Source organism: Nipponia nippon, unplaced genomic scaffold (genome assembly GCF_047370975.1).
Source record: "Nipponia nippon isolate SJK-2023a ecotype South Korea unplaced genomic scaffold, ASM4737097v1 scaffold_2, whole genome shotgun sequence".
NCBI lineage: Eukaryota > Metazoa > Chordata > Aves > Pelecaniformes > Threskiornithidae > Nipponia > Nipponia nippon.
Window position 1 is genome coordinate 99,047,492 of NW_028262336.1, and position 144,179 is coordinate 99,191,670.

Sequence of the window (144,179 nt, forward strand, 5' to 3'; positions counted from 1 at the left end):
GGGTGACTTCTCCCCACGGCTCAGCCCTTTTCTCAAAGTCTAACCTGAACCCTGCTCCTCTTTCGGCTTCAGGCCATTGCTCCTCGAAGTAACTCCCTGCTTTCGCTTCTGTTGGTACCTGTCACTAAATCTGTTCCCATCCTCTCCCCACTCACTTCTTCCCAGGGAGGACCCCTAGCAACCCCAGGCGTTACCTGCACAGGTCCATGTCTGTCTTCTATGTATTTGAGCTAGTTTTTTACACCTTTCCTAAACACCGAAGGTCAAAACCACAAACTGCATCTCAGGCTGGCTTCTACAGCTTCAGTAACCTCATAGCTTTTACCCGTAAACCCTCTTTCTTATGGGACCAACTATCATTTCACTTCCCAATGTTTTTCTCCGCAACACCATGGCATTTAATCTAACATTTGCCTTGTTGGTAACTGCTCCCCACCCCATCCCCTGGGGCTTGGCAAGGGTTTGGGTTCACAGCTCTAGGGTCCCAGCCGGGACAGGTGACTGCAGGATGCAACGGCATTGCCTTCCCACCACGTGTGACTGGTAACCTTCCCAAATGGAGACTCCTGACATGCTATGTCACATTGGAAAGCACATCTTCTCGATAGCCACTTCATCTACTAGACCGAGCAAGGCCTGATATCTCTTGGACATGAGGATGCAGTGTCATTCTTCCCCTCCTTCTTCATTAATTTGCTTCTACAGGCAGTAGAAGCCACCGGCACCCAGGGCAGGCACTGCTTGGCTGGGGCTACCTGGTGGCTGGAGCTGCAGAAGGGAAGGGAGACCGAAGGGCACCTCGCGGTGATGGCGTGAGTGGACTGGAGTCGTTCCTCCTCCAAGGCATCCCGACGTGCAGCATCCTTGCCTGAGCGCCAGCCCAGGTGCTGTTGCAGGTCAGCGTGAGGGCAATGTGTCCCATCCAGAGGCCACATAATCCAGGTCTGGAGGGACGTGTCTCCTCCTTCCCACTGGCTATCGAGGAAGTGGCGTGACCTGTTCAGCTCTAACTAATTATTAAATATCTACAACTAGAAACTGTATAGCACACTGAGGGTTAAATTAAGGTTTGCAAAGTGCCTGGGAGTGAAAGGCATCCTGTGGATGCGCAGTGTCACTGCTGCTGAAAGTGTCCTCATCTGCCTGCACAGTGGCGGGAGACTGAAGCGCATTTCCATGAACTGGAGCTGGTTGAGGAACCCAGTGACTTCTCTCTTTCTGTATTTTTTTTTTTTGCTAATTCATCTGTTGCATGAAGGGAGAGATTGACAGCTCTTGCAGCATGTTCCGACTCATGGGTTGAGAGCATCCTTCCCCCAGGTGCTTGCAGAAGGTGCAGCACATTTGGGTGCTGCAGGAGGCAGACCAAGCAGCCAGTGCCCACTCTTCTCACAGCTTCTCCCCGCTTCACCCTTAGCGGGTCTGGGGCAGAGCTGATGCAATTGCTTTTGCTGGTCCTCAGGGGACATTTCCCCATCCAACCCCATCCACGTCCCCGCCATGTGTCTCTGAGGGCACCCAAAACCCAGTGCTAGCCACAGGCCCACGTGTGGAGGTGAGCTCAGCCCTCCAGCCTTGCTGGAGGCTGAAAGCATCCCTCCGTGAGCCCTCCTTGCCTTGGCCCGGCTCACTCCCTTTCTCCACTTTGTTTCCTGTGACAAATTTGCCATGCCAGGTCTGTGGAAAGCAGCTGGAAGGGTTTCATGCCTGCAGTGTTTTTCTCCTTCTTTATCCCCCTCAGCAGGCTTGGATCTGCTCAAATCTCTCTTTCTTTTTCTTTTTTTCTTCTTTTCATTGCAGCTTCCTACAATTTCAGCTTTTTGGCTGACTCAGGGCTTGAAATCTGTCTTTCCTCTTCCCTGGTGCTTCCTCTTGCAGTAACCCTTCATGCGCCACGGGCTTGCTTTCTGCGAGCACATGCAGGTGTGTTATGAAGAGCACAGTGGAAAGCTGCTGCCTTTTCAGTAGGAGGGCTCCCACTACTCCCAAATTACCCCCTTAACCTCCCAAAGGCGGTGGGGGCATCAGCTGCTTCACCCCGCAGATGCAGACACACAAGGGAAGAACACCGGGGTGCCGTGCCTACAGCATCTATGCAGGTCCTCACCCTCCCATGGGCTTTTCCAGGAAAAAGTGATTGCAATTCCTGTGTCAGAGCCACTGGGACATGGGGTCTGCCTCCCTCCCCACCGTCCTTGTGTTTTTAGGATTTGTCATGAAGCTACCAGCACCTGCTCTGAGTGACGGTAAATCTCTGAAGCCACTGGTGAAGAAAAAAGCCTGATGCCCCAGCTGAACATCGTTCCCTTTCAATGCCCTGCTCTCCCCCTCCTTTCTCTCTTCGGCTTTTTCCTAATAATACAGGCAACACCCAACAAAGCCACATAAAAGGAATGCCATGGTGAAAAGTTTTCAGGGCACACTGCGAGCTGTGCTGGTTCCATCCTGCAGACGGGTACGGCGGGTAGACGCCCAGGATCCTGGCACGCAGGAGGACTGCAGGGTCAGGCCCTTCGGGGTGCGCAGCCACTCCGCGTTGCAGCTGCCTCTCCTGATAGAGCAGCTGTGCCTCAGGCTTGGACACCCCCAGTTTTGATGGCATAAATGCAAACACATTTCTGGCCATCTCATGTCGTTTGGGGACTCGCCACAGTCTGATCCGGGAAGGCCAGCAGTCAGCTGCTCTTCCATTTGGCAGATGCCTTTGCAGCTGGGAGCCTGTACTGGGACACCAGTATGATGCCCCACCACCAGCCAGCCACGCCACCGGCAGCTGCCCGCACACGTCCAGCGCTTGTGGGCCACAGGTACACATCTCAGCTGTTGCTGTATTAGCAGTGATGGTTTCACATTATTAGACAACAGTTAAAATAGGGCAGGATGAGTTATCGAAGGGGAATGGGAACCCTCGCTCGGCTTGTACCAACCTACCTAACGGCAAGGAGCTGCAATAGAAAAGGACATTTTTGCTTTTATACTGATTCTAACCATATTGGTAAGCTGGCCCAGAGCTGGTCTGCTGCTTTCCCTCCTCTCTCGCCAGGATGTATTTGTGTGATGGCTATGTGTGTGTTTGTTTCTGGACACCATACGCTGTGTATATACTATCATACAATTCTGTATGACTTTTAAAAATATTATTATTATTACAAACAAATGCTTACACACTACGGTGTGATGTTGGCACCCGCTTCCCAAATAGCCAGTGCCTGATGGTTTGAGTCAGACGCAGCTCTCAGCACACTGATTCCTGGAAGAGATCCCCAGGTACCACAGCTAACCATCTCAGGTTTATGCTCCAGACCCGGCAGCTCTTTTGGGTTTCGTTTTTGTGTAAAAGAAATGTATTCACCAAAAATATGCTCTTGCTCATCTGGAATTTTGTTTTGGATGTTAAATGAGCCAACAGCAACAATGCAAGAGTCACCCTTGTTGGAGAGGTCGTCCTCATCTCTCTTTTTAAACAAGCTAGGCGTTCCCAGCTCACAGCCCTGCCGATTCCGCACCTCCATCCCGGTGGCACCAGGTGGGAGAGGCTCAGCGCCTGGCAAACCCAGCCTGGTCAAAAGCAAACACCAAAGGAAAGACACCCACCAAAAAAAAGTCTTTCTCTAGGACTGCTCTTTCCTACTTTTACTTTTTCTCCATGTTGTTTGTTTTTTTTTTTTCATATCTTTTCATGGCATTTCATTAGTGCTGCATATTATATAAGAATATCTTACTATTTTTTTGTTCTGTTTCATTTTAAAACTATTAAAACCATCTGCCACTTAGTAAACACTAACATATTTTCTTTTCTAGATCAAAGTGTCTCCTGTCTGTGTTGTAATGGAAGTTTGACATTATTTTCTTTACAAGACAGGCAGGAGACACTTTGATCAGGTGCCAAACTGTTTCACTACAACAAACAGGCAACACTCTGAGCTAGAAATGATAAGATGTTATTATGTGCCGCGATGATTTCACGACATGTCAGCCATAATGTTAAAAAACCCACCCTACGTAACATATAACATTCAAAATGCCAGTGTGAAATTCCAGATTTTTTAAAAAATGAACAATTTATTAATTGAAAGCATTCATTTTGTATTTTTCTCTACAAAACAGTGACCTTTTTGTACCCTTTTTTGAATATTTTTTGTAATGCTTTTCATTTCAACAAATAGGTATCTTCTGTCACAAACGTTCCATTGAAAAAATTCTGATGGAGTCAACTTAAAAAGCTTTTCTTGAAAGCCTTTTCTACATACAAAAGATTATTGTCCCTGTCAGAGAACAAAAGAATCACCTGCTGGCTTTTTGTCATTCCTAAATAAATTAATTGCTTGAGGAATATTTCATCCATGTTTCTCAAACATGCCGCTCCCCACCGCTCCCAGCAGCCCCCTGTACACGTTTGCCTTTTATCCCGGGATGCGGGATGCCTCCATGGAGAGCCCCCAGCTTTCCAAAAACACAAATACTGCAGCTACACGCTGGGGGAAAAAAAATGCACGTTGTCATTTCTGTCTTAATTTGCATGATGAAGAGGAGAAGGGCTCTTCCATAGTCATCTCTGCCAAGTGCCCAGGCACTGAAGAGGGCCTGGGCATGAGTGTGCAGCCCCTGAACACGGGAGCTGCAGGTGGAGCAGGTGAAGGCAATCAGCCCCTCTTCCTCCCCCTAAAAGCAGGTCTACTCCTGCTTTGTTGAGAAAAGCTATTCTAGCTTTCCAGGTGGACGACCACAGCCAAGAAAAGGTTAATTGTCTCCAATGGGCATGGCAGCTGGAGGGGACGTCCACAGCCCAGAATAACTAGTAACAGAAGAGCAGAAGCATACATAGGGGAGCCTGTCGCACCAGCAGGGAACGACGGGCACTCCTCATTCGAAACTTGCAATTCATCTCACCCTAAAAGAGGTGAGAAACTTCAGGGGCCCAAAATTTGGTTCTCTACAATGACTATAGAGGAATCAAAGATGTCTCTGTTGTAGAAACCAGACAAAAGTTGCACCAAAGAAAAGTCTGACTGGGTATTAGGGAAAAAAATATTGCAAAAAATGGAAGAGCTAGACCAGAGGGTCTGTGGGATCTTTGTCCTTGAAGGTTTCCAAAACTCAGCTGGACAAGGCCCTGTGTAACCTGCTCTAAAGCCAAAGTTAGCCCTGCTTTGAGTGGCCAGTTGGATCAGATGACTTCCACAGGTCCCTGAAAGGTTCAGCCATTCTACATCCATGTTATGACATCTCTGCAATCATATGGGATGAATCCCAGCTTAGGAGATAACAAGTCTCAGGTTTGCCTGAACCTGTTCTTGCGTCCTTACCCACTGCCTGCTGCAGCAATGACATTTGCTGCGTCGGCGGTGGTGCACATCGTCACCTCCCATGCCTGGGATGTGCCACTGGAGGCACAGCACTCAACCCTTCCAAGAGAAAGTCCTTGGCTTCCCAGATAACTTCGTTTCAAAATATGTGTTTGAACCAGTCCGGGGTTGAAGGACTTGTATCACATGGTCCAAGGTCAGGAGGAGACCCCAGGCAGCGCCGGTCTGCAGGTGTTTCGGCACGGGGAGTTGTTTGTAGCAATAGAGCCGCATGCTGGTGCAGCGTCAACACACGGAGCACGTCTGAGCGCGGCTCAGGCCACCGCACACCAGGGTTTTGTGTCAGTATGCACAGTAAAAAGAGACGCCAAGAGTGGGCCACTTCACGTTTAGGTCTGCTTTCCTCTCCTGGTGCTTTGGGTCAGTGGGTGTCACTGTCCCAAGAATGACTTTCCAGCATCGGCGGAGCAAAGGCTGCTCAAGAAATGACTGAGCCTTAGCTCATCTGCTCCCTTGTTAAATGCAGGCTGTTTAGAAACAAAAGCCGTAGGATTGTGTACATTTGTCGTTTCAAGCCAGCGGTAAGTATTTTAATGTGCAATAAATCATTATTGAGAGAAAAGGTCGGAAATCCAGAGCCTGGGAGGCTAGAGGTGTGTGTTGGGCATTGCAAACCAACAGACAGGAATAAAAGTCAGGTGTTTCATTCCCTAGGGTTCCCCCAAAATTCACAGCTTTCATGATTTTCTCCCTGAAAGACTGCATTCAGGGCACGTCAGCACAAGGCAAAGTCAGTTTATCCTAGAAAGCTGAAAATTTGGTATTTTCTCTCTTATGAGAAGAGGACCTGCTTTCCACAGGTTGTTTATTGTTTATTATTACTGGTTGTCTGTTAGCACCTCCTCCCCTTTCTCCCCCTCTCCAGGCAAAAATCAAAGCCTTTCGTACCTCCTGTGATGCTTTGTTACCCCACGGGGTTAGCAGTTAGCCTGTGCCGTTCTTCCCTGCTGGACAACCCAGCTGACCACAGGGCCCAGCATGCCCAAGGGCTTCCCTCCTCACCAAGAGAGGGAAGCCACCAGGAAGTGACAACCACAACTCCCAAAGAGCCCATCTCTTCCCAAATGAAAATATTATGGAGCCAGGGCCTAAATACAACTGTTGTTTACCAACAAGTCAGAAACGTCTACAAAAATCTCCCCTCTGGTCCAACGTGAGGACAACCCGGTGCCCAGGAGCAGGTGAACGCCACGCAGCACCGTGAACCTGTCCTGCCGCAGGAGGCTCCATCAGCCATGCCTGTTCATCTCAGTGAAGAAGGACTTTGATTTGGGCTAGCAAAGGGAGTAGGGGTGATGCACACCAGGAAAAACACAGTTCATGGGCCACAGCAGAGACCCTTGGAGAAGTGGAGCACAGCCATCAATCGCAGCGTTTGACAGCTCACTTGGCTGTGCTTGGCAGCTACTGCCATGTCAGTACTGCCTGTGGCGCAGGCCGTAAATACTCACCCTTCACTGGCAGGAAGAATTTGAAGATCACTGAGGTACCATGCTGAGACGCACTACACACTACTAGTCCAGGTCTCAAATGTGTCATTTGCCCCATCAGTTCCTTAAATACGTTTTCGTAAGATGTTTGTGCCTCTCCCGGCACCAAAGACACCTCCAGAAGGACTGATCTATTATCCTGCTGCCGCTCTTTGAAGTGCCTTGCCCCATTAAGTAAACAGTGCAGGAAACCCTTCGTATTTACCCGCTCCAGAGAAGCCCTTTGGTTTAACCTTGTCAGGATGCATCTGCCGGAGCGGCAACGTACTGTATGTTCTCTCTCTTTATTTGCATGGGTTGAGGAAACAGGCTGCCTACACAACCATCTTCCAGATGGAGCGGTCCCATACGCATCCAGACCTTTGTTAGCAGTTGCCAGACTTACGCAGTAGGTGAGAAACGCCTTACGTGTAATTATAGGGTTGCAGTGTTTTGCTTAATCGTTTGGCTGACAGTAGAATACAGCTGTCGAAGGAATTGTCCCCTTGGAAACCTCCCTGTCCACACATTTTAGGACAGACAAGATAAACTAAATCTCCTAGCAGGCTCATGATAGACAGATACAGTTTCATGGAGGCTGGGGGAGAAAAGGGTCGAACTTCTAATTTTTCAGAGCAGCTCTCTTCTTGTTTGCTACGCTCCTGATGTAGTTCTGCAAAGATGACAGCACACATCGGGGACTGGAGATAGGGTCATTACCACATGTGCTGGTTTTGGCTGGGATAGAGTTAATTTTCTTCATAGTAGCTAGTATGGGGCTGTGTTTTGGATTTGTGCTGGAAACAGTGTTGATGATACAGGGAAGTTTTCATTACTGCTGAGCAGTGCCTACACAGAGTCAAGGCCTTTTCTGCTTCTCACCCCACCCCACCAGCGAGGAGGCTGGGGGTGCACAAGAAGCTGGGAGGGGACACAGCTGGGTCACATGACCCCAACTGGCCAAAGGGCTATCCCACACCATATGGGATCATGCTCAGCAGATAAAGCTGGGGGACGAAGGAAGGGGCAGATGTTCGGAGTGATGGCATTTGTCTTCCCAAGTAACCATTAGACATGATGAAGTCCTGCTTTCCTGAGGATGGCTGAACACCTGCCTGCTGATGGGAAGCAGTGAATTAATTCCTTGTCTTGCTTTGCTTGCGTGCACGGCTTTTGCTTTACCTATGAAACTGTCTTTATCTCAACCCACGAGTTTTCTCACTTTGACTCTTCCAATTCTTTCCCCCATCCCACCAGGAGGGAGTGAGTGAGCGGCTGTGTGGTACTTTGCTGCCGGCTGGGGTTAAACCACGACACCGCTGCTGGTTATTTTTGTTGGAAATGGCCCTTGCTGTTTTTCAGTCTAGTTGATTCAGCCAGTGGTTTCCAGAGAACAAAAACAGTCAGTGCTTTCTCTTGACCCTTCATTGCAACACGCAACCTGAGCTTTTGGAAACTTGTTGTCGGCGGGTTCCCATTCCTTGACCTGCCCTTGGGGCCACCGTGAGAAAACGCCAAGGGCTGTAGGGTGGCTGTCCCACCAGGCACAGAAGGGCACTAGCCCTGGCTGCCTGGGCACGGTCTGCGAGAGTCTCTTCTCCACGGAAGCTATCTACCACAGAGCAGTTGGTGCTGCACAGTGCCCAGGTCGTAGATGCTATAATAAAAACACTCCAGAGAGTTTTTTTGGGGTGAACGAATGAATGCCATTGCTTCTGAAGCAAAAGCAAAGTCTAATTTTGAGAGGCTCAGTACAGCTGCAGCATTGGTGTGACCCCAGTTTGAACACTGCTTCTCCTCACCTGTTTGCACAACTAAAAGCAAGCAGCCATTTGCCTTTTCCACCTTTGTAAAAAAGGTTTCAACAAACCTTAAGGAACAGATTGAATTGCTTTTGATGATCCAGAGCAATGTCATCATTTATTCCCTCTCCAAAAGCAATTAATATTTTGGCTTGATTATTTGCATATAATATGAGTCACCAGAAAAAATACTGTGGGTACAAAAATGCCCCCTAATAAAGATATTGATAAAAGGCGTTTAAAATTAAAGATCCAACATATGCTTAAATATTATAAAACCGCCACACATCAAGAAAAAAATTTCAGCCCCCACTTTGTGAATCGGAAAGATTGATCCTGTGTTTCTGTTTAACCCCAAACCCTTAATTAATTTCTTGCAGGGTCAGGGCATCGTAACACCAACGGCAGCTGGCGCTACTGTCAGAGCACACAAAGAAGGCACAGCAGCTTTGCTCCAACACAACTGCAGAGCTGCCAAAGCATCCAAAAACCTCCTAAGTCAGGCCCGAACATGTCATTTAATCTTAAGAAATAATTTTGGACTTTTTTTTCTCTTATTTCTTTTCTGATTTCTGGCTCGATGTATTGCAGCTCATTGGTATTTTCAGCTCTTTTCCTCAGAAACCGAAGGCTAGAAGCTGACTCATTCTTAATAGAAGGTACAAGTGTCATAGGAGCAGCACCATTTCAGGAGCTCAGACTTTAATGGGAACATCAAATCTATCTGGCATTACGATAAGGTCACCAGAAATTAGCAATATTAAAAGTATATCCTGGGTGTGCTTCTAACGTAGATCATAGCTTACATATATATATATATCTATACTGACTTTGCCAAGTAGCCTCATTGGCAAACTCTGGAGTTGTTAAATACAGCTATAAATGGAGTTTTGTGAAAATTTAGACCAAAAGTGAAGGTTGTTTTTCTTTTCCCTCCTTTTAAAAAGAAAAAGGAAATTGATGTCTGTGAGTTTTCATATGCAACACCTCAAAAGGGTGGAAGTGCTTTCATTTAAAACTTCCCCTAGTTGGGTTCGCCTCAGCCCTGCCAGGATGACATCCTCGTCAGAGAAAGGGAAGGTAAAACTTTGCACAGGAATGAAAGTGAACCATGTAACGATGTTTTGCGTAATGATTCACCCACAAAAGCAAATAAAATCAATGCTAATAAGGGATGCCAATACCCAAAGTTCTCTCCTTTTCCAAAAGCAGAGGATTACTTCTTTTAAGTAATTGAGCAAACAGGTGAGGGTGGTGAAGGTGAGGAGACGGGGTCTGTGGAGAACACCACGTTAGCCATGTGAACCTACCCGAAACGTCAAGTGAAAGGACTTAGAAAGGAGCTCACAACACCAAGTGCCAGGTAACACATGCAGAGCAGAAAACTCCACATCTGAAGTGATGCCTGTGGGCTAACAGCACGGATCAGAGCCAGCGCTGGGCTCCGAGGGTGCTGCTATGCTGGGGAGCAAGCACGAGCACTGGGGAGCCTGGGGAGACAGACTGGAAAGGGACAACTGGGGAGCAACTGCTCTTGCAGAGCGAACGCAAGAACAGAAGTTAATTTAAGCACGTGCCTGGAGGACACGTCCAATGGCAACTCTAAAATGTGGGTGCCCAGCTGCAGCCTCCGGTTTGGGAAGTCCCTAAATTGTTGGCTGCCTGAAGGTGAGATGATGCTCAGGGACAAGGATGGCTCCAGGCCTTCCCTCATGTGTCTGCTGCCGGCCATGGCCAGTCAGAGGTATGGAGCTAGCCAGGCTGGGTCAGTCCTCGCTGACAGCCCAGGCAAGGACGTTATGGATGGGATAACACTCCAAGCTGCTCAATTTATACTGAGCAGAAAGCATCAGTATCGCAGTACTTACCCCACCTGAAGAACTGCATCCAGCTCTGGGGTCCTCAGTACAAGAAAGACACAGACCTGTTGGAGCAGGTCCAGGAGGGCCACAAAAATGGTCAGAGGGCTGGGACACCTCTCCTATGAGAAAAGGCTGAGAGAGTTGGGGTTGTTCAGCCTGAAGAAGAGAAGGCTCCAAGGAGACCTTATTGCAGCCTTTCAATACCAAAAGGGGGCTTATAAGAAAGATGGGGACAAACTTTTAGCAGGGCCAATAGCAATAGGACAAGGGGTAATGGTTTTAAACTAAAAGAGGGTAGATTCAGACTAGATATAAGGAAGAAATTTTTTACAAGGAGGGTGGTGAAACACTGGCACAGGTTGCCCAGAGAGGTGGAGGATGCCCCATCCCTGGAAACATTCAAGGTCAGGTTGGACAGGGCTCTGAGCCCTTGCTCACTGCAGGGGGTGGGACTAGATGACCTTCAAAGGTCCTTTCCAAATCCAAACGATTCTATAATTCTACTTCCACTGGATCGATTAATAGTAATAGCCACTGCTAAAATACGACCGCGTTCACACCAGGAGGTCCTGTGATGCCAGCAAGGGGCTTGCTGTCTAACAGAAACCCCCACCTTTAAAAACATAACCGTATTTTTTTGGGCAGTACTTTGGCAATAGCTTTTAAGGGGCGAATCGATGGGCAGTGTTCCAGTATCGGGGTGCAGTATTTTTATGCCAGGCACTTCATTAAGCGGTATGTTTTCTGCTTGTGCCCTGGGTGCTGTAGCACGCGCCTGGTCGGGTGGGAGCTGGAACGGTGATGGCTGCCAGGCTGTGCTGGAAAGACTCTTCTTCCCCCTGGGATGAACTGGGGTAAGATTTTTATGACCAAAACCAGCAAAACTCACTATGTGCAGAATTGTCCTCGCTTTCTGCAGGGTGTTTTTTGTTTATTTTTGTTTGGGTTGCGTTTTTTTTGCATTGTTCATTCTTCTTGATTAATTCAAATGCCTACCTTAAATTTATCTTGAGAGAGGCAAAGGATCTAACCCTCCTGTAAACAACAGACTGTAGACACGAGAGCTTTCTCCTTTCTAAATTACTAATAACCGACACCTGTATTTTCACAGCCCCAAAAGGAAACTTTTTTAAAGAAAGAGGTGTTCGCCACTGAAGGAACTAACTCACAGTGAAATGCAAACAGAGTTGTGGTGCCGGTTGATTTTACCTCCAGGCTGACTGCGAGCAGCCACGCTGAGATGAAATAAGGGTGCCATGGGAAACCAGATCTGGTGTTTTCCCCTGGGCTACAGGGTGCAGAGGTGCAGTCCCCTCCTCGTCCCAGCACTCGCTGAGGGCATTAACCCTCACGAGGAGCAGCACTGAAGCACGCAGGGGTTGGGGCGGCCAAGCCAGGCACTGGCAGCTCCTCGAGGGAATGGTGGGTGGGCAATGGCTGGCTGAACACCCCCATCCAGCGTCGCCTAGCCTTAACGGGCCCTTCACCTCCTGAACCAACAGGCTTAGCATAGATGGCCTGAGAGGTCCAGGCACGTATATCTGCTCTGTCAAAAGCCAGAGGGTCCAGGAGCAAGTTTAAGCACTACAGGTGTTGAGGATGCTTCAGTAGAAAAATATCCCCAAACCGCCTCTGCCGGCAACCCTTTAAAACAGGTAGGGGCCCATGCTAGACTTCCCTTCCCCTGTAAGATTTCACTTCATTTTTCAAAAATACATTAAGAAAATCACTATTGTGAGAGAGGAAATAAAAAGGGCTCTCTCTCCAAGTCTTTTCAAATTTCCCCTGCTCTGCATGGGGGTCATCACGGCAGCTTGGCCCTGGTATCTCCTCCCAGACCTCGCTGACTACAAAGGCCACCAAAGCAGCCCAGGGCTGGAGTAAAATCCCTGCCCAGCTCTGACGTTTCCAATACCGATATTGGCATCCAGCAAGTCACATGAGAATACGGCCTCTCCTGTCATCTCCCGCTATCCTAGATCTACCTGAGCACCCCCAGCCCTCACTTATTTGTGTCCTATTGTTGGTTGGAGCTGCTTCAATTTTCTCCACATGCCCTGGCAATACAGCTACTGCTGTTCCTTAGAAAGCCCAATTGCATTTATGGCACTTAAGTGGTAAATAGGAGTAATTGCTTTCTGAGCAAACAGGCTGTCCTGGCTCAGATCCTCTACACGAACCCATTAAGTGGGGAGCTGCTGTTCATTAAGAGCATGACTGAACTTGATCCACCACCATTGCTCACTGGATTTAAAGTTAAAGCTGATGGAGATAGTGAGCAGTGCTAGGGGATTTTCTTCCTGCACCACCTATGAGTACTTACACTTCCACCCTATTCTCCCCTCACCCTGACAGACATGAAGTGCTTTTATTGTCACCACTGGGGTGGATCCCTTGCGAACGACAGATGGAGAAAGCCCCCGGCTGCAGGGTGCTTACCAAGGCTTTGCTAAATCCTACGCTCAGGGGGTAGGGACAGGTACAGCACCCCAACCCATCGGGGCTATACTCGGCTGCATTGTCCTGATCCCCATTTGCTTCTCTCCCATCCCAGGTAAGCATTAAACCTGCTTCTCTATCAACCGGAGGCGGGTGGTCCTTGAAGGCAGGAAAGCTTGCAGTGAGCTGCAAGCCACATCCACTCCCCACGCTCACCTTCGCTTCTCTTTGGGTCTGGGGCGTTTGTCAAATGCATCTTTTCTGCAAAGAAGCCCACACAAACCTCCCTTCTGACTGCTTTCACTTGTGATTTCGTGAGCCTTCCTAATCAGTTCTTAGGAATGCTTTAAGCAAGACCACTCAAGCACTTCATAACATCCTTCTGGAGCATTTTTAAAGAAGGTTGTGGTACATGTCAGGGACCAGCCTGACATTACTTGGAGGTCACCTTTACCTCTAGGGTCATGGAAACATTTCTGAAGAGCTGTTCCTCACAGAGGCTCGGTGGCCTGGCCTGCCCAGGAAGTGTTTGGACCTCACCTCAGTCACTTCATAGGGTCACTGCGAGCAAGAATGATGGCCCTGGACCAGCTGGCACCAGGGGATATGCACTTACAGCACTGGAAACTGAAGTAAGTCAGTGAAAATAACAAAGTCCAACTTCTTTTGGTGTGGACGTTCCTATCAATTCATCGTGCTTTCATGCTCGTGCAAAAGGTGCAATAATTTACCCCTGGAGCTTCTTCATCCCACCTCCTGAACCAGAAAGACGCTACTCTGCAGCAACCACTTCCAATATGTTATAAAGCAGATTTTGTGGCTCCTGAGTGTTGCCAAGTTTCTAGCTTCTCTCCTGCTTTGCAAGGAAGAATAAACTCCTACCAGCCTCCTATGAGGAACAGGTCCTCATTTGAAGCATCTGTAAGCAGGGCCAGCGGGGCAGGAGGGAGGATGAGCCGGTGGCAGGAGAGAGAAGTGCTGGAGCAGAGCCCTGCAGGCTGCAGCCCCGGTGAGCCCACGGCATGGAGGGCACTCTGTTCTGGCAGTGGCCGGTTTCACAGAGATCGTGAGTTTAAGCACATATCTAATTGAATTGCAGATGTCTTTTCTGATGGCTATCTGGTAGCAAAGCTTTGATTAAAGCAGCAGTAGAGAGGCAGAACAGGCTGGTTCTCAGTAATAAAACTAATGGAAGGAGGAATGACCATTTACTGCAGCCTCCACCGGGAGCATAATGCAGGCAGATACTTTAAATAAGATTTTTGGGGGAGAGCTGAGAGCTCAGCACAGATACTCAGCTTCCAACTCCTAGATATCCTGAATGTATGTTGGACTGGAAAGCAGCTGACAGTAATTTAAGTAATCCACAAATAAGCTCATGTCCCTCCCTTCCCATACTCCCTGATGAACAACAGATCTGCTTTCCTTTCTGAAGGCCACTGAGGTTTGCTCTTCTTGACTTTGTTTTTTAAAGGCTGACAAATTTTATTCGCTGCCCTTTTGTTACTTCCAAGATCCAGGTGAATTTGCCCTGAGCTTGCACTTGCCGGATCTCAACCTCCCACCGTTTTACAGCGCCTTTAGAGCTCCAAAGAGGGAGAACTTTAACAGAGCTCTCAGTCCACCCAAACTAGAAGACTTAACTCGGAGTGTTATGACCTTTTCTTCTTTTTTTTTTTTTGCCTGTAGCCACTTTCTCATGACGACTTGAACCGCATCCAACATGTATTACCACATACACATCACTGAAAAACCACCCCCACCCAACGCAGCTGAAGAATCAAAGTTAAGCTTCAAGATGACCGAAGAACCTGGCTTAGCTCAGGAATGAGGTTTTTGAGAACCGTTTTCCCTTTCCTCAGCTGGCCGTTACACGGTACCCAAATTCCCGTCGTGCTACACTTCAGGGGCCTCTTGGCCATGTCCGACCCAAACTTTCTTGCCTCTTGGCCCAGTACAACTCTCCTGGGGGCATCTCAACGAACAACCACCACCTGGGACTTAGTTTCAAAGAAAGTCATCGCAGTTTTGCTCATTTTCCCTTTTGAACTGCTGCCCTTTTCCGATGTATTTACAATGTAAGGAAGTTAGTTTGTTCATGGTTTGGCTTTTAACTTCATTGTTGAGCTTGGCTTTGCTCCTGTTGGAAATTGGACCCCGATTCAGGAGGGCAGTTGCCAGTGTCTGCTGGGAACTCCTTGCCACGGGATTTTCAAGCACGCCGTTTGTTGGCCTAGCTCAGCACATACTAAATGCCATCGGAAGAGTCTGCTTACTCATTGCAGGAAAAGGATCGGGCCAGTGGCAGGTGTTTTTCAGAGTATCCTCAAACGAGCATTTCAGACACCAAAGCTCGTTCCAGACTTCCCAGGAGCTCCCTCCAGCAACCATTCTGCGTTTAGTTTCATACATCTGAAGTTACGCTGACCAGCAACGGTTGGAATTGGGCTAATTTCCAGCTTAGGCAAAGCCTTGGATTTACAACTTGTTTCAGGCTCACCCCAGCAGAAAACTCTCCAGAAAGTTAAAATGCATAATCCCAAAGAGAGAGGAGAAAAGCAAGAAATAATGCACCGTCTGTAAGATGTGAACTGCTACTAAAGTACTCAAGACGCTTAACGAGAGGCGTTGCAAATGGCATATATTAAGCTAAACAAGAATGCCTTCCGTCAGCAAGCTCGAGTACTGCTATTTCACCCTACAAGGAATAAATAATAATTAAAATTCTTTGCATTGAGGTTAATACATTCACTGGAGCTACAGAAATCAAGGGTGGTAATTCCCAAATAGCCTCGCTGGGTTCTTTCTCCAGTTGAAAGATGGGAAGCTGCCTCCGAGGCATTGATTTATTCCATAAGAATTAGGGAGAGGCATCTCTAAGGCACTGCATTTACTCCACTGCTGCTGGGAGGTTTTGTCTGGGTGCTCTCCGGACAGTTTTCAGGCATGTTATTGAAGTATATTTCTTCCCCAAGTATTTACAGAGCCCTCAGAATTTGGACAATCTGGACTTGCCTTAGAATTATTTGCCAAAAATTATTGGTTTAAAAAAAGAAAGCCACAAGAGAAAAAAAATAGCAACTCTGTCTCCATGATAATTTGCTTAGATCAGTTTATCATATTGCTGTTAAAAATAAAGCAAGTGTGCAGCTAAATGTCAACAAGAAGTTACATGACAAACAGCTTGAATACAGCCTGAAGAATTACTGAATTGGAGATATGCAGAAAATAAAAAGCCTGACATATAAAAGAGAGATTACATGTAATTTGATTCTCACTGTGGATAAAAACCTGAGCATCTCAGAGTTTACAGAAAGAAAAATTCTGGTGGAAAAAGACGATACTCTTCACTATTGACAACATTTGATTTAAAGTGCTCTGAAAAATGGCTTGTTCTAGAACAAAAGCAAAAATCAAAACAATTCATTCCAGAAGTATTACAACTCAACCGACTGAAACGTCTACTCCTTGTTTGGGTCTCAAGTGCAATTTTAGTCAATTTGAATCTATTTCATGGTGAGAGGCTGCAGTTTTGACAGCTATTGCTAAAATCATCTCAGCAACAAAACGTTGCTCTGCCTAACTTCAGCAGTTGATAAACAGCTCCAAAAACCGGCTCCATAGTTTCAAAACTATTCAGTACCTAAGACTAAATGATCAGATTTGCCAACATTGAAGCACGGTGTACTAAAATTACCAATGTATTACCTAACTGAAAACCTTCAGACTTCCAGATACTGTATTAAAGAGTTTAAAAAAAAAAAAAAATCTTGGATTTAGAATACGCTCAGGCTGTTCTTCAAACAAAGTAAAAGAAATAAACCCAGAGGTCAATTTCTTTTTTAAACAAAAAAATAATTCCTTGCAAATTTTGGCCAGTGAAGTGGGTGAAAAAGCCCATCTGCATGTTAAGATTGACTTTTTTATATACTCAGTGTTATGGCCTGGAAGTGCTGAAGAGACAGTCAGAATATAAAGGCAACTGGAGACAATTAAGCCATTTAAAAAGCACCAAAATTAGCATTCCTTTTGTCGGATCCAGATAACTCAAGTGCTGTTCTGCCACAAAGGCTATCATCAATTTCTAATTTTAGCTTAATCCATCAAAAAAAGCATCTTGCGTTTCTCTCTAGCGTTTCCTCATTAAGAACACTCTTAAATTATATACTGAAATCTCAAGAACACAAACTACACATTGAAGTTCACACTCCCACAGAGACACACTCATGCACGCACTTTGATGTACTAATCCCAATAAAGGTAATGGAACTGCTTGCGCTGTGCTACAGCTAAGCGGTGCCTGAACTGCTGCGTGATGAGCACCCAAAAGCAAGAATTTAGCTATAAATCACAGAAGAAGGTGATCTGTCCCACCTTTGAACCCTCAGCCTTCTCATTGCCTCTGCTACAGCTGACTCTTCTCAGTAACATGAAGTTCCACAAGAACAGTACAGTCATATAAGACCATACAAAAAGCTTTGTCATTAACTCTTAAGTCAGATTAATTCCTTGTATTCAAATTTTAGGACACTGCTTTCACAGTCAAAATACTGTCCTACTACTCCTCAAAAGGACTGACCATTTTATCCCCTTGATTGTGAATACTGTTAAGTATACACCAGTAAACCGAATCCACCGTAAAACTGCAAATTCCTTCGCTCCCCCAGTTGCAGACTATCACACCATAGCTATAGTCTTTCATCGAGAAACTTGTAGGTTTAGATTCCGTTATATTTTAATTATCATGACTAAAGAGGAAAGAAGTATTTTTTCAAACTGAAGGGAAACAGTTTTATCTTCAGAGGACTGGAAATTCTCCTCAACACTTTCACAAGGCAGAATTAATACAAGTTTACAGGATTTCAACTCACAAAAAAACCCATTAAATAATCAAGGTAAAAGCGAGAAATTCTTAGATATTGAGATTTCAGCCTGCTCCCATCACTGGAAGTTTTCGAGAGAAGGTGGCGCTACAGCTGACGTGCTGGGGAAACTGTAGCGCCCGCCGCCTTTGCCACCCCAAATTAAGGGCGTTGGAGCTGCTGCCAGCATGGGATGACCCGTGCCCAGGCAAGGGCGCAGTCTGCCACTAGGGAACAACTGTTGCACGAGATTTATACGTTTACGGCTGATCACGCAGCACAAGTCTGTGCTCCTGCTTATCTACTGCGCGGTGTATAGAAGGCACCCAACCGTCCTGACTGTATAGGGTTGGACCAAAACAAGGAGCTTTGCTCTTAGTCAGGCCCCCTACTCCTCCCTCCTTCATTTGACTTCATACCCGCTGCGTTTTTAATAAACTGCGGAAAGCAGGAGCTGCATTTATCAGCTGAAACTTTGAGAAAGCTCTGAAGCCGCCAGGATCTCGCACCCAGACCTGTGCTTCCTGACCTCACTGCTCCCGTAAAACTGCATTGCAACATGTTGAAAGTGACTGCAGTTAACATTAGTACAGTATACAAACAGTGATTTATCAACATTGTATGCTTTATTGAAAGTTGACAAGTGCAACAGTTAAATACATTGACGTGTTACAACTGTTTAGAGAACATGCACAAAAACATATGCATACTACTATACAGATCATATGCAAAAAATCCATACTGGGAAATCCAATTTTTTTTTTTTTTTTAAATTCTTTGCTAGCAGGGTTTGATAATTTTTGGAGTGTTTTTTCCTGTCTTGAACCAAACTACAATGAACAAAGATTTACTTCAAGATAATCAGCAGCCAGGGAACTTCAGAAGTTACACAAACAGCATAAATCTGCCAAATTCTGAACAGTTGCGTAGGTGCATTCTTATTTACGTAGCATTAAAAAAAAAAAAAAAAGACTTTCCAAACTTCTTCAGATCAGCCAATGAAACAACTAAACTTCAATCTGTACAACCTAAATAGTTACAGTTTTCTATTTTACAAAGTAATTACACTAAATACACAAATATACAGTAGGCAAATAACCTTCATTGTAATTATCCTATGACCCAACTGTACGTCACCTACCTGCTTTCTATATATAATACAGCTTTATGCACCTGTCCACTGCTTCAGAAAACGGTGCAAATATTTGCACTTAAGGTTTCAGGTGACAATTAAGTGTTAAACACTGAATTTACCTTTCTCCCTCTTCCTCTTAAGATCCTATGCACCAGTCCTCACTTTGGAACCCCAGTGCACTATGGGGGATTGAGCCATCACTTTTTACTCCAGTCTATTTCTTCATATTTCCAAGCTCGAAAAGCACTTGTCTCAGTTGTATCACTGGATGAGTGGAAGATTTAAAAACAAACCAAAAAAATGCAGGCATGCAGCTTCTTTTCTCAGCCGTTTGCAGAAGCTGCTCAGGTCCCCAGTGTACTTGTGCTAATTCTCTGGAAGAAGTTTATTTTATTCAATCAACCTAAGAACAAAGACTCCTTCAAGCCAAAGGGGGAAGGGAGGGAAGAGAGAGACAGATGAGTGCGAAATGCGGGGCGGGGGAGAAGCCTCTCCTGATGTGTGCAGGGCATGGAGTCCTCAGTCTGGGTTGCAGTGTGCACTGAAATGGATGAAGGGTGGCTGTGGCGGATTCCCACCAGTCCTTCTTGCTCTGGGCAGTCCAGAGGCCAGCGATCACGATGGCAATGACATTCTGAACTACGCTGAAGGCCCTGAGCCCTGTGATGCCGGCTGAGCAGGCTGCTGTGTCGTCCCTTGTGACTGGGAAGAGGAAGGCGGGGAACCAGTCTGCAGCTGTGCTTGGAACTGGGCAAGCTGCTCCGGGCTGGCGAGTGTTTTTAGCAGAGTGTTTTCTTGCTCCAGCTGGGAGTTCTTCTCTATCAGCTCTTTGATTTGCTCTTTGAGGACCTCCACTTCCTCCCTTACCGCATACATCAAGTGACTCTTTACCAGATCCTGAAACGCAGGAGAGAGGACATGCGTTAGGAAAGCAGCCCAGCGCCAGGCCCAGGCTGCCACCCAGCTCAGCCGGGGATGCAGCTACGCCGAGAGCCGGTGCGAGCCCAGCTCTGCTCGGGCGCCGGGGAGCCGTCCCGGCGAAGGCCGCCAGCTCCCTGCTCGTGCCCGCGGGGCCGGGGCCGGGAGCGGAGCGGGGCCGGGCAGCGGCAGGGCCCGGCCAGCCCGGGGCCGAGGCCGAGACCGGCGGGGGTCGGGGCCCGCGCACACGTGCGGCCGCGGGGCGGGCAGCGGGCCCCGCCCCGCCAGCGCCAGGCCCCGCCCCCCGCGCACCGGCTGCAGCCAGTTCTCAGCGCAGGTTGCCGCATTTCCCTCCCTCCCGCCGGCCCTGCGCGGCCGCCGGTGACGTCAGAGCGCGCCCCGGCCAATGAGCGGACGAGTTATTTATAGCCGGGAGTTAAAGGCCGGGAGTTTGCCTAGCAACAGCCGGCAGAGCCTCCCGTGAGAGCGGCTCCCGGCACCGCTCCAGTAACAAAGGGCGGCCGGGCCCCAGGCGCAGCGCGGCGGGAGCGCGCCGGGGGCAGGGCGGAGGCCGGCACGGCGGACACCCCCCCCCCGCCCCCGCCCCGGGGGGAGCCGGAGGCCCCGGGCACCGCGGCGCCCGGGCCGGCCGCCGTGAGAAGGGCACGGCGGCGGAGGATGCGCCCCTCCGGCAGGGGTGGCCCGCAGCGGGATGCGCTAGGAAGAGTTAAAAAAATAAAATGGCAAGCGTCCCGAAACACCCCCCTTCGGGAAGGGGGGGGGGGGTAAAACTCCGAAACGACCGCCGCTTTCTGCCCCGGCAGCGCCCCTCCCCCGCCGCATGGAGCCGGGATCGATCGCTCGGGGCGGCAGGAGCCGAAAGCGATGCCGTCATTCCCTCCCCGGCATCGATGAGAAACGTGTGCATTCCTCTCCGCAGGAAGCCTTTGATCAATAAAACAACAACCACCGCCAAAAAAAAAAAAAAAAAAAAAAAAGAGCCCCCAAGCCCAGAGCCGTGCCTCTCCCTCCCTCCCCGGCCCCGCTATGGAAATGCGTCCGCGCAGGGGTTAACCATCGCCCGCCGCATCCCGATATTGTTTACCGCTTTAAACGCGAACAAGGTTTTATGCCCCAATTGGTACCTACCATCGCTTGCTCGATTTTGTTGTCGATAGCTACCACGCTTGCACCAGAGGAGCTGCAAGAGAGAAAGAAAGAGAGAAAAAAAAAAAAACATATACAACATTAGCAGCGGCTGAATTATTTAAGAGACAAGAGACGCGGGCGCTGGTAGCCAGTTGGCTGAGAAAGTCATCCTCACGCTGCCCTGCCGCCGCCGCCTCACCGGGATGCTCCAATGCAGCAAAGCAACCTGTGAAGCCGCCCCGAGCCCCCCGCCCGCAGCCGGATCAGATATCCCGGCATTTCCCCCACCCTCCCAGCAGACCACAAAGATGGAGCTTAATCGCAGGCTGCGGCAGCGGCGCTCGGCGCCGGGGCCGGCATCCCCCCCCGGGGCGGAGAGAGGCGAGGGGAGGCGGGCGCCCGGTGCCGCCGCCGCGGCTCCCCCGGACAAAGAAGCCAGCCCGGCGTTCACCTGCCCCGCCACCGCCGCAGCCCCTGGGACACAACACTTATTTACCTACTGTCGAGCCTCAGGGATGAGTTGTCGGTGCCCAGCAAGGACGATAAGAAAGAAATTGAGAAGTGTCTTAGTTGATAAACTCCTAGATCCATTGCCACTGGTCTACAACATTGGGCATTCATGCGATCGCGGCCAGAAACGCTCCCCGCAGAAACCGGCTCTCCCTCTCTCCGGACCCGTGCGTCCGTGTGTGCGAGCGCCGGGCGGCGGGGCAGCTCCGCCGGGCGGCGGCGGCAGCAGCGGCGGCGGGGCCGGGCGGCGGGACCCTGCGGGGCGCGGGGCTGCGCTCGGCCAGCTCCGAGGTCAGCGCTCCGCCGCGCCGCACAAAACCTGGCCATCCCGGCCCCCCCCATAATTTATGCGCCGCCGCCGCCGCCCATTGGCTGCGCCGCCGCCCGGGCCACGCCCCCCGCCGCTCCGTCGCATCCCATTAGGGGCGCTCCCCCCGCCACCCCCGGGCCCGCAGCGCCCGGGCGGGACGGCCCCGCACCCGGGGGGGCGGGGGACACAGGCTCTGCCCCCCTTCGCCCCCGACGCGCGGGGTGCTCCAGCGCGGCTCGCCCTGCCCGTTTCCACCCGCAAGAATGGAGGGGGAAATTAAAAAAAAAAAAAACCAAAAAAACAAAAACACCACACACAAAAATAACAACCAACAATTAAAGGCGCTCGGGAGCGGCGGGGAAGCCCCGCGCGGCCCGGCGGGATGCCCGCCCCGGCGCCGCGGGGCCGCCCGTTGCCGCGCCGACACCGCCACCTATTGGCAGGCGGCGGGGCCGGGCCGGGCCCCGCCGCTCCCGGCGGCAGTCCCGGGGGGCGGCCCGTTACGAGCCCCGGCTCCCGCCGCCGCCCGCCCGGGGCGAGATCCTGCCGCCGCCGCCGCCCCTACCGGAGAGCCCCGCGCTGCCCCCGGCGCGGCGAATTTTAGCCCGGGAGAACGAAACCGGCAGCCGCCAGCTCTGCCCGCTTCGCCTGCGGAAGGCGCAGAGGCAAGAGGCACACACGCACCCGATGGGCGCTGCAGGCAACGCCGTTTGAGACCCCTGCGGGTCTCCTGCACCTGCAACGCCGCCTCTTCATCCCCCACACAGCCCTCCTTACCCCGTAAAACCACTTGTGAAGAAAGTATCCAGCCATCAGACCAACCACGAAAAGCGCACACAGCGCAAACCTACAGATTTCTAGCAAGCCAGCTGATACCCTTCTATAGCAACGGGGAAAATGCCGAGTTACTCATTTTTAGATCGCACCACACAGCGCTTACGATCTTAAAAGCTGCAGCACATGCCTTAACTCAGGAAAAAATTACCGTCCCGCTTAAGTGCGGTGTATTTCTCAACAAATGTTACGCTCTCGTGTGTCACGGAACACAGCCACTGGAGTCACGGCCAGTGCGAGTGGCCCTCTCTAACAGCTTAGACGGAGACCCACGGCTGAATTAGACTACCGCAAAATACGGCCACAAGAAACAGCTGACCTAAAAACACTGCTTTCTAGACCTGCGCTTTCATCAGGCATTACATGACTTAAAGGCACAAAAATAAAGTCAAAAACCTCTGCAATTCTCTATAGCAAACTTCTGCAAGAACTAGAAGTCACGCATATGTCACAGGTGTTGCTGCCAGAGAAGCAGGAAAGCCAGGAGGCACGGAATAATCATCTTAAAGCTAAATTTAGCATTTGCGTACCTGCATCATCCTTCTTAGTTTATTTATGTTGTCCTAGTCTACTATTCTTTCATTCAATAATGCCAGCAGAGTAGTACAAACTAATCCTATTCACGAGAGAGGTCACATTTAAGAGTAAGTTCCTCATAGCCGCTTTCCCAGCACCACGTACGACGCACATCCAGCAAGGGCACGGCTCTCGGCTCGCCCTTCGGGTATCTGGAGAAGTCGCACAGGATAGCACCTAACAGGCTGAAAATTACAGGAAGTTTTTAGGGGGAAAAACAAACAAACAAACAAACAAACCAACCAACCCAAAACAACCCTTTCCTATATTCACTTGCAAATTTAACAGCAAAGTAAATTAGAAGCAACACGTTAAAACGTGTGTCAGGCTCCAGGTTCCCACCTCCTGAGGGACAAACACCAGTGACTGGACATTGTATGTCCACTTCAACTAACCACTTTCTTTGCAGAGGTTACTCACTACACATGATGGTACTCATCGTATTCAGTGACCAAGTGAGCCATTTAATAAACAGGTCCAGAAGCACATTATCTGTACCAGAATCTGTATCAACTTCTGTCCTAGACTTGATCTAAATTAATGTTTTATGAAGGGCTGGGCTTGAAAATCAGTAATGTCTCAAATGACTCCTCCTCACAGCAGTTACTCAGGACATTTAGAATTAACGACTGGACACAAGCTCAGGGGCAATCTTGGTCCCCTGAAGCTCTTAATCAGAAAAGGGCAGATTAGGTGTAAAAAGCAAGAAGTCCTCTCTCTGCTAATTAGGTCCTTATAAAATAACTCGCTTAAGATAGCAAACTCGCATGCCTGAACAGGCATACCCTTGAAACGCCTGCTTTGCTGTTGCAGGACAGACAGTAAATGTTTCTATGTGTTTTCATTTGTACATGTAAAAATAAAGCCATGGATGCATTCCAGGATGATTGTTGGTGCTGCCATAATGATAATTATTAAATGCCATCATTCCACTCATGACAGAGAAATGATACGATTCTTAGACTGAATTAACAATAGATAACATTGCCCTCTTCTAATCTGTATTAATACATCTTCATGAAGAAGAAATACAGATATGATCCTAAATCCAATTCCCGCTGAACTCATTAACCATCTTCCATTAACTTTAGTGGGCTTTTGGCAAATTCCTTCATTTATTTTTAGATGCCTACAAGCCGAGTTGTGATTCAACAGAAAGCTGTCAGCTGCATAAGTAGGACTGCATATTAATATGCATGTTCTGCTTTGCCCACCCTATAAAAAAAGCAAGCCATAAGTCTCCATTTATGGCTGGGAAAGCTCTGAGCTCGCAGTTCGTCTAGGAAATAAAAAACATGATATATACTACTTTCATCCCCAAAACTGGGGAAGGGGGGAGCACCACTAATCTCCGAGGTTCTTGCCTCAAGACCCCGTTGTCTGCCTGACACATACAGAACCCGAACACCATATTTCAAGGTTGAGGTTTTGCTGTTGCTTTTTTCCCCAATATATATTATTTATTAAATAAAACAATCTAGAGATCTAAGGCAAATAACCCTCCAAACTCCCCTTGCTGGCTCATCGATTTGTCTCCCTTCGTGCCTCCTCCACCATGATATTCAACATGCACTTCCCTCAGATTATGTTGTTTTGACTCACTCACCTTCCCTTACAGCACTACATGGGAGTCAAGATGACTAACATGTTACTCAAAACCTTCTAACCATCTCTTTAACACCTCATTAACAGGTATTACACGATATTCGACTTGAACTCCTCCTGGAAAAGCTTACGTTCCTGGGAGCAGAGGTGAGAAAGGCTGCAGCATTCCCCATCCGTGCAAAGCCACCCTGGGTCTGCACCGGGCTGGACCGATGCAGGCCCCTGCCAGAAAGGCGACAAGGGACATTTTTTGGGAGCCCCCTCACAGGACGATCACACGCCTTGGAAGCCTGCACGTCTATGGAGCACCCCAGGTGTTCACAAGCCGCATAAAGTAACAGAAAAAGACTCGGAGAAGGGTTACTGAGAAACGAGCAGGGCAGAATACAATATAATGCTAAACAACTAGCTCACCAGCATCTTTGACCCTCAAATAAATTAACTGCTGAAGCTGAAACATATATAGTAGTCAAAGACTTTTTAGCATGCTTCACCTTTTGTAGTGTTTCAGTTCTTAAACACTGTTTCTCCCACTAAATAATTCCCTCTTGTCTCAATTTAATCATGCTAATCACTTGAAAAAAGTGCTTTTCATCTTAAGCACATAATGAGGTAAGCCGTAGCACAGAATCATTTTGTCTCTGTGCAAGTCTGGTTTGGCATATTTCTGTGTGCATGTTAAAAAATTCTTCCGCTTAAAAAAAAATTTATCTTTCAAGTACCTTGTCAATGTATGCTACCTTGAGAAGCCAACATTAAAAGCCCTAGACAAGCATCTCCTGAACATAAAATAAATTTTGTCTTTTGACTATGTTGCGCAGAGACCACACCAGAAACTGTATTAGAAAACAGCAATTTCTGTCACAGCACACTTTCATCTTACACTATAGACAGGCTCCGATCCTGTGGACTTGAACTACAGTTTTCAACTACAAAATAGAAGTACTTGACAACGTTAAAAAAAAAATCTGTTAATGACTCAAGAAGAGACTACAATAATTAGATTCTACATGATTTCTGACTTTACATCTAAAAATGGTCAATAAATGGCAAAGTACTATTCTGCCCTAGAATTCATGAATTCAAAACTAATTGTATATTGACAGAAACCGCCCCAGTATCAAACTTACACAAAATTGCTTCAAGCTAATAACCTAAAGAGGAAATTCTGGCTGCAGCTGACATCAAGGACTAAAGGATTATTTATTTCAATAGGCCATGTTTTTTTTCTTCATCTCAGTAAAGGTACAAGATAGGCTGCAGAAGCTGCCCAATGATTCCCCCCCCCCCCCCAGTGAGTCATAATTATTTTTTAACAAACTAAGGACAAAAAAAATTGCGTTCAGATTGCCTAAAGAAAGATCACAGAATCTCAGCCAACTTCCTTTTCCAGCCCCAAACTTGTAGCTAGGATCTTGATTTAAAGAAACCAAGCCATTGAGAACTTACTGCTTAGCTCCAAAGGCTAACATGTATTTTATTCCTAGTTTGAATTCTGCAGATTTCAATTTCCATACTTCTGCTAAATTGAACAACCTCTTGCTACCAGATATTACTCGATCAGTTTTCCTAAATGCGTGCTTTTCCTCCCCCATAGTGAAGTTATTTGCATCTATAATTTGGTTTGCTAGGAACTGGGTTTTATTTCCATGAAAAACAGATAAAAGGGAAAGCTATGCAAAATGCTAGTGAAATGAAGTACTATATTTGTAAATATTTTTTTTTTGCCAGATGTGCAAGCATAACTAAATAAATATTTAGCAGAAAATACATACACCTTACCAAGGTTCTGGAAATAACCTGACAGTATCTCTAATCGCAATGCATACACAGAAGTATCACGCTGTGCGCTCTGCACAGGAGACAGAAGGCTGCATTTAAGAGGAAGAAGATAACTGTGTAAGATCAAAAGACAAACAAGGAGCAGTTTTCACTGGCACCTTTGAGTATATCCTCTTTCTTTTACAGGCAACTAATTGTTGTTTTTAATGAGAATTATAATGATTCTACCAATTTTAATGCTGACAAAATAAAACATAAGGCCTGTATCAAGTACCTGGATATAGACAAACACAGAGATAATCCACTCTTCACTGGTCAGAGAGAACTCTTCAAGGAAATATGAGCCATCTTGCAGCAATTTTGATGCTCGGAGAAGGACATGTGGCATCCCCTTTCCTGACATCGTCCATAGATGACCATCTTGCAATGCGGTTGAGATGAAGGACCCTGTTCTGTGCACATCCATTGAGTTTCAAAGTCTCCCTACAGAGTCAAGTGAGGTCTGTCATAACTCAAAACCTGAAATTGCATCTAAATGCTACACCACCTACATTTAAGGAGTTATACATTTGCAGTAATGTCTAGTTTGGGAATCACAGGCTTCCCTGATTTCACATCCAAGCTTAAAATGAGTACGTGTAAAATATTTAACTTCACTAAAAGTGAAAGCCCTCCTCAGTATCCCATGAACTGCCCTTGACCAAGGGCTGCAAGTGGGAAAAGATCCACTAACCGTGTTAGCATCTTGAAAGTTTTAAGTGAGACATCTGAGCCAGGAATTGATTTTCTTTCCTCCAGAAAGATGCACACAACGCCACTCTGCATGCTATCACTGTCCCCAGGATGAAAGGGGAGAAAAACCGTTTAGTGCCATAAAGCAGCATATGTAGAAAAGTGATAAAATGTTACAACCTTTAAATTTCACTACCTGAAGCATGGAGCTGAAATTCATTTTTCCTTTCTGTGAAATTTGGTTTAAATAATTTTAGATAATTTTAGATTTAACTCACATAATAATAATAATAATTTTAGATTTAACTCACAAAAAGAGCCCCTGGTCTTATGCATAGCTTTCATGTGCAATGCTTTCCTCAAAGCCAAGGAGAACACCTCAGAGTAAAAACCACTTACACTACCACTTAATCCCACTTGTTCTAGCTGTACAGCAACGTATTTTTCAACCATATACTCCAAAATTAAATGAAGAGCGGAGGAAAGAGTCACTGGAGCATTTCAAGTTACACATAACATAAAAGAAACACAGCAAGTCTAGGAAGTGGTTTGGCACAGTGGCACAATGAGCATTTGGAAAGCTGACATTCTCTATGTTAAACAGCATCCCTGACCCAGGGAGCTGACAGCCCAGGAGGGACTCTGGGACAGTGGCTGACACCCCACCCTATCTTGATAGCACACAGTGGGATTTAGTCATCAAATTAAAAACCAGCCAATGTAACCTGTAACTGAGAAGGATCATCTTTTATTATTTTTTAAACTCTTAATATCTTCTCTTTCCTTAAGGCTGGGGAAAAGTCACACCAAGTCACATGAAGTAGGAGTGCTAAGTCTTACTGATTGGTGCTAATTGTGGAAGGGGGGATGGAGGACCTTAAGTCCCTCCATTTCCCCTGTCCCCAGCCCCCCTGTAAAGCCTACGCCCATTATGCCTTTTTTTTTTTTTTAAACCACTTAATCCCTTCCTTCCTCTTTTCCCACCACCTCCCCTTTTTCTAATTGTTCCCCTTGAAACTATATTGAAAATCTTGGATCAGCTAATAATTTAGTCACACTTTTTAAGAAATCATTTATATGGTATAACAGCTGGCCTACACTTCTCACTGAATATCATTTTCCCTTTGATGGCCACTTTTCGATTCAATACTTGAAAAGAAAGCCTCTATTTGCTACAGAAGTATATCACGCTAGAAGCCAACTCAAAGTTGCCAGGAACAAAGCCAAAACCCCTGCAATTAACCAGCGTTGTCCTATGGTCTTCAGGAACTTTGGAATGAAGTTCTCTACTCCAGGTTCTACAGAAGTTATTAAAAACAGTCAAGGATGATCAAAGGAGAAGAGGAAACAAAGTGTAAGGTAAGACTGCAGTGTGGGAATGGAGCACTGGGGACATGGACTCCAATCTGCCGTGAACGAGGAGGAAGGTCCACCACTGCTCAGAGCTTTTGACGTGGCAGATCGCTCATTATCACCCTGTTGTGCAGAACCATTTTTAAGGCTATTCTGTTAAACAATAATGAACCCCAACACTGCAACTCAGTTACATGCGTGGCAGAATAAAGACAATAAGGTGAGAGTCCAATGCCGCTTTTCTTCCTCAGCAAATATAGACCTCTATCCAGTTGTCCATTTACACTCCTACAATTTCAGTCTCTTTGCCATCACTGGCAAATGGCTTCAAAGGTATTAGCAATATCGATGAACAAGTAGGTGAACAGCTTTCAGATTAACTCCCCCAGCTCTAATGCATATATATCACACAAATTTGTAATACTGTATTTCCTAATGATTTCTGAGTGGTCAAAGCATTCCAGTTGTGCCTGAACCCACAGTTTATCATCTTTTGGTGACTTCCTAAAAAAATCAGAGAAAATTCAAGACCTGCTATTCCATCCAAGTAGAAGTGCACTTTAACAGGCTGAAATCGCTCTCATGTCTTTAAAGGTACTTTTATACCTGGATGGAAACTTTCCTTTATAGAAATCAAACCCCATGTACCTCCACCCATTCAGGGAGTGTGGGGGGGAATTTCCAGAAACATGCAAGAATGTGACCTGATTTATTGCACAAGACTCTCACTTTCCTTTATCAACCACCACATTGGGCATTTGCTGGATGATTCCCTGCCCAGCCTGTGCTTTCCCACTCCCCCTCCTGTGGAAATGAGGATATGAGAAGAATCTGCTGTATGCCCATGCTTCTAACTCAGTATGGCATTGAGAAACAGGTACAGCTAGACGCTGGAGTGGGAAAATACTCTCAGGCTTCTTAATCCAGGCATAGCTTCAGTGACTTAAGAGACACAAATCCTGCTGACTCATGACTGCAGAAATCCCAACAGAGTATGTCCATGTAAAAAACATTTAAGCTTTTCTCACTGAAGAAATTGTAAAGCAATACTGGTTTGAAATAGAATGCAAGATACCTGGGAAAGTACCTAAAACTATGAAATGAGGTGTGCTTAAAAATTACTTTAAAAGTTACCTGAAGACAGATAAATAGGTATTTCAATCTGACCTGACTGTGCCTTATAGCTTTAGAGATGTGTTTCCCACTTTAGCACAACACTTCTTTCCTGTAATCCTGCCATGCTGCAAACCAAAGAGAACAGTCAGAACAGATGTGCCGGCTCAGCATTATTCTGAACACGTCCCTGGAGCACCTTCTAGGCCAGAGACTGCAAACGGCTGGCATAGGTCCACGTCATCTACAGAAGGCCCGTATATCCTGAAGTCCTGGTTCTCCTTCAAGTGGGATTCAGCCTTCCTCAGTACCCTGCTGCTCCTCTAGAGAAGACTCAGGCAGTAGAAAGCCCTCCTTTTCCAGAGGGCTACATCTTCTAGCTCGTAAATAGCAAGTACCTCGAGACCGTCTGGTCTGTGGTGGCCACGCTGGGCAGACACCACTGACATTTAGCCACCCTTGAGCCAGACATTCTGCAAACAGAAGATATACTCAATCTTTTAATACACAACTTGCGAAGGAAAGATTACAGCATATTATTTCATACCTATTCAATAACCAGGTAATCATCTTTATGCAGAGTTGGCTAAATTTATGAGTGGCATCCTGTTTATGAAGCAGCCCAGTCCATTCCCTCATACTGCTGATGCCTGTTTTCTGGTGGATATCCACCTAAAATATGTTTCATTAGCTGTTCCAAGAGTCTTTCATACAAAACAAGGTCTGAGCTCACGTATATACTGTGTCAGGCACCCAACACTTCTTGAAAACAATTACCTCATCCTCCCAGAAACCACTGTTATGAGACGACACCTTGAACCTTTGCAGCTTAAGAAAACCTCAAAACAAAACAAAACCCCCCACAAAAACAAAACCCAACCAACTCCAGTATCAGAAGCCTGAGATGAGTAACCCACTTAGTAAAGCATGGGAATCCAAAACAGCTCCCAGGTTCGTTTCCTCATTCTCATGCAGGGTGTTAGCCCAGATGCCCAGTGGCTACCATGCTACAGCATCAACGTGGTGGGCTGCCACACTGCTGTCAAGTTACAGGAAGGAAAGAAAATCCCTGCTGTGAGACAGGATTTAAAGCCCCTCTTCCAGCTTCACGGGCGGAGCCAGGGAACGACTGCTGCAGTGTCCCACAAAGCACAGCGGACAAGTCACCTCTTCCAAAAGCCACCCTAGGCAGCCTCCCATCCAGGGAGGCATTGCCTGCTCCCACACAAGGTACTGAACAGGGGAATTCCTCTCTGACTTGTCCTGGTGACTACTAGTTGCTAGAGGCCCTGGGCAGGTAGACGGTAACATCAATCAGCAGTTCAAATACAAGCAATCACGACAACTATAAACAAAAACATTTGTAAGTGAATCTTTGAGTCACAGGGCAGCACCGGTGCAAGTGAGATAGGCTCCTGCCTTGAATCAGTTTGCCCAAACCTGTTTTTCAGCCCCATTTCTGAAGAACTCAGCATTTTAAAACAAGCTGTTGATAAACTGAAACGGGTAGAAAAGAACCACTGAACTGATTCAGAGATTGGGGTTGGGGGAATTTACTTACACTGACAGACTGAAAGGATCCTTGAAATCATCGGAAGGACCTGATTTAACTAGGGCGAACAGTTACCTTTAAATAGAGAAAATACTAGGTTTCAGGGACTGTCACATTTTTGTTTTAATTTTGCATATTAGAGTGCATCTATTTTATATTTGCCTAATGATTAATTAAAGCCTGCCTTTTAAAAACACTAAGAAGGACTAGCTCATAAATATAGTGGGTTTTCTATCCCTTGATATCATCAGATAGAGACTGGATGCCCTTCACTAAAGTATGCTTTGAACAACCTGAAGTTACTGAAGTTCGGATAAAGATAATCTAAACATGCGTAAGACATACAGAAGTTTTTTGTCCTTGCCTTCAGTACTGCTCTTGTATTTTGACCAACTACAGCCCACCTTAATTATGCCACAGGTTGGCAGGCGCACCTAGCACACCGTTCTTCCAGCTGAGGCCATAACCAGAAGCTGAAGCACTTTCTGACTTGTTTCCCCCTGCCCCAGGCCCACATCATCTGTGTTTCCAACCAAGTTTCAAAAAAAAAAAAATACAGAAGACACCACAACACGTTTTTTTCAGTATGAACATGGAGAGGTGTTGACATGCACCGATCTTAAGCAGACACAGCCACCTGTCTGCAGTCTGCACCACAAGAGAAGCAGGAGCTCCTGCACGCCCGTATCATTGCCATTTCCAGCTGCCTAGTGCTAGACAGTAGCACACAGACATTAGGGATCACTTTTCCAAAGCACTTTGGCAGAGCTCCAGTACCTAAACTCTAGATCTTGGACTTCATTCTGGCAGCCAAACTGAAAAATGAAAAAGTATAAAGTATTTAATTTTGTTAAGAGTAAAAGCCCTTCTCAGCACACTGTAAACTGCCCTTGACAAAGGACTGCAAGTGGGAAAAGATCCACCAACTGTGCCAGTACCCTGAAAGTTTTAAATGAGATACCTGACCTGGAAATTGCTCCTCTTTCCTCCAGAAAGCCACACACAACTGCACTCTCTCTCAAAAGAGATTCTGTGTCCAACCCGGAGAAAGCCAAATGCTTCTGTGGATTTGGCCCACGCATTCAGTTTTGGAAAGAAAATATAACCATATGCAACATTAGCCAAGGACAGCTGCAAGAGAGGCTAAAGTTTCTCCTTCATTTGCAATCTATGGTTACGTGACAGTCTCAGCCAGCCTTAATTCACAGAAGAACAACTACAGCACAACCAGCGCCTCTGCAAGAGAAACTCAGGAAACAAAAGCCGTGAGCAGTAAGCAGGAAGTAGCCTGCTGAATAACAATACAGGAGAAATCATCCACGGTTTCTGTATAGTGTTAACAGATGCAGGATTTGGTTTATGACGAGAGGTGCTATATCATGCTGCTAGGTGCATCAGTAAAAATCGGCTATAGCAAAAAGTCTTAATAATGCAGACAGGTTAAAGAAAATCACGTCTACTCCATCACACTTTGCTCATTATACATTTTGTGGAACAGATTGTTTCCTACCACGAACCAATCTTCTCAATACTACCTTTCTTGTTCAGTAATATATAATGACACAGCTCATTGCTGTATACAGACACAGCTCGTTGCTGTATACAGACACAGCTCGTTGCTGTATACAGACACAGCTCGAGCATAACATACCTGTTGTCATTATATTTCAATTGCTATTATAAAAGATTTCCATTACACTGGTTCCTTAGGCATTCCGATGAATTAATTGAGTATAATTTTTAACATTCATTTGAAAGTTCAAGCATGTTTTCAGAAACTGTTGATTGCTGAAGAAATTAAAAATTTTTAATTTTTAAAAAAGTTTTTGTAAAAGTTTTCTAATGTGTAAATTTATATTCTTTAAAGAGGCACCATTCACAGAGGAAAGCTATTCTCCACAGGCAACACCAGAAATCTGACATGACAAAAATACCAAGTGAAATGTATTAATTGGTATTTTTCAAAGCTTATATGATAAGAGAAAGGTTTTTGGATTTTAAGGGTGTGGCATAACAAAAGCACCAGCTCAGAGATCAGAAGTTAGGAAAAACATGTTCTGTGCTCCCTCCCACAGCAGGGTATTTGCCTTTAGTACACAGAACAACTCTGCAACATGAAGAGTCAGGGCATTTTTTCCCCCCACTGTCATATATTTTTAACTCAGTAGAATAATTCTTCCCATTCACTGAGTTACTTGGTAGTTCTTTTAAACACTAGAAAGGAACCAGATCAAAAACACGCATTTCATGTTTCACTGTTTATATGGAAAAGGAGGTTAATAAATGTAACTTGCAGAAGACTAAGCTGTATTCCAATGTCTCTCCAAACATTTAACAAGACTGATTAACTGAACTTTCCTTTAAACATGTGACAAGACAGAAGATAATATATACTATGTATGAAAAATATTTGGATGAATGCGAACTTGATTGATACTAAGTTTCAAATCATGTTAAAATTCTCATTTTTGGTTTAGCATTGTCACTTAAGGTCTGGAATAAGTGGAATAATTTTTTTTTTAAAGAGGAAAGAAAAGTACTATAATGGCAAACATTTTATAATATGGATTCTTTTAAATATTGCAGGAAAGATTTTAAGACATGTAGGTTTTCAGTGAATATAAGTAAACCACGCTGCGTGACACAGTACTCTCAACCAATATGATACTCCTAGCTTGAAATTGTTTGAAATAGTTTTAACAAGTGCCAAGCACCTTGGTTTAGGAGAAGCATGTTTAAGTACTTGCTCAAACAAAATAGCTTAAGAAACCATTAAAAAAAAGAGGAAGACTAGTAAATCAAACATCTAAAAATTAAAAACTTTATCAATACCTCTTTAGATGCTCTTCCAGTTCCAAGAATAACACTTTCATGGTGATTTGATCTGAGCCTTGTTTCTGGAGAAGTGCCACTTTCATTGATGTATCTATTTAGTACCTGCTGATTAGTTTCCCCCAGACAGAGGGTTGGAAGAAATACCTCTCGGTCCTTGGCAGCTGTAAGATTAGCATTAGCATTCCACTATTAACCACGGGTCCTGAACTCTGCAGCACTTTCAAGAATCACAAAGCCTCGCCCGTTAAAGATTATCCACTTGCTTCTATTCAAAGTTTGCAGAGTTTAATAGTGGTTGGTCATGATCAACAAAAACAAGAAGGGCGAACGGTGATGACACTACAGATCCTCAGATCACATGGTGTTCTGTTACATAAAGCATCAAGAGAGATTAAAATCTTCACGATTAGGTTTTCAGATTTCAAACAAATGCATCTTCTTTCAACAGTGCCAAATTTGCCAACTCTCAAGCTGATTCAGCCTGCTCCCACTTTTTGTAAAGCACATGTTAATTGCTACAGGTAGCTAATTCTGCTTAGAGAAAGGCAGCTGAGTTGTGTGGTGTCTCAAATCAAAGTTCTAGTCCTTAATGGCAACTGTAATTAGACACAGAACCGACAGCACTCAGTTTGCCAAAAAATATTTTAGACCAGCAAATCCTATCCTTGACTACTATTGTAACAAGAGACGGTGACAAGAGTTACAGACATGCATCTGGTTAGTCTTCTGCAGACCAGATAAAGATAATAACTTACCATGTACCAAGCCAAAAATTCAATCAAATATTAAATATTCTTCCTCATAGAAACACAGATCACCACTCTTGGTGCACTGTAGTACATCTATACCATGTAACTACCAGCCTCCTTGCGTAGGTACCATTATCTAACATTGCTTCGATGTAAACATGTTCCTTCCCCGATCACGGTGAACACTTTTCAGTGCGAATAAAAGTTGACTGCCCGCAGTACACTGTAGAGAAGCGAAGATTCACTTTCCTAGTCTACAGGCAAGCTGGAGAGCCAGAGATAACCCCTCACCATGGGAGGAGCCAGCTATTTGCAGCATATGTGCAGGAACCCCACCACACAAGAGAGCATTGGCATTGATGTTACACTCTTCCATCAGACCGAGACCACAAAAATGCAGGAACAAAACCAGAAATCAAACCTAGCAAATGTTAGTTGGGTTTACTGCTGACCGCTAAAGCGATGTCAGATGTATTTCCTCAAGTAGATTTGCCTTGTACGACTATATAGGAAAGAAACCAAATGGAAGGGCCAAACAAGTTGGCTCAGAGCATGGCCATCTACTATTTAGCTACATTTCTGTTGTCCCTTGCCAAGGCACTGAAGAAGTGATTGATGACAAGAGAAGCACATAGTACATGATAAAAAGAAAATAGTCTGGCTTGGGGGAGGGAGGGGTAAAACCAACCCTACTTATTAGAACCAACAAGTCTAACCACACAAAGGGAGTATTTGGTTAGGAGGTAGAAAGGAAACAGACAAACAAAAAATGCAGTAATTTTTTTTTTTTTCTTCTGGGGGTGAGGTGGGATTAGTTCCTCATTCCCAGAGCCAGGATGGAATTCAAATAATTTAAACTGGGCATCAGAGCTGCTAACTGTGAAGCAGTGCAGAATATTTCTAAATGGTCTTTCCAGAGCCTGGCACGCCTGGCTTGTAGGGACAGAGCATCTTGTTCCTTCTCACCAGGGAGACTGAAGCAGACAAGTTACACTTTACAATGAATGTTTCACTCATTACATCAAATTCATCTCCCTCAGCACAGCATGGATACAGGTCACAGTCATGGCTCATTTGAGCGTTCTCCTCTCGCTCCCACCAAAAAGCTATGGAGGTGGGACTACTCAGATGGCAGAGCAGTTGTACTCCAGGGCCGTGGTCCTTGGAGAAGAGACAGACAGGTATAACAGCCCTATGAGAGGGACGCTTGCTCTGAAAGGAGAGCTACTCTTGAAAGCCTCAAGCGGAGACTAACATGGTACAACTGCATATAAAAGGAGAGGGGGAATGATTTGTAGAAGGAAGTGGACTTCCAACAGGCTTTCAAGGAACAACAAGCTAGGAACAAAGGAATCAACAATTACAGCAATCAACAACTATTAAGATGAGAAAGTTTGACCCATATTATTGAGTAACTTCAATATTCAAGATGAAATATTACTTATAGCAAGGAATCTTCCTTATTTTAAAGAGCTGAAGCATCGAGCTGACTAGAGAAATGCTCAAAAACAGTTCCAGAAAGCTGAACCAAGACAGAAGTTATAATTTGAGTGGCATCCTTACATATCCTTTCATAGTCAGGAGACTTAGTACAATAATAATCCCTAATGAATCCTACTGCTAACATTATCTTATATACCACATACCCTACAACCTCCCTTGGCCGTTCTATAAACTACACGGCTGACCCATGGCAGTCAGGCTCAGCTGAGTCCGTATCCCACAGAACTGTACCAACAGACCTGATGGCTTCGGATTTTAAGCTGCCCTCCTCCTAACCTTTAATCTTTAACATCCTTCTTGCCACCTCTGTTGCCTGTACTCCCCTCTGTAAAGCTGCCCGGTTGAAATCAGCTAGGAAGACCATCTTTCTCCATATCTGTTGTGCATACAGTACATCCACTGGTCACAGGTGTTTTCCAGGATGCCTAAAACACTGAATACACATTGAAGTATGCTGGGGTGGGAAAGGGACGAAAGCAGTAACGTTAACCTTCCCTGTGGACAGTCTTTACTTTCTCTTTTCCTATTCCAAGACACCCTCTGAACAGGAGCTCCATCATGCTAGGGGCTGTGTCAAGGCAGTTAAAAACAAGGTCCAGTAAGTTGTGCGCATCTGACCAGTACATCGCTCGGCTCCAGCACTGCTCTGACTCAAACCTGAGTTTCCTTTATAGCCAAAAGGATCATTAAATGTTAGATTACATAGGAAAAAAAAAATCAATTTCTTGAGATACAAATCCAAGCACTGAATATAATTTATGAAAGATAAATAACTAACTGTACTATCAACTCATGCCCACACACAAATAAAAAGATACTGTAAAAAACAGTTATCTTTCCAGCATCCTCCTCATGAGCTTACTCTAAAATCCTTGTAATTTGCTCTTCTTATTAAAAGAAGTTGTCAGAGTCAGTTTGAAAGTGAAAGGCAAATATATATATATACACACACACATGCATGTGTATATATATATATATATATATATATATATATATATATATGCGCATCTATGATGCAGGACTACCGAATATATTCAGCTGCTTCATTCTGCAGAGAAGCACCTACACTGCTGGGCCCATGAAGAGAAGCCATAGGTAGCTCCATCTCTGGTAACACTAATCACCTTTCCTCATGCTTCAGTCCCAATTCTGGTGATGACTTTACAGTAAGGCAACACTCCCAGGCTTCATTTGATGCTAATTCTCCAGTTATGCCAAGTAAAATGTTTTTTATACCACTGACCTAAAAGCACCTAATTCCAATTCATCACCTTTTTATTTGGGGTCTTTGTGCCCCAGAGGAGTCTTATCAGTTCCATTTATCACCTTCATGAAAAACAGCAAAGGATTTGCTTTGTCAGTTACCAGATTGAAACCAAATTAAATGTTAAAACATAACTGCTTCAGAGGCAAGTATTCCAATAACTACATGATTTTTCTCGTAAGCATTCTCATAAATTTGAGAATTCTGGCTACAGTGCATTCAAGTAATTAAAAGTATTACTCAGTTATGTGTAGGTCAACAACTTAGAGGTAATAGAAACCATAAAGAAATTGTAAGTCAACTGGATTAACTAAGTGATGGAACATTTTTACTGCTTTGAAAAATAGCCTCTAGCTGCAACCGAAAAATGCCTGAAGCACAAGGATCTTCTTTCTTCTCTTGTCACATTCAAGAATCCAGCACCAAGCTATGCTTCCCTTCCTTTGTCCTGAACCATTCTGGCTGTTATATAAAGTGACAGATTGTGCACAGATGAATTATCGCTGTGGGTACACTACGATGTCAGATACGGGTAAGTTCTAGCATTTAATGAAACAAAAAACAACAAGATTTCACACATGATAGCATCAGGGTACCTAGGTTCCCCTTCCCACCTATAGCTCTTATGCCCAAAGGGGAGGCGGGAGCATATTTCAAGATACTTAACTTGCAGTACTCCTTGACAGTTTTGCTTTAAAAAAAAAAAAATATCAGCCCAAGTTTAGATTTAACCTGATAAGTGAATGCATCTGGCATTCAGCCAACGGAATTTACTGTTTATGTCAGTCTGAATGAAGTGCAGCACTTGAGCACAAATTCCTGAGCATGTCACACATCGCTGAGTTAGCTGCCGTACCTTCACGGGGTAAACATTTAGCAGGTTCATTTTCCACGTACTATAGAGGACTTCAGAGACAGCTTGAATAATCCAGACTTTACCATAGCAAAAAGCAGAAAATATAGCGCAAGCCAGCCTTTAGACTACAGACATAGAAAGCCCTATGGTAACAATGTCAATTTTGATGTGATGCAACAAACTAAGAATAAATTTAAAATTCTGATGTGCATACGAGTGCTTGACAAAGCAGAAAATATACCAGACATTCAAGCTCCTCTGGAAGCTTTGAAGTCACAAACATGCAATCCTTAAGATATTTTTAAGATATTTAAGGGTTAAAAAATTACTAAAATAGCGATCCGAGATTGATATAAGCCACCAGTACTCAGGATTCTGAAGTTTGTTTTGTGATTACAGCAGTCTCCAATACTACTACTTTAGGGGTTCAAAAAGAACAAACATTTGTATCAAGTTTCAGTGCTTATTGTTATGGGAGATGCCTCAGATACCATTTGCATCATACCTTATGGGGGTTTTAATGGTTTGTTCCCCCCCACCCTCCCATCTTAAATCAATCTTTACAGAGTACTTTGGCACACGGTGCTTTGCAAGGCTGCTAGTCAGCAACAGCAGCACACAAAAACCAAATCTGACTTCAGAAAATATTTATTAGAACTCATCAGTGAAGCAAGGCATGCTGGATTATCAAAGGAAATAAAACTGATGACGAGAAAAGGCAAAAAGCACAAAACACTGTACAAAGACATCTGCACCGTAATGAAAACCAAAGCACTGAAGTGAAAGACAAATGCGTGGATGTCAAGTTGGGAAGTATCTCATTCCCAAATGCTAGCAGCAGAAACCTCTGCTGTACCTTTGCTATCCTCATATTTCAAGCAGATGTAATGAAGTGGAGCTAGAGAAGATACCTTTATTTCAGTCCATCATTAAGCAACTCAAAAAGAAGTGTCTTTAGCTATTAACATTCTAATTGAGCATCTGAAGAATATTCTTATACATCCTTCATAGTCATCACCAAGCGATATGAAGATAAGGCCTTCGGTTACACAAAGATAAGCATTACAACTGCACAGAATTAGCCTGTTTTACACTTAACTTTTATTTTCATCTTGGTACTACTACATATACTGCCAAAAAGCAAATCCTCCCTGTGTGAAAGATCAAGAAACACATACAAGAAAGACCTTACTGGCTCTGAAACGCATCTAGCCCAGGAGCCACCTCTAGGCATGGCCAGAGGCAGAGGCCCTGGGGAGAACACAAAAAAGGCAGGCAGATAAACACAACTTTCCTACAGTAGCCTCCTACCTGTCAGCAACCAGCAGCTTGAGAGGTTCCTGCACAAGAAGGGATAACTTAGTGTTTAGTAACTGAAGGGAATTTTCTTCCAAGAACTGGTGCAGTTTTCTTTTAAAGAAATTACTCCCATCACATAGCTCTGAGACTTCGTAAAACTCTGGTTGGTTAATTCTGAGTTAATTACCCAGGGAAGAGACAGTTTTCAAACCACCAAATAGGAAGCATCAACCACCCTGACTGCTAAAGAGATATGAATTTGAATCGCTAGAGAAGACCTGATTTAAGAACACACGTCAGGAACACCTGGAAGCCACCACAAGCATGAAGGAGCAGCTACAGGGAGGTAGTCTTCTCCAAGAACCACAGTGAGCCACCTGCAAGTGAATGCTTTACATTCCACTAACTGGAAGTCACTGAACTTCTATCATTTAATCGTACAGAAGAACAAATGTCCTCAATGCATATTCAAGCTGTGGAATTATGTTAGTATTGGGACGAAGAAACATTGAAAAAATTGAGTAAAATATCTTGGGGGGAAGCAGTAATTAAGATCATTGGTACTGAATACATATTGCCAATTAGAACATTTACTGGTTACTGCTTTTTGCATTGTGGAGTTCAGTCAAATCAGATTAAGCCTACAGGAGACAAGCCTACTATCTCTTCTACAGGTAAGGCATCTCTTTACCCTGGTTGTATGTTATGCTAGTCTAAAGCAAGTGCTCTTTTCCTTCGCTGTAGCACCTGTGAAATCCAAACCAGCAGAATCTCTGATTAATGACCAGCCTGATTAACATGGACTGACACAGCACAATAACAGCAGCTCAGCAGTCTTTGCTGCAAGGGACTGTCAATTTATTTTGCATGTTACATCAGCTGAATACAAAATTAGTAATGAAGGATTTATGGACATTCAGCTAGATTGGAGGGGAAGAAACCCTCCCCCACACACGTGTGTGTGGGGTTGTGTTGGGGTTTTTTTTAACCTATGCATGCAAGGGAACTTGAGAGTACTATTGAAATCGTCAGTCATATAATCCGTGAAATGGAGCCTCACAGTTAAGGGTAAATTAATTTCAACAGACAAATGAAGGACAAAGTGGGACTCACAAGCCTTCCTATGGAGAAGGGCCATCCAAAACCTTCACAGAACAATTCCAAAACAAATCTGCATCCTGCCCAAACCTCCAAAGTGAGACTAGGTGTGGGCTAACGTGTACCAGTTACAGGTATTCCGGGATACCAGAAACTCCTCAGTAATACAGGAACTTTATGAGACTAAATTACAGCTGACATTCCTTGGGCATTTGGTGACATCCATCTTAAGTTAAAGATTTACGACAACTTAGTTCTAACTGCTATCAAGACAGAAGAATTTTTAACTCTACAGCTCTCTTACCCCAAATTTTTCCTTTCTCTCAGGCTCCAGAGAGCAGCCTGCACTCAAGCAGCAGTTCAGGCCCAAAAGGCTTTAGGCTCTGTGAGGCTCACATATTATTTTTAAGAAGCCAACCTGTCTTGAGAAGGAGGCAAGCAGCAGAACGATGCAGCATCACCTCCGGGACACTACACAAGCACAAACTCATAACCTTTTGGTATCGCAAGCACAGCAATTGTAGCATGACTTTCGATGCTCTAAAGCAAGCTGCAGAGACCAGAGAGACCAGGTTTCTCTTCCGTGGAGGGAGCAACACTTTGCCGTCCTGATTCTCTTCTTCATTTAGGCCAGACACTCTGTAAGGAGAGATCTAGCTGAAAAATTATTCTCTGATCTTTAAACCTGAATAAAGCCCTCCACAAACCCATTGCTACCAATGGCAAGGCCACTCCAGCAGGCCTGAGGATTCGGCTCCATGACCGCCAGGACAGGAGGTACTGCAGCAGGAGCTCTCACCAGCAGCGCGACGCAGGCACTGCGCACGCAGAAGGAAGAAGGGTGTAACTTGCTGCTGAAACTGAAGCTTCAGGACCTGACAACTATTCTGTGCATAATCTGTTCTCATGCAAATAACTTTCAAGGTGCTGTGAAACCTACTCAAATATGCTGATTTCTGTGAACTTATGCTGATTTCTGTGAACATACGCAAGTGCTTAAAGAGGTCCGACAGGAAAACAGCAGCAAGAAAATAACACTGCAGGTAGCAAACTAAATACCTTGCCATTTTGAACCACTGATACCACAAGTGTTTTTTTCCTGTAATGAATCCCATCAGTGGCCCACCATGAATGATTAAGCCACGTTAGTTCAAGTGTCAACAATACCTTAACATTAAGCATTAGTTCCTTTAGCAGGCATTGGAAGACAGCACTAATCCTATACTTGATTATTTTTACTGGGAACATTTAACTCTTGCACAGCTCTTGCCCAGTATCTATTTTGGTATTCTTCTAAATTGAATGTGTTCGGCAATGTTTACTTCAGAAAAGACTGAAAAGTCACACCCTTCAGTTTTCTCATCTGGCTGTGTAACAACAGCAAGCAATTCTGCAATGAGCTGCTTCTGACAAAGCATCTTCTTCAGAGACCTTCTGACTATATCTTCCTTTCTTCCCTTATCAGTAAGGAGCACAGAATGTGACAACATTGCAGACGTGCTGAAATGCCCCTCTCTAAACCAGAAATTGGGACTTCAGTTCTATAACCAGTAATTATCAGTCGTTCTCTTGGAATTAATTGCTTTAATCAAGTAAGTAAAAGCTATGGAGGTTATGTGGGAGACCAAAATAGAGGTTTGGAAGAGTATTACTGCATCTCACAGAGGAAGAGAGATTATTTTTATATACGCTATTATTAATGAGACTGAGAAATGTATTTATCATGAAATTAAATATTAAATAACAGAATCACAGGAAAACCATCTAACTACAGATTCGGAAACTAGAAAAGACATCGGTGAACTAAAGACAGACATAATGAGAAGAATAGAAATAAAAAGGCAAGTGGAAGCAGGGAAGGAACAGGGAAAAAAAGTAGTCAGATAAAATAGCAAGGAGAGCAAGGCATTAAAGACAGAAGGGTCAGGAACTGCATGAGGGAGTGAAGAGGATAAAGGAATTACGGGCTAAAAATACCCAAAAGAAAGGTAACAGCAGATGTTATTTTTTTTGGTACATTTGATACAACATCTGAAAAACAGAGCATTTCTGGAAATGCCAGATTTTTCTGGAAGAAGAGAAATATAGGAAGGGAAAGATTAAGAAACTAAACCTACAGCAAGCTGCTGCCAAAGCCCTGCAGTTTCCCTTGGCAGACCAGCACTTCGATTCATAACCCAATGCCATGGCATCACTGTATTATAACGACAGCTTTTGGAAAAGAGGAAAAAAAGGGGAAAAAAAAAAAATCAGAAGTTTCAGACCCTCAACCTCTCTTCTCCACATACATGAGCAAAAACATCCAGCCTATGACAACTCTCTCCTTAGTTCATGCTCCAAATACAATGTGCTAGAGAAATACTGTAACCTAAGGTACCAGAAGTAAAACACTTATGTTAGCCAAGATCTTTACATGGCTCAGCTTACCCCACTGGAAAGGGCTAAGGTGGCAAGGCTAGGGTAGCTCATTCCAAAATGACTCATATAGCCCTGAACTGTGCTGTCCTGTATTTTGTAGCCATGCATGAAAGCCCCTCCACCACGCAAATTCTCCTGCCAGGTGAACCGCAGTTCAGTATCACACCAGCAGCCCTTGGTTTAACCACTACAGAAGCTGCCTTCTGGTAGACATGGGTTAAACAGTGCAGCAATTAAAAGCAAAAAGCCAGCCTACGCCTGTCTTTCCAAAATCACAACTGATTCCGTCACCACAAGCATGAGGATTTTTTAGGAGAGCGGCATTCTGTGTGAGCTCCAAACAATACAGCGCTATTTTCACTCCTCTTCAGAGCACATGGAGGAAGAGAGAGTGAGCAGGCATTTGAGTGGGGAGGACGGACAGACACAAAACTAGTTTATTGACCTATCTGCATTTCAGCTGTAGTTAATAATGGCTAACACTTCATATTGTTCACTGAAAAATGCACCAGAAGCAGTAAGGATGATGGGTTCTAAGTGTATTCCAAAAAGTCTCTGTACTTCTGGCTTCTGAATATCAATTTGCCAAGGTATAAGAACTGAGAGTTCTTGTTTCCAAGGTGCCTGAAAAAAAATTGAAAGTTTACTGCTTTCTCCTTCAGTGAACAGTTCAATATCCCATTAAACATTTGCAGTGATTCCTATTGGTACATACATACTGATCTAAGTCCAAAGATGTAAGTAATCTGCTCAGGCATTCATGGCAACAGGCCTTCCATTGACAAAGGCTGAACTTTCCATGTTTTAATAAAAGGCACAAACGTAGCTAATGAGACAAGTTAAATAGCATTCTTTTCCTCTCAGTCCATTACACATATTCCACTATTGTATTTCACAATGGGCTCCAACTAATTGCCATGAAAGGTTCTCCTACTTCATCCTGCCCACATGTTCTTGCCTCCCTCCTTTGCATTGGATCTGATGGAAAACCAAAGATTATTACCTGCTATGCCATGTGAACAATATAAAAGCAAAGGCAGAAATGAGTGACCGGCAGAGGGGGAAGAGTGAGAACATATAAATATTTTTCATTCTAGGCTGCTTTCCCCTTCCTTACACACATACACACATGCACACATGCCAACTCCACTGTCAGCCTAAGGTCTTCCAGGAAACACCAGACAGTACGTGCTACCACCAAAAAGCAAACATGAAATTTTATTGTTGTTATTGCCTCTCCAAATGTTTTCTTGTTAAAGGAGGGGAAGGAATATGAAAAGCAGATAAGGAAGAAAATATTCAGGCCATTTTCCTGGCTAATCATCTTTTCTAATGATACCCATCATGGCAGCAGGATTTCCCTTTCCCAGTCTACAGCTGTGTGTGGCATGTCTGATTCAAGATTCACTGCAAACTGCCAAGCATAGGGCGTGTTCAGTAAATACAAATACAAACAGAATGATGTTTACCTGTGTTAGAAGTTTATCAGAACAGTTGAAGAACCATATTCCAAAGAAGATAAGTAGGCAGGCAGAAAGGACAGCAGAAAAGAGAAAAAAAACCCTAAATTATAATCAAAGTTATCATATTAAGAGATACACAACAGCAAGTACAATTAACATTAAACCTGTTACTTCAAGGTTACTTGACAAGCAACTGAATCATTTGTGTCTAGGAGCAAAGAGGTATTGACACAGATACAGCATTATCCAACTATTTTATTCAAAAAAATACAGTTAAGTCATGGATTTGTCACCTGTGACACTGTCTGGTCCATTCAAAGCAACACTTCAAGATAAGAATATGGTTAAAGAGAAAAAAGTCTGCTTGCAATCTTACTGAAAGTAATTCACATATTGGCTATCAAGAGGTGTCTCCCAAAGCTCACTTTAGCATAGGCAGAGTTAGATGTCTAGAGGGTAGTACCCTGCCTAAGGCCCACTCTCCCTGCGTTTCTCTCCACTAATCACAGAAGCAGCCCAACACAATGAATCTCCTACGCTAAGGTTAGCCTTTATAAATATCCTCCCCTCTTATAAAGTAGTTCTTCCAGCAGCCAACATAAGCCAAACTCTAAAAGGGAAGCTCATAAAACAAACAAACAAACCAACCACACACACACACACAAAAAAAAAAATCAATTCAGTGGACTAAAAGAATTCTGGTAGCTAAAAGCCATTAGGCACAGCACCTAATGACATTCTGACTTCACAAGGTTACTCAAGCTGAGGCCCTTGCAGCAAAGGAGCTTAGTGGCACCTTTTCTGTTCCTCTGCTTCATTCTGCTAGCTGCTGAGCCCATCCACTTCTTCCCCACCTCCCCCATATTCTTTTCTCTGTCCTTTCTGGTACTTTTCCCTTTGGTTTAGTAGACTAGCACATAGAGTAAACCTGCCAGCTGTTTCCCCACAGCTGGCAATCAACTTCCAAGCATGAGGGCAGTATAAGGAGATAGGTAAAAGGTGAGGGCAATGGATATCAAGCATGCGTAACTCATCGGAGCTGCAGCTGTCTCTGTAGAGAACAGAGAAAAATTGTTTCTTCTAGCATACCACACTGTAAGGAAAGCTGAGATCCACAGCGCATGCACACACACAAAAATCAGTCTGGCACCTTTAACAAAGCCAAAGGTAACGGGAGGGGGGCACCAAGAAAAACAACATAATATATTATCCTTAACCCTAAAACCATTTTAGGTTCAGATGTTTTTACATTCAGCTCAACTCCAAAAAAGTGCTCAAAATCTAGCAACTCCCATTACTCTCAAGAAGAGTAACTGGGTTATGATTTTTGAAGACCTGAACCTTTGTTCCATTGCACAGCAAAAGGTATCTGAAGAAACCAGAACATTATAGTCTTAATTCTGTTTTATCATTTGTCTCAGTTATTTTCTTGCCAACCTGAATTAAGAGAAAATTAGATAGTTTTCAGTCTCAAATTGGTGATTATACTCATGCATAAAAAAGTTCTTACTAGAATTAAAAGGTATTCCACTTAGCACACTTTGGTTTTTAAAGCAAGTGGTTACTCATGCTGACTTCAGACTCCTTTCATTCACCAGTTAGGTGGCTGCTTTTTTCTTCGTCAAGGCCCTTATTTGTATAATAGCTCAGCTGCCTATAAAAACATTCATACATTTCCATACAACCATGAAAGACAAATTATCCATTTTTATGCTACAAACACTCGTTTAAATGAACAAAACCAACTTTTTCTGGTCGTCTTATTCTTTACTTCTGCACCAACTTAATTTTATGGCAAGATGAAACTGCCACTGATATCAGCACTAAAAATAGGCACCTAAAATAGAAATGCAGCTTTTTTTTTTTTTTTTTTTAAAAAAAAGGACAAAACTATCCTTTGACCATGTACATAACGTTTCAGGAAAACCAAAGAGGTCAAGCGTATTTTTAAACTTCCCATACAGCACACTGCACACAAAAATAGGAATCAGAAGTGCACAATGCTTGTGTAACCAGAAAGTCCCTCATCTCACTACAGGAAGGCCCAACGTTATCCACACCAACCCTGCCCCCGTAGGGCTCTTTATATGTGGAATTAACTTTTACAGTCACGCTAAGACAGAAAAGCCTCCCTGTTTACAACTGGGAACTTGAACAAGAAAGATATCAAGTGTAAATACAGGTATAGACCACTCACTATTTTTCTCCCAAGCATCATGGGATTCTATGATTAATGATTCTGTGATCATCCAATTTGGGAGTTATTCAACCACAACAATAATTAAGGATGCCTTAAGAGTACCCTACTTGAGCAAACTCTGTTCCAATACACTGCATCACTCACACTACAGCCTCAGCTGAACATAACCCAGCCCCGGCAGTTTTGAAGCTTTTTTGCCTTTCCTTCCCTTGATGGTTCCCTCCTGTTGGGGCTGTGGGCTTGGAGAAGCAGCCACTCCTCTATTCGGGGACACACAGCTGCCTTGCAGAGGTCAGGCAAGCCACTAATGATAACTTCTCCCCAGAAGTCTAGCTCTAAAGATCTCGTAAGTTAAAAGCTGAATAAAAATGAAATTTAAATAAGCAACCCCAAAGCAGAACTCTGCAGAATCAGCCTATAAAAAGGTGAAACAATCACCATCATACATAAATGCAAAATAGCCAGATATGGTGTCGGAAAAAGCAGCTGTAATGGTATTAGCTACTTCCATCAAACTCCCCATGCAGAAGGTCAGTGGAAAGCTCTGTCTAACTTACTGAGCACCATTTCACAACTGTCACATGCCAGCAGAGTCTGCATCCCTGTAGATCACAGCTGAGTGTCACCGTCCCTTCCCCCGACCCACTGCCCACTAACCCCGCACTGCTGCCAGTTTGGTCAGATGCAGGTACAGCTGTGTTTCCAACTACCAGTACATGCTGACACGAGTTATTCTGCACCAAAGCTGTTCTGGTTTTTACCAGCTATCAAACGGTGTTCAGGCTGAATCCTGCTTCTCATAAAACAGGCTAGTTAAGAGTAAAACCGAAATCAATAGTTTAGAATGTTAACATCTCATGGGAAAATGAAAACCTCAAATCATGCAAATTCCTCATATTCTGCCCATTTTGTTCACTCTGCACTGTCAACACCAAACTCCATCGCCTTTTTTCAAGGAAACAAGGACTTCACCTTCCTCCCCTCTGCAAGGCCCTTCCTCCGATACTGCATTCGGTGCAGCTGCGCTCCTGACATTAAGCTTCCGCTAAGAAAAACCTCAAGTTATGGACAGTTTCTCACGATTCCTGAGGATGCTAGTTCCACGCAAGCACCGCTTCTGTTAAACAAGGTTATTTAGCCTGCTGACGTTAGCGGGACAGAATTTAGAGAAGCAAAGTCTACGGCCAGAACGTGCCTTCACTGCTAAAACCGTTTATTGAAGTACACCAACGGCTAACGGCGCGTGAGCGAGGCGGGAGGCAGCGGTAACTCGACGCCGCCATCTTGTGGCCGCTGCCAGAGGGAAGCCGCGCTCCCCGCCGCCGGCCGCGGACCCCGCAGCGGGAGGGTACCGCCACCCGCGCCTCCTCTGCCGTCCGCACCGTGCGGGGGTGGTCGCCCCCCACCCACCGTGCACAGCTACGCATTTGGGGCGGGGGGGGGGGGGGGGGGAACAACCCTCCGGGAGGCGGTGGGCTGCCGGGAGCGCCCGCCCAGCCGCGGGGAAGGCGGCCCCGCCGCCGGCCGGACCGGGGCCCCGCCGCGGCCGCCAGGGAGCGCTGTGGGCCCGGCCGCCGCTCAAGGCCCCGCCGCCTCCTCCCCGGAGCCGACCTCTGGGCTCGGAACCGCTCTGACCGCCACTTAAAACACGCTATGCGAAATAAAATAATCGTGAGATACCCAAATAAAATGGGATGCAGCAGCTCCAGCTCTCCTTCGTTCCTCCAGAAAACTTTTATCCCTCTGAAAAGTCTGAAAACTCGGACACAACAGGCCAATTTCGCCTGCATTTACATAGATAATGGTTAAAAGGGAAGGGCACACAAGTATGCCATTTTTACGCAGAGGCCGGGCATGTAAGAGCATCCGACCCCAGCAACAGTACTGCAGACAAAAAACACCTCACAGCGGAAAGCGGGTTCTCGGATCACGGTGGGGCAGGACCCCGAGATGGGAAACCGGGACCTGCACCTGTCCCCAGCCGCTGCGCACCCCCCAGGCCTGGGCCACGCACCGCCTACCTGTTTTTATATCCTCCCCTGGTAATTATCTTTTACTACGGAGTCAATGCATGAAGAACGCGCCGAGGGGAAGCTCGCAGGGACAAGAGTCCTAGAGAAAACCTGAGCAAGTAAATCTTTGCCCTGGGCCAATGTCCCACCACCGCCTCCTCTCACTGACTGCCCAGAGCAAGGGGGTGCCAACCCCGCCAGCCGGCTCCTTTCCCCAGGGCATCCATCAGAGTCGCTCACTACGCTTTCAGGTCTAAAAAGAGCTCAGGGCCAAAACCTGTGTTGGTTTTCCCTCTGAGTAAATATTTAAGGCCATGTGTAGGCAGGAGAAGCCCAGATAAATCTCCTCCATGCTCCACATAGAGGAAGCCAGCGCAGCTTTGATGGCTGAAGCCTGCTTGTGAAAGGGGGCAGAAAGAGGCAGTGATCTGAACCAGACTCGGAGCACACCATGTTTTTCTTTGGAGAGTTAACCTCCAAAACGCCACAGCAGATAGGCTGGAGTACACCACGCTTGCCAAGTCAAGCTAAAACAACATCGCCCCTTCCCTCAGCCCTCTGATCAGTAACAAAGCCACAAGACAGGGTCGAAAGTTACATCCACAACTCATGAAGAATAAAAAAGGCATTTCACATTATGCCTCCATAAATTGAGGCATCTATTTTTTCTTCCTTCAAAACACTGAAGTTACAATATATTTAAAAATCCTTCTCCTTTCCTGACTGTAAAGCCAATATCACTTCTCAGATTAACGTAATTCTTATATTAATTGGATTACTAGATTCCCACTGGTGTCTTCCTGAAAACTCCCCTAAATTTAATACTTTCCATTGCTAGGTGGTCATTAGCTTACCCACAACAAACACATGCCCACGGAATTGCAGCATTGTTGAGAAATGACCCTTATCCTTTGTGCCAGCCTTGCAGCCTATGACAGGAAAAAGAGAAATCCAAAGAGTTGTTTTAACTGAAGATGCCAAAGGGTCATTGCACTCTCCCACCCCGCAACGCAATCTGACTTTGCTCACTGGCAGTTACCTTTCAGCAAATACTAAAGTAGCAAGGCATTGTGCCCTCCAATTCTGCTGCTATTCTCAGGGAAACCATGAGGGAAAAAACAAAGTCCTTGCTGAACCTAGCTTAAGAAAATACACACAAGTACATGTGTGTGACATGGGCACACAAGTGAGGTTGGTATGTCAGAACACAGATTTTAGACAGTCTTAATTTCCAAGACTTTTTACTGCTAGAATATACTTTTTAAAATGAGATTTTATGATTTTTTTTAAATGTTTCTTTACAAAAAATGGGAAGCTTAAAAAAACAGACTATTCCACCATGCAATCATTTTCAGTGCTGGTGAATATGTAGTTCAGTGTTTTTCCTCTTTATGAACACCAAAACACTTGAAGGTATTGTTTTTTGTTTTTTCCTTCCTTGTTTTTTGTTTGTTTGTTTTAACAGAGCATCAGCCAACATGGCAAAGACTTGTTCTTCAACTGCCAAAAGCATCACTAGTATAAAAGTGATGTCAGCGCTGTTTTGTTAGTAAAGTTGGCCTTCCCTCTGAAGAGGCAGAACATGCACATTGCCAGGTCAAGCATTAATGGAAACTATTGTTAGTTTACTTAGCCCAGCAGCATGAAAGCTTGTAAGACAAGACATCATCATCAAAAAAGATGTGGGATCACCTCAAACTTAATCACTCCAACACACTTCTTCTGAAGATCCATAGGCTCAGAAATCCAAACAACTGAAGACATGGCAGAGTTAATCACAAAAAAGGGATTAAGCCTTGACTTTTTTGCACTCTTCCACCTCACCTTCGTCCCCGCTGACTTACCTACACATGCACTGGAACACGGTAAACTGCAGAAAAAGATGTGCCTGCAAGATTACAAGCTCAGTGAAAAACAGGCATTTTATGCAGTCTACCCTTCCAAATTTAGTAATGAATCAACTGTCATAACAGGATTTGACACAAGAGTCTGAATCTTTTGTTACTGTGCCAAGCTACAGTTTTGCCTACTACTGTCGTTTCAATACTGCACGTAGACTCCACGAGTTGTCTGATCAAAACCATATTTATACTTTTATTTATCAGAGCCGTATTATATTCAATTATTTTAGTGAACTGGCTTAGTTTTCCTTGTTACTTTCTCAAGTAGCTGAAGTCTTTCTACTCTCTACTTCATATGAAATTACGAGAAAACTCTCTGACAATAGACCTTGACCAGGATACAGAGAAAGAGGAATACTGAAGGGCAAGCAGTCGTAACTGACCAAATTCCTTTTGCTATAGGTTCTACAAGTTAGAGAATTGAAGTTTATACCTTCAAGGTATGGGAGCAAGTAATGACAAAGCAGGTCCAATAAAAAGAAAAAAGCGATCACGAAAAGTAGCTAAAACAGAAGCCTTGGAAACCACTTAGTGGGTGCTACCAACCACTGCATAATAGAAAAATTTAGATTGGCAGGGTTCTTTGGAGTTCACCTAGACCAACCCTCCTGCTCACATGAGGGCTAACTTCAAAATTACATCAGGTTGCCTTCGGAAGCAATTGAACAAGAACAAACAGAGCTCAAAGTTCAGGAGCACTACTACCCTGACAGACCACCACAAGTTGGAAGGCGCCATCTGAAAGGAATGCTGAAGAAAAGTAAACAAAAATGGTGTAGACTTCATACAGGCCTCACGATTCAGATGGACAAAGGCCATGTGTTTGTGATCCCCCACCCCCAACTAAAACAGCACAAATTATTTTCTGAAACAACAGAAAGGGAAAAAACAGAGTATCAGAAGAACTAGCAATCGGTTCCCAAAATATTACAGCTCTAGGATATGAGAACCAGGAGAAACTGTATGGCTCATCAAAAGCACAATTACAAGAGTACAGCAGGCAACTCCTCAGAACATGCCTTATATTAAGCTATATTTTAAAAATTACTTCAGCTATTTGGCTTCTGCACTCCTGGTTGGAATCTCAGCTCTCCAATAACAGTAGCCTTTAGTATGTCTTACACATTTTCTTGCAACAGTTTAAGCTAAGATATCACACTAGCCTGAAAAACAAAAAGTATAACTAACTCTTCTCCCTTCTGGATGTTTGTAAGGAGGAAAGTCACATTCCCTCAGTCTTCCACTGGCAAGGGTAAACAAGGCAGCAGCTGAAGAGAACAAGAAACTCAGTACATGAAACCTGGTCAGAAGTGCCCAAATCAGATTGGAACTACAGGGCAGAGAGGTGGGGGGGAATATCAAAGTCAAAAGTAACAGTGAAAAGAGGACCAAATACATCAGTCAGACAGCAGGCAACTGGTTCTGTAGTACTGTCCCAGACGAAACCCTGCTCGAGTGCCTTGCAAATGTTAACACGACTGGGTTCTAGCTCCGAACCACCCAGAAACCTCAAGAACTCAAGACAGTGTAACTGTACCACCAGATCATGCTAATAAGATCCAATTACATATTTAAAAACAATGGCTCACAAACAGTTATGTTGTAATTGGGTATGATGTCATGATCCAGGGTGCAGACAGCATTGAAAGACGGCTATATCCAAACTGGCAAGAGAGATCCTATCTAAAACACAACCCCAGGAGACTGATCCAAAACATTAATGCTCTGAAGACTACAGACTTAAGACTAAGTGGAATCCATTTTAAAAATGCCAAGTCTGTTTAATAGGCAGCTATAAGTAATATTAAAAAAAAAAGGCGGTCAAAAAGTAGAATATTTTGGTCTTAACTTTGTTTAAAACCTGCCTATGAATCTGCATGAGTTTTATATGCTTTGGTGCTGTTCTGTAACACTCAAATGACCACTTCAATGAAGTCCAACACCTGCATATCTTGGGACTACTTCCTCTGTAACGTATCACTCAATGAACCACTGTTTCAGTCCAAATGCGTAGATGAAGGCTGCCTGAATTAACCCACCAGTAACAGTTTGTTACAGCACAGAGATATCTATTTAGTGAATAACTCGGTGGGTACTGGTCTCTACAGTCACTTCTGGAACTAAAAAGCAAAATAAAGCAGAAAAGGAGAACAGAAACGTTGAAATTAAGAGATGTAGAAATGAATTTAAGAGATGTATAAATGAATGTTGCCGATGTGTATAGTACAGAGTAAAAACACAGAAGCAAGCAGAGTACGTTAAGTGTTAAGACTATATAAATGAACTGGAGACATATCTTAACCTTGTATCATTTAACATTATTCTCAAAATGTCTGTGTCGCACAACTACAATTTTAAGTATTTTTGAAGTCTATTAAGAGCCAGTTACTTTTTGAATCCCAAGCACTCCTGCCTGCACTGACTGCCAATAGTAACCACACGCTTAACCAAATGTCCTCCTTACAGCTTCTACGAGTTAAAGATTGACATTTCTACTGTTTCCATAACTCGATGGTCACAAAGTTATGATAAATTTTCCTTTTTTTATTCTAGAAGTTGTACTCCAGACTGAGCTCTAACAGCAAGGTTAGAGACATGCTAGAAATGTTTGCAATACATGTTCGCTGAGGTTAAGAATAGCCCAAAGATAAGCAGTTGCCTAAACTTGGCAGTTACAAACTGGGACTCTACAGGACTCTACACAGGCACAAAACATTCTTCTGATGCTCAGACTCATTTGTTCTCAAACACTGACTGTCCCAGCTCCAAAGCCATACAGAAGTTTAATGAGGTGACAATCCCCCGTTGTCACAAAGTTTTGAGATATTCAGGTCACAGAGAGAAAAAAAAACAAAACAAAACAAAAAAACCAAAACCCACCCACGGGTAATTTGACACAACAGGAACTCACTGAAGAGAATTAGATAATAGGTGCTGGGAGTTGGGTTTTTCCCATCATCAAGATAAAAAAATCCTATTTTGTTCCCAACATTAAAAGAGAAGGCTCATGCTTGCTATCAGAAAACGTGTGTATATTTGATCCTTGAACTTTGGGAAGGATTTAAACAAAGCCTCTGATAAACCCATTCTTTTCAGGGGAGTCACCATTCACAATCATTTTTTTCCCAAAGCTCTCAGAAGGTTGAAACATCTTAAGACAGTCTTAACTTTTGTGACAGATGCACTCCTCCTGTTCGAACTGACTGAACTGTGGTCCAGGCAGATGCTCAGCAAGTAGGCCTAATCAAAGTTAATCCTACTGTGTCAGGCTACCAGTGAGAACTTAGCACCAAGCCCCCCAAAAAAACCAGTTTGGCTGGAGACTGGGCTGATAAGGGGTCAAAACTGCATTAACACAGCAGAAAATCTGACTACAAATCAACCACTTCACACTATGAACATCTGCAGCCATCAGGGCTTGTTGAGCTCTCCCTCCATAGCAGCTGCCTGCGTGGCAGTGATCTCCCCTTGAGTAGGGACACCTCTCAAGGTTACCCCTCGAGGCTGAGAGATCCCTTACCTGACACCAGACATCAGTGGGTTGGTAAGTTACATTTTTTGCATGCATGTAACATTTAAGATACATATAGTAATTTTACACATTCTTTGTATCCCATACTAACTTTAAGTGTAGTAGAGTACTGACCACCAATCCATCTGAACTTGCTATTTTACATACCTAAATTTACTGATTAGAATTCAATGAACTATCTACTAGCTCAGATCTGTCTGATCTCTGGCTCTTCTCCTGCGACACCTTTATATGCATCCATATTAAGACTAAACTTGGAGGGATGGGTTGGCAGGGAAAGGAGAGCTGTAGCAACACATATAAGTCATCCATGGCAATTGAGTAAGTCTGCCTTTCATCAGCGAGAGTGGCATATTGAATCTATCTCCATTAGCAGCACAGAATCTCCCACAGCATTTGTGGGAAACATCAATTTTGAAAATTTAGCATTAGTTGATCTCACATGCCATCTATACCATTTCTCCTGAAGCCACTAAAATCCTATAGTTACTGGAAAAATAACAAAGTCATGGCAGCAATAGAAGAATTCCCTCAGCCTATAAACCACATCCATTTTGTTTACAGTGGAACACTTTTTTTATTTTACATTCCACTTTCCAAAATAAAGTATACTTAAGGCCTTGTTTGTACCCGTAGAGCCCACTGGACTCATTCCTATTTAAAACTCGATGTAAGAACATTCATAAACACCCTGAATACAGACACACTAGCAGTAACTTAAGCAAGAATAATTGTACCTGCATGCTATGCATTGATTTTATTTATCACCAGTTAGCATAACATGTAAGGGTCCATTAAGTTCAAATGCTTCCATATTAGAAAGCTGTACTGACTCATTTTTCAACTGGTTGTAATTAAAAAGGACTTTTTCCTAGAACTGGTGATCAGTTTCTGAAAGCAGATCATGCACAACAGGACAGATTCTTCACCTAAATTAGTCAAGACATTAAAATTCTTTCATTTTCCCTTTTTTTCTAGATTCTTACTAGGAAGTACCCAGGCTTCCATTAATTTTAAAAGCAAAACCAGAAACAATGGTATTTTGGTCTCTGAAAATACCAGAGGGTTCTATTTTCAGTAAATTAGCACTGCTTCACATCAGTATGCAAGACTATTAAATTACATTTCACAATCATTAAGAAAACTGAACTTCCAGATTAACAAAGGGCAGACACAACAATCTGGATATTTCCTCATTACATGTAATGGACAAAAATTAAATTCTCGCAATTTTAGACTCAAGCTTTACCTTGATAACTGTCTCCCTGTCTGCATACAAAAGAAATTGAAGACTTTTCCATTCTTCTCTAAAACAGCTGCAGCTCAGGATTAGCTTTCAATGCGAAGTTACTCTATAGCCAGCGAGGGATACTACCGCTATAAATACTTACTGGAAATAAAGTGTTAAATAAATTAAGCTAAATGGGAGACTTGTTTTCTTCTTCAGACTGACTCTCAAACACACTAGCTATAATCAACGATATGATTCTCAAGTATTAGCTAATAAAAATGCCAACAGAAAACATGAGAATCAAGGAAAAAAAAAATTAGCAGAGTCAGAAAGGCAGAACTATAAACATTCAAAATACACCAAAACACAGGAAAGCATCATCAACACAAAATAGTCAAAATTATATATACAGCATGAAGAACCTCTAAGATTTTTATTCCTTTCTTACCCTAAAGAGAACAGAAAAGAGTGAAAATCTCATTCAGCTTCTTCCCCCCCCATATCATGGGATACAAGTTTCCTGGTTTTGTCTAGATAATTACTACTTTTGTCTTTTGTGAATTAGTGTTACCCATTTCCAACTGAAACCAATGCATTTATTAACTTAAATGAGAAGGATTTGGGCTTCAAGTCATTAAGTATTTCAGAAATATAGGTTAGCCTATATATAATTAGCATTCCTGATGATTTAAACATGGTTTGATGATTACTAAATTCATCATCTTTAAATAAACACTTCTGACTCAGCACCAGCAGAATAGTGACATTTTCATCAACTAATTTAGCTCATGACTTTTTGGCAAGCAAGAATAGGAAAGAACCGATAGCTTTTATAAGATCAGTGAAGGCAGGAATAGGCATGCAAGCATGTTAACAAGTTAAAGGGAAAATATTATCATGAAACTGAATCCAGAATCATTGCAGACAATTGTTCCCATACTCTGATGTTTTGCGTTTTAAAGTGAGTAATCAGTAAGCAGACACTACACAGACAAAAAAGTCCTTATCTAAATATCCAGGTAGGGGACCTACCCTTTTTTTATTATGATTAAATGCTAATATGCTTTAGTAGTCAAGTTGTATCTTGTAGAAGCTAACAGAATATAAAGCGGAAAACATTTATTTCAGTACTTAGTGGTCAAAGAGGATGAAGCTAATGACTTCTGAATCAAAGATTTGATCCTATAATGGAGCCACAATGTTCAATTGCCAGTGATGAGCAGCAGTCATCTCAGCAAGTCACCTGCTAAGCAAGCCAGGAAACAATACAAAAATAAAAAGCGCTGTGTATCCATAGTGGAAGAATGTACAAAGAATGCACACATGCTCACTAAGATCCTCAGCAAACAAACAAAAACCAAAATCAGGTACCAGAATTATTTCATCAGTTCGTTATTGTCCAGAATTGAGACCTTCCCACAGCTGTCAAAGATCCGATCCATATTCAAATGCCAGATCCAGAAATTTACAGGTCATCTGAACTACAAAAATCTTGTTTCCAGTACATTGGTGTCACACAAGGCTGTCAATCTTTCTAAACACTCACAAAAAGATTTTTTCAAAGATTCATGTAACCCTTTACACTAGTTTATTGATAATGCATACACACCCCAGTAACTGCACATTTCGCATATCAAGCCTTAAAGTCTGTTTTGTCTACAGACTCCTTGGAAACTTGGTTTGCATAACACATTCTTTCCAAAAGACTCCTCTGCTGAAACTAATATATGGGGTTTTTTTTATTAAAGATGAGGCAGTTCTCTTCTAGTTTCAGAAACTCAATCTCATTTTTTTTAATCTTAAATTCAGCAGAGGACCCTTCCTTCCATCTTCATGAGGCAGGCAAACACACCTTTCCACCCTACAGATTTTAACTGCAACCAATTCTTTCCAGATTCAATAACCCGCTCAGCTTTTATATATTGCATTGACTTATTTATTCCACATTGTACATTAAGATCAGAGACCTTTAACTCTCTTTTCTAGTGTGTTACATCAGTCTTCAGCTACTAGGCTGCATACTGTTCCTCAAATAGCACACGCCATGCAGGTTTTTTAGCAGTACACACACATGAAACAAACGATTCCCCCATTTTTCCTCTACATCAGTTGCTTTAAAATAGATGAGACCTTAGAATGATGCTGAGTGTCTAACATGAGCTTCTCCAGAGGTCTGACCATATTTTAAAAATAAAATTAAAAAAAAGGTGACAAGTGTACCTGTACCAGGTACAAGAATTTGGCTGAATACAATAGCAACCTATTGACACAGTGCCTGTGACATTTTGAAACAGCCTTGCAGCAAAATATCTGAGGCTCCATAGAGCACAACAGCATCAAACATCTATTCACATGCTTACTGCGAGTAGCTGTCTGCTTTTCCTGGTTTGTTTGGGTTTTTTTTGCCTTTTTTTTTTTTTTTGGTCTGGTGGTTATTTCCTCCAGCCAAATAGGTGGCTGAGAGAATTCACCAAAGCAAAATATTTTTTTAAAAGCTGTCAACTTACATAAGATTAGACAATATTACTAAAGAACAGTTTTAATATCTAGAAGGTTTTATGAATGATGGCTTTTGTTCAGATTAAGTCTTTTACATCATTATGGAGAAACTTATTACAGGTTTAATACGATTTGCAGCCTCCACTAAATCAAAATAGAGGACTATCTTGGGAACTGGAGACACTTAATTGCACACTGCTTGTCTGGATTTTTCTTTAGGGGACGCACGCGGGGAGAAGGCTTCAAGGTCAGATCTGGGACCCTGAATTTTGCCTTAGTAGTCTAAAAATGAAGTGTAACAATAATAAATAAATGACAATATGCTACCAAAAAGATTTCATTAACAGTCTGAAAATCCACTTAGTAGAGGTCTAGCAGGAGAACAATGCTGTCTAACACAGTATGCCCACTTAAAGTTGTGTATTAAACCAAATTTTATCTTCCAAGTGATATATGCTCAAAGTTAGTTATAAATGGTGTAATCTCGGACTTCTGACTGTCTGTAAGCCACAGCATCTGTAAATCTTTACATCAAAATAATTTTCCATTATTCCATTATACTAAGTATCTTATGCTTTTCATCAGCACAGTACATTTGAAAACCAGATTCAGTATCTCCTGAAGTAAATGATCTCAGATGTTCAGTCTGAGCTTTAGTAAGGAGAGATTTTTTCAAAGAGCCTCAGCATCTCTTGTGAGACCCACATCCCTTTATTAGTAGCTGCCGAATCCAGCAGCCCAACAGAGGCGATGCAGCCCCAGCTCCCTGCCCCAAGGACCAGCCCACTGGCGAGGCTGAGCACGCGTTTCCCATAGGCACACCCACAAAAACATGTGCACAGCACATACATACACGGCTGGCCACCGAGGTTAATGCAAACTCAGCACTTGGGTAAACACAAGCAGCACCAATGGCCGCCTCCTCCTCTCTGATCAGGGTGAAAGTCCATTAGGAGAATACGTACACATGTGCACACGCACACAGAGCAGACGGACACCCCTATAACTGGCCTTGGGCTCGCTCTCAGTCTCACTAGCAGCCGTCCCCAGACCCTCGGTCTCCCCAGCTGCCAGCACGTGCCCCGCTGCAGTTGCTGGTACTCAGACCCCCTCGGCAAACACACAGACACGCTCACTACAGATCCCTCCGGGATCCAGCCTTGGACTCTCGGTCTCGCCAGCAGCTGGCCCCCAGAGCCTCTTGCCTCTGGTTACTTCATGCACAGATACGCACACAAACAGGGGTCTCGCCAGACCCCCCAGCCTCCCCAGCAGTTGGCCTGGACCCCCAGTTCCTCCAGCAGTCAGCTCCTCCAGCTGTCTCATGCAGATGCACACATATTTTGCCTGGACTTCACAGCCATTCTCAAGTCTCTTCTACTCCCTGGCCAGTCCTGCTTCATAGTCCCTAGTGATCACACACCAACGCATGCACCCTCACTCCACCCAGCCACGCAGGCCCATCACCCATGCTCTGACTCTGGCTGCTGGCACCGAGACCCCCACAGGCGCACACACGGGAGGCAGTCCCCTACCAAACAGTTAGAAACAGATTTTAATGAGAAGACAGGCCAGGCTGCGCTGATCAGGGCAGGGCATGGCCAAACATACTGTCCAGCCACCTGCTTACACACAACCAGTCCACTTTATCCCTTTGCCCTTCTATTTTTCCCACGGCTGTTCCTTCCCCCAAAATCGCAGTGATGCCTCCTTTCCCCAACCTTGGTCCCTCCCCTAAGCATCCCATGCTGAGTTGTGTACAGTCCCAAAATGTTCTTCCCTGCGTCCCATAGTAAGTCCCAGGGTGACCCTCCCCTCCCCAAACTGCAAGCTGACCCCGCAGAGCCTCTCCGTTCACTCGTCAAGCGGCTGTTGCCCAGGTCCCCGGGGCTGATGACCTCCAGCAACAGCCCTGGCAAGAGCCCGGTCAGGGGGCTCATTTCTCCAAGAGGTTACTGGGGTTCCCCCGCCTGCCGCTGCGCCTCGGGGCTTCGCTGTGCGCACGAAGACAAGCCTTTTAATCACATAACCTATCACCCTTAGTATTTCCAGACTGAACATCCAAAGCCATTCCAAGAGTATTTATCAAAGCCATGAAAATAACATTTCAAAGTTCAAAGCTAATGTGTTTGGAAAATCATCATGTTCACCACTTGTTTTAAGTTGTGGGGTTTTAGATTAAAAAACACAAGCACATCATTTATCAGATTTACTTACTCAAGTTGTTGCTCTTAAGTGTCAGGTGCTTGCTCATGTGTAATCCTAATAAACGTTTTCCAACAGTTATCAGGACACTTAAGTAATACAAAAAGCACCACATACCTTGTTGACCATATCATATTATATTTGCTTTATAAACACTCATGACTGTTAATGTTATTGCTAAGCAACTGGACTATCTAGCATACAGTATTTGCATAGCACTGTCTATCAGCAAACAAATGATTTTGAACTCGGAGTTCACAATTCACAGAATTACACACGTAACTAACGCTGAACAGATTTTTTTTAAACTTTTGATAAATTATCCAAATCATCGGATGACAAAAAAAAAACTCATTCACCACTAGCATTTAAAAGATTGGAACTGTAAAGAGATTCAAAAGCACGGGAGGTTTGGGTTGTACGGGAGATGACAGGAAAGCTAAAGTTTTAGTTACACAGCAGCTCTGCAAGGTAGAGGAAGCAAAACTAAAGACATTATCTGGAATTTATGAAGTACCACTTTATGCCTAGAAGGTAAGGGAACTCGGCTTTCCTTACTAGCTGTTACAGCAGCTGCAAAGATGCAAATCCACTCGTACACAAGAGAAAAAAAAATCAGTCAGAAAATGGAAGAGGAACAGACAAAGAGGAACCAGAGCTGTGCGTCTTGTGTCACAACTGAAAAGCTGCCCTCTTCCATCGTGTCCCACCTATTACATTCTCCAGTAATCCTAATTCTGTCCTCCTCTACCAATACGTGGTGTGATAGCTCTTTCAGATCCCTCTTCATTTCCACCTTCTCTGAAAAGCAGAGGTTTATTTTTATTTGAATTAAAACCTCGGCATTTCCAAATTATTTTATCCCAATGACATAATTTACAATCTGGCAAAACAGCTACTATTACTGAATTAGACTCTAACACCCCCTCCACAAAGTTTCACCAATGTTAAATGGTGCATTCCCTTGTGCAAGAAATCGTACAACAATTCACACTCCAAGAGAGCAATGAGCTTGGCCAGACAAGCTGAGTGAGGGTGCACAGCTGGGCAACCCCACTAAGGGCAAGCAAACCAGGCTCTTGCAGGGTTTATACAGGGAGGAACATTTTAACAGCTGAATTTCAGTGAGAGGCTCTGAACATCTGACCTAACAAACAAGTCATGCTCTCATCACTGCAATGATGAACTGAAACCCTGTCGGTCACAGCTATGGAAAGGTCAAATATACAGTAAGAGTCAGCATAGCGTTTTAAATGCCCCGTTCTTCCATGCAGAAGCATCATGTCAGTGTAAGCAGCCATACACGAGCTGAACAGCAGCAGGAGCTCACATATTCCTGTTACTGTCAGGTCAAAACAGTAGGTAATTTTAGAACTACTCCACAAGAGACACTTTTAAAATAGACAGATGAATGATATGAATTTGGAGTGGTGGGTGAGACTACAAAAATTCTGATTACCAAACGTCTGGAATTGAATGCTCTACTAGCTAGAGATTAACCCAAATATTAGTTAGGCAGGTTTTCTAAGCATGGAGCTTCAGAAAGGCCACCCACACAACCATATGCTTAGCTTATACCAGACATTCCCAACATAAATCGCCTTCTTTTTTGGTTTGATCCTTCCCTCGTCATTATTGATTTCTCATCATAGGGAAGCTGTGGCATCGCTCTTAGCAGCCTACAGCTCAACATGGACAGAAGTGCAAAGAATCACACACAAGAGGACATACAACAAAGATCACGCAAGAGAATATACAACGGATTTAAGTTGCTTTTGCACAAACGCTGACCTGTTAGCACTGTTTGTGAAGTTTCTAGGACAGAGAGTATCTTTTCTGTATTGAACACGAGAGAGGAAGCTTCAGGTTGCTTGTGAAGTCCACGTTACAACAGCTGGGGTAGAGGGAGGAAAAAGTGGCAAGAAGGATGTCATACCCACCAAGTGGAAGTGGGTAGCCAAAACAGAAGAATATTGCAACCCTTTTAAAAAGGAAAAAAACCCCAAACTTCCAAGGCACCACTGAAAATTTTAAATCATATGGCTAACAGCAAGAATTAGAAGTAGACAGAGTAAGGCTGAGGAGAAAGAACACAACTCCCTACCTCTCCAGCCCTACAATGTCTACTTAACATGCACTGCATTAGTAAAGACATGTTCTCAGTAGAAGAGTTTAAATTTAAATAATCACTTCCTCAGGTTAAATAGTTTCATGAAACAATACACATTTAATATTTATACAATGACAGTATCTGGTATCATACAGGCCTGAAGCCACTGTGGATAATGGACTACACATCAACTCTGTCTTCATGTTAAAAGGTAAGTTATCCTGGAGACTACATCTCCGAATATTTCCAGGGAGAGTCAGAGAATACAGAAGGAAGTGGTACAAGACAGACAGATCCTTTTAAATACATTACATATGCTTACTCATATCAACAGTCATAGGTTTTTAAATCATATCATAAAACCACATTATTTTTCAATGTAACAATAAAAGAAAGATAAGAGAAACAAAGCACGCACCATCAGCATCAATGGAGAACTACTCACGTACTGATATACGGGGATAATTTTAATATTAGAATGCAATAGTGTCAAATCTGTGCCGGTTTAATTCCATTAGCAAAATAACAAGTTGGACCAAATTTAACGCTATGTCCTGGCACATCCGATTACGCTAGAACTTGGGTATCACAGTGATAACAACATGAAGGCATAAAAAGAGGCCTTTCAAGAAGGTATCTTTAGATACACATAACAGTTACACATGGCCTAGAATTCTCAGAAGGAAATATTACAGAAAGAACTAAGAGAATTTCATTAATTTCAATGTTGCTGATCACAGAAACACAAATTTAAAAATCCCTAGTCAAACTGTCATGGTTTCACCGCTCAGGTTACAGAGGAAATGACTAACAGCATCACCAAGTATCTGTTATACTTACATCAACATTATTTTAAGTATACTTTGTGCAGATTCTCCTTCCTTGTAAAATCCCGAGTGCAGTACTTAGTTCAAAGTACACGTATGACAGAAGGAAAGCAAAGTCTTTATGGCTCAGCAAAGACCATTTCCTATTCTTACTTACACTTTCAGTCCTATTTTAAAAGGCAGTCAACAAGACTTCAGTAAATTGTGGTTCCTTTATTGTAACAACTAATCTGCTAAGCACAACTTTCATTTCGTCTATGTAACATCAAAATTAGCTCTAAAAAAAGCATTAGTACGAAACAAGAACTGCAGCCTCAGATTTGTGTTAGCGCAATTAATAAGTTACGACCAAGCTGTGTAAGATGTTAAGTCATGTATCTGTACAAGCAGAAAGCACATATTTCTGCATGTGAAGCACCATCTGCAAGCAATAAACGTCTCTATCTTATTCTGGCCTCCGGGAACATGAAAAATGGCCTTTCACACAAAAGATACACAGCTGGAGGGGGTGCCAAGACAAACCTGGAGTACTTGTGTTTACTGTACCAAGTCCTACACAATCATTTAGAGATCCCAGGAACAGCCTCTCCTGGAAGTCTGCGTCTTGCTTCTCCCTACACATGCCACAAACTACACCACCTATTCTGACATGCTGTAACAAATAAGTTTAGTATAACCCAAAACCTGCTAATATGCCCTAGGAAGAGAGAAGAGCCCCCAGATCTCCAGCTGAGATGAACTGACCCTCTTAACAGCACTAGCAGGACTGCTTAACACAGCATTTGGGGAAAAAGCACTGCCCCATGCACTGTCATCCTTCCAAGCAACAGCGATGTCAAATAAGCACGCGTTTAGAGTCAGAACATACCCCATAATTTGCAAGACAAATACGACAGGCAACTATGTCTACCAGAAATACCGACATGCCCTTCAAGGGCACATCAGCTCACAGGGCATAAATCAAGACAAACATTCCTACAAGGTAAGATACCACGACTTGTTAACAGTGCCAGGCAGTACCTGTCTATCTGTAAGGACCACAACATCTCCATGAAAATTCAGTAGCCACCTCTCAGGGAGGCTGCACTGCAGTAACAGGTCCTCTGTTAATGCCATACAGAGTTCTTATGCCCTCCCCACAAATGGGAAATTAAAGTGGTATTAATGAATCCTCTTGAGTTCTTAGATGAACTTAAATGAAGATTTTATGAAAAATCTTTTTACAGATGGCCTCAGGACTCAAAAGCATCTCCTCAAAATAGAAATCTTGAGTTGATGCTCTTGTAAATACAACACAAAAGGAAGAGAGCCACTTCAGCATTTGAATCCATTTCTAAAACAAAAGGATTTAAATAACTTTTTTCCCTCCAGTGGGACCTTTGGTCTTGGTCTTATATACTTGCTATGGTTGTGACCGAGAAATGTTCAAATCCACCATATCTAAAGTTTAGAAAGTACTGGAAAACTAAGTTGCAGGTCATGTTATTTCATTACCATTTCCAGAGGACACGATTCCACGTTCCTCAAGCCCTAGCCCACTTTATTCCAAGTTTCACTGGGCGAGCTCGCTCAGGTACTAAGTCATAGGAGTGGCAAAGCCACGTCTTGATAAGTAAATCTGGTGGTGTTTTGTAACACAAGGAAATCCCTTCTAAAAAAAAAAACAAACACGTTTACAAATACTTGTTCTGAACCAGGCTTGCACACTCTTCATATTCATTTACAACCTTCATCTTTAAACAAGTTACTAATGTATCTGTTTTTCATCACTGCAATAGCTACCATGAGCAAGCAGACTCAGCAACTTATTTCTTTAAACTTCACAATTTAAGATCGAGAGCTAAAACCACCAAATACCACAAATGGTTTAAAAATTCACACTGCTTACATAAGCCATCTCTTTTACTTAAAATGCAAATCACTGACCACCAAAAACATGTTAATACTTTATTTTAAAATGAAAGAATTAACTGACTTAATGCCTTGTTAATCAGTCTGCGCTCAGCATTTAAACCTCACTGCCCTTACAGGGCAAGAGCATTCAGGTCAAGTCAAAAAAGCAGCACACAGGAATAACAGATGGGGGGAAAAAAAAAGCTTCCTACAGCCCTATCTAGTGACAGAGGAGCACCACCGCTGCAAGGTCTGATCGCCACTCCTTGCCGGGACAAAACCACTCAATTACACATTACTGCAGAATCATCAAGGACTAGATAAATGTAGTATAACAATATTGTTTTGAAAAGCTGGGGAAAAGTTATTTTAAAGCCCTTACCTATTTAATGATTAGACGCTGGGTTTGATGGACTTTAAAATCAAAAGGAAGAAATTAAAGTTCTGAGCCCCCAGACAAAGCTGTTTACAAAAGTGGTATTTGCACCAACACGCTATATCTATCCATAGAAACATATAGACATATCTATATATCTATTTATATAGACATATAATCTCACTTGCAAAGAAAAAAATATACTTGATACTCCAACATGCTCTTAGAGGCTGTAGGAGTTTGGAGTTGATATAAATTCATGCTTTTAACTTACTGAGCACTTAAAAAGATGTGAACAGTAATAGTTTTGAAGCTGTAGAAAACAACATCCTCTCTCACTGAATGTCCTGACTTTAAAAATAGTCATCTGCATCCTTAACCCAACCTCCTTATAACCGGAGGAATAGCTGCCCCTAGAATCCTCAAAGAACTCGTTATCTTAGTCTGCTTTCTGCAGGCAATCATGTTAGTTGCTTTAGTCTGAGCTTATTTTGGTTTTAGCTTTGATTTTAAAGGTCAGTATGAGTGTCTAGTGCTATGAAGCAGCTCTTTAAGTAAGTTTAAGACATCAGAATTTTATTTACTTTTCTTTCACCCTCCAATATAAACGTCACACAATATACAGTACCTTCTCCAAAACTCTTCCTCAGTGTAAAAAAAAATACACAATATAGTGTTATTCAACTAAAGATCCCTTTGTAACCTGACATATACGTATTTGTGTATATACATGCACACCCCCACACAGATAATACTCATGGGTTGGCAAGAAACTATTTTGATTTCTTCTATATACAAGAGCATAAAATTTTATATAAAACACTAAAAATATATATTTAGTTCCCTTACCTGTAAGAATGCCTTGATTTAGCAAAAGGCTAACACAAACTCACAGCTGAAGCTGTCACTAACAGCAGAGGAAAAAAACACATCTAAAGTTCTAAACGAAAAAAAAAAAAAAAAAAACAAAAAACCACCACACCAAAAACACCCCCAAACTTTCTATTACCTTTACAGGAAGAAGACACTACTACAAACCCAGTCAAAAAAATAAGGTCAGTGTGCTAAAGAAGACAGGAACTAGGCAACAAGGGCAGAGGGCTTATTAAAAGTAGGTGGTCCTCACCAGCAAAACCGCACCCCACTCACAAGTACCAATTATTCCTTTTTAAAAAAACCTCAAGTTGTGGGGGGAAAAAAACACTAGGGTAGAATCCCCAGTCTTTGAAGATAATAATTTTTGTGTCATGTTAAAAAGCAAAAGAAACATTGTATCGTATGTTACGTTGTAGTTCATACTATAGGTCTCAAAACCATCTTAGTGGGATTTTTGTCTTAACAAAATCCTTGTGTGACAGCCTATGCTGAAGCCGGAATTTTGAGGGAACAATTTTCAACTTTGTGTGCAAATTAGGAAATTTGAGTTCATTCAGGGTGTAGAAAAAACCCTTGCCTCATTAACCAAATTAATGTTTGTATTGAAATACCATCCATGGGTCTCACTTAATAAGCAAAGTCTCCTTCTCGGCATCGAGAAAAAAAATGGGAAAAAATGACATCCTGAATTATTTTATACAGACTAAGCTGAAGTTTAGATTTGAGGGGGGAGGTGGAAACAGCATTCATAGAACATTACAATCACTAGAATTCTAGGGTAAAAGGTAAATTCCTGTTTTGATACAGATTAATCTATTTCATAAATTAGGTTATGGATCACATTGAAAGCACTGAATTTTCCAGGTTTATCTAACCTGCAAGGATTCTCCAATGGGCGGGGGGAGTTTGCCAAGTAAATAAAATCTCTTATTGTGCCAGAAATTAAAGACGACACACAGGAGTGAAGAAGGGGGAAAGAAATATGGGAGTCCGGCAGTTTTACTGTATTTGCTTTCAGCTAGAGGAGAAAAAAGTTCCTTCAGGCAACAAGAACACCTGCCTTGCAGAAAGCCAGTCACGACATGATTTACTCCAGCACAGTCCACATAAAAAATGTTCCAAGAAGGAGTGTCCTGAGAATAACTGAATATCACGTGCCAATCAAACTGGTGAGGCTACTCACGGAACCAAGGCCTTACACAATGTGGTTCTCAAATATCTCCAATCTGTAATTCTGCACTCTGTGCAAAGAAACAAATACAAACAGCTAGTCAAGTCATGACATCTTGCATACACTTCAGTATTTATGTAAAGGCAGAAAGGAGAGTTTCTTTATAAAGGACACAATCACGGAACAAGCCAGATTTTGAAACAGTAGGCGCGCCGAGAGGGACATGAAACAGATGGTAGTTCAGGGTGACAAAATGCGGCAGTATAAGCCATTCACTGCTTAAGTGTGAAGGCAAGTGAAGATCCTAAATTTATCTCATCCATTCATACATGGCATTAAAGCCGTTCGAAAAATGTTTAACTTGCAAAGCCATAAGGACTAGGAAAGGAGCATAGCCCTTTGTATCATTATTGTATTGCCACCAAGATTACAATTTTTAAGTCTCTGAAGGAGGCAGAAAATTAGCCTGAAACAATAACTTAAGTTCAACTACAAGCAGGAATTTGGGTGTTAAAGATTACCTGGAGACACAAGCAAAACACCCTGAAGCTGAAGTACTGCCGCACTGTAAGCACTGGTTTAGTTTAGTTAAAAGAAGTATTACAAAGACCTGACTCATGTACTCTTTCAACAGGGATAGACGGGAAAAGTCTCCAAAGCAGATGCAAGTATAGGGAAGAATAGCTAAAAAAATTCAATAAAATTTAGCATTAATACAAGGGAACAGATACTTAAACGATATCACCCGTACAAGTATAAAGGGAACAAAAATGTCAATACAGAAATCACTTCTTGGAACACTCTTCAGCATAACACATAAGAGAAGAAGGCATTATTGTTCCCTAAAATACTCAAAGAAAATAATTTCATTGGGTGCTTTGTAAGTACTGTTTAAAGAAGTTCAGAGATCAACTAAGCAATATATGAAAAAAATATTAGTTGCCTTCTAGGATACTATAGAGGTAAAACTGAGAAGAGATTAACACATGAAAAGCTAAAAAGTTTGTTATAGCACATTCTCATTTTTACAACAACTCTTAATTTATTAGGAAAGGAACTAATACAAGTTCTTCCTGTGAATGTCCCTATTCTCATGTTCCTATCTAATTTTTAACCTATTTCTAATTTCAACCAGATCCAATAGAGGGTTACAGCTTCCAAAGACATACAAGCTCTTAAAAAGTTACATAAAAATAAACAGACAAGTCCAGGAGCCCTTCTAACTTGTCCCTACTTTCCCCTTAAAAAAAAGCTGCAGCATTAACTCAACTGTTTTAGACACCATTAGGTGATAAACATACCCAGTGCCCAAGGCATAATAAAGCTTCAAATCAGCGCTTATACTTTATTAGACACCAGAGAACCTAACCACACAAGCTACAAATCTATAGCCCAGACTTTACTAGTATCATTGCTTATAGGGAGGGAAAAAAAAGCTTAGCTGCTGCAAGTGATTTTCTGTCAAGTCTACTGCCTATTAAGGGAGAGGTTCTACATTAGCTGGCTGCTTGTTATTCCAATTCCTGTGCTGTTCCAGTATCCGACTCAGCCTCAATTTCTCTTAGTCCTGAAGTCACCCAGGAACATCCCATCTGTATGCATCAACTGTGCTGAAGTCAGCTGTTCTTCATTTACTCTTACATGCTTCTGTCTGATTTCATCGCTACATCGTTTATACACGTACTCAGAGACTCTGCAAATTAATTTTTCATGCTTTCTCATCTAATGCAAAGTACTACCAGAGATCAGGAAGACATTTTAAATAGTACTTCAAATTTTACTATTCTGAAAAGTTCTAAACACATGCCAGCAGCAGGTGTGTGAAAAGTCCCCGAAACGCTTGAACAGATAAGGATGCTTTCCCAAGTCACAGCTTACATGTGTTCAAGGTAATTTCCACCATTTCTCAGCGATTCATGTTTCACATTCACATGCTACTTCACTTATACTCCCCATTAAACAGTATTTGCTAGCCTTGCATAATACTCTCCCTCACCACTAAATGCCAGGATATACAACTGTGGGACAACATAACAAATGAGAACAGAATTGAACTTCTACCTTAAGGAGCTGAGATTTCCCGATTTTATGCCTTAAGTCTTGCCCTAGCCATAGGGAACCATGCTTTGGAAAAACAGGTAATAATCTGTTATCTGTCAGTAATTTCTGCAAAGTTACATGTCCTCACAGTCTTTCCATTCTTCCTGTAGCCCCAACACAAAGAGTACACAACAGTGTATTTTACCTTGTGTTTTTAACAAAGGTTTCCTACCAACAAGCAGCAAAAAGTTTGCAAGCTTATGCTGCCTAGGCAGTTAAACTAATTTTAGTCAAGGCAACACACAGGAAAAAGTGCGTAAGCTGCAGGAAATGCCATCGTATTTTTATTAGTATTAAAACTACAAAGATATGCTGATCTACTATTTAACCTACAGCTTCTCTACAGTGTTGACAAGTCTTTGCGTTTTTCACTAAAAAACTAAAGCCAAAGACGGGTACAGTTCATTTCCCTATATGCCATGCCTATAGTTCTGAAGATTACTTAAAGTTATATTAATTTCTAAAGAGTCCCTTTCCTGAATAGCAGTTTACATTTGCTGGCAATCTTTCTGCATTATCATCATCATCATCACGATCTTAATGTGGGCTCTAAATGAGGTAATTCCATCCAATGAATAAACCCCAGCACAAAGCTAAATTTTGGGGAAATGTATCTAAATCGCATTTCAATCTTAAACTCAATTATGATCACGTTAAATATAAAAGTTTTGTTATTTGTTTAAATGCCATTTACTTCAGAATTACAGAGGATATCTTCACCTGACTTTGGCAAGAGGGGATCAGATACTGGTAAGGTTGAAACTGTTGAAGTAGTTACTATGAAGAAAACCACCCCAAGCCATATGCCTCTCTAACTATGCAGTCTCTTAGAACTGTCCATCAGGATAAAAAAAAAATTCGCCCTCATAAAAGTGATACCCATTTGTGCAAGACAGATTTCTTCACTTACTGTTCTCTAACAGAAGCCTAAAATCCACACATTTTCCTGACTTCCACTTGATTGGTACACAGAAAAGGCAAGAAACATCAGTTTCTACCAGGGAGAGAGAAAAGGAAAGCCACCCACGTGTGAGAGTGGATCAAGGAAATGAAACAATATAGGACAGTTTATTAGAATAGTAATTTTATATTCTTCAAAAAAAAAAATTAGCAAGTGATCAGGGAAGTGTCACTGTCATCAGTAAAAGAAACACAAACTTAATATGGTCTTCAAAACCATTTTTTAAGTTGTTAATTCATCATACCTTCCATGCCATTCAGACAACCCAGCCTAAGTAGCAAAACCCAACAATTCCTGAAACAACCCACCAACTCACCTCATGTTGCTGATATCAACTTACGGACCTGGCTTACGAGCTGTGCAGCCGCCAGTTCTTCATAAAGTCCACGCAAGAAACAAAACTGGAAGGATTCAACCATTTGTTACCATTGCTTTCAGAGAATGCCTTTTTCCAGTTTTCAATTAAAAACACTTTTCTAAACTAACCCCTAAATCACATTCATTCTTTCAGGGATCAGTAACAGAGGTCTGGCAAACCACGGTATCAATATACTTGCCTCAATAAAAAAAGAGATGAAAAAAGGACTTTTGTCACTGCTACCTGCTCAAATCCCAGTGCCCTGCAAACAGGACTGGAGAAATGAAATCCAACTTACAGCACTCCGCTGCTGATGGAACCAGTCTGTCTTTCAGAAGTTCACAGAAAACTGCTGATGTTTTGTCACCCATCTCCCTCACTGTAAAGCAAGGGAATATAAACACCCCAGAACCTATGATCCTTATTCTCATTTTCTCATTTATAAAAATCAACATCATTTTCTGGTTTACAAAAGGAACACATTTTTTGATATATCTCCCTTCCTTAAACTACTCTAAACTGACAAAGCATCTCTTACACAAATGACCGGTTTAGTTCTGGCTGAAGTAGCAACATTAGCAAGATTTTCCCCCAAACTTCCTGATCTTTACACAATACTTCCCCGCTTTCAAAGCATCCCGTAACAGAGAAAGAGTTGCAACATAAGCCACAGAGGGCAGACAGAAGGTGGAAAGAAGAAAGCAAATCTTTCACGTTAAACAAGATAGCTCTTCTGGGACAGGAAAAAAGGAGCTGTCAACAGCCAGAATTTTATTGACTGGCCATGAAACAATTAGGAGGAGCTGGCACCTGGTCAAGAAGATGTAAAGGATTATGTGAAGTGAGTTAGGTAGCTCAAATGCTCAAGGAATCTTAAAGGGAATAGAAAGAGGAAAAATAAGAACACCAAGTCTATTTTGTGAAATTCTGTTAGTACTGGGGATTAAAAACCTCTAAAACTGTACACTGTTTTTCCATGTTTCCTGGCATTCTGGAGTCAGTCAGAAGAGTCACTCGATACTCATACAATTATGTTAAGTACAATATAAACAAGAAGAAAATGGTTTTAGACATCTTTATTATTTAATAACACAAAGGCAGGAGTTATTGCTCTAAAGATGTATCAAGAACCCAGGATTCAAGCTGCAAAACTCAGATCATGATAGTAATATGCTAACACAATGCTGATAGACAAAAAATATGAAAATACTGACTGCAGACTAGCAACAGGATTTTGTTTGTTTGGGGTTTTTTTGTTTGTTTTTTTCCCCCCACCCCCAAACTGTGACTATGAGGGGGGCGTGTAAACTCATTTGAGCAACTGAGACAATAACATTAGAAACAGTTCTCAGTCCCCCTGTTATTTTACTGTAAGTATTTAGTGTTCATAAGTATTTGATGGTCTTAAATTTACCTTATACTACAGAACAAAATGACCAAGAACTGTGGCTGAGGCAAGTATACCTATTAAGAAAGGCACAAAAGATACGAAACCTTAAATGGACTAGAAGTTAGAAAAACAGGTATTTTCAACTGAAAGCACTGCTGGCACAGATCTCTAGCCACAGATGTTAGTATTTATTTCTAAGATTCACAGATCTTCAGCTTATAACTTCTAGATTATTCCTGTTCAGCACACAATTCATGTCTGTACCTATAACAATTACTCAATTTTAAGGTTATCACATCTGTATTTCCACATATTAAAAAAAGTATTGAATTTGATACATTAGAGTTAAACTGATTTCTCTTTAAACTTCAAAGTTCACAAGTGTTACTGTAGTTGCATAGTTTAACACATGCATCTGACTATCAGTTTTCTAAAAATATCAGGTTATAAATTTAGCATTTTACTCGATAACCACAGAAGCAGCAAGACAAAGACGTTTGATATTCACAGCAAAAAAAGGATATTAAAAAGCCACCCAACAGAGAGCCAAATTTCAGAAAGTCCAGTGAAAATGGCTCACTACATAAGTATGTACTTAAACAGCACCATCTGAACAATTATTTTTAGAACGTACTAAGACTGCAATGCATTCCAGCATAGCAAGAAGTCACAACTGCCATGAAGCAGTAGCCTCAGGGCTACATTAAAACTTCAACAATTTAAATACACTGGTGAATTTGATGAAAGATCTAGGCATTAGTTAAAAAACAATGTTTTGTGGTAACTGATTCGAGAAATTAATTAGATTTAAGCACAAGCGTCTGACTAGTTTACTCCAACTGCCAGAAGCAGAAGAACAGGAAAATAAAAGTGCTCTTTACCTACTGCCAGAGGGTCTGGTTCACCCTCCTGCCACCCCTTCTCACACACAGCTTCAGAACAAAGCTTCCCCTTTCCTAATCTGAACATTAGAAGTCCTATTCTTCAAAACTAATTTCCTATAGCAAAAAGAACAAAAGTACACGGGCACGCGTGTGTGCTGTTCACTACTGCCAAACATAAGGTTTTTATTTGAGATCTCGCAAAACATTTAATTAAGTTTGACTATAGAATCCCTTAAGGGGAAAACAATTAAAAGCTTTCTGCTTTCTAACAAATAACTTTCCAGTCTTAAAAAAAAAAAAACACCTAAGTTTTTCCACTTTCATAGCTCTCAACACTTCCAACATACCTTTTCTCGACACAAAACCACAGGAAACCTCAAAAGATGCAGTACTTCCCATATTGCCATTGTGACATTTTTGGCTCAGATGTATTTAAGTCAACTTGGAGAGGTAGAAGCCTAATTAAATACCATTTTCACAAGAAGCTTTATTAATATTATTTCTAATCATTTAAATAGACTATAAGTAGAAAAGGCTTTACAAATATAACAGTCTGAACCACAGCAGAACCCTGTTTCACAGATTCACGTGGCATCTCCTATGCAGGGGACAGCAAGATCCGATCACATTATTAGACCTCTAAACTCTTAAACTTGGATTTATTGACTTGATCTTCAGATAGGAAGATGCCAGGTTTAGGTTTTATAAAAGACATCTGTATGACATTTTAACAAAAGGACCGTGGGAGGCCAAACGAATTTCCTAAGGAATGATGCATTAGAAGTAATTTTCTGCCTAGGCCTCCATTTCTAGGGTGGCTCTGTGTGATGGAAAAAGGAGTCATTTCTTTCCCAATCCCATTTTTGTCAGGAGATCCTGCTTAAGGAAGGCCAAGATCCAAACCCAGTCATCTTCCAGCAACATAAATGGCTCTCAAGATCTTCTGCTGAAGGCTTGTGATGCAGTGTAAAGGTTAGAAGGTGTCCTGAAGCAATTTGGAGGGAATGAAGAGGGAGAGAAGAGTCACAAGATGCACCAAAGTAATAATGCACGTAACATAGTTCCAAATGACTTCAACTCAGCATGAAAGAGGAACTGGTAAAATCTCCTTAGAATTTCATTGCCAGTTTTCAAGTGATTCCTTTTGCTAAAAATCAAAAGGAAATTTAGAATAAATTTCCTGTGCCAGCAATGACATAGCCGGAGAAAGAAAGGTCTGACTGTGGGCTACCGATGTTTGCAAGGAAGAGGCTGCTGCTCTGCACAGCGTGAAGTGAGAAAGGCAGAATTTACCTGAGCCGATTCTCCTGATTCCCCTGCTCTGGGCCTGAGGGATTGCCGATCGTGTGGGTTGGTAGCACAGCCCCTTAATGAGGGCGTTCCAGTCTCTTTCTTTCACATGGACAAAGAAACAGGACTTAACCCAGCAGCCACAGGCTCCTCTGAAGGAAGAATGTATCTACATGTTTAGAACTGGGGAACTTTTTCAGTGCTGGGAATCAAGTCGGATTTCAAACCCATTTGGCGGCCTCCATCTTATTGCACATTCAAAACTAGCACTGGTGTAAAGAGACAGGGAGGAGATGAAAATTGTGTGGCTATGGGCCATATACAATCACTGGCCTTATTACCTTGGCCCCAGACACCAGTTTCTGCTCTTGACTTAGTTTCCTGTCTAGAAAAGGGTCAGACAAAGAATGTCATTAGTGCTTCAAAGAACTGGAGTACAAATATGACCCATGGACAGGAAAGCTTACACAGGGCATAAAGACATTCTTTCCAAGTGCCCAGGATATTTTTTTCTCCTCTCTCTCCCCCACATTTTCTTTAAACTGCTCACACTCTTTCCCTCTCTCAGCCTAGAGAAGTGGAAGACAACATCAACAAAAAAAAAGCACAGAGAAACAGCATAAAGTCCATCCTTCACAGCTGAGCGGATGGCAGTTCAAAGGGGCCCTACCTACCTGCAACCCTGTTGTTTGCTTCAAGAACTCTGTTTGCCCAAGGAAAAAAGAGACGAGCAAATCCTGGAAGCAGATCCTTCCCCAAAGGAAGTTTCTTTGAGTCTGCAACCTGGAGCTTTTGCTTGAGACTCAGTCCTCTGAGCGGATTCTTTCTTCAAACTCTCACACTGGTTCTTTACTTTTGTGGGCAGCTGGAAAAAGAATGAAGCCGTAGGCTGAGGCAGGGACTCCATACTTCCAGGATAGGGAGGCAGAAAGACTAGAGGGGAAGGAAAAGTGCTAGTTGGTAACTTCTTGAATAATGATCTACATTCCCTCATTTTCTGCCACACAGAGACATACACATAGTCACTGCAATAGGGGAGGATGACAAGAGATGAATACTAGACATGCAGTTTTTTCATGCTCTGATGCCAAAAAAAAAAAACCCCCGAAGTGTTGAGCTGTGAACTTTCAAGACTTAAGACATCTATCAATAGATGAGATCAATCATAAGACGTTTTGTCCAGAAAGTTCTCTCAGTTTCTTGGAAAAAATTCCTCTGTTCACTCTCAAGTGAATTAAAAATGGCATCTATTGCAATGCAGTGAACGTCTCCCCATAATCTCTTTAAGAAGAAACAATAATACTTACCTGAATGTTTCTCTCACCAATGACTTCCTAACCCCACCAACTCATCTGTAAAGGCCTTACTCCTATCTCAAGTCTTCTACTGTATTTGCCAAATCAGATCGATCAAACACTGACAGCAGTTTAATGCTCTTGTGACAGCCTCTGACTTAACCTAGGCACATTATGATTGCTGAGGAAGCTAAGAACCTACCCAAGTTCCTGGATCAAGTTTCTGGATTTCTAGAATATTCCTCTTTTTTCCTGAAAACCTAGATGTCCTAGGAGTTAACTGTCATTACTTGAACAACAAAAATATAATGCATGAGAGCTGAAATGTTCTTCTTCACAAATCCTGAAAGCTGATAGACTTCTGTGAAATTTTATCAGTAGCATGGAGCCAACATGCAACAAAACAGAACTAGAAGTCACTGGACTTAAGACACAATTATATGCATAGCTGCTCATGTATGCATTTACTGGTTATTATCCATTGCAATACCTTTTGCACAACAGCAACAGTATCTGGTATTTGCATGTAGGGTAGCTCTTGAGCTGTGTGCCTCAGATGAGGCACTATCATTTTACCTGCAGTGCTTTTCATTGCTCTCAAGACAGCAGGTAGAGTATGACCCAACAGTTAATCAAGGAGGTATGCTACTCATTATGTCTGATGCAATTTCACTTGATTCATTTTGGAGGAATTTTGGTGGTGTTTCTTCATCCTCTCCTTTAGAGCACACACCTAAACAAAACAGCTTTATATGGCTAGGTATCTCATGTGTCCTTCAATTATAACTTTCCCCCTCCTCAAAGAAACTTTCCTTCATTGTGCTCCAAATAATACAAGGAGAAGTTGGGGGAAAAAAAAAAAAAAGCTAGGTTTTGTCATTAAAACGACAGCAATAATGTATTTTTAAAAAGGCATCTTTAATTTTTGCAGTAACAGTAGCAGACAGGAAAATTTCCTTTTTTTTTTTTAAACAGGTGACAGACAAAGCCATCAAGTACATAACCTGATATCCTACAGTAATGAAAACAAGAGAAATCAGCGAGTTTCTTCCAGAGAAACCGCACGGGCATGCAGAAGGATACTCTGCTTCTTGGTTCCTCTGAGGACACTGAATACGGTGATGGTATCTCAATCTAAGGTAAGAGGTTTTGCTCTAAATAGCAACACTATTTCATAGAAATAATAGGATTAATTGTCTCAGTGGAATTTCATGACTTTTCAACAACACAAGACCAAGATGTGTTTCCATACCTTTCAGTTTGACAAAACAATGCCTTTTTTACTATTTCAGATCAACTTTCACAGGTTAGAGTCAGGTTCAGTCTTTTCATCCCACATGCATGTTTCTGTGAAAGAAGGTCTTTCTGTTTGGAAAGAATAACTGACCAACACACACATAAATGTACTTGGCCAACAGATGTCTCCAGGATGATGGTTATAACACTCCTCTTCCAGTAAGGTAGAGGATACAAGATAAAAATAACAAACAGAACATGTTCAATGCAAATTTCTACTGCTCTGTACTTGCTGGCTAAGCAGCTATCATAAAAAGACGATATAGTTAAAAGCACATTTCTTAAGATTCCCTCATGAATAGAAGGTTCCTTTTTACCAGGTAACTTGCAATACCTTGAATCTCAGGAACTTTTCAAGTTGCTAATACTTGCTACTTAAAATTCATAGCTACAATGGCACATACAGCATTACAGGCTTAATTTCAGGTGATGGGTTGAAGCCTACAAACACTATGAACACTTACGAAGTCAGTATTCTTTTCCAGCTCAAAGCAATAGAAGGTATCAGAGCAAATCAACCCAGATGAAGCAGCATGACCCAGCTTATTGCAGGTTCCTTTCAAACAGGAATCTGCCTAGGGCCTCTGTAATATCAAGACAAGGCTACCTTTGAGAAATCTTCTTTCACCAGGGAAAGATCCTATTCACTGGAAAAAGACTCCAGATCACCTTCAATATACTGCACAGTATGAAATCACCTATTGAAGTTTCAGGGGTGTAGAAGACAGGATTACTCGGTCTTATTCTATTCATGTAGCAGTTCAGTAGAAGAGACAAAGATCCAATGTAAAATTTAAGAAAAAAAAAAGCATTTATGAGGACTTTGTCCCTTGGTGTTTTCCTCATGGAAATAGCTGAACAACAAAACAGTTTCTGGAAGATCAATCTGAAACAACGCTGTTAGGAATAACTTGTTTTTAAATTCCTTTCCTTACGTCAAGGTCATAGTATCTCTCCCTTTCCAAGAAAGGGAGAATCCTTTACTTCTAATTTTTATCCTTTCTTACATCTTTCTTCCCTTGAAAAGACCTGTCTTAAACTCTAAAAGAATAAATAGGACGGTAATTTTTGTGTTCTAGCTATCAAAAATACCAGCCTGATTGATTTATGTATACAGATATGCATTTCAGGCTGAAGCAACTACATCTTTCTGCATTTTGAGATGAGAAATGGTAATAAATACTCCTTTGCCCTTCTAAAGATTTAAAAGAAGGGAAAAGAGGTCTATAATAGACCATCCAAAGTACCTGAATCCCTCTTATGGGAGTTCTGGGAGAGATTTTTTTGTTGCCTCACATCAATCATCAGAAGTGATTCACATTACGAAGAGATCAGATGTTAAGTCAGCTTAAGGAGCTGAATATACAACAGCTCTTCTCAGTCACTGTACCGTAGAGTTTGCTGATTTACCTCAAGTGCAGGTTGTGATGGGATCCTTCTGGTTGGAGCAGGAAGAAGTTATGGCTGTGATGACACAAGAACAATGTATGTTGATTTTTAGATACAGATGAAGTCAGGAAAGACACTGGTAGTTCTGTTTGTGAGCATACAGAAGACGGTAAGGAATCCTATAATCAATGTTCTCATCTCCTTTAGGCAAAGAAAGGAATCTCTGCAATGTCTTTCCACAGTGACCTGACTGTTGATAGATATTCTGGGAGGAAAACTCCCTTTAGTGCTTTCTTCCACCTTCCTTCTCTACATGGTAGGATTCACTGCCAGTCACTAATTCAAGAGCCAGTGAAGAGTGATCCCCATTTTTCTGCATCAGTGAGCAGAAGCTCAATAGCCAGTAAAGAAAAGTTTAAACAATTGTGAGTAAATTCTACAGAATACCATCTGCAAAATAAGCGAAAAAACTTCATCTATGTATTTGGTAAGTGGTATAGAATACAAGCAACACTAGGTTTTTTATTTCTAATACTGCAGCTCCAACAACTGCAGGATCCAAGTGAAAGAACATGGAAACAAAACACAAACTGCCATACCTGATTCAAGCTACCTGCAGCCAGATCAACTATTTCTCAACCCTCAAACTGACATTTTAAAGCACCATGCAATTATTTTGGATTTAAAGTGCAACTGGCCATATGGAGTATTTGCAGTTCCTAAAATGAAACTTGTTCTAGGTTAAGTAGTTTTTGCCCTGCTGCCATTAGTCATACCTCTAGAAATACGTGCAGGCTGCAAACCCACTGCAGGATCTATCCACCAGCATCCAGCTGAACTGTTATTCAAAATAAACATTACAAGAACAACAAATTTTAGTAAAACATCTTTCTCCTGGAAACTAGCATCAACATGACACGCATATTAAAATATCCACAGCAGTGATGTTAGGCTGACTGTTTAAATTCCAAGCTACTGACACTATGAAAAGATACTAGTTTCCCAAAACTTCCTGGTTTTGTTTTTTTGGGGGGTGAAGGGGAGGAGGGGACTTGACAGGAGAGAAGGGAAGAAGTCATTGAGCATTACCACAGCTATACCAGATAATGTTATCAAGTCCCAAGATGGAGAAAAGGCAGCAAAACAATTGATCAAAGTGTTGATTCTAAAAGATTAAGTGTCATGCAACCCATCATTAAAAGCTAAACTTGCAGACAAATAGAATGGTAGGAATCTCAACTTTCTGAATTTCAGAATTTGTTTTAAAGCATTTGGCCTCTCTCCAGAAATGTTTTGTGCTCAACTTCTTTAAGGGCCTACTAAAAACCAGAGAGGGCCGCAGCATTGTCTAGATTATCAGACAAGGCGTCAGGCAATACCTACCCAAGACTGGCATAGGAACCAATCCCTGAAAGACCCTTCCTATCGCCAGTTTAGGAGTGGTAAAAAGCTATGGCTTTTCTGAACTCAGCATGACAGAGAATTCTAAAATTGTATACAGCTGTCACAGCAACACACATTTGAGAAACACAGCCAGTATTTCTTGGCACGTATGTAACAGCAGGAAAACACTAGGGGTATAAAATTGAATGATTGGTTGATTATAGAAAACACTACCTTGTAAAAATAATTTCCATTAACAGATGCATCAATTTTATAAAATTAAAGAAACGTGTATTTGTTAAACAATGTTGTAATTATTTTTTCATGTTTAAGACTACTTACATTGCAAGAATATTTTTAAATGTCTTTATTAACATGCTTTTTGTTTCTTGTCAACTTTGTATGCCAAGTACAGTTGAGAGCAAACCTTTTTTTGGCATAGCTAAACCACACTTTAAATCAGATTAACAGACTTTACTGGCACTAATATACACTTCTGTCATAAAGACAGGCCTTCATTCAGCCTTCAGGAAATTCTGTGCTTCTGGGCAGAGTACATGAAGTGATATTTAAAAAAAAAAAAAAAAAATCAGTGTTTAAGACATCACACGATGCCATGTTGTTCACTTTTTCCCTCCTTAAGAAATTCAACTATAGCAACAAAGGTTACAGTATTTTTGTATACCTTGAACTTATTTGAAGAAATCACATAAAATCTGTAGTTTCTTAATATTAACAGTGTCTTTGTACTTTCCTTTTTAGCTCTTAATATGTGGCTTGCTTGATTTAATTCAATTCCATTTACATGCAATTAGCTTACATAGATTTCTTACACAATTTTTTTTTTTTTAAAGCATCATTTTCCTTACTGAGGTCTCAATCTTCACATAATTCCTACACTTCTCTGGTCAGGGTATTTCAGCCAGTCTATCTGCAGAACCTGGAAGCTGAAATACTACACATAAGCAATATTAAGAGGAGTGATTCCAGTACTGTTCAACAGCTACACTGGACTGGATGCCTGTGATTTTGGGTTTATTTTGGGTGGTGGGGTGAGGTCCAAACTGAATTTTCAGGTGAGAATAGCTCAAGGTTTTTCTCTGTAGGTTTTGACCCTTGATCATCTCCTTCATGACTTTCCTCTAGTGTCTGAGATCTCTGGAGAACTCAAATACAGCAAAAATGCCCCTTTCATGCAATATTTACTCATATATATATTTAATAGAGTAATGTTAGTAAAGGGCAACATGGATGCACTGGAAAATAAAAACTAAACAAATAAGTTGCTTTTTTAAACTCACCAGTTTTAAGAAGTTCTACTTTGGAAAGTACTGAAAACATGCATTTCAGAATTGAGCACTTTTACTATGTTGCTTTCCATATCAAATACTAATTTCTACACCTTTTATGTTAAAAGAACTCTAGAGCTTACAAATTTGGCATGCAATCTGACCGGCTTGATCCTTTCCTCATTTTCAGAAGTAATAAGAATTCCACAGCCAAAACTGGACTGAGTTTTCTAGTAACTTACTGCTGAGACACAAACTGATGTCAAATGCTATTGCAAGCTGTGCGAGTTCTCCAGCACTAAGTGTGTGATGTAACTAAGGCTTATTTTTGTCTAACACAAGCAGGTGACAGTGGAGACAAACCAATTTAGAGTCATGACTTGCAAATGATGTACAAGCACACCATGATACCTCTGCAATATATAGTCTGACTCTTAGGTTCAAGATTTAAGTTTAAAAAGTCTCATGTGCAGTCAGTTGTGTTTTAGATTAGAATTACATTTTTATTATTACCTAGTAGGTGTTAACAGTACATGAAAAATGCATTCCGGATTATCTTGTACTGCTACCACCACACAAAACATGCTGTCTTTAATTAGGCTATTTAAATGTTTTCTAAAGATTTGCTGACTTCACGTTCCTTATTAGACTAGTACCTCAAATTTGCGCATATTTTAGTATCAAATTAGAATTGTGTCATTCTCTCAAATACGGCTTGGAATAAGAGCACCAGAAATTTCATAATAAAAATGTTCGTAAGTCAGCTGAGGTAAAGGCCATTTGAAATATATTGTTTGGCTCTGCTTAAGTAAAACTGTTTGCATTGAGTTGTCCCTGTATCTTCTTTCCATGCAAGCACCTTCACACCTACCTGCTTTGATCAGCAAGAACTCCCAGCTTTTGCACTAGACACAATTAACTTTGGCAGTGCCTCTTCACAGGCATACCAGTGTGCAGTGTTTGACTGTCATTCTGTATCTGTTGAAATATTAGCACTTGGTTTAGGTTGCGTGCAAGAAGAAAACAAACAGTATCAAGTCATACATAAGAAATACATATGAAAACACATAAAGATCTATTTCTAGCCTAGGCTTACCGCTTTCACAAAATTATTCAGAACAGGGAAAAGAGACAGACGTCAAACATCCGTGCCAAAATAGAAACTTACCCCACTGACTGATCTGGGTTGGAGAGTGTTTAACCATACACTGAATCTCACAGGACCCTCTTTCCTTCATTTGAGTCAAGACTTCATTGACAAAAATAAACACAATCCAGGGCAGATAAAGAGCTTCCCATGCACTCAGGCAAACACGCAAGACACTATGAACCCTCTTGAAAAAGCCACCATTTGAATCGTTACTGAACATTTCTGTATATGATTAATATCTACAACACACATAGTTTATTTTGAAGCAAGTTTGACAACAACGTACACCAGAGATATTCTTGACACGACTCTCTTTTAGCATGAAAGTAGTTGCCGGATCTCTGATTTCTGTGACAAAATGTAAAGACCAGTGTTTCCTCAAAACAGTCGTTATATTTAATGAAATGCTTCTGCCTGTAAGTTCTAAGATCAGCTCTTCTATGAAAGACCAGCAAGGCTCCTTTCCTTACATCACATTTTCTTTTTAAGGCAAGATTCTAAAATTAGTTTGCAGCAGGACCAAGAGGGATCTGCATTAAAGTTCTCAGGTTTTAGCTGTATATTGTATGCAAACTATTGTATTTTCTACTTAATGGCTTTCTAGCTACCAAAAAAAAGTAAAAAAAAAAAAAAAGAAATCTTACAAGCGTTCCATGCTGCCATTACTTCTATATCCAAAAAAGCTCGTATTAGAAAACTGTCTTACACACTCTTAAATTAAGTCAAACTCAATTTTCTAGTTTACTGAAACGTACAAAAAGGAAAGCACAGTACATGTGACAAAGCTTGACATAGCTAACAAAGAAAACTGCAACACAGATGCCTAATAAAGTAAGAGTCCTCCACTGTTGGCATGTGTTCAAAATCCATTCTCTAGAGGCTGTAGAGTTAAGCATTACATTATACAGAATTCAACTGAGAATGAGTCTGTATTTTTTAAGTGTAGTTACTCTTCCAAATAGCTATTTCCAAGTTTTAAATGATTTTTAATTCATAGTTTAATATCTGCATAACTTAAATCCCCATAAGCATTTTGCAAACTAGACCAGAGTTTAATATTGCATAACTGCTTTTTTTTCCTCCTTTTTTTGCTGGACAAGCGTTACATTGAGTATTACTTCACGTATATAATTTTACATGTGAACATCAAGTAATTTTCTGTTCTTTTATTTCTTAACTACTTTTATTGTAGACTTCAATCCAACAGAAAAATTCTTCAAACAGAACTGCCAACTTCATACTTCAAGATGAAACTTACTGCAATATTCTCCTATTCCTAGCCCAGGCAGTCTTTTAATGTCGTTTTTTCAAGTCATCAGGGAATTGCCATTTACCAGTCAAGTTCCTTCATTCTATTTTGTAAAATAAAGCATGCATATATATTTAAGGAGCCTGCATGACAGAAGAATCATATATGGTACCCAATAAAATGCATTCTAACGGTACTTGCATAAGCAACTGCACGACTTCGTTGGAGACAAGCTGTAGAAAGTGTTTGGGTGAGCACTAAATAGCACACCAATACAGCATGTTTTTTTTTTTTCCCCACATGAATACAGATTTCAGAAATATGGTATATTCAAGCCTACGCTAATCAAAAGTTTGCTTTTCCAGCAATGTATCTTGATATTATCACTCAATATTTTCATTCATTAATTCAATTTTCTGTCTTGCACATTTAAAATACATAGACAGAAAAAAGGGGCACAGCAGAAAAATCAAAAGCACCAAAATATAGATAGTCTGTCATTACCACAATCAAGTAATAATTGATTTCCATACTTACTGCAGTTCATTACAAAAGTGTGCAATGAAACATATATTCTGCATTCAACATAATTAAATGGAAGATGCTTCCCACCTCCAGAGTGGGGGCAGAGAGCACTGGGGAAGGGTATACCCACAACTCCAGTGGAATCACTTGAACACCTGTTAGCAGCATGTACATTGGCAAACCATTCCTGAAGAGCCAATAATTTAACCACGATAACCTTGGCCTTTGAGGAAATGAATCATTAACCGGACTGTACAGATTTCTGAGCTCCACAGTATCTAGAGCTCTTTAACTGTAGCAAAATAATACTGAGTATAGACTAAAAAAAAGTATGCAAACATATGATGAATCTTTAACTGCAGCTTAATAAACAGTGGTAAAAGACATTATTGAGAAAGTGTAAGTATTTTAAAAAGAAAGTGAAGAGACAAAATGTAAATCTTAGCATTCTTCGCACTAGACAACCACTTCTTGTCTTTTTTCCCCACCCATGCATTAACAAAACACGTATTCCTTCCCTCTTCTTTATCACTTAAACCAGAGCAAATGTTCATTCTGAGCGGCATCCTAAATATTAATGTAAAAAAAATTGTGTCTATTTAGCAGCTAGCAATCAGTCAGTATCATCTGACTACCCTGTTTTCCACCTATCATAAGGCAAATTTAAACTACTACTACATGTTCATTTGGAGCATGAATATATAGCGTAAACAAAGTTAATTCGAGGTAAAAACATGACACTATAGACAAGGACATCAGTAATCCATGTCCACATGGCCTAGTAACAAAGTACACAATTCAATGGGAGGAAACAGAGTTACTGTGAGGAAGCCAAACTCACACAAGCTTAACAATCCATTTCAGAATTGCAGGTAACATTAAACACAAAAACCTACAAGTTATAGGAAAAGATAATTCATAGCTATCATAACAATAAACTCAGCTCCATATTTTGTCAGAATTATTCGTTTTGTTTAGTAAATGACTGAAAGTTACTAGAAATTTACTTAGTTCACATACACTGTTTAAAACTCAATAAACTTGCAAATTTCTAGTTATTACACTTAAATGGTTTGCAGTGATAAACCACTCAGATGCCACAAGATTAGTGCCCACTACACACAGTTCAATCTCAACTTTGATTGGGCCTTCAAAACAAAAAAAACCCAAAGTAACATGACAAACCAAGTACTTCTGGTATGTGTTCACTACGAAACAACTTTTTAAGCCACTGTTCCATTTAAATCCAGTTTGACAGCTCAAAGAACAGGAGAGTGTCATGAAAGCAATGGAGTGGATAAGCACGGCCCTATATCTGCCTCCACAGGCACAAGGCAAGGGATGGCAAGAGGCACCCCAACCTGACTCATTCTGGTGGACAACGAGCAGCTATCCAGGTAGCACAACCCAAGCTGAGAGCAGCAGCCCAGCCTGCTTTTTTCAGGCAGCCAGCAAGCCAAAAGACACAAAGCAAAAGGGGAACTACAGTGGGGAAGGCAGAGGAAAGATACGAGAAGAACTTAAATTATCAGGGGCAAAGGGAAGAGCAGCATGGCAATATGAAAAGGACAACTGCAGTGCCACAGTCAAGGAGACTTCTGATAGAAATCCCTAGAAGCCCTGCACAGAGCCCCTCTTTTTTTTTTTTTTAACTCTGTACTCATGGAACTTCTTCTTTGTTTCTCAAATAATAAACAAAAATACCTGGGGCTGGGGGTGGGAGGGGAACAGACTTGAAAGTCAAATCTTTTAAGGTTGATTCCTACATCCTACACTCCCCCTGTAGCAGAACCACTGACTGAACTCCACTGACTGGAACACTCCTGCAGCATTAACTTTCTTCATTTATGAAGCCATTGGCAGGACTGGAGCCAATGTTGGGGGTATAATACTTTGGCTTCAACATTAGCCTGACTATTACATCAGCCATGCTATTTTTAAGTACAATTCAGCTTTTCTTTCACAATCTGATGCAAGCCTATATGCTTTTTGTTTTGTTTTTAGATGCAGTTTGTTCAATATTCCCTTATTCGCCAAATATTTAAGAGCCATTCTAATACCATACAACAATGTCTACCAGCGAAAGCATTTATTAAAAGCAATGACTTTTATGCTTGACAAGAGAGCTGCTAATATTAAATTTATCCTTCTAAATAATATGCAAAGCTGGCGAAACATTTTTTTGTTATTACTTTCATTTTACTACTTTAGGCTGCATGGAAGACAGTATCAAAATGTTTGGCATCACTGTGCAAAAAAAGTTAAAAGGCATCACAGATACTAAACCCCGAAACCCAAGCTTTCCTAACAGAGGGGCACACACTAAACAAGTAAACAAAAGCATGACAATCTACAGTGGAAACTTTGATTGTTTAAACCTTGATAATCTGCTTTTTCAAAGGAGGGTGATTCTCAAAGACAAGTTCTAGTCTTCAAGACTTATAACCAATAGACATTCTTATTTGTGCTGTATTTCAAAGAGCTTGATCAGTTGAATTTACAACTCAAAATTTTAATGTAATTTTAACTTGAAATTTGTGCATGCATTTTTTTTTAAATGATCACTGCACACAATAGCACTTACCAGAGCTGGCAGTCAAGCATTTAGAAGAAATTAGGCCCTGTCAAGAATATTTTGCAATAGAGATAATTGTTCTTCCCCACACTTCTTTTAATTGCCTGTACTGGGGGAGAAGAACATTAAGTTCCCAGTTTCTAAGTACACAACATTTTAGGAATCCCTTCCCCTTTAACCAACCAAAGCACGGACAAATGTTTTGAAAGCATTCTCCAACTGCAAATGGTTTTGAGTGCCCAGTTTGAAGTATCCTTGGCACAGTTTCATGAGCACTCTTCCTTTGAGACCACCAATACAAGTGCGTTTTAGAAAAATATGAAGTGAGACTAGTCTGTGCTAGAATAAATACCATCCAAGAGACAGCATGAAATGAAGAATCGACTAAAACCAAAGAGGCTTTATTAGAACATGAAGCTGCAATAAAATGGAATGCAACAGATGAGAAAAGTACAAAAAACTACACTGGAAAAAAAAAAGTTTCTTCCCAAATCTTTGGCGTTGGGGAGGAACAAGTGCCCTTCACTATATATTACCTTATTTTTCTGTACCTAACACAAACCAAAGTTCAAAATATTCCCATAGAAGCAAAACCATATTTATGAAACATTTATGAAAGGTAGTGCATACTCTCTTAGAAAGAACAGGACATAAAAAAAGCTTAGCTAAAAGCCTAGTTGAAAAGAAGAATTTGGGAGTTCTCAACCTAAGACTGCATCATAAATGCAACAGAATTCTTTACACAGTTTTGCTGAGATTTCACCAGTTCCTACACTGTGTATCTAAAAAAGCGCCTTCCTACAGTTTTCAGATACTTTACAACCTCAGGGAAAAAAAAAATGCAGAGTCCTATTTGTTGGGTAACTCAATTAGGAGGCTACAATCACTGTTTTGTTTCTCACGCTGACTTTATCCTTAGACTTGCTTTCATTTTCATCAAGGTACATTCAGGATGACATTTGAAATATTGGCAATTTCTCAGCCATAATACTAATACATCTTAAAAACGCATCATGGGAAACCAGGCTTATCATTTGTGAAACTCCTATTGTCATGGTGATATAATCAGACCCCAAAATACAGGGCCTGGCAAGGGGAAGACAGACTTACCAATACCTGCTCTCTCCTGATTCTTTTAATACTTAACATCCTAGCTTTTTGAAAAAGTTTCACAGAAATTCATGAAAAGGTAACCATCAGGCTCAAGACAGGGTGTTTGAAGAGGGACATGCCGTTGCCAATTCCTCCACCTTTGTTTTGCCTCCAGTTATCTACCAAAGCCATTTAGCAATTCAACAAGCAGGAAAATAAATAGTTTGAATAAATCTGAACAAGGATTCAAAAGCATATTCCATTTTCTTGGCTCCAATACAACCACTCTGGTCTGCTCACTGGCCAAAGTAAAACCACAAAAAAACCTAACACTTTCTGAATTACTAGTATAACAAAAGTCTGAGCATGTTATTTTCACTCCATCATGCAGTTACGTCACAGTCTTTACTAGTTCAGAAGACACAAAATGAGGAAAGGAAAAATGATGAACAGAAACTTTCCAATGCCAGAATATCTGGAAACAATAGGTCTGAAGTACCTAGTCAGGCCTAGTGATCCCTTCAGACTTCGCGAGATGCATACAGAGAGTCCAAGGGATGTGCCTCTCCGCTTGTGTGACCGATGTACACCCACCTAGCTGCTGCTTCCTCTGCACGGAGTTTCAGAGCCTGCACAGGTCGACACCCGTCCAGGAGCTTGCAGGCTGCCGCCCAAAGCAACGGGGTAACAGCACACCACAAAAAGTGGAAGAGTTGGCAAACAGACAACAGCAGGTCACCAGGTTCTCCTGCAATACTCTGTCAAACCCTATAGTTCTTTACTTCAAGCTTCTGTTCTCCTCTACAAGCACCAGTGAAAAGGAATTCAAAACACAAGAACAAAACCAAGACTTTCTTTCCTCAGAGGTCTCAAAAAAATATGCATAACAAAACTAAAACTCCCTCAATCCCAAAGGGTTGAGCTCAAGGCTGCTTTGCTGATTGCACTGTGGATTCCAAGACTGAAGGAGCCAGGAGAGGGGACAGGATATGGCTATAAGGCAACAAAGGACGAAAAGGGCAAGCAGTAGTTACAGATCGCAGAAGGAAAAATAAGTTTCCTTATGGCCTTTCTAGAAATTTTACTTTACAGAAAGCTAGATGTTCTCTCTCTCAAACTACAGTGTAGTAAATTAATTAAAAATAAATATTCATCATACTAACACTTAAGATACAAAACTGTACCCAAATTCTATAGCTTGGTAAAATGTGCTACTTTTAAGTCAAACTGACAATCATATAATGTATCAGAATAAACTAAATATGGACAATAACCAATGTCAGAACTGTGGGCTTAAAGATAAAATACTATGGTGAATTCACTACGCTTCCTTTCCTTCCCCCTTCCCAAAACACCCCATCTGAAGCCTTCAAATAGAGCAAACTAACAGGTCAGGGAGGGAGGCAAAGATATAGACAGCAAACAGAGAACGGGAAAGGGACCTTAAGAAGGAAGCATGCTGTTTGAAACAAGCCAGCCGTTGGAATTTACAGCAGTATCTACATGAAGTTACTTGAAAAATGTTTCTAAGGGGGGGGGGAAAAAATCTAAATAAAATACAGGTGTGTGTCAGGAATAAGTTAAAGGTGTTCTAGAGAAACAAGAATTAACTGCAAGCTTAAGAGGACTAACACAAGTCAGGCTTGCAGTCTATACATCAACCTAAGATATTTAAGGTCTTCAGTTTCAGTTCTGTGATGGAGGAAGAACGTTATCTCTGTTTTAGTGAAGCACCGCCTTCAGTTCCTGTTTTACCATCATAGGTCCCAATTTTTATGTTCATTTCTTTAAAAAAAAAAAAACCAAAACAGAATCACCAAACAAGTAATCATGTTTCCTTGCTCCATAAATAATATATTTTCTTTTTTTAATAATTTTTTTAAAATTTATAAAAGTGTATTGAATTTCTCAAAGGATCACTGACTAGTTGAGGTTTGAAGGGATCTCTGGACACCAGGTAGTCCAACCCCGCTGCTCAAACAATGCTCAGCTAGCAGAAAGGAATAACAAGCTATAAAAGGAATAGTAAGCTGCAAGATGTTCCCGTGTACCAACTTTTGAGACTCAGAAGCAAGCAGGTCTAGCAACTCACAGACCACCTTCCCCTCTTCCTGCCCATTTTTTAGAAGGTGGGTACCAATGGTACTTGTACTTGATTATGGGAAATTGAAGCTGTATTTAAGAGACCTGTGAACTAATTTTTGGAGAAACAGGCTTTTTCTTTACAGGAACTATCATGCGTTCAGTGAAGCACAATGTGCCACAAGGCCATTAAGTAACTATATTTAACATATGATTCTGACACCTCATTATCAAATCCGTAAACTTTCTTGTTTACACATGTGTCACAATTTGATATTTCCCAATTTAGGGGAAGCCTTTCTTTGTATTTGTTGAGAACCTCTTCCAGGCAATATACCATACCTTCACTGACGGGAACAGTCTATTATTGATTCGTAACTAAAAATCTATACACTGCAAAACTAGGGGAGCACATAAAAAGCCTGCATCTTAAAGTTTTAGTTTCAAGAGTGCAAAACGTTTAGTGAAGATGATAAATTCTTCTCCAACTGATACAGTCCTGAATCTGTGCAATAACTATTTTTTTTTTAATTTATAACTACTTGTTTTGAAACTGAAGAGCCAAGAGACAGCTACAGAAAACGTGTGAATTTTCTTTTATCTATCTGTATGACCTAATCCAGGAAACACTGAAAGACATGAAAAAAGAAAGTGTGAACAGAAACAGAAGCTTCAAAGAGCCAGTTCCAAAAAGAGCAGAGATAGCAAGTAGTTTCAGGGACACTACTTTTTATTGACTTCAAGGGATTTTCATCAGGATGCTTTGGGACATGTTGCGTTTGAATAGAGTACATGCCAGGACTACTGAACAAACCAAAAGAGCAGGAAAGCAAATAATGTAACCCCTCCTGAAGCATGAATATTAGCATGACTTTTTTTTCTTTAAGTGTTGAGTTGTATTAACTCAAATCCATAAGCAGAATTAAGGAGACTAAATTGCTCCTCCCTAGTTGTCAAGTAAACACTTACAGTCACTTGGGACCCTTTAAAGACAATGATTTATTTAATCTGGGCAGGAGACTGAAATTAGCATGGGCATTTCATATTCCATTTTTATATTATGTATCATAAAATAAGGTCTTAAACATCAAAGATCTGGAGATTTTTAAAGCTATGACATCGTTCTAGTTTTTATAAACTAATAGCCACATTAATGATAAAGAAAACACTATACTGAAAACAGTAGAAGAGATGTAACGTGAGGCATGAATAATCCCACTGGCTTCAATAAAAACTCTTAAGTACATGTATGCTTTCAGCTAAAGCTATCTTATTAAAAACCTTAAGGATATAAAAAGTTCCAGAAACTATTCAAACAAAAGTCAAAGTTGTGAAAAATCAAAATCCTCAAGGGGAAAGGTATTCAAATTCCTACTTTTGGGGTTCATTAGTGCAAGAGAGAGATAGTTCAAAGAACTGATATAATCAGCTCTGTGTCAAACCATGGCAATTCACATTTCCTCACACCTCCTGATCATGTTCCCTTAGAGAGCCATTCAGACAAAAAAAAACAAACCATAAATATGCAGTTGCAGCACAAAATCTCAATGAATTTTTAGACAGCTATGAGTAAATTCCAACAGAAAATTCCTCCCTGGCTACATCACTCTTCTTTTTCCTCCAGGAAAAAACGGATTCCAAATATCCAGAAATAATAAGCATTTGTCAAAGGCTTTAAAATTAATCCTGCCTAGATACAGCACAGAAATAACTACCATATCAGAAATGCTAAATATCTTAACAGTCCATTTCCTAGATCTCTGCAGGATTGCAAGAATGATCAAGTATCAATTAAAAAGTTAAAGAAAAGATTTGTTTGTCCATCTTCCTTCCCAGCTGGAAAGTCCATGCATTAAACCTCAGGTGCTGGGATTTTTTATTTATTAAGTAGGCTTGCTATTACACAGCCAATTATTTGAACTGATTATATTAACCTTTAGAGGACAAAAGGTGTTAGTACAAACAGAAGAATTTAACAGCTTGCTTTAATGCTGGAATGCAATGCGTTCTTTTGTGCAGCAACTGAAAAGCTTAAATAACATGGAAGATCAGATCATCCAAACCAAAATAGAAAAACAGCATTACAGAAGTATCTGAATCAGGTTGCACAGTCCTCAGAACAGTTCGTATTGTCTGTGCGAATTTCAAACTATGCAAAAATATTTGCATTTCAGTCCCATTCCAATGAATAATATATTTATTAGTAAATACAATCACTGAAATTCTACTTTTCCTTCTGGATTTTACCAGTTTATATTTTAAAATAAGTCACATACTAACAAGAGTAACAAGTTTTTCAGTACACATCTATATAACATGCAAGTGTTTCTATTCCCTTTTGCATTTTTTAAGGGCACTGACATCAGGAGTCACCCATTTCAAAGCAATTTACACAGTACAAATTATGCACTGAGCTGTTCTGGCTTCTTTATTTTTTCCTTTGAGCTTTGTCTTCATCCTCACTCTACTTACATGGTTTTGTTTTGGGTTTTGTTTTGTTCGGGTTTTTTTGTTTGTTTGGGTTTTTTTAAAAAACTTTGGTACCATTTTGGTATACAGTTTTAAAAAAGTATTTAAGCCACATCAATTAACCAAAGTATCTAAATATTCAGCAATCCCTTTCATCGTTTTCTTCCATTAGTCTCAAACCCCTAATTAAAAAAGCATGATCATTTCCCAAACGCAAACAGCAGTGACAATTCTTTTCAAAGGCAAAACAGAGTCAACACTTACACTACTTGGTTCTAAGTAATTAAAAAAGAAGAGTATCAGGAGCACCTTACCATAAGTCCTCATCCAGCAGAAATACATTCCACCCATCCCTACAGCCTATTAACCAATATTGCATACTTTAAGCACTTCTGCTGAAATCATAACTATGACACCTATTAAAGTTACTGGCACTAAATTATTAGACTAATCAGATTTATAAACTTATCCAACCCAGAAGCCAGTGTCTTACAGAATTACTTGGCTAGTTCAGAGCAGTTTAGCCTCTTACACTGTTGAACTGTTCATTACAGGCATATCCTGTTGTATATGGGAAGCAGCACATACACATGCAATTCTTATATGCACATCTTAAAAAATGTTTCCACAGTACCATAAATATGGAAGATAAAAAGACAAGGTTAACACTTGTACGATCAGCAAAAAACCTCTAGTCAATGACAGTGTGGAAAATGCTTCTGAAGAAGGAGCTAGCCAGTCTAATTAGATATACTTAAACATACTGAGGAAGTATGGCAGCTTGAAATAAAGGGTTAAAACAACACATACTATTACAGAGTAATATCTGGAGGAAACTGATATATCAGTGGACTTGGCTTTATCTTCCTACCTGCTCCTCTGCACCCACCGGTGTTTATAAACATTACCCACCAGAAGATTTCTTTCTTAAGAACATACTTCTAGTCTTGATTATCAGCACCCCTTCTTTGTCCTGTATTTTGGCTACTTTAACCACCTTCGTGAGCATAGTTTTCCCCTGCAGTCAACTTTCTACTCTTGATCTTCAAAGGCTCTGCTCTCTTGCATCGCCCAGTGACATAAACATAACATTGCTATCTTTTTCATGATACAGATCAAGTCCAAAAAACGCACATCAATAAAGTCACCAACTTCTTCAGATCCCTTTCTCCTAGGATGCTTTACAGAAATATCAGCAAAGTTATATTAGAGAGGGTCGGGTACATTTTCTTAAGAGTAAAGCTACACATAAGTTTATACATGTGGTTGCATCCCCCTCCCCAGTCTTTAGCAAGATGTGGCACGTGGTAAGCACTAACATAACAAGAATTATGGCTCTTATTTCTTTATGGATATTTTATTCCCCTTCCAACAACTCTGTACCCATTTCCTGAGAAGTTTAAGATATTCAAAGCTAACTGAACAATTAATTCATCACCTTAGCCTTTCCATAAACACAGCTTTTTATAATATCACCTAGACAATAATATGATGCAAATTTCAAACACAGACTATCCACCATGAGGAAGAAAAATAAATTTCCCTAACAGCAGTCAAGGTGTAAATAGAACACTCGGATAATCCTATTTTAGTGTTATATAGCACTTTCTAATCTCATAATCAAGATGCTTCATTAAGGCAATGGATAGTCTAGAACAACTAGGTAGTCTAGAAGAACTTATTACATAAAACAGGTTATAGACAAAAAATGGATTAAGTACAGAAATTCATACCAAGACATTAAACTAATGTGCATTTGTAACATTTTCTAACTGGTCTTATACATCAGTTATGTGCCACGCAATGACTTGGAGTCTATTACTTTGTTTTTTGAATTTTGTATTTTAAGCCAAACATAGTAACTCCCTCCAATACTACCTGATGTTACAGCCAACAGGGAACATTTGAGATAGTTTGTATTTGATATCTAGAAAATGTTAAGGTAATTTATTGGCTTTAGTAACTGCGATTAATTAAAAAAAAGGGGGGGGGGGAGTAAGTTTTGCCAAACTTTTTATATTTAAAACAAGTTCAACAGGCTTCCTACATTTATAAATTTATTACTCCTTTTACTGCTAACTTGCAGCATAATTGCATTATTTGTGTATGATCCACATCACACTCCGCTTTAAAGTCTAATCAAACACCCTCTCCAAACACCAAGTACAACCCTCTGAAAAGTCTGCAGCCTCCTCCAGCTTCTGAAGTAGGATTCCTGGAACAGGTGCTGTAGATCAAATACGATACTAATATTTAGCTGATAGCCACATATGGTACCTGGGGCTTGTCTAACCCAGTTTTTTATTTAAGTCCTTCCCACAGTGGTACTCTTTCAGGGATCATATTCAGGTCTTGTCCAAGCACAAACTCATTAAGCAAAACATTCATTTCCACAGACTGGACAAGATATACACATCCTACTCCGTGTAAGTATTGTGCTGTTGGACGGATTAAAACAAAATACAACACAATGAAAATAAAGCTATTTTCAATATATTACAAACGAGAATTTCTAAATAAAGTCAGAAAAACCCCTAAGTAGATTATTTTTTTCCTTTAGGGTTTAGTGACCTCTGACATGCTTGCTCTCTGTAGAGCATCTGATACACCAGCAAATCTAGAAATCTGGAAGTCCTGAAAAACATGCTCCAGAATTTATTAGTAGCGCAAAGTCAAATTCCTCCTCAATGTTACTTACTTAAAGCATTTGAAAAAGCAGCACTGTGAAGAGGGAGTGTTTTGAAAAAGTTATGCCAGATCTCAAGGTCCTGGTAACAGCCTTTAAAATAACTATTAGTGCCCTGGTTGCAAATGCGACCACACAGGCACGGATCAAGCTGAACTGTCCTGTTCTCTTTTTTTACTGAGAAAACAGTTCAGAGCAACTTTGGTAACAGCATGTACCTGACAGAAATGGAAGGGGAAGCGCAGGAAGCAGCAGTAAAATTGAGAACCTGGTAATTTTAAATGCTTGCTACTTGCCTGTTTATTCATTAGCAACAGCTAATGGAGTTATCCACAGCCGCTCTAAGAGGGGTTATCACAACAGAATGCACCTTTCCTCCCCTGAGGCAGGATGTGACTACCAAGCATGACTCAGGGAGGAGCTGAGGAGGTGGCTGCTAAAGGCCATCCCTCCTCCTGGTACCTGTGGCATCCTGCAAAAGGACAAACAACGTACTTCAGTTCCATCGCATAACCACTAAACATATTTGTATGCTTATAAAGAACTAGCCTAGAAAGGCCTACAGTGTACCCTGATGTACAACCAAGCATTTGAAAAACGCGCCCGCAGGGAGAACAGAAAAATCCAACTGCTGAAGTTTATTTCTTTTTACCTCACTGGCGCAGCTACCACTTTACTCTGTACGATTTCAGTAATTCTTCGCAGCTAGCTAGCCTACATGCACTCCTATAATAGAGTTAATTATTTTGCGTTGCCAATAAGAATTGTTTCTATCAAGTGACTCTTTACAGGATTCTAAGCTTGCTGTCAAATATTTTTGTTAAATAGGCATATAATTTTAAAATTTTGAAAATTTAAACATCAGAAGCTGCCTTTTGAAGCTTTAACATTTAAAGCATTTTTCTTCTTTTACAGGCCTCCTGGATGTTTGCCAGTGGGGCTCTAGTGCCAGTGCTATAGCATCCAAAATGCTATTTTAAGCCATTGCTGTGCTGACCATTACATTTTTCAAGCACGAGAACAGCTTCCTGAAAAATAACGATTATGAATAACTGGTTTTGTTGTTAATGAAACCGTAACTATCTTGCTTCTGCTTACATGACATCTTAATTTCTGACCTATGCTTTGAAAGAGTATGGCAGTTGTTATACCTTTCCCTACTTTAAAGGTGCAAAAACCTCTAAACTTTAGCAAAAGTCAGTAACACATCGCTGCACCCCAGCTAGCTTTCAGCAGCCATGGGATCAACTCCAATCATTCACATTTCTATAAACAGTCAAGGGTATGTATTGCCGCCTTCTGTACCTCTGTTTTTCCATTTGACTCGATTAGTTTCCTCTCCTGCCCTCACAGTTCAATACTATTTTCAATAAAGTTTAAATAAAAATAAGTCTTATTTTATTCCTAGTTTAGAATAAGAAGGTATGGAGCAGCATCCTGTCTTCAATAGCTGCCCGTACCAAGTACTCCAGAAGTCACTGAAAAAGGTGAAAGTAGCGGGTACAGCAGATCTCTCTCGAAGATGTACTTGCTTCCCCTCAATTAGCTAGAAGTAGTCCCAGAAGCTGAAGCCAAAAGTCATTTAATTTTCCGTGTACTATTACAATTCTGTATCATTTCCTACGTAAACATACATACACATGTACACATATTTTTCGATTTAACTGCTGCTAATTTCTAGGCCTCCACAGGATCTTGTGGCAATGAGCTCCACCGACAAAACCTTTCTTAAAATTAACCAAGGCAATTTTACCCATGTCCCCTTGTTCCCAAATTATTTGAGGGCACATAAGGTCCAGATCTTGTCCTGAACTAGTTCTCATTTATAATTGAAAGTACCAAAAAGTGGATATGTTATCATAGCTTTAGGCTCCTTATGAGTCATTGTCTCAATCAGAAGCCTGAGGTAGGTTTACCATTGAGCTTTACAGATTTGTTTCTTGGTTTAAGTATTACTTTGTTGTTTCATTTTGAATTCCTTCTAATCCCTGTAGATCATCTTTAGTCATTTAAAAAAAAAAAAAAAACACACCACAATTGAATTCTGAGATGCTGTAGGACAGGCTCCAGCAACACGGCAGGCCTTAACTCATTAGCTTTTTGTTTTCAAAGACTCAAGTTAAAAGTACTCGCTTCATTTACAAAATGGACATTCTGGGCTTTGTATTTGTCCACACCAAAACCAAATGACCATTCTGGCACATTTGGCAACAGATCTGGAATTCTTAGACGTATTAATTCACCACAGTAATAGTGGGCAAGAGTGGAAAATCCTTAGGAAGGCAAAAGTGACCAGATAAAACACTCGATTGTCCTTGGAGAAGGTATGCGTGAAGTAAGAGAAAAGGAAAGCTACTGGCCCTAACACCAGCTCTGCACATTAGGAGCAAGCAAACCTAGCCTACAAGGACAATACAAAGGGCTTCTGGTTAAGTAAGAGTGACTCTCTAGGAAAACAAAGAAGGGAAAATAATACAAACGGAGGTCTTCCCACAGTCTGACGAGGAATTAGCAGTATGCAAACTTATCATTTAGATAATCGCTTGTACCATCCTTTTTCTTATCCCCTTTCATTGCTTCTGCTGCAGACTCACCAACAGACAGCCTCGTGTTCCTAAACCAAAGTATTTGCCATTCACCAAGAGTTCTCAAGCAAAGAACAGCAGATGCTGAACCAAACTGGACAAATGGAAAAAGCACAGGACAGAGTGCTGAAGCAAAAGGACTGTAAGACACCATTCCAGGCTTCAAAACAGGATGCAGAGCTAGGTTACGCTGCTTGAACTAAAGCAAGTGATGCATTTTGCCAACGTTATCAGGGAAGGAGCAGAACAAAGTTTTGAAGCCTATACTTGGGTATGTAAGCAGAGCAATGCAGTGAAGCAACAATACAAACAGTTCACATCAAGAAAAGCAAATACACCAGGAAATTTTAAAATGCAATTTGCATGCACATAAAATATGCTAATGTGGTAAATCTACAATTAACACCAACCAATTGCTTCTATTACTTATAATTCTGGAAGGTGCTGGTCTCACCAGTTAAGCATCAATTAAAACAGCCACTTCCAAGGATATACAGCATCCCCACAACACTGGGTCATACTAGCCAGACTCTACAAAACCCACTCTAGCTGGCCAAAAGCTTCTCCACTAGTCACTTCTTCTTACAGCAGTGGGCCTCTGGCTATAAGCCATCAAGAGTGAGTAGAGAGAAACTCTTCCATCCCTTCCCAAGAAATTATATTGAAGGTAAGAGAAGCACATACACAGATACCTCTCTTGTAAAAGGCTAAAGGTTCAGAATCTCCATTGCAAACTGCTCCAAAATGCAAACCTCAATTCAGGATTTTCAAACTCTCCACTTCACAGGGCTGTATTCAGCTTCCTTCTTCAGCATTTCTTTCTTCTATTATTGTTATCAATTACTTGATTAGATGAATTAACATGTCCTTCAAGAAGATCAACCTGCCAAGTCAACAGCACACATCCTGGCATTTTAGGTCTTCATTGCCATGTTTCAAACACAACTTCTATTTAGATTTTCAGAAAGGCCAGAACTGAAGAGAGAGTCTTAATTGTCATGTTTCATGTCTGCACAATCATAATTCAACCCACTAACATCAATATACTTAGGGAGAAAAACTGCTTGCTTCTCCAGAAAAAAAATTACAAATCTCTCTTCAGATACTGCATTTCAAACCATTTCTTACCAGTCTGAGATTGCAAACAACCTTTGTTTACCACTTAAGGACAATCTCACAGAAACTAGTCACATTCACTGACAGCCACTATAATTAAATAGTATTCAGACATGGCTGGATCTTCTTTCATAAAGAAAAAAGCCTACTTTTCCCAGCAATTATGTTTGGTACATTTCTTCTGTGGTCAGTTTAGGCAGATTAGACTACCAATGGTAGTTACTTCTTTTAACTCTTATTTCTGAAGCAAAATGTAGATCTTTTCAGCAACCTTATGATTTCTAAAAGGGCTTTGTTTCTAAATCTTGCCCCTTCATTAAAAGCAGACAACATGAATCAGTGGCTGAAAACATGCAACTGATGAGCAAAAATTAAAACATCCAGTGCTACCCGTCATGCTCGAAGTATTTTGCACAGGGACAAATCATTTTAATAACTTCATTATAAATTTATAGCTTGGGAGAGAGTACGTATTACATATATGAAATGCTACAGAAGTTAATCGTTCCATATTATATGATTTTTTTGTATTATAGTTAACCTTTAAGAATGGTGTCCAAGACAGTTGAAGTTTTAGTAGAAAAGGCATTGTTTAAGAAATTCTACCATATAATTTACAGCTCTACATACACATATTACAATTTACTACAGAAAACTGAAACTTACACTTGAACATTTCTGAACACAGACCTCACAGTGCCAAGTTGCCTATGCCAAATTGTGCAAAGCTACATGGCAATATTATTCAATGAATGCAATCTGTGTGACTGTTCTAGTGATCACTGTAACAAAAGCATGGGAAGATTTGTCTGCATACACAAAGGCTATACACTTAATCCAGAAGATAGCCACTTCCCTCAAGCCACAGACAGCAGGTCTAGTGCCTATCACAACATACTTCTGTTCCAGAGCTATCTGACAGCAACTTTGAGAAAGTAATTGTGAAGAGTACCTATAAACTCACTGAATTATAGGATTTTTAAAAGCCAAAGCAGAAGCCAGAAAGAAAAAGTATTTGGGATTTTGGATAGCTTCATGGATCTCACGTTGATCTGACTTGATCTTCCATCTAATATAATATGCAAACTCCATCATTTAACAAAAAGATATCCCAATGGTTTGGGTTTTGTTGGTGTTGTTCTTGCAACGTAAAAATTAATAAAACATTTCAGATATTTATAAAATATACACATTCCTAAAACATTAAGAATGGTTTAGTCTATCATGTTCAGAGGTTGGAGTAGGAAGGAACTCTTTTTAAAAACAAAACATTTAAAAAAGCAAGCTTCCTTAAACATCTCTCCAATTAAAAAGTATTAAGGGGGAAGGTTGCATGGCTTTCTTAAACACTTTTTAGGTCAGTAAATATCAAGACAATCCTCCATTTGAAAACACCTATGAACACACAATTTCAACATCTTCTACAGAATTCTTTGGAGGAGTCTGTGATACTTTCAGAGAAAATACTTTTATCCAATAACTTCACAGGCACTAAAAAAGCATGTTCTAAGTATTTCAAGTATTTGGACAGTAAAGATACGTGTTAAAGATTCCCAGAGATTGGATTCTGATGGTCAGGCAAATGGAAAAAATGAAGATAACTACTGCTAGCCACAATTATCTACTATAACACGTTAATATTTATTTTTCCCTTCCACAGATCACAGTACTCTCTAGAAGCTAAAAATATCTTTATGCAAATCATCATCTTCCATTTACATGCTAATTTCCAATGAAATAAAGACTGCTCAATTATTTCTCCATGCTCCAGCATAAGCGAGCAGCACTAAGAATCTACACATCCCAAGAGCAGAGCCAGTGAAACCTTACAAAAGAGGCTAACCCATGCTTTCATGACAAAATGGTGACTCCATTTTCAATGCAGTAGTATTCCAGAGATGGTGTACTTCATTATTAAGAGGGTACATCTCTACAAGAACATACAGATTACTATCCTGCTTTGCTGATCTGTTTTTTCATAAACCACTAAAAACATTTAAGATTTTGCCTGCTTTAAAGCATCACAGTCTTAAAATCAATTCAGAAATTATACAGGCATCAGACAGCAAGTCCTTCAGGATCATCTTTTCTGCTCTTTGTTATAAAGCAGCCAGCAAAGCGGAGCCCCAATTCACAACTAGGCCTTTTAGCTACTATCCCATAAATAAGAAGAGGCTGTATTGCCAGCAACTGCGTATACTTGGCTCTAACACATGCATGCCTGATACCATTTCAAAAATAAAAATCCCTTTCCCCACCAGAAAAAGAAGGAAGAAGACCAAAACTACCATCATAAACATTTCACACCTCCTTTCCTCCCCCCTCTCTCCAATCAAATACGTGCTCAGGAACTCCTCTTTCACAAGCAATTACAGAATTGGAAAGAGTCTCACAAACTTGGAAAGAAAGAAAAGAACATGGAGGCACATGCACAGCCTGCACCATTCCTTGAACATTTATGAGTAACTTGCCATTTCACCCAATTTAGGATATTAGGCCTACTAAAGAAGCACTGGGCAGTGCAATATGCTGATCCATTCTTAACATAATAACCTCATTCAGTAGATTAAAGAGGTACATTTATAACTTGAATTCATTTGAGTGCTACAGTAAATTATTTAACAAGTACTTAAAAGATGTAGTCATTAATTCATGGTTCCTTTTATTTTATTTTCACTTGGTCTTATTTTGTAAGAATGCAAGAAATGAAACCGCTAAGAGCAGCAATTGCTCCTGCTCTTACCAGCAGGTTTGGTTTGGTTTGGGGTTTTTTTGTTTTGTTTTTAAAAAAGAATTAAGCTTTCTATGTTCTCATATACATGTATACAGATACACAGCATTCAGAGTTCTAGACCAAAGAATTTAAAAAAAAAAATAAATTATCAAAATGTTTAGTAGACATTTCAAGTGAAGGCCAGGTCAAGATTTCCACTAAACAGCTTATAACATAAACAAACCAACAAACCACAATACTGAATACAAACTAATTATTACTATAAAATCCTTCCTTGCCAGATTTCAGAGATGCTAAGAATTTGAGATCCTGTACTACAAGTGACATCAAGGGACAATGACAATTAATACCTTACACAAGTTTCCACACACACGACAATCATGAAACATCCTGAGTTGTTCTGCCTCCCCTTACATGCTTTTCTATAGGGCAGGTATTGCTGCATGAACCCTCACAAAATCCTAGAGGAAACGAAAGCATTCCACTTCTGTCAGGCTCAACCTGGAAGTAAGACTTAAGATGCTGTTTACAATCCACAGATAAGACTTCCCCAGAGAAATACGGTATCTTTTCACATGGTACAAAAACACATGATGATACTTTGACACATATACATACATCCAGTAAAATTACCAAGCTGAAAATAATCTTCCAGGAAATCTACAGAAGTTATTTTTTTGACTATGCTTATCCCAACTCAGTGGCAATGTATGCCAAACAAGTTACTCACAATTCAGATTCCGCGTGAGAAGTTTTTGCTTGCTCTTCTTTGAAAAGAGAAATATTTCAGAATTGCAGTCACAATAAAAGTCAAAGCAATCATACATGAGTTACTGGATTTATTTTTAATCACAATCTTTCTTACTAGCTATAACAGCACTAGATATATAGAAACACAAATTTAGTATGGTTACATTTTGAATTCTTTGATTTCTACAGTTTCTTCTATGTAAGTTATGACTGCCAGCCATCATCTCTCTCTCATCTATACACAACTGTGACAGAGTTGGGTGAAGTGAAGGTCAGAGGAAGCTTAAAAGGCATTTGAGTTTTCTCTCATCTTGACAGGGATTTCATCCCTCTTCATTACACAGGGAATTCAAAGTTATTGGAAAAACATTAAAAGGTATTTCTATATCATACATTTGTTTATGATGATTTAAAGGAAAATACCGTTTCTAAACCAAGCACAAGCAACTTGTAATGGATACTAAGTTCAGAAATTTTATGCAGCTAAAAGGACTTCTGATGAGATATGTAAGCACTGAAGAAGATTAACACTCGGCTACCAGTAACTAGGACTGTTGCTGACCCATGAGACAATGGATTACAAATAAAAGATCAACCACGTCTGCAAAAAAAAAAAAATGGTGTAACTCACATTTGATTTGCAAACCTTCTGATCTTACAGGAATGAACCAAGTGTAACACTGAGGATACAGAAATAAGCATACACTAATAGCACTGTGTGCTGAAATTACCTTATCTCCGTAACTCATCTTCAAGAACTACAGTGCAGTACAGTAGTAAAAAAGCTATTATTAAATGCATTAAGACACTAAGACTATTGTTGAATGTGTATCCACATTTTCAGCAGCCTTCAGTACTGTGCCTAATACTGAGCACAGTACTTCGATACTGTTGCTTAAGCGACTGCTGGAGAAGTTCAAATCTTTGATTACACATGAAGAAATCAGCCCTGAAAAGTTCCTGCTGGATATCTATGCTAATTAAAACAATAAAAAAAAAAGCCATTCAAACAGAAGGTTGGAAAAGTACTTATGTCACACACAAGCTCAAACAATTTGCCTGGCAAAGTAGTTTAACGCACATAAGCAGCAGGTTAGGAAACACTCTACAGCCCACTTCCAGTTGCTTTCAAATCTATACCTTACTAGAAATACTGTCTACATTTTTTTAAAAGACTGTAGGCCCATCCATATCTTTCTGTTAAGTTTAAACTTACCGAAGTTCTTCTACTGCCTGTTTTAGCAATTTATAAAACTGTACTCCTCCACTATACTCAGAAGAATGGGTTATTCAAAAGTAGATAAACAGATGATCAAGCTACCCCTCAAGTTTTATCGAAATAAATACAAAGCAGAATTTTCTGAAAGTTTCCGAGAAAAAAAAAAAAAAAAAAACACAAAAAAACCCACAAAACTCAGTGCCTCAGCAGTACCTGCATTTGTTCTTCTACAAGGATTACAGTCAGCTTCAAAAAAAGTGTTAAACTTCTAATCCTTAATGATAAAAACCCCTCAAACTGCTTTACTTCCTACTCTATTATTCTAACATACTTTCAAAAATCTGCACCCATTTCAGCTTGTACACTACCTACAACCCCCAGCAAGAAAGGCTAATAATAAAAGGTAGCTTGTTTAGGTAGCAGTTCATTGCTGAACAAAGAAGAGTTACATTGACTCTCCTGGACCATCGCTAGCCCTGCACTGCCAGAAGAAATATAAACTGGGACAAAAGCTTCAAGCTTGAATGCCTACGGTACTTAAATATACGTCCTGATTGTCAAAGGTACTCAATACATGAAGCTTCACCAACACCACACACCTCATGAAAGCAGTATAACACACAATTAAACACAAAGAAAAAACATTTAAAAACACATGACAACAAACATTGGCCTAAGTGCCCAAATACAGACATACCTACATGTGAATTTTTCTCGCTTAGCACAGTGGTAAAAGCTTGACTTCATACACACATATGGAGCAACACTTAGACTTAAACATATTCTTATGTTTATACAGCCCAGTTTAAATGTTTTTTTTAATAATTCTTATAGCATTATTTTAAACTTACAGTAGTAATATTTAGGCTCAATGTACACTTTCTCTAATTTTAAATATTGTGATAAAAAGACTAGTGAAATTCTGGAAAATTACTAAGTGAATTTAAAAAAAAAGGTTAAATCAACAACAGCATTAAAACAACTTAGATGAAGTCAAGACCAGTAAGTGTACATTAAGACTGTGAAGTAGAAAAAAAAAAGGAGTCATTTCTGAAGTACAAAAAAATAATGCCAAAATAATTTAAAAATAAAGTGTAATAAAAAATTAATTGCTTGCTCAACGAAAAACAGTGAACAAGTTTACTGTGACTTTTCTACTCTACCAAAACAAATGTTCAAGATTTTACTTTGCAAGTATAAAAAAATTTCATAAAATTGAACAAGTTCAGTTATTAAAGCATAATGTTGTATTTGAACTGTGATGAGTATTATTCTTAATCTCTGCACAGCACCAAAGTCAGAAGCCCTCATTTAGTAGGTACTAGCAAGCCATTTAGTCCATAAGGTAAGCAACAATGATAAAATACCTAAACTATCACAGGCAATACTCTCTAGCATTTGCTTGTATGGGATCGTTAGAATCCCTGCCTGCCAAACACTCATCACCTCTAAATCAATCTCTCTCTCTCAGGAAAGCCTACCCAGCTTCAGTGGAAGAGGGAGACCTTTGCATATAACTGCAACCACAAACCAAATCCTGCTTCAAACACTGATAATGCATAATAGGTGTTCGGAGGCTTGCACAAAATGAGCTGATGAGGGTTTCTACACCACAACTGACTGTAGCACAATTACTATCTTTGTTAGCAAATTCCAAAGACAGACCAAGAGTTAAACTGTTGCAAGACATTAAAGCCAGAAGGATGATCAGGTGCTCCAGTTTGATACCAGAATTACACTGCACTTCCATCATGCAATTCCTAAGTCTGTAAATGCTTTAGAATAGGCTAAAATAAATAAAGTGCTATCTCCAGTCACTCGAGCTCTTTCCATCTTAGCTTTAGGCTATAGTTTCTTCTACAAATACACTGAGAATAAACTAGTTCCTTATTTACAGTGAATGTTACCATGAAATAATTTACTGAATAATCTTACCCTTAGTCCCTGCTTAGTATTCTGTTAAAGCATGCTTTTGCTTAATAGCATCACCTAAGTGCAATAAATGAAAGGTACAGGCCCACTTTTAAAAAAAGTTCTCAGTCATTTGTTAAAGTATAATACATATTACACACAACACATTTTAGTCTCATAAATTAATCAATAGAAAAGAACCAGTGCATTAAATCAATGAGAACAAAGACACACTACTCCTCTACTTTTCCTTACATTTCACCTACACCAAACTGCAAACCCAGATTGCAAATTATTCCCAAAAAGGTCATACCAAGAATGCACTTGCTGTTATTACACTGATATTCAGGTGTGCGCAGTTTCTTCTTCTAAAAGACTATACTAGCAATACTACTGTTTACAACTTGATCTACTTCCTAAGCTGTTAAAAGACAGGTCTGAAAATGCTTATTTACTTTATTACCCTCTGCAAAGGGAACATCATTATTATAGGTTTTTGGGTTTTTTTTGTAGCACAGGTGTGCTATCCATATGTCTTTTCACTCACATTTAAGCAAGGTAGATTAATGTTGGGGGGGGGGTGGGGTTGGATGGGTTGGGTTTTTTCCCTCCTCCCATCCTCATAACTTTGCTAGCTTACCACCGACTGTTACAGTTATTACTCTACTGTGGGATTATCTAGATCACAGGAACTTGTAAAGGCTGAAACACTTCACTACCAATACACAGACTGACAAACGGATAATTCTAATTTCCAGGTTAGCCTGTAATGTAAAGAATGTAAATCCTGACACAGTAGCAAAGATCACTTTTCAACATTAAATATTTTGAAGTCTTTCGTTTGTTTGTTTTGACATACACATAACATAGATGATTTAGTCTGCTTATACACTGACAATTTCCAAAGCACAGCCAAAACCGTAGTGCTAAGGAACATTTTCTGGAAATCACGTTATCAGTTGGAGAGGTACATTTCTCAGCATCTCCAACAATCTGCCTGAAGTGCTAAATTACTGCTTTTACAACCCTCTGAAATCTGTTGGTTCTTCCTGTCTTTAAAGACAATGCAATACCAAGCACTGTAGCAATCCTTAGTTCAAAGCACATCATGGCATGCAGAAAACGCATCTGTAAGAGACACCAGAAAAAGGCCCATCCAAACAGGTATTGCCACCTACAGCTGGCCAGCAGACACACAAGGTGCAGACCCTGAATTCGTCATTGTTCTTTCCTTAGAGCAGAGAGCTAACAAAGTCAATTCTGCCAACAGTAGGTATTTTATTTCATCAGATGAAATGAGAAGCTGGACTTGTCAGCGTGACGCAACAGCAACCACACTTTCTTCACCAAAGCACTCTCTTCTTACTCAGGTGACTTGCCATTACCGAGGGTAACTATTTTTTCAAGTTCCATAAATAGCCAAATTGAAGGTACAAAGAGACTTTTTTAAAAAGTCAATCTCCTAGAATTCAAGTTATGCAATTTTCAAATTGGTGGCAAGACTCTGAAGCAAGTTTAAAATCTGAAAAATGGAAAATAACAACACTGCCCCTGGGATGCAACTAAAAAAAAAAAAAACCATAAATCCACGCTGAGCCACCATAAATCCTTTGTTGTGAAGTGTCTTCTCCCTTTTTCATCAAATACACAAAAGCAAAACTTAGAGCAAATAAAAAAGCCCGTGTAAACTCTAAAACAGCTTCCAAAGTAAGTACACAAAATAGTTACCGCATCAGGAACAACGTTTAATTGAAACTTCCAGTTCTACTTTAATATGTTCATTCACTAGTGCTTACTAACATCTTCAACAAGTATTACATTACCTCTGTAAAAATCTCATTTGTACCTTCCTACTACACACTTGCATATGTGATGAAAATTCATCCAATTTCCTGACTGTACTCTTGCTTTACAAGCTAATACTAGTTACTACTACTAGAGATTCCCAAAGGCTGTTCACAAGTCTTTCAATTCTCACGTTCCGCTTTAATCTTCCACACTCTCCACAGATTTACTAACAAGTCAAAACACACATCCTATACGGAAAACATTTCCTCCACTTCTTTCTTCTGTCCAGCTGTAAAGGGATCTCTTAATAATTTTTCTTCAAAAAGGAAATTATGAGAGATTGTCAGATAAAGAATACTTCAAATCTCTATGTCAGTTTTATGTGTTTATCATCACCTTCTCCACCTTCCTCTTTTGCTTCGCTGCTGGATGAAATGCACAGACAGGTGAAAACAACTTGCATCAGACTAAAGAATGAAAGCAACCCTACAGGAAATGCTGTCAAGGACAGGGAGACAGTTACTAGTTCTCTTATCCTTCATTCACAAAATCTGCTTTTGAGTAATGGTAAACAACATTTCAGATTAAGTTATTTTTAAATTCACTTACAGCAGCCTGTATAACTGCTGTAAAATACATTGAGTTTTTTTAACTTTTCACCTTACAGGTAATTTGAGAATTATATAAGTGCGTACAAAATCTTATTGCAAGTATCTATAGCATAATAAAGCATTGTCTAGGAAGATGTAAAACTGATTTTGCAACACTAAGTATAAATACACGAAAGAATTCACTGCAATATAAATATGTATTTTTCCATACTGAAGTTTCAAAAGCATAAAAATAAAAGAAATCCTCTTCTACAGTTCTAGAGATGAAAGACTAAACACAAAAGACTATACCTAAAATTGACAGGATTTAATAACTGAAATGAATAAATCGATGTAACTGCTGCAAATCCAAGAAACTATCAGAATCACACACTAAAACAAGTCCACACCATGATTCAAGCTAAGGAAAAATAAAAAGTTACTTAACATCCAAAAAACTGGCCCGCATTTTTGTAGATTGAAATATTAAAAGAGATAAATCTACCAACATACAAACATCTGTGGCATACCCAAGAGGCTGAAGAAAGACTAGTCCAAAGAACTAGGGGTGCTTTGGTTTTTTAAATACAGAAACTGTAACAGTATTATTTGTATCCTCTCTTTAAGAAATAAAGTTCGCAAATTAATTTTCCATACAGCATTCTGCCAAACAGTTCATTTTTAATATTTCTTATTTCAAGTCACAGTGAAGATTAAAAAAAAAAATTATTCATACTGGGGAAATAAAGGTTACAGCTTTCAAAGCAGATACACTCCATGCTGTCTATATTTAAAAGGCCATGCCCTGATAACAGGCATAGAAACAGCCGCAAATGGTGTTCTAAAAACTGAACAGGGCTGAAGACTTAAAGATACCGGCACGTCTTTAAATGCAATTATATACAGGTTTAAGGAAAGCTGGGAGTTAATCTAAACAAGGTATTACATCGGTCAGATGTTTTTTCAAAGGCATATCAAATGGAATTTTACAGCTTCTTCACTGGCCCAATTATGTCATCACTCACTTCTTTCTCCTACCTTTTCCCTTGCCAGGTTTAGAATCACTTGGGATGTATTGATATAAAACTTCAGTCATATATGTGTGTGTGTGCACATGAGACAGAGAGAGAGAAATAGGGATTTTATACACACGTATTTACAGCATACATGCTTCTTAAATGTTTATGTACTTTTACAATATGCTACCCCTTACCTCCTGTAAAAGAGGGAATAATCTAACAAACAGGCAAAAAAACTCTCAAGAAAACTCTAGTTAGAGACATCCAATGACCAGAAAAGTGAGGAGCCAAGCAGAATAACAGCATATCTTGCACTACCTTTAGTGAGTGATGAGGTCTCAGCTCCAGACCAAAAAAAAATTCCAGTCAAAATGACAATACAAATCACATCTCGCCCTGAGATCCCCTGGAAGCGGAAACAGACAATCTCACTAAGTTTTTAATGTTACAGGCAGATATACAGGGAGAAGTGCTGCTGCAAATTATGTAAATTGTACACAAAAATGACCTGACCACTGCTGCCATGCAAAAAAACACAATTATTTTTGGTCTCCATTTAACAGAGTCATATCCTGCTCTGTGTAAAGCATCTAAATGCTTTTCCAACTGCAGCTAAACAAAAGTATAGTCTACCTGGAGATGATAGATTGAACAAAGACACAACGTGCATGGGAGAAGGATATGATCTTTGGCTAGCCAAATAGCAGAGGAAGAAGGTATTTCTGGCTATTGTTACCCTGAGGGATTTAAACATTCTGGGAAAAACTACCAATCATGACAAACAGCTAACATATGCTCTTAAAATCACGGTACAGTCACGTGCTAGATGTCATTTTCCAAAACACTGAGCATCAATGAGCTTATGATTCTCTTACTCAGCTATCCCCTGAAAGCTTAGGGAGCTTTTTTGGTTGGTTGGTTAAAAAACAAACAAACAAACAACACAAAAAAACACAAAACAAAAAAAAACCACCACAGGCCACCAAACACAAACAGGACCCATGAAGAGAAGGCTTAGTGTTCTGGTTTAGAAAGATCGAAGGAAGGAAAACCAAAAAAACATTTATGAGAAAATTGACTGCTGGTAGCATAATGGTGACACTGTGGGCTTTAACAACTCAATCTGTCTCCTACCACCTTCACGTACTTATTGACTAAAAACATAATCAGAATGAAACAGTGTTGGAACTTGTCTTCTAGCACTCCTGGAAGACAAGCTGCTACTCATTACAGCTCTCTGGCATCTTAGAAAGACATGATGAAAGCCACTAAGGCAGTCAACACCTCATGATCAGTCAACATAATCAGAGACTGCTGATAGAGTTAGTATTTTCGATATTAAGAAAAGAATCCAGCCTCTCCCAGCAACCCGTTTTACTTTTTTTTTTTTAATAAAGTTTGGCCACTGATATTACTCCTCATTTAAGTTATGGCACCAAAAAGATATTTAAGAAGTACTTCACCTCCCGTTGCTGTGGCATTTTTCGCACCTTGTAAGTGTTTAGTGCTTTGTCTCCTCACCCAAGTCTCAGTTTTTCTTTTCTAGTGTTCTTTTCTGTCCTCTCCCACATTCTCAAGTCAGGTTATTTATCTTAAAGTTACTTCTCCCATTAATGTAGCTCCTTCTTAGAGAAGAAGTTCTTTGGGAGAACCACCACAGTCTTCCTGTCCATTTGTAAACACATATCCCAAGAGGTCCTCAAAACAGTGAGGAATTTCTACGCGTAATTAATACCAAACAATTGCACTTTAAAACTGCTATGCAGATCACTTCAGTCTGCACACGCAAGGGCCTTTCACAACTGACACAGCCTCTCTGCACACACTGTCAAAGAAATGAGACTATTCACATGCACATACTATTAAGACCAGCCAGTGGTCATTTCTTTGAAAAGGTGAAGGTGGGAAAGAACTTGTGCAGTTTCTTACTCTGACTGCACAGAATCAGTGCACCAGACTGAAAGGCTTACCACCCCTCCACAGGCCTGAGCGGCTCTCACAATGGATTAATGCTTTGAAGAAAACCACCAAGACCAAAAGTGCCCCAAGTTCAATTTAAAGAGCCACAATGGTGTTGCTGAACCTCCCTTTTCCCACCATACTCATTTGCCTAAAGCGTCTCTTGGCTGTCAAAGAGAAGGCTTCTGCATACACCACAGACTCGCAACTGGTTCAACCTGAGTAAAGTCAATACTTGAAAAAGAGAAGCTGAGGCAGGATGAAGTCTAGGCTTGTGAAGAAAAAAAAAATCTACATAAGAATAAATATTAATTATTTCAGTATAACAAATAATCTAAACTACAATCACCACTAGCATACCCACATTCCACAGTATTCTTTTGTCTTCCTCTATACAATGGGAATATACACGCTGTCACAGATTGTTAAACACAATTTACCCACACAGTAGTTTCAGAGCATAATCAATACAACCCACCCCCTCAAGAGAAAAACAAGTATTTTAATGTAATACCTACATGCGCTGGGACCCAAGAAACAACATTTCTAATTAAACAAAAACATCACACCGCTTCATTTCACAGAATGGCTGTAACGAGACCTGCAAGTTAGTGCAAATCAAACTATCAGACAGCGTATCTTTTAATAAAGTTACGGGCAGTCTTACCTCTCATCCTCACCATCTACAAGGGGCGTTGTCAATGGCAGCACCTTCAGCGGGAAGAGGGAAGCAGAGGATGGCACATTGCTGCTACCGCCATCCGAAACGGCTGATGCTCCAACACCACTCTCGCCACTGGCAGCTTGAGGTAAACCCACTAAGGAAGGTTCTGTAGGGCGTCTGCCATCTTCAATTTGGCTTACAATTGACTGAGCTAGTGATTGTGCGGGGAACTGGGTAGAGCTTAGCGGTATCTGCTGTGGCACACTCTGTGCCACTGGCATACCTATACTTGTTGATATCAAGGGAGGCTGACTAACATTTTGAGCCAAATTCCCGTTCTGCACAGCCGAAGCTTGTGCTATATTCTGTGGCTGTCCCAAACCTATAGAAGCAGAAGGTATGCCAGGAGGCACAGCTGAACCAGCTTGACTTGGTGCAGGAACAGTACTAGCAGAAGGTATAGGGCTAACCGCAGGCAGCTGCTGGCCAGTCATCCCTTGGACTACAGATTCCACTCCTTGTGCCTGCGGCTGTACAGGTAACAAGGTGTTTTGCTGAGCAATGACCATTTGCTGAGGAAGGCCTGAAGCGCTAGGCTGTAATCCCTGCTGCATTATTCCTGTCTGCACAGGCTGCACTACTTGTGAAGATGGAGGAGCAGCCGTCGACGGCATGACTGGAGGTGGAATTTGGTTTGCAGCAGATGGTGGTTGCACCACGGCAGCTACGCTTCCTTGCTGCCCAACATTCAGCATCTGACCACTGGTACCTACACCTGGTATCGCTGCTGGAGCGTGTGCAACAGGCTGAGCCGGGGCAGCGGCTGGATGTGCTTGTACTGAAGGCTGCATGCTCTGTGCCTGGGCAACAGGAACCGGTTGCCCTGCTCCTACTCCTGTAGAACTGGGCTGCATGGCAGGGGCTGGAGTCTGAAGGATCTGCTGATGTTGAATGTAGTCTGGCATAGCCCCCGTAACAGAGTTTTGGTTCACCGGCTTAACGTGACCTGCGGCCATCTGCGTAGGAACTGTCGTCTGCTGCTGCTGCTGCTGTTGTCCATACTGCAACTGCTGCTGCTGTACAACGGGCAAAGTCTGCACAGGCTGCGCCGGCTGAGAATACGGTAGCTGCTGTTGAGCCATACTCTGAATGGCAGGCTGCTGGTGGCCCAGAGATGGGGATACACCTAGCATACTAACTGGAGCTGGCTGAACCCCAGTAACAGTGGTTAGACTGGCCTGTGCAGGAGGTTGGACCCCTGGCTTCTGCTGTGGATAGTTTACTTCTTGAGAATGCAGCTGGACTTGTGCAAGCTGTGATTGAGAAACACTCTGTGGTATACTAGATGCTGGAATTGCCGGAGGAGCAGCGCTGCTAAAATCCATCTGCTGCGGACCCACACCTTGAAATGCTTGCTGCTGTACCACAGTAGGTGCTCCTATTTCTCCACTTCCCACACTTTCTGTATAGTGACTCAGTGTGCTTACATTGCTGCTAACAGAACTCCCACTGGTGCTCTCCCTTTCAGAAGTCACTTCAAGCGGGTTTTGTTTTATCGTCTCTACTGCTTTGTTTACTGCTACTCCTTCGGAAGCTGCAACAGTGTTTTCTTTATCATAGAATTCAGTGCATGTCCATCTACCTTTCTTGAAAGGTTCAGAACTAGAATCTAATTTTACAACCCTAAACCTTGACGTGCCAGATGCAGGCTGCTGCTGGCTTGATCCCACTGCCATTCCTGCAGTTGCATTAGTAACATTGTTCATGACACTAGAGGAAGCACTCGTACCATTGCCAACACCACTCAAGATATTCACATTAACATTGCTGCTAGTTCCAGACAAAGCATTTACATTACCAGTACTCGTGATGTTGCTTAAATTTATAGTACCAAGCATGCCGCTTGCCACACCAGAACTACCACCACCCATATTATTTAAGGTACTAGTTCCAGTCGCAGGACTTACACCTAAACTGCCGGGAGTACTTGTAGTGCGGATATTAGACACGACAGATGCCGGGGAACCAGTGGATGATGCAGCAGAAACCGGTGCAGTTGATATAACATTGTCAGAGCTTCCAGTTGTTGATAGTTTTCTAAATGACGGACTGGGCGGTGGTCCTCCAGAAACTGGGGCACTGCCCACCCCAGGATGCGACGGATGATGGTGTCCATGATGGTGGTGGTGAAGATGGTGATGGTGATGAACATGATGGGGGTGAACACTTCCATTGATCACAACACTCTGCTGTGGGTGATGAGGCAGAGGAGCATGCTGCTGAGGAAGATGAGGCTGGTTTGGAGAAACAGCCCCAGGAGTCTCTGCCTCTTGGAAGTTATTTAAAGTCTCTTCAGAGGAGCTCCTCTCAGGTTCTCCCAAGTCAGTGGCCCTGGATAGAGAAACATCCAAGATTTCTGAAGACGACAGGTCCTCAGTGTGGGACTCATCCAGGTCATCGTAGCTTTCTGTATCCTCAGCTATGCTGTTATTAGAGCTCATACTAGCTGATATTTGAGCAGGGGTCACACTGGTGATTTGGAAGCCACTTTTCTTTTTCATTTGAGCTCCAGTCTGTGCAAGAGGCTGTGGCTGGAGCTGAGACTGCGAGAGGAGGTTCAGGCTTTGTGGAGGAGGGGGTGTCGGCTGTAGACCCGCTGACGAAGACGTTGCAGGAGACGAAGGCGGCGGCTGGACCAGCAAAGGAGGCTGATAATCCTCGGCGGAGAGGGCAGCGCTCCCAACGCCAGTACCTGGTGCAGTGGGAGCAGTAACGCAGCTGCTGCCGCTGCTACTGCTGCTGCCCCTTCTAGGAAACATTGCCGGGTGCGCCATCTTCCTAGCACTAATGTCTGCGGCTGAGTCAGGCTGGTGCATTGTATCGGGTGTATTTTAAGAGTGCAATCCCCCGGTATGGAGAGAGACAGACATACACACACAGTTAGCTTTGCGCTCACGGCAGGGCAGAGAGACACCGCCACGCACAACCCCCCCGGCTCCCGCAGAGCACGGGCTGAGGCGCCGCGGCACCGCCGCTCGCCAGCCACCCAGCCAGCCACCCCCCTCCCCTCCTCCTCCCCTCCGAGACAGGGAGGGGGCGAGGACCGGTCCTCCGCCGCCCCTAGATCAGCGCCTCTGAATGTCACACTTTCAATCCTCCGCCATTCACTTTCTTTCGCCCTCTTTCCCCCCCCCCCCCCCACCGTGGATTTCCACCACCACCCCCCTCCTCGCTCCCCCCCCCCCCCGCCTGCGCCTCTCCCCCGGGGGGGTGGGTGGGCAGCGGGCGGAGGAAATGCCCGCGGTAGCCGGCCGGCCCCGGGGGCGAGCCCCTTCCTCCCCGCGGCTCACCCAGGCGCCGCGGCTCGCCAGCAGCCGGCAGAACCGCCCTCCCCGCCGCCGCCGCCGGGCCGCCGCCTCCTCGGCGGGGCGAGGGCAGCCGGCGGGCCCTCAGGGCAGCCCGGCGAGGCGGCCGGCGCCCCTCGCCATCCCCGCTGTAGTAGTAGTAGGAGGAGAGCGCAGATACGTACAGGACTGGCGCACAGCAGGGCGGCAGCGGCAGGCTGAGCCGGGCAGGGACATCCCCGTCAGTGGCAGCCATGGAGCTGAATCATTTTGGGTATTAAAGAGAGGGAATAAGGAGGGAAGAAAAGCAGCAGCAGCCCGACAAGAGAGTCCATGAAAAGGAGGGAGGGAGGAAGGGGGAGCCAGCCAGGCAGCCTCTCTCTCCTCCCTCTGTGTCTGGCTGTCTCTGGAGGAGGCTCCGCTCCGCACGCTCTTCCTTCCCCCTCCGCCTCCTCCCCCTTTATAACAGGCGGCACCCGCTCTTCCTCCGCAGAACCGCGCCTGGGACCAGTCCTCCTCCTCCTCCTCCCGCTTGCGCCGCTGCCCCGTCCGTCCTTTCTTCCCTCCCGGCCTCCCCCGGCTCCCCCGCCGCCGCGGGTCTCTCCCCGCCCGGCCCCGTCTCCTCACGGAGCGCTGGAGGAGGGCGCTGCGCCGGGCTGCGGGGGGGAGGGGAAAGCTCGCCAAAGGGGAGGGCAGGCGAGAGACAACGTAAGATGGCGGCCGCCGCGCATGCGCGCCCCGCCGGCAGACATAAAGCCCGTCTGGCCCCGGCCGGCGGAAATCGGCTCGGCTCGCCTGGCGGAAATTGCCGAGCGGCGCCGAGCGCCGGGAGAGGGGGAGGGAAGGGCGGGGGGTGTCCCTGCGTGGCGGCCGCCCCGGGCGGGGGCAACGCCGCGGCCGTGGCGAGAGGGCGGGCAGCCCCCCTCGCCCCCCAGGTGCCCCGCTCTGCCTCCTCCCCGGGCCCGCAGGATGACTGTGCCTCACATGACCCGCCGCCGCCTCCCTCCCCCTCTCCTCGGCTCCGTTGCAGATTTATTCAAGTTATTCATCACCTTCTCCTTCCTCCCCTCCCTCGGTCCAGAATATTCCTGCCCGTTCCTTCCCTCCGCCCACGGGGAAAGCGGAGGCGCCTCGCTCGGGGGCCGCCTTCCCCTTTGTGCCCCAGGCGGGGGTCGCCGCGGGGGACTCCCCTCACGCCCCGAAATGGCCGTCGCACCCCCACCCCTTCCCCCGTCGCTCTCCCCGCTGAGCGGGCCGGGCGGGAAGGCCCCCGGGGCGGGAGGAGGGTGTCACCGGGCGGTGAGGGGAGGCCCCCGGGGGCCGCCACCGCGGCACCCGCCGTTGGCGGGGCGGGAGGTGCGAGCCTGGAGCCGGGGCGCGCACTGAGGCGGCGGCGAGGGGATGCGGGGCCGCGGCGGGTCCGAGGGGGAGCGGAGCCCCGAGGCGGCCGGGCCAGGTGAAATTGTTCATCTGCACTCAGAACCGACACCTCTGTGTGTGTGTGTGCGTGGAGGAGCTTCGGATGAGAGCTCGAGAGGAAACACAGCAAAGCGCTGCTCCAAAAATGATGCCGTTCAAAGGTATTTTTAAGTTACTAAACGGAGTTGAGGTGAAATCCACCCCTCTTCCCTTGCTTGTTCCAGTGCCGGCATCCCACCGCGGAAGAAAGACCACATGGCCGTCCAGAGCTGGGCAGCGAAGCTCGACGGGCCCCTCACAGCAGGGCTGCTCCAGCTTTTCCCCGTCCCAAACTGAGCTTCCCCTCACCGTGGAGCCACGACCATCTGGTCTCTGAAGACGCTGGAGGCGTGCCTGTCCGTCAGGAGATTTGCCTTCGTGTCCTTGTACCCGTTAGCATGCACGGAGCAGGTAGGCAGGTATCTCATGGCCACACAAGCCCAGCAGATTCGCGCCATCAGCATTGCACCGCCTCTCCCATCTGCAGGACCCTCTCCAGGAGCGCTTTCAGAGCATGATAAATTGGGTGTCCCGCTTTCCTACGGAGAGGGGGGACAGGTCCGCACCCTCTCCCTGTTTCTCCAGCAGCCCTGTGGTAGCGTGGCAGGGAGAGCTGCTCCTGTTTCCCACTTCCTGGCAGCACATCCTCATCTCCAAACACAGGCCCACGGGTTAGGACAGTCAACAGGGCACAGGGGAAAAAAAAAGGGCTTGGTGTTTGCTGCAGTGAATATTTAAACGCATCATGAAGAGTAGTAGAACTTCAATGGGAGAGGAGTTGTGAGAGTCCAAGGTGTTGTATCATATAGCTGAGTCATTAGAGAGTTCTTGCGGGAGATGTAAATGTTAGTTCTTTCAGGCAGAGAGGAGATTCGAGTCTCCCATGTTCGGTGTGTGGTGTTTAATCGCTGAGGTACTAAAAAAGCTGTTTTTCTGGCTCCATTTTGTGAAAAGGGTGAGGATTCAAGGTCACACACACAGCAGGAGCTTTTGCAGCCTGTTCCTGAATTTCACCCTTCCATCTTGCCTCTCCCTGTTAACCTAGCTTATCTAACTCTCACTCGGTGTGGGGACAGGGGTGGCTTTGAGTAAATCTTGCCTTTTGCAGCCTAATTCCTTTTATGTCTGGAATGCAGACATTCAGCTCAGGTCTCCAGGTACCTGAAAGGTAGACTTGCAACCCTTGCTCTTTCTGTGGCTCTAGGACACTGCCTGTATACAGATGGTGCCGAACACTACGAAACGACTGACACATAATTAAATAAGTTTCTGCCTTTTCTGAGAGCAAGACAATACTATTTTTTAAAACTGATAATCAAATAGAACAGCTTGAATACAATACTACCTGAATGTGAGCTGCCTGCGGGAAGGAGCCTTCGTGTAACCCTCATGGATTTCAGGAAAGCATCACAAAGGTGCCCACAATCTGTCTACATCTTGATGCAACACTGAGGCCGTAGATGTGTTTTTAATGAGATACTCACGTGTAAACATTTTTGAGATGAGAGCCCAAGGTTGCAAGCCAACTTCCATTATAAATTCCTGTTCTGTCTGCTTATAACTTTCCCAGAACAATTTCCTTGAGGAATTAAGTCTTCTATGATTAGTCCCAGCTCAAAGATGATTTTTTGAATGTTTGAACAAAGTCCAACTGCTTTTAAAGCACATAGGCTATGAATACAGATGAATCTGTTTCTAACCTTAAAAAATTGTGCAAAAGTAACTCAAATAGGATCGAGCTATAAAGTTTGTATGTGCCTAATAGACATCAACAACCCTGAAAAAGAATTAAAACAGTAGTATTGTCATTGGTTAAGTGTTTGTTTTTGCCCACACTAACAAACATATTCATTTTGAGTAATTGGTAGTCTTCTGGGCTATAAACTTCTTAGTACAGCATGTGAAACAGTTCTTTAAATTGGGTCCATATAGTTCTCTTCTTATACAAGAGAAACTGAAGAAAAAATGAAATTTAGATAACAGTGTTAACTTATCTGCATAATGTGGGCGCTGGTCAGTTAACAATCTAAATGATGGTCTAGACTAGACAAAGAACATCTGAAGTGGCATGTTTGAAATTAATTTTTTAATGCTGTTAATAAATATGAACATTTTCATGTTACACCTTTGTTTCTTTTCTTACCCGTTTTCATCAGGTACATGCTTACACTTCTCTTTCTTTTATATTTTGTAAGCCTTAATCTAAACATGAAAATGGGATTCTCAAATTAAAGATTTTAATTCCTTTTCATATCCATTAAGTTTATGCAATTAAAATTAGACCATTGAAACTGATGATTTAATTGCTATGAATTGTGTTATTTAGTTGTTGTTCAAAGTAGGAAAAGAAATTTCATCATATGCTTCATTTACAAAACACCAAATATTTCAAAATTCAGCCACAACACAATTGACCACCTTCACATATGGACAGTAAGTGAAATTGCCTAATAGTTATTCCAAACAAGTCTGCCTGCTGTTTTTTAAGGAGCTGTATCAATTGACTAGCTGGAACAAGAGGTTCTTGTGTCATCGCTGGATGGATCCAGCACCTTGTTCAGTGTGGTCACTGCTCATGACTATAGGGCACGTGGTCCTGCAATCCCGTCGCTACCTCAGCTGGAGACTGAAGACTGCTGGAGGGTTGCCAGTACAGAGGAATCCCCTTGGATTGCATCTCCTACATACACGCTTCCCGAAAGAACTCTTATTTCAACCTTAAAATCTTATCATTCAGGTTAGTGCAAGAGAACAAGATCTTCACAGTGTAAATATTAAGAGATCTGTCTCCCATATATGTAATATTTCTTCAGACAGGAAACAACAAGCCTTGTTGCCACCACAGATTCTCCAAGGATACCAGAAGCGGTATTTTACTATTTTCTTTCTTTAGCTCCTTTACTATTTGACACAGTTGTATGTGTTCATCCTAGCATATGCAGTAGTTTATGTCTTTGTACAGGGTAATTATAAAGCCAACAACCAGGAGCACTATGGGGTTTTTACTCAAGACAGTCAGAATCATGGCAGATCAGTCTGATGTGTGTTTTATATCCCATGTGACTGCTTCATAAATTATTTTTTAAAAACTTTAATGAAAAGAATTTTTTATTATATGAAGCTGCCATTCTTAGTTTAAACAGAAGGCTTTTCTGTGTTCATTAATATTGCTGACTGCAGTCTCTAAGTTGATTTGCAAAGATGTATGGAATTTTTTTCTTCCTTCTTAGAGAAGTACTCACAGGAAAATTCTCACCTTTCAGCTCTGAAAAAGCTGTAATTCTACTTCTGCATTTTCTTAGAAAGTTCAAGTCAAGTCTTGATCTTGCTTTCTTGTTTTGTTTTTAGTTGGCTGGTTAGTTGGTTGATTGGGTTTACTGACTGATTCCAAAACGCCTACTGAGACATTTTTCAGTCCTTATTTTAATTCTTATGAAATAACGTTGAACTTTTTGGAAAGGGAAGTTTTCTCACAAGTTTTTATCAAATAAATCCTTGCAGAAATTGACAATTCTAGCAATCTTTTAAAAAGTCAGCTTCCTTCAGACTAGTCAGGTCTATTCCAATGCCAGTATATTCAAAATCATATCTTTCTAGATCATCTGGAAAAGTTGTTTTAAAATATTCATTATACCTGCACTTGGGGAATGTGGCCAAGTAGGTAGTCTTTTTTTTTTAATGGGGATTGCATTCAAATTCAGATTTTATGAAAGACTTCTAGAAGCTTTATCATCACTTTAAACTGTATAGATAGACTATAGGTGTATAGACTATGTGCACTGTGTTGCAGGAGCAAGGGTTAACAATAAATCCTCCACCAGCCCGTGACTGATGCATTACCAGCCAAAAGACCACCGTGATTTTATCACTGTTATCATCTTGCTCTCCTTTACTTCTCCATTTTCACTTATGTTTGTAGTCAATTGAGGAAATTGCATCTTATAGAAGCGCCAAGTTCTGGAAGGTATTTCTTGGATACCTCAACCTACAACTGTAATGGATCCAGTTCCATTGTAGTCTGAGATCATTTATTTAATTAAGTGTTTGTAGACTATAGGTCTTAGATTGTTAACTGTTTGATCTTTGATTAGTCAGCCAAGTGGTATATGTAATTAAACTGAAGATCAAATAAAAGAGATGATCAAATCATTGAAAAATGGTCCAGTTTTTAAATAGACCCTCCCTTTTTTACCTCTGGAAAATCTATGAGCAAAGTAGCAAGTCAACCAGGTTTTTTTAGATTAGTTTTAGTTTTTATGAATTAATCATAAACATTTGCACAGGACTGTTTAATACTGTTGGAAATGTGAGCTCTTAGTTTGTAGTTCTGAGTCGCAAAGATTGTGTGGAATTGTTTTCTTTTGAGTGATCCTAACCCTGATAGAGGAAAGCACTTAGGAAAATGCTTTCCTTAAGAACGCACCTTGTGTCCCCTGACTACACTGGTAATTCTGTGATGCCTAAAAGTTCTGCAATTTATGTGTGATTTTCTTGAATAATCAGGGGTGAATGTGTCTGTTGTGATGAGGCACAAAACTTTAAAATCTTAGGCTAGGAATAAATAGAAATTTTGGGGGTATTTTTTTCCCCCTGAAGCACCAGGCTTGTTTGATGCAGAATTCTTTGGAAAAGCAGAATGTGTAGTTAGTTAGTATTTAGCACAGCCACACAATTTTTGTCATTATATTATCCCATAGTAACTGGAGGCAGATAGGCTGTCCTAGTTGTGAAGGGTACAGAGAAATCCTTCTTGAACTCATTTCATTGTCTGAATCTTGTGTATCTAATTTTCATCTCCCTTTCGGCTGTGTCAACAGTATTTCTTCCCATCTAAAACATATTCTGTGGAAGCAAATATTTGTTTGCACAAATGCAGAATTTTCTATTGGACAGTACTTGAGCAAACTTAAACTTTGGTTTTTTATATGCATTAGTCGTAGTGTAACTGAACTGCTTACTGAAAGCAAGCTGTTGTGGTTTAACCCAGCAGGCAGCTAAACACCACACAGCCGTTCGCTCACTTTTCCCTGCAGTGGGATGGGGGAGAGAATCGGGGGGGGAAAAAAAAGTAAAAATTGTGGGTTGAGATAAACACAGTTTAATAGGCAGAAAAGAAAGGGAAAATAATAATGATAAAAGAATATACAAAATAAGTGATGCACAATGCAATTGCTCACCACCTGCCAACCGATGCCCAGCCCGTTCCCGAGCAGCGGTCACCCCCCATGGCCAACTCCCCCCACTTTATATACTGAGCATGATGCCATGCGGTATGGAATAGCCCTTTGGTCAGTCTGGGTCAGCTGTCCTGGCTGTGCCCCCTCCCAGCTTCTCACCAGCAGGGCAGGGGAAGCTGAAAAGTCCTTGTCTAGTGGAAGCACTACTTAGCAACAACTAAAACATCAGTGTGTTATCGACATTATTCTCATCCTAAATCCAAAACACAGCACTATACGAGCTGGTAAGAAGAAAATTAACTCTATCCCAGCTGAAACCGGGAGACAAGCACAGACTGGTCACGAGCACAGCAGAAGTAAACACAATTTTTATGAGCAGTCACTTGGTATGTTTTTCTATAACTCCAATAATAAAAATCACCTATACTATATTGTTTCTCTGCTAAAGGACATACGAACTTATTCACAGTAATAGTAAATTTAATTCCTCCACTTCTGTGAGGTCTTTGTTTTTTTTCCCTACTCTATAATTTTTCAGGCATCTTCTCTTTGATTATCTCTGCATTGTAAATTACTTTATGTGACACTTTTGCTTCTGCACACATACACTGACAAGCCCTGAAATTAAATGTCCTTGTTGAAAAATTCAGTGGGAAACAGGTTTAGGATTTCCAACTCAAGCACCAGAAAAAAAATTGCCTTTATCAATTTCAGTAGAACAAAAGATGTGCAAAGTCCTGACAGTTCAAACACATAGTCAGAGGCTTAACTTCAGTCATGTGAATAGTCCCTTTGACTATTAACTTTTGGTCACTAAACCCATAAAGACTTAACATTAAACGTGTAAATATTTGTAGGCTCAGAAGACGAAAAGATGAGGTATGTGCTAAGGTGTGGTCCTGTGGAGCCTTAGCATTATGTTGACCTTTAGTTGGTAACAGTGTTGAATCCTTACCCAGAAGAAAGTTACTCCATATGCTGCCAGACCAGGTATTCTCCAATATTTTTTGAAAGATGCTAACTTTTTGTCTGCTAGGAGCTTTGTGTCTTAGCTTAAAAGCCAGGCCTGCAATATTTCACTGCTTTAGGATCAAGCCACATTACCTCATTTCCAGTTTTATGACTCATTACGGCATTTTAACTGTTGTTTGTGAGAGACTAGAAAATTGCCTATTTTAAATAGGGCATCAAACAAAAAAGCATGTTTCTGTTGGTTAGAAAGTGCTTTGTTTCTGCTCTGTCTTCATACCTTTATTAGTAGTTTGGCGTGGAAGCACTGATGAGAGTTTAAAACCCATTGGGATTACTTGCCACGTCTCACTGCCAAGTGAATTCTTAGATAATAAAGGAGGAAAGGCAGAAATAGTGTCAAAACTTGCCTCAGACTGTGCTGATCAAGTAGCCTGTCCTACTTGAATAAGGGGCAGTATGTCAGTGTTCCTGTCCCACGAGACAAAATACAGCGACGCCATCAGCGAGGGAGTTGCTTCCCGCGGCTAACACCCCCTGCCCGGTGTCTCCCCAGTGACTCAGTCGTCTCTTTTAAACCATCTGTAGGAAGCACGAGACAAATCATGGTCAACGCGCACGCTAAATCTAGCTCAGGAACATCCAGAGCACTTGCTCTCAAATTGACAGGTGTCTTCTCAACAGCTAGCGAGGATGGTCAAAGGGGAATCCTTGGTGAGAGGACTTCTGACAGCTCCCTGGTGGCGTGGGCCGCAGGGGACAGTACTTTTTTACTTCGTGCATAGAGGAAGAAGTTAATAGGATACAAATGAAATTCACAGACGTGAAGATGAGAGGTGGTGTGGAAACCAGACAGGTCCAGGAAATAACATGCGGACTTAATATTTCCAGAAAAAGTACATTTGCTTAGTTCACACACTTAGTAAACATGAAATTAGATATGATTTTGGAATATAAAATGGATGCAAAGTAACATTTTTCATGTTTGGTGACATTTGTAAAGATGCTGTTGCTGGTATACCCTAGGAATTGTAATAATTTCAGGATGCTGTGGTACTAGAAGTATATTGGAGAACTGGAAATAGTCCAGAGAAACGCAACAAAAGTGATGTTGGAAAAAGCTGGAGTTTCAGTCATAATGTGCGTTTGTTTTGCAAGTGTCTGCAGGTCGAGGCATTAAATCACAAGGTAACAATCTCTGACTATTTAAAGGAGGGGGGTGATATTTCAGACCCAGATTCAGCTCACCCCTAGTGAGGTGCCTGAATTAGAAGTGTTGCTGTAAAATTTCTCGTAGAGAACAGAAACCTTCACCTCTGCATCCTCTGGAGCTGCTCATTTCTCGCCATTGACTGCTAGGAGAGCCCAGGGTAATGAGATGTCTGGTGAGTGTCTCTCAGCAGGGACCTAGACTAAGGTGGGAGGTATGTGAGCCAATGGCATAAGAAAAAGAATATTTTGACCGAACATCAGAACAAACAGTTTTGAAGATATATTGGACACTAACAGTGAAATAGAGCCCGTGAGAAAGTGATAGAAAATGAATTATAGGGACACTCAAATTTAGCCAGGATAAAATACTAAAGAATTGCCTGTAGAGAATAATCTTATGCTGATCAAGAGAGGGCTCTCATAATCTGTAAGATTATTCCTACCATTAATATATACAATACTCTTACCCGGCAAAGGACAATAATCTATAATTTAAGGCTCTTACCTGATACCAGGATTAAAGTAACAGCTGATTATCCAATGCAGGAAAGAATGTGATTTTATTCCTCAACATTATGCTGGAGAAGAAAATCACATTCTTTATATAGATAAATATATGTATGTATCTAAACATATACATATATAAGTAAATATTTATGTATGTGGTTTTATATGTGAATATATATATTGTATTACTTATCTATAAAATTTAATTTTTTTTTTTCCTAACCAAAGCTTGGTGGTGCTTTCAGTGTCTGCTAATTGACACTTACTGCATCCCCTTTCTGTCAGATACCATTAGCTGAGGGTGCTCTGAGCCAGGTTCGGCCTGGCCTGGCCAGCTGAGAGCTCCTTCCCGTGTTTCTTGTCTTCCTTCTCACAAAACGGGACAGCTCGCTACAGTCCACGTAAACATGACCTCCCAAACCAAACTCTGACAGGTAGACAAAAACAGATCTGTGGCTTCAGCCCTGGCTTCATGTTGCAGACACTGCCTGCTCTTCTTTGCTCTGGTGTCCGCTGCATTTGGAGGCGGTGGTGCTTCATGTTGATTTAAAAAGTGTTTAGGAAGACCAAATCTGTATTCTACAATTTCTTCCTTGTTCAGCTTCTATTGACTGTCCTAGCATACCTTTAACCTGTCATTTAAATTATATACCATGTGCCTTAGCACAGTGAAATGCATTCGTTGCTGTGCTGATTCTGGGTTTTTTTCTTCATTTGTCTTCTATCCTACTTTTCACTTCTCCTTTCCTTTAACTCTTTCTCCTTTCTGATGCTTAGATTATTTTCTTTCTCTGTAAAACTTCCCCTTAGCTTAGATCAGGTCTAGCACATCTATGCATAGCTGCCACCATGTTGAAAATACTGCTTGCAGACTTCCAGTTAGACCAGCTTCTTCTCTGGTAGGGTCACAGAGAGGTTATGCTGCTTCTCAGCTAATCCTCTGAGGCCTCGAAACAGGTTTTTCAAGCAGAATAAATAACTCTGCTGAGCCATTATGCTCATTACAAAGTGTTAAATAGCTGATTTCAGTGTTTTTGTAGACAATGATGAGTGAATACTGCATTTTGTTTCTTTTTTTAGCCTGCTTTCCTAAGGAAACAAAGCTTACACAACTGTTCTGCCTGGCTGTCCGTCTGCTTGTCTGTCAGCCTCTCTTTAATCACTTTGAACCTGGTGGTTGATTTCAGGCTGGGACAGAGATCACAAAGGTATACTGGGCCTAAAGTTCATGTATTTCTACAGCTTGGGAGAGGACAAAGTCCTCGTGGGACAACAGGCATCCCCACGGCCATTCGGGGTGACAGTGGCCCCGGCATCGCAGTCCAGCCTGCGGGCTCTGGCCAGCCACCGCGCGTCCCTCCCCGGAGGCAAAGAGCTTGAAGAGGGGGGATGTTCTGGTGAGGAGAAATGCGTTGATGAAGTGGGAAGGAAGGAGGCCTGCACTGCATGGGGGACTGAAGTCTGTAGGCAACCGAGTTTCATTGTTGCTGTTGTTCATGGAACAAGTGTATCCATGAAGAAAGAAGAAAAGCGTGCAAAAAGAGTTTCCTTCACAGGAGTCTTTCTCTTCTTGGAAAGCGTGTATGCACATGATAGACTCACAGTGCGTGTGTAATCATTTTTCAGCTGGGTGGCTCAGTCTTGGATTTGGGTCACTAGGTGCCACTGAAATACAAAGAGGAGATGTTAATAATACTGCAGCAGGAATGTTAAACTTCATTCTTTGGTACCCAAGAGATGGAGCCTACGGATTGCAATTTTCAGAGTCCTTCTGGGCATTCAGGTTTCCAGCTCCTCACAGTCTTAACCTTCTTCTCAGCATTGTTACAATTTTCAGCTGTTCATTCTTGCAGGAGGCTAGTCTCCAGATATCCCGTATCCAGGTACTCAGTATTTGTCCTCTGTCTCTCTTTGTGCTGTGAAAGATGAGACTTTGCAGCTGCTGGTTAACAGACTTCACGCTCTAAGATTTTAACATCTTCGTGCTTTAGCTCTGGAGGTCATGGTCTGAATTCTCAGTCGTGACCACAAGTATCAAATAAGGTAAATCATCTGATTCACATGCTGAGTGATAAAGGTGCACATAACTACGGTGTCTCAAAAAAACAATCACGGTGGCAGCTAATACAAACAAACTAGAGAACAAAATATGAACAGCTAAATGAATGCTAAAAAAACCAACTCATGCATCTGGCATCCAGGGCTGAAAGTTGCTATATTATATCTGAAATGGGTTGCTGGTGGGAGGGAATTCTAAATAAGGTGCCGTCAGCTAAACAAGTCGTTCTGTCAGCAACAGATTTAATGATGAGGCCTGTTTCCTGGGGGTTTGCACTTCATACTTGGATTCTCCATTGTCTAATATGGTAGCAACCTTGATCCAAGCTTTTCTTGTGGATGGGGCACTCCTAACCCCTTTCCTGTGCAGTTCCTCTGCCAGTGGCTGTACTAAATCAAACAGCCCCAGGGAACATTTCTGGCCACTTCACTTCGATCCTCTGTACTGTCAAATTGTCCAAATGGTGCTTGGCACAGTGCTGGCCTGGGCCCACCTGCGGTCTCCCAAATGTCTCCTGAACACAGTTTAGGAACGAGCTTTGGCCAAGGCCATTTCCAGCAGGTAGTTTGCATTTGGCCACCCTGTTTTGGAGGGCAAGAGCATTTAGTAGTACGTGGCATGGGCTGTTCACTGCCTGCTGCCCTTAATGGCAGAAAATGGTCCTGGAAAATTTAATGTAGGAGTGTAGACATAGTCTCTGGTATCTAATAGGAGTGACACCTTTTCCTCAGGGCTACTGATACACCAGTAGAGCTTTCATCCATCAGCTAACTGCCTGTTTATACAGACCCATAGGAAATAAGCGTGTTAGAAATCTCTGCTCTGCTGTCAGATTTGACTGGAAGTGGCTGAGCGCTTCAAAGTTATTAGTAGGTGATGGACAGTGATGGGAAGGGGAATTCGTAGACATGCAAATGTACACACGCATTTGTGTATGTATGTGTGCTTGCATAAAGGCTGCAACCACAAATCTTTCCTAAGGAAATCAGGCTAGAAATGTGGTGGACAAACACAAACTGGTCAAATCTGGCAGCACGTGCTCTGTAACCAATCTCAGCTGTTTTGATGGCGTTTAAGTAAGGCAAGCTGTAAATTCTCAGGGAACCTGGCCCTTTAGAGCTCTACATTTGCTCAGGCCCCCTGAATTACTTCAGTTGAACTGAATTTTAAGCAGAAAAAAGGCCACTGAGAACTAACACATACTTTTTGAACACATTTGATTACGTTGCGTAGCAAGCAAGCTACGACTGTGGGTGTGCTCAGATGGTCATGAGCTACCATTAAACCAGCTTGGGGACTCAGCAGTGTAGTAATCTGAAGCTCGACACAGATAGTAGAAGCCACTTGAGTGATGGGGTGCATTCTTGGTTGGTGAGCTTGTTCTGAGCTAATGCATATGTTAGCATATGCAAGGTGGCTCATACAAGGCTAGGTCAAGGATATCGCAATATATCGGCACGGCCTGCACCCAAACAGTGCCAGCACTCTGCACACTCTAAAGCTTGTGCTGTTGTTGCTGTCCATTTCCAGCCTGAAGTACCCTCCTACCCTTTGAAGTTGCAAAGAAAACCTTGAAAATATGATCTGCTGTAAACTTGGGCAGAAAATCTTCCTGAGTCTGCAGGCAACTGAACCAGAGGTTGCAAGCAGCAAGAAAATAGCTTGTACTTTCTGTAGCATGAAATCTTCAAGAGGAGGGTTTAAGAGGTCGACAACGTTAGCTGATTCACATCTGGTCTCTTCAGTAGATATAGTTTATGTTCACAGCCTGAACCTTCTTCTGATGGTTCCCTTCATATACTATCCCTCCTTTCATCCTGCTCCCCCAATGCCTGAATGTGGAATTGTTGATACGCTACCAGCTGAGGGTGGTTTATTTATCCTGCACAAGGGGAAGAAAGAACACGTGAATGGCGTTTTTTCACCCATGTTCTGAGCAATTTCCAAACAATCTGCGCTGAAAAGGAAAAGATTCCTCATGAATTTCCACAAGAACTCATGAAAATCCAGATTCTTCATGATTTGGATGGTGATTATGAATTTTTTCTCTCTGTCAGGAAACAACAGAAGATCAAAGTGGCAGCCTTACAGATAGGATGGTGCAGCTAGCAAGGGTACAAGACATTACAGGCTGTCAAGATGGTATTGTTCAAGGCTGTCAAAATTAAAGACAATTTATGCATTGTAAGGGCAAACTAAAATTAAGGCCTTGCAACTACAGAAGAACCTAAACATTATAGTAGTCTAGCTGCTAGAAATATCTCATTGACTGAATGATAATGCATCTGTGGGATTTTCAGGAGTGCGCATTGAGGGCAGCAGAAAATGGAATGGAGTTTAATCTGGAAGGAGACAAGAAAATGATGTCTTTCTCTGTTAGAATCAAAGCCAAGGAGAATTTGGATGCTTTCCATTACTTAGAACTGACTCAGCCTCTTTTTTGAATTTAGTGTAGTGTCTATTGCAGAGATGCCAACAAAGCTATCCATCAAAATGCTGGGAGGGAAAAGCACAGGTGCTCTCCTGCCCCAGCTATTTATAGGAAAGGCCTAAATCCAGCTCTTTGGCTGAAAACACAACTCAAAAACTACAATTGACCATCAGTTGTAGCTGTTTAGCAAAGCTGAAAAACCAGGAATTAAATTTAGCTACAGGAGACTGGTAAAGGAGAAGTAAATTTAGGAATCTTTGTAGAAAACATACTGGTTTGAGAGAAAGATATTAGGGCACCAAAGAATTTGCACGGTATGTTAGTATAACAGTATTTTATCAAAACCTGTACATCCAGTCATATGCATATTTAGGATGCAGAAAATGCTATGGCTCCTAGATACAGTTGAGGATTTGGATTGGCACATCTTTCATTAATCTTCCCAGAAATTTTCTATTTGTTCTCCTGCTGTTTGAGGAAATCCCAGGTAAACTAATTTTTTCTAAGATGATGAATGTTGCTGTGGGCTTCTGAAAGTTCTCATAATTTGTTAATTCTTAAGGCTAAAAATTATAATAAGTATGAGAAACATGTGGGATTAAATCAGAAATGTTTGCAGCCTACTGAAGGAATCATTTAGAGCTTTGCATAATGATATGAACATGTTGCTTCTCTTCTCAACATGACTGCTATTGTCTCAGTTTCCATAATAATTGTTTCAGAATATTTTTAACCACTTATTTAAATAAGTCCAAGCAGATTGCAAAGCCAGCAACAAATAAAGCAATTTCAGAGTTTTACCTCTCTCAGGAATCTTCCAGCAGTTCCGCTAAAACTGATGTGCAAACGCATTGACCTACTTTGGCAGAGATCTCCACAAGTCTTACAGGATTTACAGTCTCTCTGCTCTGTTGTTATTTCTTTCTATATTCTTTAAGCCAGTGATTTGTTAGAAATCCACAATCAGTTGTTAAATTGCTGGTGGACAAAAAAAGTGCGTATTTAGCAAAAAAAAAAACCAAACAAAGCAATCCCTATTCTGTGCTGTGAGAGGGACTCTGATTGTTCAAAGGGAGCAGACTTTATGCAGACTACCTGCTCACCTGAGAAGTTAGTAAAAAAGACAGCATAAACAAAGGGTGTGGGCAACAAATCCCAGAATGTTCAGTTTTGTGGGAATACCAGACGTCTGAGAGCCTCTGCCTCAGCTGATCTAAAGAAATGACGTCCCAGCAGTCCTCTGTTCTGTCCTGTGCAAAACCCCATCTTTCAGAAAGGCACTTGAATACCTTCAGGGAGTTAATAAGGTGGCTGTAACTATACCCAAATTTTGGTGGCAACATACCACAGACAGCATTTAATCCTGTGCCTCTTGTTTCCAGCGTGCCCAGTAGCCAGAAACGTTACTGTAGGGAAGCAATGAAGATTGGCTTCCTACTGATGAAAGGCTTTCTCTACAGAGCAGAAGTGCCCCTGCCAGCGAGGTGCCCAGCAGCACTGTCCTAGCACTGTGTCTATAAATAAACTGCTGTGACCATTTTACTCCTTTTGTTCAGCAGCACGGTAGAAAGTGAAAGCCCTACATCTAATGTATTACTTTTTTAACCTAGTTTCCAACAGATTTGAAACTTCTGTGAATGCATATTTTTCCCATTTTTTTCTCCAAACCCCAGCAATTATATGTATTTCCGAACAATATACGATTTTTAGCATATTTGACACAAAGATAGAGGTCCCAAACACCTTTAGTTAGTACAAGCTTAGTGCAAGTAGAAAGGTTATAGTGCAACTTTCATTCCTGATATGACATGAGGATGGAGAGAAGAGTGTAAGAGAAAGAGAGAGAAGCTAAGGATATTGCATAAAAACCCTACAGTCGCAGCTCTGCCGAATTTCACAGCCGCACAGCCGCAGGGAACCAGGCTCTCCTAGTTCAGCTGCAGACCGGCTTGCAAGCCTGCGCTGCAGCAGCTGTGGAGGGTGGTTGTGTAGACATTACTAATACAATAACATATGTGATGATGACTTTATAATGCTGACCTAAGGTAGGTGGGGAGGTGACACGCCAAGCCCCACACCTACCATAACGTCAAAATGTCTCTATGGAAAGCCGGCGCTAGTCTCCCACAAATCCAGAGGCTGTCAAGAGGCTCTGTATGTAATTCTCCATGTGATAAGCAATGTGTACATTGCTATGACACTATCAGAAGTTCCCCGTGCAAGTCATGCCATCTGGGAAGGGCAGTCTCATTCTGGAGCAGGAAGGTAAGCCTGGCACTGGCTGTACATCCCACGTCCACACCACTTTTAAAGCATATTTAAAGGCTTGCAAAAATAGTGCAGGATTAGTAGAAGAAGCTGCTAAGTTAGTAGCTTAGAAGAAAGGATCCTGTGAACTCTAAGGTACATCGGCACACAGTGAAACCCTGATACTGTTGGGTACGATGGCAATCTGGGAAGACTGGGGTACCGAACAGAACAGCACCTCAGAAACCAGTTCTGACATAGACTCCTGTGGTTAACATCACGCTTCAAAGAAAGTTTAAGTGGCAGTTTGGGCATAGGCAGCTATCAAACACAGTGTAAGTAAGTTCCTGGGTGGTTGGGGTTTTTTTTAATGCTTTGCTTCCATAGCAATGTTTCCAACTCATAATCAAAAGTGCAAACCTTTGCTTAGCAATAACAAAACTAGCTGCTTTCATTTGGAGAGTATCCAAAGCATCCAAAATGGATTTGAGTGAATCTGGTGGGGTGTGGCACAATTATTTTTTTTTTCCTCTGGTGGAACCGAGCCAAACAAAGAGGCATTTGCAGGCAGAGCCTGTGGGTACCTTCAAGCCCTGAGCAGTTTGGCAATCCCAAGGCACATCTATTGGAAAGGTCAGTTGAAGAGCTGGTCTTGCTTTACGCTGGGAGAGGTGCACAGAGTGCTTTTGCCTGGTGTATCTAGTGTGCCTCTGGTGAGGTGCAAGTAGTAAAATGACATCCCACAGCTCTGAGAAATATATATCATCACACCGTATGTTCACAGTGTTTATGATGAGTTCCTTGAAATACACAGACCGAGAAATGCATGATTTGGAAAAAAAGTACTAATACTGGTTTCTTGAAGTGCTGAAATAGCACAAGATAAGCTTATCGAATGAAAACCTAGCTCCACTGAAATCAGTAGGAGTATTGTTTGGGATTTAAAAAAAAAAGAAAAGATAATTTAACCCTAAACTACTTTATAGCTTTCACTAGGTAGGGACTAGAAAGTGAAAGTATATCCCTGTACAGTAGACAGGTATTTGCCAACTGGGTTTGGGCTGGGATTAGAAAGAAAAAAAATTTGCTCTGTCCTTTCAGTCCTCTAATTAATTTCTGCTTAGTTCCACACTGCCTTCTTTTGCTCCAAAGAGCAGACATTGAATTGGGATTGTATGTGTTGACAATCCCGGCTTGAGCCTTCACGCGGGTTGGCTGAGATTTAACAATACATTTTTTCCCATGGTATTTTCTGTCACATATTTTTTTTTAAACAAACACTGTTCTGTCAGCTATAGAAGGCACAAAGAAAAGATGCACTGTAAAACAGCAAACAAAAGGCAATTTCAGGTTTAGCATTTGCAAGATTATATAATTATATTGGCAACTCTCCGATTCTATAATCTCTTTATGAAATGTATATTCTATTTACTGTGCTATTCAGAGGAATAAAGGCAATTAAGGAACATTTCATTAAAAAGAATGACTCAATTTACCTTTGGCCACAGAAGCATAAGCTGTACCGACACTTTACAGAGTCACTGCCAACAGATCTGGACTTTGGCTTCAATCTAGAGGAAACAGACACCTGAAAATGAGCCCAGCTATGCATCTACTCACTGCCACACTAGCTGTGAAAACTCTGAGGAAACGTGCAGAGCCGTATGGTGTCACACAGCAAATATTTGGTGCCATCACACGTACCATGGTACTTCATGGGCAGAAGTAACCTTACAAGGTAGCCCATTTCTCCAAGAGAATAGCCTTATGGTGCAATTGCTATTGACACCATTGGTCTGAGCTTGTTCCCTTTGAAATCAATGATAAAATTCCTATTGTCTTGAACAGGAGCAGTATGGGGCCGGGAAGCCATCGAGCTAAAACACCACGCACTGCTTTGAAAGTTAAGGAAGCGTTAAGGTCAGAATAATAACTTTCATTAAGTATGACAAAAATCAATGCCATTTATACTGTCCAGCTATTCAGCTTGTTGTACATGCAGATTATCTGCATCTGGTTATCACACTTAGTAATCCCAGCCTGGCAATGACTGAAAAAGTGCTTTACAAAACATACAGCCCAGGGCAGGAGACTGCATAAAGTCAATGTTTTTGTTGCTTTCCTTATTGATGTAACAACCCTCCTGTCATGTAGCTTTCTTTTCTTTCTTCTTCTTTTTTCAAAGAGAGGGAAAAAAAATAGATGATACAAGATGATAACTTAATGCTGGTTGTCCATGGAGAAGCATAAACTTGACCCAGGATTTGGAATACAGCCGAGAAAACTGCTGAGAAGACAGATCCTTGGTATCATGTGCTGCAGGTCACCGTAGGACCCGTTGCAGAGCCTGTCCATGGGCTCCGGCTCCATCTCTGCAGGCACCAGTGTCTCCCTGTATAGGAACCACTGTGTTAGACACCAGGAATCAGTACTGACAGCTCCTCAGGTGGGAGAAAGGTACTTGCAATGAAAAACTGCAGGCATGGTGGGTGTTACAAAGCAAAAAAGAGATGGGGCAGAGGATGGAGGAACCATCCTGAAAGAAGCACTTGTATTCCTGCCACCCCAAAGACCTACCTGAAACAAAAAAATTGGAGAACAGAGGCAGAGCTGAATCAGGTCCTACTCCAAAAGGTGGTACCACCTGTTGAGGTGGTAGCGCTGCGTCTCTTGCTGCTGGTCCATTAGCTTGCACGCTGCTCTGATCACTGATGGCATCAACATTTAGTTTGGGATGGCGTGCATGCAGGGAGGAGAGAGGGGCGATTTTGCTTGCTGCAGCTTGCAAGAACACTCTGGGTCCTCGTATTCCTGTACTGCAATGCATTACTTCCAGAAGAAACATTGGGCTTATTCTCAGGGCTTGCAGGTTGAAGGTGGCTTGCAGGTTGAAGAGAGCTTGCAGGTTGAAGAGAGCTTGCAGGTCCCTTCCCCCGGCCTGTTTCTTAAAAGGAAAGTGTCACAGTTCCTGCCGTAGGCTAACTGCATGCGCTGGACTGATGCAGCTGCCACTGGGTTGCAGAGAACAGACTGGCCGGGATGGAGCTGGCCCTCCCAGCAGCAGCAGTTGTCCCTGCAGCTCCTATTTCTGCTTGCATGGCAGCAACCACAATCTCACCTCATCTTTCTCCTCCCCACCCGCAGCATCCTAGACCTGACCCCCGGGGCTGGCGAGGAGGAGGTGAGGGCTTGCTAAGGATGGGGCGAGAGAAGGGCAAGCAGCTCCAAGTGTGGATTAGGGAGGAATAGGGTTCATTGCAGAGTGGGGATGAACAACCCCAAAACCCAGGTCCAGCTGTGTTGGCTTCTGAAGTTGAGCTCCTTCCTGGACAGCGAGGTACAGTGTTGTTCAAACTACGGTGACAGAAAAGCTAGTTAAACACAAGTGATGAGAAAAGCCTGGTGGGTCAAGGTCAGAAGGAGGAACAAACTTCTGAAACGTATTGTGCAAAGCCTGACTGGCAGCTTCCTTGCTTGGCCCGCTGGAAGGGAAAATGTGCAGTACGTGCATACAAACTCTCCTTCCAGAGGTCACGTACTGAAATAGTCTTTTGAAAGGATTTACACAAGCTGAATAGCCATATTTTATTTCTCTAATAATACTAGTATTTGTAACCAACTGTCATAAAACCTGTAGTATAAAATACGGTGGCATGCTACTCAGGATTCATCATAGCAATGAGCCCATGCAAGCTGGTTACGTTTTTATGTGCTAGGAGCCTGCTCGCTGTAGGAGGTATTAAGTTACAGCGAACATAATGAAATGCTATAACGTAGGAGCCTGGATGCATGGGGCATTTCCAAGCAGACATCCCATCAGCAGCAGGATTCAGGCTGCTAACAGACGTTATGACACTGGGCCTTTTTGCTCTCCTAAGCTCTTCGATAGAGTAGCTTGTTATTGCTTCTTCCCCAGGCACAGCAGAAAGTTCTTACTGTGTGTGTCTCTCAGCTGAATTAGGTTGGTACTTGGCCAACCTTGGTCACAGAATATTATTGAAGAAATCTCATGCTGTTGGCTGCAATAAATGCTTCATAAGTGGGTGATCATTACCAACATGAATTAGATAATAGGGGAGTTATCGTTCAAACACCGTACTCAATAAAGATAACTGGACAAGCATGGCTATAACATTGGCATAAATATAAAAACCTATCTGTTGCAAGTTTCTCTTTTTCTATTTCGTGTCATAAAATATGAGACGGAGTGTAACATTTATTTTACATACCAGAAGAAAAATAGCTTAAATAGTAGTATTCATTATTCAAAAAAAAACCCTGTTTTTCATTCTTTATAAAAAAGGCCCAAACTATCTGTTATTTATGGTCCCGCCAGCATTATGTAGTGTCTGACCATGCAGCACAGCTTGTGTCTGACAGCTTGGTTGTAAGAGGACTTTCTTAGGGGGTGGAAAATCCCTTTGCACCTCAATCTAGAGGAGTTCATACCCACAGTGTCCACATCCCAGGAGACAACTGTAGCTCCATAGGTGGTGCAGTCTCTGTTCTTGCTGAATATGAACCACTCTGCAACACAGGTTCATGGAAGCAAGATGGTAGGACAGGCTGAGGATGGCTTTGAAGGCTCAGGGTTTAGGAACAGAGGATCTTGGGACTCATTTTGTGTTTTACGCAACATTAAATGCAGATGCTGCCCTGGGATCAAGGACCTGACCCTCAGGCCCTCCTTTCCTATGCAAGTTCTTTCCTCACTGGTGTTATTAAGAACATACCTCCATGGGTTATGCCATTTCATATGTGATCAGCAGAAACAGACTGTCTTCTCAAGGTCATTAATTACAGTAGAGCTCAAATATTCCATGTTTTTTGGGGGGTATGTTCATTTAAGCTAGAAGTAGTATTTATTGAAGATCCTCCCTTCCAGCTGAAGGTCCAGTCTGCTCTCGCTGCAGTCTCTGGGAAGTTTTCCATGGCTTCAGGACGCACTGGAGCTGGCTCACAGTCTGTTCCTTTAAAGCAGCAAACTGGTTTAGCTAGCACAACCAGCACTTTGCAGACAACTCAGCAATTATGGGATCATATAACTACAGTAAGAGGCTGAGCTGCAAATTACTGTAATTATGAATATTTCTGTTGCAAGGCAAATTTACAGCCAGATATGTCATGTCAAAATTATTTTATTTTGTGGGTAATTCTAATTTTGCAATACATTTCTAGAACTTCATTTTCCTGTTAAACAGCATTTTAATTTGAAGAGTCTATTACAGCGGTTATGGTGGATTATTGTTAGAATTCAGAGGCAGATTATGAAATGTAAACATGCTCCATCACAGGCTAAATCCTGATCCCAGACAGAATAGCACAGTTGGGAATGGTGATTAATATCATTATAAGGGTATTGGACAGCGTCTCAGGAGAGGCTCAGTTGTCTCCAGTTCCTCCCGTGTACCCAGATAAGGCTCCCTCTGCAATAAAAGGGGAGAGGCAAGCACCTCCAGAGAGCTCAGCCTTTGGGGGGGTGTTCATCTCAGAAAACAGAAGGAACGTGGGGTGAGACTGCTCCCAACGTGTGCACCTAGCTTGAATGCCAAAAGCAAGGCAGTCGGTCTTTTGTATGACTTCCACTAAGTCACTTTATCTCCCAGTGTCCTTTTTTTTAGTTCTTCACCTGTACAGGGAACAGTACAGACATGTTTTGGGAGAGCATATTCACTGACGGCATTTAGATTCCCAGGAACTTTGGTAAAATGGTCTTGCTCATTAATAAGGTGGCAATTTCCCAATCATTTGTTTATGTCAACCAAACGTCAGGTCATCTACATCGCTGCTAATACCACCTCTGACCTTAGCTCCATGATTTTGAAAGCAGTACAGACTGCGAAGTGGTGATTTCCACAGGTTTAAGTCTTGGGGAGCACATCCAGGTTCCAGCTACCGTACCATTTTTTTAAGTAGACCTCCCTATTTCAAAACGTCAGCCTCTTCAAACTCTTCCCGAAGCTTCAGGCGCTACCCAAGTGTTACTGAAGGCGATGTGCAGCAGGGCCTGTCTTTGGGGACAGCGTGAATGAGTACGTGGCCTTTCCCTGCCCCGTCCCTGATTGACATCGGGCAAGTGCGGCCGCTTCACCCAGCTCCCCAGCGCCAGTGGAAGGAGCTGGGACCCGGGGCCGCCAAAAGCAGGAATGACCTTGTCACCTTTGTCTTCCTATCTGGTTACGGTTAGGCTCCCTCTCAGGAGGAAGCCAAAAAACAACTCCCTCCCTTGCGAGCTTGTTCATTAGCAGTTAATGGGACAGGCTTGACCCTCATTTCCCCCGCAGCCACCTCCCCGCGTTGATTGCAGGGAGCGGGAGGCATGCATGGCATGCAGGGCCAGGCTTTGGGGCATGCTCCCGGCCAGTCCCAGGTGGAGCCGGTGACCTGGACTGTTTTTTTTCGGGAACAGCTGCAGGCTGGGGCCGTAGCTGGGAGTTGGCTGCAGCAGCATGCCGTGTTCGGAGGGCTTGCACTGCTGAGATGTCAGCAAGAGGTGCTACGGGCTTTCAGCCCCCTGACCTGGTGATGGAGGGTACTTTCGCCCTGTATCCCTAAAAGTTTTGGTCTCAGCGGTCATCACTGTGATACTCAAGAGCTCCCAGGTCTAATAGCCTGTCCCTGGGAAATTAAAACTTTCTTGTGTCTCCTTTTTCTGATGCAGAGGTAGCTGATAAAGATAGGGGGCTGTGGATTTACTTCTACTGGACTCTGTTTTCCTGCTGGCTCAGGTGTCTGGCAAAATCTCTCATCTAAATTTTAGGTGCGTGCAGATAGATCCAGAGCATGGGAGTGAAGACTCGGACCGAGATATGCAGCCATTTCATAGACCAGCCTCACTCACCGCCTCACTGGTTCACAGCTGTTCCCTGCAGTTTGTGTTGTACTCACAGATTGTTGTCACATACCTCATCTAGGCTCTAAGTCGAGCGGGAAGGCACTGACTGACTAAACAGTCCGCAGTGGGGTTTTCTCTCCGTGAAGCTTTTGTCCCCAGGCTAACACGAATGAAGCCTCTGCGATACAGGCTTTCCTGCACAACGGCTGTACAGCCAGTCTTCCCCTCCAAAGACGTGACCTTACCTACAAACCAGTCGGTGCCACTGAACCTGTCCTGTTCCTGAGGTGCCATTTGCAGGATCCTACCCCTTAAAAGCTTGAACCTTTATTTAAAAAAAAAAAAGAATTTCAGTCTTTTCACTCCCAAACACTGTAAAATCCAAGAAGCTTCACAAAGAATGGCCTTTGCTGGGTCCCTCTTGCCTGCACACTTTCCAGAGAGCTGCTTTGTTCCAGCAGGAAAATCAGGAGACCCTCTCAGACAGCAAGCCTTGTAACCAGGCTGCCGGGGACAGAGGGCTCTGAGAAGTGCAGTGGCGACTGGGAAGAAATGACTTTTCAGACACTGAAAGGGTTTAATGAAGAGCAGAGAGTAAAATGGTATAACAAAATATTGACATGTCGTTAACTTCTGCATTATGTCATAACCAAATCACTTAGCATCAGTATTGTATATGGTCAAGCCTTGCAAACATCCCCTACGATGAGGCTAATTCCCATCAGCTTGACGGCTGAGGCCTGATAGTCCCCTTCACGAGGTATCAATTATTTATTCTGTGCACTCCAAAAGTCAGTGGATCCTTTTGATATGTGAGATGACTGTTAAATTAGCTGCTGAAGGACTACGGCTGATTTTCAAGCTCCAGCCTCAGCAAGAGACATTCCCACCCCATCGCTGCTCCTTATCTCACTCATTTCCTCATGCAGCAAAGCTGATTGAAGTGATTTCTGCCCTGGCTGCTCCTTCCCACCTCCGCACTGCAATTCACCGTCCCGCACTTTGTGCCGGTGCAATCGTTTTGTGAGGGCAAGCAGTAAATCAGGTCACTGAAATGTTAGTGCTCCTCCATGGGATGCTGCGGATGATTTCATCCATGAGCTGGGCAAGAAGCTGGTTGTCCCAGCGTTTCCTTCTGATGTTCCTCTGCACAGGCAACTCCTCAGAGGTGTCCTTCCACTGCCAAGGAGGTCCACTCAAACCACCAGGCAGGGCACTGCACCTGCATAACCGCTGTCCTTCTTTCTCATATATGGCAAACTAGATTAAATTCCCAATGAAATTCACTAGCAATTAAACTCATAATTAATGTAAATAGCCAATTTAAAATACACCCAAGAGGAGATATTTACATACACGCTTGCTGGTCATTTATATTCTATTACGTTACATTAAGCTGGAAGATCCATCTGTTATTAAGCTTGCCCAAGACTTCTCATTAAATAAAATTGTAACAGTTGTTATAATGCAGAATTTGTTCATGCCGGTTATTTGCCTCAAGCAAAATAGCCAAATATTTTAGTTACCTATAAGAGTAAAGATAGAAAAAATTTTCATGATCTCTTGTGAAATAAACATTCCCTCTACTTGCTTCGAAAATGTGAGGTGAAAAACTATGCATTTTTCAAATTTTAGAGGTGTAAATGAGATCAATCTTCTTGGTTTTGTCTCAGACCTCACATTTGCACTGGACTACTCAGACTGAGGGATAGGTATCATGGTAGCTATTTTAGGTGCATAAAAAATATTAATCTAAGGATGTGTCTACAACAGAGTTTTTGTTTGCACTGGGAGAGTGCTTCTGAAATGCATCCCCCAGGCACCCCCACTTTCCATGCTATGGTTCGCATCACGGAGTGGTCTTAGAGGCGCCAGCTGGATCCCTTGCTGATGAACCTAAACCAGAAGATGTGCCCTAGGGACACGTCTGGTGTGCTAATGGGATGAGACTAGAGCGAGACCAATGCATATAGTGTAAACGTCAAGCTTTCAGCACCGCTTCTCCGTCTCTCAATCTGCTCCTGTTCCACTGCGCTACTTGCTGAAGTGTACATGGCCTAAGTCAATGCTAATCATCAAAGCTCACCTGCCATCGTGGAGATGTCTGGATACACCCTAGCTAACTAACTTAGAAAACTCACTTCTTTGAAGTTCAGGTTAGAGAAGATGACTCCACCCCAGACATGCATCTATCCATAATTCTATCTACCTACCTACCAATTAGGACCATGCCCATGGAGGCAGCTTAACCTGCTTTCAGACTCCAGAAAGTGCTTTCACAGAACATGGATCCGCAAGTAAGAATCTCTGCTCTGAAAAGTGGAGTTGCAGCTCCTGAGCCCTGTCCCTCTTGCATCCTGGGAATGCCCAGAAACCTGCTTCCTGGCACGGCACAGCGCGTTGTGTAGGCACAAAAAGTAGCTAGGATTCAGGACTCAAGCTGAAACACTTCCTAATGATGCTGTGTGCACTGGAAGGTAATTTCTGGAACCCAAACTATGTAAACAAAGTCTTCTACTGACCTCTTTCTCCCCTCTCAATTCCCAACCTTATAAATAACTCTTACTTCCACCTTCAGAATTTTTCCAGAGCTCTGCTGAGGCTTTTGGTCTGCCTATTTTTAGCTTTGCATTTATTGACAGTGGTTTCCTCCTTCTCTGCCTATTCAGGCTGCAGCCTAGAAAACGCAAAGGTTATTTGATTCCCAAATTGGCTTTCCATGGACAGATCTGTAAAGTTTCTGAAGACAAAAAGAGAGGTCATCATTTCTTTCCATCACGACTGGCATATCCATCCTCTGAGAGTCACCAGGGGAGCCACGCACTGTCTGCCTTCAAAAACTTCCCAAGACCTGGGAACGTGCTCTCTGATACCCAAGTGCAATCAGTCATCTCTGGGGAAGCCAGCAATGAAGGCTGTCATGCATATAACAAGGAGTAGGAGGGCAAGATGCATTTTAGATAACTCCAGTCAAAAGATATTATCACTAAATGCATAGGAAAACTGCTAGATTTTAATAATACAGGTAATTTTTCTCATTTCTCAGCAGACAGCATTGAATCACTAGCCTTGTGCTATGCACATGAACTAGATATAAAATTGTTAGTTGGGCAAATTTCTTACCATGTGGTTGGACGTAGCGCATGATAGGCTGTGTGGGATCATGCCAATTTAGCATGTTTGAGAAGTGCAAACGAACTTGTGACGCTATATGGTATGCCTATACACTTCATGGAGCTTAGGGGAAGACATAGAGGTAGACAGATCCCATAAAATGTGGCTCTTTCTGGCATCTAGTTTTATTCCCATTAACTGAAAGGAGGTAAAAAACCCCAAACCATGGGCAGTTTTAGCAGCAGATTTTTTTTTTACAGTGGTAGTCCTTTCTTGTGGGGTAATAATGCAGAAAAATGGAAAACTATAATAGTGTCACTTTAAGCCATAAAAAGATAACTGTTTGACAAACATAATCATTTATATGAACTTTTATGTTTGCTTGATGTTCTGCTTCAGGCGCAGAATTTCAGACAAATCCAACAAGAGAGCTAAAATGACAGAAAAAGCTGCAAATTGCTACAAAAATTGATTTTTCAGAGGTACGTGACATAAGGCCCCATTTTCAGAGACACACTTAAAGTGGGACACATGATTAGAGAACTTGCTGAATCAGAGATTTTGTGTACAAAAGACCAGTTATGCAGCTAACGGGCTGTGCAAATAGACTGTGTGATTTCCTCACGCAGTTGTAACTGCGTACAGAAGAGCTACGCGTTCATTGCTGCTACAACTTACATGAATGCTACCCGGCAAAATATGACACTTAGTATGGCAGTAGCTCCAAAGATTTTCCACTGTGAATTGAATTTTAGCTTCTACCTTGTCTCCACAGGTGAGATCTGCCTTGAAAAGCCAGTAGGTTAGATGTGGTCTGTGGTAGATTGATCCTCCAAGACTTGAAGTGACTCAGACACTTGATCTGAGGAAGTAATTGATAGCAGCAATAGGTTGCCATCCAGTCCTTGGACCAGCAAGAAGATGAGGATGATAGCATGGTTTGTGGGTGAGTTTCATGGCTGTTTCTTGCCAACAGAGGAGTGCCAGCATGCGTTTTGTGCAAGACCACGGTGGAGAACATGCTCCAGCCTCTCCCAGTCTCTGCTCTGTTTCTTTTCTCATCCCTGGCTTCTTTTCTTGGTCTCCTAACCTTTCCAGCCTTTCCTGTTGTCCAACCTGTGAGCTATTTATCCATCACCCGGCCTCTCCTCCCAGTCCTTGCTGCAGTCTCTGCAGCACCTCAGCCCGCAGAGCCAGTGGCCTTACCTCAGTCACAGTCTTTATTCTTCTCTCTCTTCCTCGCCTTGTGAGGCTCCTGGTCCTCAGATGCTTTCCCCGTGACCTCCCATCTTTGCGCCGGTGCTTGTTTCCTCTGCCTTTGAGGTGGGCACCTCCTTCTCCGTGCAACTTGGGCACCAGACAGGGGAACGTCGGAAGGCCAGGAGAGACAGATGCCATGTCCTCCATTCGCGCACTGAGAGCCACCCTGGCCACCAGCAGTAAGACATGGTGACAGTGAGGAGAGACCTGTGTCCCTGAGCTGAATCCAGCCTGCAGGGATGATGGCTCTGCAGTGTGTTTGGTATGTGAGGACTTGTGAAAGGGTGAAGCATGCTTAAAGCAGGTGAGACCCTAGGAGAATTTAGCAACCACGTTCAGGCAAAATGAAGATAAAACCACTGTCTCCCCCACAAACGAGGCTATGAGAATAAATTGATTAATAACCCCATGGTAGTGATGAGTGGCACAGAAGGGACCATGAGGAAAGGAACAAATCTGCCACTGAGAAAGGCTCGGGTAACATGTGGTCAATGGGGCACTGGGTTATGCATTGAATAACGATGAAAAACAAAACACTGAACATCTGCTAACTTGGTGGGCACCATCCTTTCTGTGCAAGGAAAGAGGCAAGGGCTTGTGACTGGTGGGGGGACAGTGTATTCACAGTGACTGGAGGATATCACAGCAATCTGGCTTGAGGGCAATTCAGAGGAAGGAGTTAGAAATCTACTTGGTGGGGAGAGGTTGTCCCCATGTAGCCTACGATGGGAAGTGTGAATACTCCTTTATCATACAGTTAACGAAGTCCAGAGGCTTCTGGCAGAGCCTCTAAGCTAGAAATTTCGCAGTCCACTTTCATACCGATGTTTCCCAGGTGTAACCCCACTTTGCAGCCTAATGTTCCTTTAGCATAGTTTTGTGTGTGCGTGCACAGCATTGTATAGATTCAAAGCAACGCCTGCTGCCACACCCGCAAATGAAGAGCTGGGACAGACGATAAGGCAGATGTGTAAGACATCTGCGGTATGAAATGCCACTGAATAAGCAAGCAGCTGTATACTGATCTACCTTCTTTTTCCAGATGGTTGCAGTGAGCAGCATCCTGCAGGGAGCATTATAATGGTCAAGTCCTGAGCTGACAAAGGCTGAGTAAGTGTAATAATATCTGCGACTTGAAAGAAAGGATTGTACAATTCCTGCCAAGAACAGATGGCAAGATAGTGTTCTGAGCCACAACTGATACCGACCTACTAGCAGGAACCACAGATCTTTATTGCAAACGTATCTTATGACAATTGATGCAATCCCTTAATCAAAGAGCCTTGACTGTTCCTCTAGTTAATTCCCCCATCCAATCAACATTACTGGGCAGTGTCTGGTATAAGGCTTAGCCACATAAGCAGCTCCTAGATTCCTATCTCATGAAGATGCTGGCTCGTATCGTGCATTACATCAGCCCGGTCAGATTAGACAGAGAAAGGGGCTTTATTCAGACTGCCTATCAGCAGTGCCTCACGTAGGTGCTGTGACTCTTGAAGGATCAAAGGAGTGATGAGTGATCCAGATCCCAGACCTCATGGTATCAAGAGACATACTTGTGGCACAAAAATTAGTCAGATCCTCTGCTGAAAGTGCCTACCAGGGCCACAGCAACTACTGGTCTTGTACATCATAACATAAACTGTGGCTTGGATTTTCCATGAAGGTCCCCTTTGGGAAATCACGGGAGTTCAATGTCTTGATGAGCTAAGAGTAGGCACTCAACCAGTACTGCAGATCAGCTGATGAGGGGCAACTTGATCAGCTACTATAACTGCTTGCAGTCATGGACCTGTGCCCTTAATCTAGACAAGGAAAACTCTTTTAGCACAGATTAGACAGCTAGAGCAAAGTTAGCTCCTCATTAGCCTTCACTTCAGTCTGAGCCGTACCTTTAAATATATGATAATATATTAAAATTAAAAATATTCTTTAAGATGAATGTTAAGAAGTAGCAGTTAGAACACGCTAGCTAATGCATTTTACAGTAATACCTTTCGTCCTAAACTAAATGAGTACTCACCAGCCATAAGGTAATCACCCCAAGTGTTTTATTTTTCATTCATCCTAGCTTTCCTTTT

The 144,179-nt window shown here is 42.1% G+C and overlaps 1 protein-coding gene and 1 long non-coding RNA gene across 17 annotated transcripts; one reads left to right on the top strand and one right to left on the bottom strand.

The window, feature by feature from the left end:
• Nucleotides 1-18,404: 18,404 nt before the first annotated feature.
• TSC22D1 (TSC22 domain family member 1) lies at nucleotides 18,405-115,493 on the bottom strand. Of its 16 annotated transcripts, none has more exons than XR_015704618.1 (6): nucleotides 115,015-115,493; nucleotides 111,489-114,352; nucleotides 82,194-82,300; nucleotides 79,427-79,488; nucleotides 78,672-78,725; nucleotides 77,290-77,312 (listed from the first exon to the last, which is right to left on the bottom strand). XR_015704618.1 is itself a non-coding variant. In XM_087756857.1 (4 exons), exons 2-4 carry the CDS (start codon nucleotides 114,317-114,319, stop codon nucleotides 19,575-19,577), a joined length of 3,141 nt encoding a protein of 1,046 aa, XP_087612983.1. In that variant the 5' UTR covers nucleotides 114,320-114,352; nucleotides 115,015-115,486; the 3' UTR covers nucleotides 18,405-19,574. The 16 variants fall into 16 exon arrangements, 6 of the variants coding, with proteins under 6 accessions (XP_087612983.1, XP_009461377.2, XP_009461378.1 ...); XR_015704619.1 differs by lacking the exon at nucleotides 77,290-77,312 and adding an exon at nucleotides 77,330-77,347; XR_015704617.1 differs by lacking the exon at nucleotides 77,290-77,312 and having other exon boundaries at nucleotides 78,530-78,725.
• A 705-nt stretch (nucleotides 115,494-116,198) lies between these two features.
• LOC148055880 (uncharacterized) lies at nucleotides 116,199-120,379 on the top strand. The gene is made up of 3 exons (XR_015704855.1): nucleotides 116,199-116,285; nucleotides 116,473-116,698; nucleotides 118,776-120,379. It is a non-coding gene; the product is annotated as an uncharacterized LOC148055880 (long non-coding RNA).
• The last annotated feature ends 23,800 nt before the right edge of the window (nucleotides 120,380-144,179 follow it).

What these genes read in the sequence shown, in the direction of transcription:
- TSC22D1 (XM_009463102.2), bottom strand. Translation starts at nt 114,361, where the DNA reads ATGCACCAGCCTGACTCAGCCGCAGACATTAGTGCTAGGAAGATGGCG. An exon ending in GTAGATGGTGAGGATGAGAG is followed by an intron (nt 21,055 to 111,488) that starts GTAAGACTGCCC and finishes TCTCTCTTGCAG; the next exon opens with CTCCTCTGGTGCAAGCGTGG. An exon ending in ACAAAATCGAGCAAGCGATG is followed by an intron (nt 19,833 to 21,002) that starts GTAGGTACCAAT and finishes CCTGCGTTTCAG; the next exon opens with GATCTGGTAAAGAGTCACTT.